The 144,179-nt window shown below is 40.1% G+C and overlaps 1 protein-coding gene across 2 annotated transcripts; it reads right to left on the bottom strand.

Moving 5' to 3' along the window:
* Positions 1-33,967: 33,967 nt before the first annotated feature.
* LOC149152508 (uncharacterized) lies at positions 33,968-140,002 on the bottom strand. Of its 2 annotated transcripts, none has more exons than XR_016262854.1 (2): positions 139,591-140,002; positions 33,968-34,457 (listed from the first exon to the last, which is right to left on the bottom strand). XR_016262854.1 is itself a non-coding variant. In XM_089440629.1 (2 exons), exons 1-2 carry the CDS (start codon positions 139,885-139,887, stop codon positions 92,574-92,576), a joined length of 390 nt encoding a protein of 129 aa, XP_089296755.1. In that variant the 5' UTR covers positions 139,888-140,001; the 3' UTR covers positions 92,534-92,573. The 2 variants fall into 2 exon arrangements, 1 of the variants encoding a protein (XP_089296755.1); XM_089440629.1 differs by lacking the exon at positions 33,968-34,457 and adding an exon at positions 92,534-92,666 and having other exon boundaries at positions 139,591-140,001.
* Positions 140,003-144,179: the final 4,177 nt, after the last annotated feature.

Below are 144,179 nucleotides of genomic sequence, written 5' to 3'. Positions count from 1 at the left end.
CTCCCACAAATATTTAGTGTTAAGGGCCTCTATTATTTTCTGACTTCCATCAGAGTCTTCACATCCTTTCGGGAGATCTTCTAGTCAAATCTTCTTGGACTTTGGATGTTGAATGTCTTCTACCTTCATTTCATATTATCACGATCTCTTCCTATCTTTTCACACACTTCATTCTGAGGGGCTTCCAATCAGAGTTCCTCAATCATAGTCAACCAACTCATACTTCCTATGGGGACATATTATGTCGATTTCATCTAGTGTGACTCATGCCTTCCGACATTCTTTCATAGGAGGAGATTCCTTTCCTTTGATCATGTTTCTCAAAATAAAAGTAGTGATCTGTGTTACCTACAACCATACGACATGACTTTATATTATTAAATACCAACATAAATACCTTATTTACCTTTAGGTCATCTAGGCTTCTTCTAGCAGCTTCCTTGATTGAAAATATCTTCAACCCCTTGCTCTGCTTCATCTCTCATGTCATCATACCATCGTCCCGTGAACTCCACAAGTTGGTGTTCCTCATGAAACACTTGCTTCATCTCTAGATCAGTGAATCCTCTAATGAGGATTCCATCTCGCATATCCTTATTCAACAGATGTTTCCCTTTTAGATTGATGTATGATGAAACTTGTCATGTTTGACTTCTTCCTTTGATCTTTCAATGAGGTCACCAAGAGCTATATCCTTTGACTATCAGACATCATCCATGTTTCCTACGAGCTCTTGTTTCTAATGCTTCCATGATGCCACAATGCATTTTATTATTTATTATAGCCATATCCCATAACATAAGATTTAGAAGCTATGTCAAGCCCTTTGAGAGGGAGACTATCTTAGACCTAATTGTAAGATCCCTCGAGTGCCAACTAGGTCTATAACTTAAGTTACCCAAAATAGGTGATCTTTTTTTAACTCCATTACAATTAATTTGTATATATATTCATAAGTACACCATATATATATATATATATATATATATATATATATATATATATATATATATAAGTTTTCAATTAAATCATATAAATTCTTGAGAAATGTTTGAAGATATAATTAAATTGTGTCAAATCCAACTATAATATTAAATGTTAATTTTAAATCATAAAATATGACTTCACACATAAAACCCATCCATATTTCATACAAACATTGAAAATAGATCCATATTATTTCTATATGTTAGCAATACTCTACATATACTTTGTATCATGCTTTGGCCTTCCATGATACATGAAAACTAAAAATATTAATCCTCACTAAAATTAGAATTCTTCCAAAAATGAAGAACTCATCATATCGGAAAACATTCATTCCATGTAACATAAAGTTTAGATATTAACATTTGATCCATTCATCTAAAGAATCTTTCTTTGCAATAATACCTTATATTTTAAATATAAAATCTGCCATTGTAGAAATATTTGATACCATTATGAAACCATTAAATGATCACACCATGGGGATTCATTTCCATTTTCTCTTCTCAATAACTTACTTGCTGACATCATTGTCAGAGATTTATAACTTGAATAATCTTTCTAATTTCAAATCCATTTATCTTACTTCTCAATTAGTTTTCATATTTACCCCAAACACCTAAAATTAATCCCTTTATGTACTCTAAGAATCTTTCATCAATACCATAGCATTACATGCAAAATATTACAAGGGAATATATATATATATATATATATATATATATATATATATATATATATATATATATATATACACACACTAAAAGGACAAATCCAACATAATTCTTATTTCAGTTTTTAAAAAGTTACAATTTCCAATACTTAATAAATCACATAAAATTCCAATTACTTAATAATATGGTAATATTTATATTACTTTAAAAGCATGAAAAAGAAGACGATGTCATTGAATTTCAAGCTTAGTAAAATAAATCCAATTTAATATTTGAATAACATCCACATTATGGTGTCCATAGTTGATTGGTCATAATTACCAAAATCTGTATTATTTGGACTAAAAGATTCTTATTATTACAATTGCATGTTGCATGAAACAAAATCAAAGTATATCTTGCCAACCTACAAAAAGACTTAAGTATTATTTTCAACGAGAGTCTAAACAAACAACAGAGCTTTCTTTCACATCGTCCAAACAAAATCACTGTGTGTGGAAGTTCACGTACTAAAATTTGGTTTCATGTAGAGTGCGACATTAAAATAATAATAAATTATTTAAAACCCATTCCAAAATCAACTATTGGTAAAATAACCAAAGATCCTAGTAAACGTTATAAAATATTACAAAGCTTATCTTCTTTCAAAAATTATTACACTCTAATAATTTTGACAAAAATAAAAACTTTAAACTACATAATACAAATGGATAAATCATATGTTTCATTTGCCAAGAATGCATATAAAGATTACCAAGGTTATAAAAGATTACCAACATTATAAAATATTACCAACACTTTTGGCAATAATGAAAACTTCAAACTATATATTGCAAAGGGAGGAACCATAAAAAATTTATAGTAAAAGTTGCAGAAGAATACCACACTAATTTACCTCACAAACTAGTAGGTATATCACACATTGACCAAGGTAGATATATGTTTTTATTTTCAGTAAAATGAATAAGCGTTAAATTTTATTACCGCACTAATTTGTGTTGTCTGGGAAAAATTACAAAGTTTACTGCACTAATTTATCTCACAAACTAGTAGGTATATCACACATTAACCAAGGTAGATATATGTTTTTCTTTTCAGTAAAATGAATAAGTGTTAAATTTCAAAGAACATTTTCTTTTCTACAAAAAAGAATAAATGCTATTTTTCAAGAGAACTTTCTTTCATGCAAAAAGAATAAGTGTTATATTTCAAAGGAAAAAAGCAGAAACAACGTGCACGGTGTCTTCAAAACAACGACTTCTAAACTGTGAAACAAGACTTGTGCCAAACACTATTATTAGATAAAATATAAAAGATAAACATATAACCTTTAAGGAAACCAACTAACCCAAAGAGGATTCCAGAGAATACGAATATGAACATCATCTCTTCCAATTATAATTTACATGACATGGTTTTTTTTTCTTCTACCATTTTTTTTACTCGGAGAGGTAAATTACAAGCTTAAATTATAATCATTCTTCTTTCTTTCTCAACAAAAAAATAACAAAATAATAACTCGTCTTCAATATATGCTTTCATAAGCAAAAATGTACAATAAAGCAGAGAGCTTCAAACTAAAAATAAGAACACTACACTTGTAATGGATAGAAAACTTAGGGACTACAATTAACACTACCATGTTGCAAGCTCACAACCCATTTAAATGAAAGAATTACTAAGAACACCACACTTGTAATGGATAGAAGACATAGGGACTACAATTAACACTACCATGTTGCAGGGTTGTTACACAGTAATTTGTCACCATTGGTCACCGTCCCTATTACCCCTGTTTCCGTACTTTGGAGGACTCATTCCGGGACCTGTGAGCAGTGACATAACCTGAAAACACTTGCATTATGTTCCCCTAAGTATGTACTTCATGTTCCCTGAAGACTCTTCCTGCAAAATATCCCTGAAAAGTGCATTTTTTCCATTAGCACAGGTCCACAATGTCCTACCCGCGCTAATCAATGAGATCCTCAAAAGAGGGTGCGACCATTGGCGCTCTATCTTAGAGCAACACCCGCGCCAACCAAGTTTGGTAATGATTTTTGACAAACGCGCGCCCAAATGTTTTTTCCCTTCAAGTCACGAAGTCTTTTGAGGATAAAGCTCATCTTCTAGATGTCGAAGAGTCATCATCTATCCTTGACATCTATCCACAGTGGCTTTTTGGAGATAATGCCAATCCACAATGGGTGTCCTGATGCATTGTATCTTCTTCTCCTACTCCATCTATAAAAGTCTGTCCTCATGCATTTGACAAGCTAGTTTTGGAGTGATGCTAGTTGTGATAACGCTTGTCTTGAGTGATAGTACGAGTCTTGGAGCATAGGGAGGTTATGCTGCCGGAAGTCTGAGAGAGAGGAGGTCTATGGCAAGACATGTATAGCTGCTCGCCCAGCCAGAGGAGAGAATCAACGTCAGAACTTTGGTTGTATCTTTCTCTGTTGATTATTCATTGATGAACGACTATCATTATGGTTCCGATCTTACTATTTATGATGATAATGTTTGATCTATTTCCTTTCTGACTGAAATATAGTTGTATTTTAGTGGATTTTATGCTTGTATTCGCTTCGTTCTTTGCATGTGCAGGTATCCGTTCGCGGGGATCGTGAGGATTGTGACCTGTCGAAGCAAGGGAACAGGAGTATCAACTCTTCTTCGACATTAGCGTTGGACTCCAGGTTGGTTCTCATAATCCACTTTCAGTTTGCAACTAGGAACTTGCATGGTAGTGTGAATTGATTGTTGCTAGACCCATTTTGGGCTAGTGGGATCACCTCTGTCCGCAGAGGGGATTTACCTCTCCAACAATTTGGCGACTCCACTGGGGAAGAGCTATTTGTTGTTTGATTTATAAACCTTGGACGGAGTCTGAAGCACGGCCAAGCAGCCTTTGAAACGCTATTGCTTTGCATTAGCAGAGTAGATCAACGCCACTTCAGTCAATCTCCGGTTTGGTTTATGAACCGAACAGCTTGGAGTTTGTCTTGCATGTTAGTTTTCTCTTGCTTGCTTGCGTAAATGAGCTTTCTGGGTCAGTTTTAAAGTTGTTATTTGTTGTTTGATCTGTCTGAGTACTGTCGGCCAGACCCTGGATTGCTTGATTTATCTTTTGGGCCAGCAAACTGTGTTGGCGCGTTTTTTTACCTGACAGTCGCGCCAGTTGGCGCATGTTGCACAACAGCAACTCGCGCCAATTCCTTAATAGCGCAAGTTACAGGCTGACAGTCGCGCCAGTCCTGTGAACTTTGCCAGTGTGTGTGTTGAAAGCTCTTTAAACTCAGATTTTTGTCTTTTTACATCCTTTGCAGCTTCTGGAAGTGTGTTGGAACTCTGTTTGACTGGTTTTTTACCTTTATCCTTCGGTTGTTTGCCTATTTCTATCGATTTTATATCCCAGCCCTAGAGCATCTAGTGGCTTTGTATATCGAGCCTTCTGTGGGAGTTTTGGTTCTGTGATTTTCCAGTCAACTTTTTGGTTGTTTTCCGCACCTGTCTAGTGGTTGTTAAAGCTTATTATTCTGTGCTTCGAGCAATTCACCTCTAGCTCGCTTGGATTTTGCTTGACTTCGTTTGAGCTTAGATCACATGGTTCATTGAGGTCTTCGTCATTTTCCTTGTTTTGACAGTTTATCTTGGTGTTTCAGATTTGGTTCTATTTGCATTGGGTGAATTTTGTCTGTTTATGCTTGTTAATATCTCTCGAGATTTGTTTAAATGCATTATGCCATTTTAAAAGGAAAAAACAAATGATCTTTTTGCATTATATTAGTTAGCATTTATTGTTATTGGCAATTAGTCGCTTTTAAAAAGAAAAAGAAAAAGTTTCATTTCTTGTTATTAGATGCATTAGGATCTTTGTTGAGTGTTTGGTGTTCATTTTGTTTGTTTGAAAATATCAACTCTCCTGTAGTTAGCATTCATTGAATGAAATGATATAATTTTGGCATATAGTTTACATTTAGGAAGTTTTGAGGGATCACATACGGTAGGACCTAAAAACTGAAACTTAATTGAAGATCAACTGTAAAATAAACCGAATGAATCTAACAACGCATTGGAACCTAACGCAAATATTCTAGAGGTCTAGGCTAGAGACGTGTTCCGGCGTCGTTAAACCTAGTCACTATTGTTTCACATTACGGTTGGGTGATTCCTCCTCTTATGACTCGATAGTGGTCTAGTACGGACTGAGCTCCCACGTACCGTCACGTATATAAGGGAGACCCCACTAGGTTATCATCCTTTATACACAGGAAGCCGTGTTTGCCGCCTTACAAGCCGTAATGCACTGAACACAGCATTCGGGAAGATTGATTGTCGTACGGGAAGTCCTTGGTTTTCATCTGATTGCCAAGGTGTATAAGCAGTTTTACGGATTGTTTGGTAAACCCTTTGCCTAGAGTCTCCAGAGTAGTCACTTTTGATCCTTTTCGGACTCCTTAAAAGAAAAGGTGCCAGTGAGCGTCTTGTCACTTCGTGCTCATTAAACATTCGAAGGAGACTAGAGTCATCTTTTTGTCCTTTTCTTGACTCTTAAAACATGAAAAGGTCAAGTTGTGTCTTTGCGTCTTAAAATTTATTCGGCCACGATAACATTTACTCGATTAGATTTTGTTTGCGTTAGTTTGAGTAAGGCTTTTGTCTCGTTAGATTCCCTAGGATTGTGTCAAGTTTCATCCTGGCGGAATTACCAATTTCGTCTTCCGAGATACCGGTTGTGAGTGCAACTCTTTCTGTTGTTCCGAGTATACAACCGATTAGTTCTCGTGCTCTAGGCGACGAGACTTACGAGTTTCATTGGAACCCTGTTTGGGAACCTTCTGAGGACAGTGTCCCTTTTTGGGACTACACTTCTCCTCGTGTTTCAGTCCCCCCTTTTTCCTCTGACATGGAGGACGTGTCCCCTACTACGACTGACGAGTCCGTTGCGACGAGCGGTGAAATTCCCACCGCAACGGAACCTACACCTATCAGTAGTACTCCTACTACTGGGAACCTACCACCAGGCTATAAAGCATTAAGGGATACTATGCCCTCTGGAACTCCTTTCACGGGTTCTATTTGGTCACCACTCGCTTTTCCTACCACGGAGCCTTTTACTCCACAAAGTCGCAGTACGTCTGTCACCTCAATCACAACCGTTCCAACGGTATGTGCAGCTTCTTCGACTCCTATTTTTAGTCGTCCTTCGGCTTCTTTATTCGGAGTCTTTGATCCTACGTTAAATATCCCAGCTGAGGGGCCATACGATCGATATTTGCCGTCTCAACCGATGGTTGAGATTTCAGTTCCGTTGTCAATTGATTGGGGCTCCACCTCTTTTCATGGTGGCCAAGTATCGTCTGCGCAATCTCCAAGACAACCTCCTCAAGACCAACAAGGGCAATCCTTCCATGGAAACCCTTTCGCCTCTGGTGGTCCGTTTTTCCCCTCTTATGTTCAACCTTCTGGTAACTCAGGTCAATCTTCTATTCAACAAGCCCAACCTGGTATCCAGCAAGGTTATCCTACTGGACAAATTGGTCAATCATATGTTAACCCAAACCAACCCAACGTCCAGTATGGTCCAATATCTAGACAAGCTGCTCAACCACATGGTCAGCCGACCGTCCAGTATAGTCAACCTTCTGGGCAAGTCGGTCAGCCTCAAATCCAATCAGGCCAACCAACTGCCCAGCCCACACAGCCATCTGGTCCGTCAGGACAACCTTCAGTTGTGCAACAACAACTCCTTTCCCAGCAAGTACAACCTTCTGGGCAGGGAGGCCAACCTCAATATCAACAAGGTTATCCTTCCGGCCAGATAGCCCAACCTACAGGACATCCTTCTGGCACTGCTCAACCTGGTTTTTTGCCCCAAGCTGGACCCCAGACCCCATCTGGTTTTCAAATGCAAGCTGGATTTCAATCTCAACCAGCCTATCAAACTCAGTTTGGAGTCCAGCCACCGTATGGTCACCAGCAACCTCAAGGGCAATCTTTGTTTGCCCCGTATCAAAATTACCAACAACCACAAGCGACTCTTTATCAGAATTATCCGCAACCATATGGTGCTCCTGCAGGACCGTTTGGTAATCCATGGAGCGCTGGGGGGCAAAACCCAAATCCCTACGGACAAAACCCTATGGGGCCAAATCCGTCTGGACCAAGCCCTTGGGGGCAACCGCCAGTTGGTTGGAACCCTGGTGCTCCATCCCACCAACAGCCCCAGATGTCCTTTAATCCTCAATTACCTTTCTTAGCAACTCTAGAATTACCGGATGTGTCCAAATTGACTAATGATCCGATTCTCCATAATCCATATTGGCCTCCGGTTCCAACGAAAATTCCCGGTGACTGTCCAAATTTTGATGGTAAAGCTAATGAAGATCCACAAGCCCATGTCATGACTTATCACCTTTAGTGCTCATCCAATTCATGGCTTGATGATTCAATTCGGCTTCGCCTTTTCCAAAAGACTCTCACTGGCTCTATAGCTAAGTGGTATATTGAGCTCAATCGCGGATCCTTTCAGGATTTCAACTCGTTGGCTATGGCATTCCTCACGCATTTTCAGTTGCCCATTCGTTATGAAACGGGTACACACCTCCTCACATCCTTAAGACAGACAACGGCTACGCATATCTTCGATCATATCCATGAATGGAGACGTCGTAGACGTATGATCAAATTTTGGATTCCCGACCAGCTTCTTACCGATTGGTTTACGACTTCATTCGTTCCTCCAATAGCTCGGGACATTGCCATGGGGGCGTGTGTCACTGAAGAGCAAGCTATCGCGCGCGCTCAGTACCTTGACTTGGTTTACTCTCAGTCAGGTACATTGTATGATTATCTGCTTGATGCCCCGAGACCAGGAACATCCAAAGCCCCGCCAACACCAACTGTTGACGATATTATTGGTTCTGTTAGTTCATCCTCGAAGAAAAATTCCGCGAACCCTGGGAAGCAAAAACCAACTGCTTCGAGTGAACAAACTTCTCAGGTAGCACCCATTTCGAATGTTACTTCCGAGGTCAATGCCGTCTAATCTACCACAGCAGATAAAGCCTCGAAAGGAAAAAAGAAAGGGAAAGTAAAAAATAAACCAGATCAACCTAAACAGGACTCCCCAAAACCTCCACCCAAGGAGGGTGCCAAACACAAACCCAAGTATCCTTGTCTTATCTGTGATGAGGATCACTATACCAAAGACTGCCCTAGGCGGTACGAAGTTAGTCGTTTGTTGAAAGGCGTTCCCGGGACTCCTGCGGTGCTCAAAGAACCCTTTCCCTCACAACAAACTCAAAAAACTCAAATGGTGGCTGACCCTTCTCAGCCTCCCTCTTCCTTCGGTTCTCAAGTGTTTATGGCTGGAACCATACCTGTCAATATAAGTACTCGAACAAAAGATTATCCGCCATCTGCCAGGAAAGAGCCTGAGATCCCCTCTAGTGCTCCACTGTTCAATTCAGGTCCGCTCCACATTGAGAGACCTACCACTGAGACGCCTCTTCGACCCCCTCCAAAAGGAGTACTCCGGAAATCTTCTTACAACCCAAATGCTCGTGCTGCATAGCACTACAATATCGTTGAGGACTTAGCACAGACTCCGTCGGCTATGTCCGCTTTAGAAGTTCTCCAGAGCTGCCCTTCTCAGAGGAAGTCCTTGCTATCCGCTATTGGTGGCATAGACCCGGCCGACTCGGACTTAATTACTTTTGACTTAGAACGCCATACGCAGAGACTGCCTCCCCAAATCGCATTCCTTATACAGGTTATCATTGATTCCAAAATGATTCATCGAACAGTCATTGATGAAGGTGCTTCTACTTGCATCATGTCTGTTGCCTGTTGGAAAGCCATCGGATCTCCGACGCTGAGCCAGTCTCCCACGACCTTGGAAGCCTTTGATGGAAGAGCATCCCGTCCTTATGGTATACTCCAACGTTTGCCCATCTCTTTGGAAGGGAAGACGGTCGAAATGGAAGTTGAAGTTGTTGATGCTACCCTTACCTACAACCTCCTTCTTGGACGTAGCTGGATATACGCGATGAAAGCTGTTGCTTCATCTTTGTTTCGTATCATTCGTTTCCCTCATCAAGGGAAGATTATTACCGTAGACCAGCTATCATTCTTCGCTTCCTCTTCAGAAGGCAACATTCCTTTTGTGGAGCATACCTCAAATTTATCTGAGAGTCTGGGAGCCGGACTTTTCAAAGATCCCGCCCTTATGGGTGTTTTTCCACTCCCCCCTCCTAACGTCGCTTCTGTCAATATGATTACTACTTGTTCTGATCCGTGGATCATCCCTCCCACAGACCAAGTAGATTCCTGGGGCGACCAGATGCCGTTGAGTCCTGCCGAGCTCAACTATGTCGAAATCATTGCTGCATCGGCTCCCTCTTCTGAACTTGCTCCATCCTCAGGGCTTCTAGAAGAGACTTCTTCGGACTCTTTAAAAGAAACCTTCCCTTCCGACGAAGCCATTATTGAGACTATGTCTCTAGAGGAACCTCCTTGGCATGATTTTCACCATCATTCCTCGTTTCTACCTGCCCCGCAGGATATGCTTACGTGTTTCGAGCGGTTTGCTCCTTGTCTCCCATCTCAAATACTTCAAACACCTATTCACGTTTATCAAGTGTCTTCTGAAGGAAATCTGGCGAACATTACGCAAACCCAACCCATCGACATCTCTGTCAAGCCAGGGATTGTCGAGCATCTTCACATCGGAGTCACTTGTACTCCGGAGGAGATTCAACTTTATTCCAACCTTTTTCGCAAATTTCGTGATGTCTTTGCATGGTCCTATGAAGAAATGCCCGGCATTGATCCCAGCATAGTGGTGCATGAGATAATCACGTACCCAGGTGCTAAGCCTGTTCGTCAATGTCTACGCCTCGTACACCCCCGAAAGGCTGCAGCTATCAAGGCCGAAGTCGAGAAGCTTCTTAAAGCTGGTTTTATTTATCCTATACCACTCACAGATTGGGTTTCCAATATCGTACCTGTGACTAAAAAACAAGGTACAATCCGTGTGTGTGTTGATTATCGTGATATAAATCGAGCCTGTCCTAAAGACAATTTTCCCACACCATTCATTGATCAAATTATTGACGAGTGTGCCGGAAGTGAAATCTACTCTTTTATGGACGGTTTTTCTGGATACAACCAGATCAATATTGCTCCCGCTGATCAACACAAGACCGCCTTTATCTGTCCATGGGGCACTTTTGCCTATAAGAAGCTCCCTTTCGGTCTCAAAAATGCCGGTGCTACCTTCCAACGTGCAATGTCCTATGCTTTTCATGAGATTCAACACATTGTACAGCCATACCTGGATGATCTTCCAGCTCATTCAGCTAAACATCAGGACCACCCTACTCACCTTCGCAAGATCTTTCTTCGCTGTCGATACTATCGAATCAGGCTTAATCCTCACAAATGTGTCTTCTGCGTTGAATCCGGTCGACTTCTCGGGTTTGTCGTCTCCCGAGAGGGCATCCGTTTGGATCCCCTTAAAGTCGAAGCTATAGTGAATCTTCCTCCCCCTGCTTCTTTACAGCAATTGCAAAGCTTGCAGGGTAAAGCAAATTTTCTACGACGTTTCGTTCCAAACTATGTCGAGGTGGCCAAAGGTTTCACACGATTACTAAAGCGAGATGTCCCTTTTCATTGGGATACCATGGCTCAGGAATATTTTGAGCGTCTCAAGGGTCTCCTTGTTTCTGCTCCATTGCTTCGTCCTCCGAACTATCATCGTGACTACACTCTATATTTGGCCGCCGCCGACACCACTATCGGCATGGTTCTCATTCAAGCTGACGATGATGGCACTGAACATGTTATATATTATCTCAACCACAATCTTTTAGACACGGAAACTCGATATGCCTATGTCGAGAAATTGGCTTTGGCCGTCGTTTGCGCCGTCCAACGTTTCCGTCATTATATTCTGTTGCGTACTACTACCGTGATTTCTGATTGCAACCCCATGACGTATACTTTGTCACGCCAGTTGCTGGGGGGCAAGTACTCAAAGTGGATTGTCATCCTCCAAGAGTTCGACTTGGAATTCACCACTGCCAAGTCCAAGAAATCACTTGTCTTTGCTGAGTTACTGTGCTCTTTGCCATCTTCTTCCACACCCTCTAATGTAGAGGATCAAATTCCGGATGAGACTTTATTTCTCATTAGCACCCTCGATCCCTGGTACGGTGATATCATCATCTATCTGCAAACGTCCTCCTTTCGCCCTGGCGTGTCCAAAGACGCTAGGTGAAGGATTCGTCATCAGTCTCAACCATACCGTATCATTGGGGACACACTCTATCGCCTCGGCGCCGACTCTGTTCTCCGCCGCTGCTTAACTCTCGAGGAAGCTGAGCGTGTCTTGAATCACTGTCACTCAAGTGCTTGTGGTGGTCACATGTCTGGATATGCCACTGCCCAAAAAATCCTCTGTGTTGGCTACTTTTGGCCCTCTATCTTTAAGGATTGTATTATTGTCGTCCGCTCCTGTCATGAGTGCCAAATATACCAGCGGAAGATGCGAGCGCCTCCTGCTCCATTGCACCCTGTTGTCACCGTCGGCCCTTTTGCAAAATGGGGCATTGATTATATGACCTGTAACCCTCGCTCGGCCAGGGGGCATGGGTTTATTATCGTTCCCGTCAATTACTTTACTAAATGGGTCGAGGCGATGCCTACATTAACCGAAGACGGTCACACAGCGGCGCAATTTTTGTTTAATCATGTTATTTCGCGATTCGGCGTCCCTCAAGCCATCGTCACTGATCACGGGAAGCATTTCTGTAATCATATGATGTCGGAATTAACAACCCAGCTAGGCTTGCAGCACGATAGTTCAACTCCATACTACCCTCAGTCCAATGGCCAAGTTGAAGCTATCAATAAGATTTTGGTTACAATGCTTCAACGTACCGTTGGCATGCATAAGTCTAACTGGCATTTGATGTTGTTCCCTGCCTTGTGGGCCTACCGAACCTCTGTGAAGGATGCCACTGGTTTCACTCCATTTCAACTAGTTTATGGACTAGAGGCTACCCTTCCAATCGAATGTGAAATCCCTTCATTAAAATTGGCGGTCGAGCTACTTCCCAACACCACTCCGTTAGAAGAACGCCTTCTTTACTTGGAACGGCTAGATGAGACCCGTCGCCTGGCCTCTTTGGCCATCGAAACGCAAAAGAAGCAAGTCAAGACTCACTTCGATCAGACCGTACATCCACGTTCTTTTGTTGAGGGAGATTTAGTCCTGCTCTACGATCAGGCAAAAGATAAGCTAGGAGCAGGAAAGCTCGAGTCTATGTGGTTGGGCCCTTACATTGTCAAGAAAGTTTTGCAAAAAGGGGCCTATGAGCTAATCGATTATGAAGGGAACTCTCTCGGGAAACCCCGAAACGGGCTGTGTTGGAGACACTCGGTTGCCAGCAGTAAATGATTCTTGCTGGGCTCGTGGGGCGCCTGTACCCCAGTCGTCCGTGTGATAGTGAACAATATCACCCGTAACACCAGGTCTGGAACTGTAATAATATCTACCTTGGCACTGTTAGATCCGAACTGTGCCCCAGTACAAACCCGTTCCATCACCTCCCCCATCTTTTCCCCGGAAGGCCTACTACCAGTCAAGATGGGCCGTGCACCTCTCCGCGATAATCCAGTGATAAAGTAGACATCGGAAACATCCAGTTCCAATGTCTGATCTTTCAGGCGGAATACCTGATCCTCCGTGTCCCAAGCATCCACGATAAATCGTAGTAACTCAGGTTGTGCACGCAAATAGGAGGTAAGGAAGAATTTCTTCAAGCCGCAGTCCCTCAAAGCATCCATGCAGGCTTCATCCTCCAATGCCATGGCATCTATGGCATCATGCTCTCTTTCTCTCCATTCTACAGCCATTCTGACGAATCCCTGCAACCATGAAGTCGAAAATTTCATCATTAGATCACTGGTGAAACCAAAATTCAAAGAAGTTTGCAAAATCAACGGTCAAATTCATGGGAAAATTAGGTTGCGCGGTTGGCGCGACTGTTTTCAAAACTGTCGCGCCAATGTCGCGCCCCCTTTGGGTAAAAAATCCCATTGGCGCGATCCCGAGTGGGAAACTCGCGCAAATGGCGCAACCCTAAAATTTTGCAATTCCTCTTGCAGGGGACCCATCTATGGATGAAAAACTGAAAAAATGGAATGAAAATGAAGCTAAGGACAAGGTCTCTTACTTGCTTCAGACGGCGGCTCGAATGCTCTCCTGGATTGATCGCAATCAACAGTTGAAATTTGCACCCAAAACCCTCCAACGGTAAACTCACAAGTTGAAAAGTAAAAAGCAATTTTGTTTTTTACCATTTCACTATTTATAGCATTTTTTGACCTAAAAATACATTAAAAATAATATTTTTGGAATATATTTATGTCGAAGTGGGTTTTACGCCGTTTTTTGTATGATGACAGGGGTTGGTGCAACTCAAGCAATGAAACGAGCTCTTTTTCCTACTTTTTCAAGCTCGGTAAAACAGTTATTTTAAGGTCCGCTTTCAGCTCTTTTCTGACCGTTTAAAGAAGAAAAGATTGCCGAGTTACTCCTCTTGACTCGTTAAACGTTAATAAGGGGCGGTCGTTTTAAGTTCTTTTTGTCGACCGTTAAAACATAAAAAGATTACCGGGTTTTTGTCGTTTCAGATTCGTTAATGGTTACGAAACGACGTGGTTTTGATCGCTTTTTTACTTTTTCAGGTCGAAATCACTATTTATGAAAAGTACTCCTCGATCGTAATGGTCGGGCGGTTCTTTCGGGCATTGTTTTATACTTTTTCGGGCTCACGAGACACAACTTTACGAAAAAGGACACCCCTGGAGTTTCCCTTTCTGCTGTCTTTTCAAACTCTCTAAACATGAAAAGACGCCGAGTTCTTCCTTTGTCAGACTCGTTAAAACCTGATGACATCGGATTTTGTCGAAATGACGCACCACAAGCATATGTTATCCCCATCAAGCTTGTTAAAAATAATTGGGGTACTCGCCAGAAATGGCGGGGGAAAAAAGGAACCATAATTATTGTCGTGTCGGCAGTATGTCACTCTTGAACATGGCACTTGTCTGCTTTCGTGTCTGGGTGGGGATATCTCATCTCATTTTTCACTTGCCTCCGTGCACTTGGGTAATCCTGTTTGACCTCTCATCTGCTCATTGCCTCGTCACCATGACCTCTGATCCATTGATGTCAAATACTGCCAATTCCACTATCGTGTCGCCGATATGTTCAAGAGAAGTTGACCTCTGCAAAGAAACAACCTCCCTCTGATAGTTCACATAATCTTGATTCACAACATTATTTCTCTGTCTCGTGTCGATGATGTGGGAAACATTATGGCCCACCTTCGATCAAAGTCACTTCCTGTCGACTTCAGCACATTATCCAGGAAGCTGATTTAGAGACTCCCTTCCGGTGCCTTGGAGCCTACATGCCTCAATGGCAGGTTCTTCGTGTTCGACGTGAGGTTTTCATCATTGGCCTCCGATCGAATGATTCTACGGGTGTTCGACGTCAGATCACTAATTCGCACGCCGTAGATTGTACCTATAGTACCTTGAGGGCCATTGTCATTATTGGTGGTACCTCTCGCGTCTGTTAACAGTTTTCAATATTGACTGGTAATCAGACGATGTTCATGCATGTTCGACTTCAGCTCATATATTCGCATGCTTGAACTTGTACTTTTGTTCAGGTCGAGATGGAGCGCAAGACCCTGGATTGTGTCTGTTGTAATCCAGGCGTGATTCTTGATACATGACTCATTCACTGGATGGCTGCGACCATACCTGAGTCAATTCATTGATCCAAACCAGATGGCTACGTCCATACTGTGGATCTAGATTATTATGTACTCTCTTATGGATGGCTGCGACCATACCACATACATCATGTACTTGAGCTATCAGTTGTATCTCTCAATGCAGATTCTCGGTGGCAGCTACACGTGTTCTTGTAAAGCATTTCACCCCTCTCTCTCTCTCGGGCCTCATGCTTTAGGGGGCATCTGTTACACAGTAATTTGTCACCATTGGTCACCGTCCATATTACCCCTGTTTCCGTATTTTGGAGGACTCATTCCGGGACCTGTGAGCAGTGACATAACCTGAAAACACTTGCATTATGTTCCCCTAAGTATGTACTTCATGTTCCCTGAAGACACCTCCTGCAAAATATCCCTGAAAAGTGCCTTTTTTCCATTAGCGCGGGTCCACAATGTCCTACCCGCGCTAATCAATGAGATCCTCAAAAGAGGGTGCGACCATTGGCGCTCTATCTTAGAGCAACACCCGCGCCAACCAAGTTTGGTAATGATTTTTGACAAACGCGCGCCCAGATGTTTTTTCCCTTCAAGTCACGAAGTCTTTTGAGGATAAAGCTCATCTTCTAGATGTCGAAGAGTCATCATCTATCCTTGACATCTATCCACAGTGGCTTTTTGGAGATAATGCCAATCCACAATGGGTGTCCTGATGCATTGTATCTTCTTCTCCTACTCCATCTATAAAAGTTTGTCCTCATGCATTTGACAAGCTAGTTTTGGAGTGATGCTAGTTGTGATAACGTTTGTCTTGAGTGATAGTAAGAGCCTTGGAGCATAGGGAGGTTATGCTGCCGGAAGTCTGAGAGAGAGGAGGTCTATGGCAAGACATGTATAGTTGCTCGCCCAGCCAGAGGAGAGAATCAACGTCAGAACTTTGGTTGTATCTTTCTTTGTTGATTATTCATTAATGAACGACTATCATTATGGTTCCGATCTTACTGTTTATGATGATAATGTTTGATCTATTTCCTTTCTGACTGAAATATAGTTGTATTTTAGTGGATTTTATGCTTGTATTCGCTTCGTTCTTTGCATGTGCAGGTATCCGTTCGCGGGGATCGTGAGGATTGTGACCTGCCGAAGCAAGGGAACGGGAGTATCAACTCTTCTTCGACATTAGCGTTGGACTCCAGGTTGGTTCTCATAATCCACTTTCAGTTTGCAACTAGGAACTTGCATGGTAGCGTGAATTGATTGTTGCTAGACCCATTTTGGGCTAGTGGGATCACCTCTGTCCGCAGAGGGGATTTACCTCTCCAACAAGGGTCACAGCCCATTTTAAAAGAAAGAATTACTAATTGGAGCCCCTATTCACCCATTAGTTAAAACAAAAACAATGATAAGGTTTTTTAGAATGACAAGAACTAAAAGGTAAACTAACTACATTTTCATCCAAGAAAGGTTAATTAAAGTAAATATAACAAAATGGAAATTTTACTGGAGAGTTACCTGATACTCAGTCGTCTTTGTTCAGCAGTTCTGCTTGCCAACGTCAATGTTACCACCCAACCATATCCAAGGGAAACATTTTTCCCTGGAACCCCCGAGCCTTATGAGCTCACAAATAGTACCAAATTCAGTAATTGTGAGAAATATTGAGCAAACTAAGGAAGTTATCTTATCTTCCTCTCAAACCGCTCAATTTTCATCAACCAGGAAAATTTATTGAGATTTTTAATTTAGGAATTTAGTAGTCATTTTGGTAGCATCTCCCTACTCTTCTTCGTATCCCCCTCCATGGGGAAAATTCTTTCAATATTTATAAGCATTGAGTGGAGCGACACCTCACCACCTTTATACAAAAATTAACTTATTTTTAATTTATTATAATTCATACTATTCACCAAGGTGCGTGAGGTGGCAACACCTCCTTTTTTTTCCTAATTATTTAATTACTTTAATTGTCTAATATTCACCCCCCCATGTGTCATTTCTAGAAAAATTTCTAGTATTTATTTTTCAAAAATAAGTAATTAATATTTTAAAATATTTTTTATTCAAATGACCCTCTAAAGTGAGTAAATTAAAATTAATTCAATTGAAAGTTTAACTTAGATTAATTCACCTAGTTGATGTACTTCGCTCCCTTGCCCTATACCTAGGACTCCACGTCCTAGTAGAATCAAGACTCCGCGCCCTAATCTTTTCCATAGATTGTCATTTATGCTTCTTTGAAGCTCCATGTTTTTCCTCAAGGTACTAGTTGTGAGCTCATATGCATCTGATGATCTATTGGCAAGGTCTTGTTTCCCCATACCTCCATGCATCATAACCTTGTTTATTAAACACAACAACTAAAATTCATAATGCATTAATTCAATCACATATTAACCAACTGTATACATGACCTCCATTGTCATTTATTATCTGAGCATAACTATATACATGACCTCCACGGTCATTTATTATCTGAGCATCCTTCTCGAGAAGTAACTAAGTTCCCTGCCAATTCCTGCTAAATACATGGTTAAGCATACATAATCATGTAATTCATAGATCATCAACAAGATTATGGTCAATTAACTACTCCACATAGTAGCTTTTTTTCATGTGTCACAATCATAGATCATCATTCATGTCATGCACCAAATTCAAAATAGGATGCCAAAAGAGAAACATCTATAATATGCACTTAACCAAAATACACAACCATAGATATTATCATAAGCATGCAAAAACCATGTGACCCAGACGAGGTATATAGTGTACAGGCTTATACATAAGTCTGACATATAAAATCTTTATACACTCCATCAAAATCACCCGCCATGTGTCACCAAAACTAACTAACCAAGAAGGGACACTAAACTAGTAGAGATCTCTTACTTCTTTTTTTCTTGGACTTCTTCTTTTCAGCTTCCTCTGCTTCTTCGATGATATGGGCTTCTTCTCTTCTTCTAATATTATCCCTTTAAGACAATGTTTTTTGTAATGTCCATAGTCTTTACACCCATAGTATTGAATCTCAGCGATGCTCTTCTTTCTTTTCTGAGGACCAGAATTTCCAAACTTCCTTTCCTTCCAACAAATGATTGAGTCCTTAACCTTCAACATTTTTGCCCTCAAGTTGTCTTCATCTATCTTGCATAGAAATCACAAGTTGTCAAATGAGGTAACTTTCTTATCCTCATGGATATATGTTACCTTGTTCATCAGCTAGTGCATTATACATCATTGATGATTATCTTCATATCATCTCTCCCAGATCTCATAGTTGAGATCTTATGAAGATATCCCTTCATTCTTTGATACCTTCAATTTTGTATAGATCAGATCTACATCATGTGAACTTCTTTACCGCATCTTCAGAGAATATTCTTACGAGTTTATCATATACATCTCTTTGATGTCTCCAATATTGCTATATGAGGGGACCTTTCATAAGAGCCTCTTTCCATGAATTCAGAGAAGACCTTTCCATTGATTGTTCAATGACTTCACTTTCTTCGAGAACTATATCTATCCTCCCTTTTCATGCAAGGAATTTCGATGACCCATCCAACTTATAGATCTTCTTGCAAACATGAACTCATTTTACCAAATTAATTAAAGAATGAAAGATACTTGACAAGTGAAGATGAAATCTTCATCTTGATCACTTTGATGCTGGTTGAAGAAGATGTATTAGTGCTCCCTCTTGGATGATCTTCTTCCAAGTGAAAAATCCTTTCTTCAATAAAGGTTGCTCCTTTTGATGAGGATGCTTTGTTGCTTCCTTCGATGAACTTCTTCTAGGGCAAGGAGAGGATCATTGCTTGCTTTATAACCTCGAAAATTATGACAATGCCTTCTATTCTTCAAGATATTTCGACTTCTTAGGTAGTGGATGAGTGCAAATCATATTTGCTTCTAGGGTTTTGACTTTCTTCACGATCATGTGATCTTCGTTTTTAAAGTTCTTCGAGCTACCATTTGTAGATAACACTTGATGATGACTAGAGGATCCAAAAACTTTTTGTTGTTGTAGATTGCTTCTTTACTAGGGTTTTATCCTTCAATGTAGATATTGATCTTTTGCTTTGATAACCTTCGACTTGCTTTGATGTCGTTCTTGAAACTCGATCCTCAAGTGTCTCTTTGATTAGATGCCCTTCCTTTGACTTCAACACCTTACCTTTGATACCATGTTGAGAAATCTAGGGCATTGAATTAGATTATTTCTCTTCTTTGGTGACTGCTTGTGAATGTTTTTTACATGATTAGGTTAGGATCTTCTTTACGTTAGATTCTTAGTGTTCTTCATCAAACAGTAACCAATGCAAGAACATAAATAGACAAGAAACACAACATGTAGGCTATGAGCCAAGGCCAAAACCTCTCACTCTTTGAGAGGAAAAATCACACAAATTCTTCTTAGAGATTCCAATTGATGAATGCCAAGACCAAGAACCTTAACCTATTAGCCACTCCATGATCAAAACACGATTAATCTTCTTCTTTTGTCTTTTAGATTCTTCTTCCACTGCTACATCACTAGAGACCTTCACCGAGATAGCAATGGGAGAGCTCTAAAACCCATCACTGTAAAAACTTCATCACTGTATTGTAATCATGTCTAAATGCATCATTATTGGGACTGTAACTTCAGCACTGGATCCTTCTTCCTGTAGCACTAAGGTTTCATAGAACTTGATCTGAAACATATTCTTTTCAGCTTACGAACAGTGGACTCTCCTCAACACCGAGACAGTGTCACTTCATTCCCTTAGTCTTCTGCACTATGCCACCTAAATGAAGGTATCCGAATTATTTATCTTTTGATATCACAATGACAGGCCATCGAAATTCTCACTGTAGTTTTTCCTTAGACCAAGACTTCTTATTCGTTGTTATTGTGATCTCTAGAGAGATCTGAATTCCCTTGTAGAATTGTGGTGTGTATCCTTGTAGCCTTTATCGAGACAGAGGTAAAACGAGACTCTTTTCCTTCTTCTAAATTTCATAAATATGCGAAGATTCTCCACCGAAATGACTCAGATCTGCGAAGTTTGTTCACTATCCTTTTGTGAGTAGCCTAGCCTCCTTTATATAGTAATTCAACCATATAGGTGTGTCTGTTGGATCCCTATAATACTAGTGATTACCCCATTACTATTGTAGTTGTATCCCTTATTAATATTGTTGTGCCCCTATTGTGCCCATATTGTTATTACTGTGCCCCATAGAATCCCTCTATTGTTATTTTTGTGGCTTTATATTATTATTTTTAGGTTGGTTGGGTTATATTGTGACTCCTTAGACTCCTATATATAGAAAGGAGGTTTTGTCATTTGAATCATCCAAGAATTGTTTATTTATGTAATGTAAAGCAGGTTGCCCCCTCGAAGAGACTGAATTCTAAGGCGTTGATCTATCTTTTCTTGAGCTAGTTTCATAACATTTGGTATCAGAGCTTTGGATTCTAGGGTTTTGCTGCTCCAAACAGGTCATTGTGGCATTTTCACTATAAAAGAAATTTCTGCGACGTTTCAGAAGCTAAAAAAAAAAACCACTTGAGAATAAATCGCGTTGAATCTCGGGTCCGAATTTCAAATCTTTTCGCCCTATATTTGCGGAGATATGATCTGAGGAAATTGGTCTTTTTGCAGACTCCTGAATTACATTCCAAACAGGTGACCTGGGGAAAATCGTCATAACTTTCTCTCTGAGCATCGGATTGAAATTTCGTAAGAAGGTACAGAAAGAGGACGGACTGTAGTTTCTTGTGTATATTTTTCAGATCCAAAGGTCGAAACAGTGACTCGTGGCACATCGTACAAGTTCGCTCTACTGAACTAGTCTATAATCAGGTCATCTTGGGAGATTGTGCATAACTCTTCCTTGGAGAATCCAATTTGGATCAGACTGGTGGCATTAGAAAGAGGACACAGAGGGCTACTACAGGTCGCAATTTCAGAACTGGATGATCCGAAATTGCAGAGATACATCAGATTCAATATCAAGCTTCTACAAAGTGAAAAAAGGTGTGTAGTTTTTTTTAAATTTTTGCATAAGGTTGGTTTGAAAACTTAGTTTGAATCGGTAATGGATGCCCCGAGGAAAGAAAAATGCAAACACCTAGTAAGCAACCTGAAAGCTCTAGCATGACTCATGAAGAAAATGAAGAAATGCAACATGATATATCAAAATTACGAGACCAAGTGCAACAAGTGTCACTTGCACAAAAAGCAACAGAATCTAAGATGGATGGTTTAAGGAAAAATGTAGAAGCTAAGATGGATGGTTTAAAGAAAGGTGTAGAAGCTAAGATGGATTGTTTAAAAAGAGGTGTAGAAGCTAAAATGGATGGCATGGAAGCTAAGATGAATGGCATGGACGCTAAAATTGATGGCATGGATGATAAGATGGAAGAACTGAAGATAAATATGAATAAGTTGCAACAAGAAATGGTCACTAATGGTGAAAGGGTAGTAAAGGAAACTCATGATGAGAACAAAAGAATGTTAATCATGATTCCATAGACTCTAATGTGGGATCAAAGACCCACCACATTCCAAAAATCGATATGAGGAAGTTTGATGGCAAGGATCCCGCAACATGGATATTACAGATGGAGCAATTTTTCGATCTCAATAATGTGCAAAACACACAAAAGGTACGTATTGCAACTTTATATTTGGAACCAAATCAGTTTGTATGGTATCAATGGCTTTGCTCTCGTAAAAAAATTATCACTTAGGCAATTTTTACAGAATAATTGACAGCACATTATGAGGATACAAAATGCAACACTTTTTTTAGCCAATTGATAAGTCTCAAACAAAAGGGTTCAATAATAAAGCACATTGAGGAGTTCCAAAAATTGAACATAAGGGTAAAAAATATTCCAGAGAAGCATAGGATTGATGTGTTCATAGGGACTTTAAAGGATAATATCCAACATGATGTTCGTCTTTGGGAACCTGATTCATTAGAGAAGGCATTCAGGTTAGCAAGAAAAATGGAAAGCAAAATTATGGCAACCAGGAAGCATACCAATCACAACTATAAAGATGGAAGTGTTGCTGCTCCTAGTCTTCCACAACCTATAAGGTTGACACCACAACAATTGGAAGAAAAAAGAGCAAAAGGGCTTTGTTACAGTTGTGATAGCAAATACACTAAAGGTCATAAGTGTGCTGAGAAGAAATTATTCTACATAGATTGTGAAGAGGAAGAAGAAAAGGAGCAAGAAAGGTTAAAAGAAGAGGATATACTCCAGAAACAAAGCCTAGATAAAGAAGAAATGAATCCGACCATATCTTGTAATGCATTGGCGGGAATTACCACTCCTCAAACCATCAAGATAGAAGGACAAATCAAGAAGAAAAACGTAATAGTGTTGATTGATTCAGGAAGTACCACAATTTTATTCATTGTAAAGTAGAAAAAATTTGAATTGCTTCTTATATTCAGCACCAGAGTGTCAAGTGATGGTTGCAAATGGAGGAACAATAAATTGCTCTGGAAAGTGCCATAATATCAAGCTATCCATGGGAGAATATGTATTGACTAGCCCAATGCTTTCCATTCCAATCGGAGGTGTTGATGTTGTACTAGAAGTCCAATGGCTACAATCCTTGGGTACAATAGCTTTTAATTTTCAAGAACTTTTCATGAAATTTTCTACGGAAGGAAAGAAAGTTGAATTAAGGGGTATTGCAGGGAAACCAGGAAAGATAATTAGCTCTAACGGTATGACAAAGCTTTTAAAAAAGGGACAAAGAGGTGTAATTGCACAATTATGTTTGCCAGATGTTTCCACATTGGAATCATCTATTTCTCCAGATCTCCAAAAAGTCTTGGACAATCATTCTAAGGTATTTGAGACTCCCAAAGGTCTCCCACCTATTTGTGATCATGATCATGCTATTCATCTGATTCCAAGAAGTGTTCCTCCAAACATCAGGCCGTACAGATATCCCTATGCCCAAAAGAGTGAAATTGAACGTATGGTTGCAGAAATGCTAGAGGCTGGTATAATTCAACCGAGTCAAAGTTCTTTCTCTGCTCCAGTAGTATTGGTGCACAAGAAGGATGGATAATGGCGCATGTGTCTGGATTATAGGGAGCTCAACAAGTTCACTATTAAAGATAAGTTTCTCATTCCTGTCATTGATGAATTACTTGATGAATTGCATGGTTCAATTTACTTCACCAAGTTGGATCTTCGTTCAGGATATCATTAATCAGAATGAAGACTGAAGACATTCCGAAAACAACATTTAGAACTCATGAGGTTCATTATGAATTTTTGTTCATGCCTTTTGGCCTTACCAATGCACCTTCAACATTTCAAGGTTTGATGAATTCCATTTTCAAACCATTCCTTAGAAAATTTGCGTTAATATTTTTTGATGATATACTAATCTACAGCAAGTCTTGGAAGGATCATGTTGAACATGTTGATAGGGTGCTACAACTATTGGAAAAGAAACAATTATATGCAAAAAGATCCAAATGTTTCTTTGGAGTACAAGAGGTGGAATATCTGGGTCATATTGTATCTCATGAAGGAGTTAAGGTAAACCCTAGCAAAATTAAAGCCATTAAGGAATAGAAAATCCCCACATCCATAAAGCATCTCCGAGGATTTCTTGGGTTGACAGGGTATTATCGCAAGTTTGTTAAGAATTATGGGAGAATAGCAGCACCTCTAACAACATTATTGAAGAAAGATGCATTTTCATGGACTCCAGAAGCAACAAAGGCCTTCGAGCATCTTAAAGAGGCAATGTGCCAAGCACCAGTCTTAGCTACACCAGACTTCACAAAAACCTTTCTTGTGGAATGTGATGCTTCAGGAAATGGAATTGGTGTTGTTTTAATGCAAGATGAAAGACCCATTGCTTTTGAAAGTCATCCAATCAAGGGAAAGTTTTTACACAAAGCTATTTATGAGAAGGAAATGTTGGCAATATTCCATGCACTTAAGAAATGGCGACCCTACCTAATGGGAAGACACTTCAAGGTAAAAACGGATCATGATAGCCTTAAATACTTTTTAGAACAAAGATTATCCTCTTAAGAGCAACAAAAGTGGGTCATAAAGATGTTGGGTTATGACTTTGAAATCATCTACAAAAAAGGGAAGCAAAATGTGGTGGCAGATGCACTCTCAAGAAAAGATGAAGATGTGGAAGCATTGTTGTGCGCCATTTCTATTATCCAACCAGATTGGATAAACGAAGCAAGGGAGGAATGGAAGAATGACGAAGAAGTGTGGGCACTTATTCGAAAGCTACAACAAGACTCCAGTACGTCTGATACATTTAGCTGGCAAAATGATTCGTTATGGTACAAAGATCGCTTATACCTCTGTAAGAATTCCCAGCGAAAACAAAAGATTCTTATGGAATTGCACACTTCTCCCCTAGGAGGGCACTCAGTATTTTTAAAAACTTACCACAAGGTTAAGAAGGAATTTTTTTGGGAGGGCCTTAAATCAGATATTCAAAAGTTTATGGCGGAATGTTTGGTTTGCCAACAAAATAAAGTTGAAACAATTAAGACACCGGGTCTATTACAGACCTTTATCCATTCCAAGCCAACGATGGGAGGAGGTTTCAATGGAATTTATCACAGGTTTACCCAAGTCTGAGGGAAAGAGTGTCATCATGGTGGTAGTTGACAGACTTACCAAGTATGCACACTTTTGTGCATTATCACATCCATTTAAAGCTAGTACAGTTTCTACTGCATTTATGGAAACAATTCAAAAGCTACATGGAAACCCAAAGATTATTGTAAGTGACAGAGACCCATTTTCACTGGAAATTTTTGGATAGAATTATTTTATTGTCTTGGTACTCAGTTAACTCATAGCTCATCTTATCATCCTCAATCTGATGAGCAAACTGAGATAGTAAAAATGTTTGGAAGGATATCTTCGTTGCTTTGTATCTGATAAACAAACACAATGGGTCAAATGGTTGCCTCTGGCTGAATGGTGGTATAACACTTCCTTCCATACAGCAACAAAAATGACCCCATTTATGGCACTTTATGGATATTAGCCACCATCCATCACATCATATTTAAGAGAAAATTCTAAGGTTCAAGCAGTGGAACATCACATCGAATATCAACAACAAGTCCTCCAACTCTTAAAAGATAACCTCGTGTTGGCACAGAATAGAATGAAACAACAGGCAGATCAACATCGCAACGAAAGAAGTTTTGATGTAGGTGATAGGGAATTCCTACGGCTACAACCATATAAGCAAAAGTCCCTCAAGCAAGCTAAGAAGGATAATAAATTATCACCAACGTATTATGGTTCGTACAAGCTGTTAGGCCCTATACTACTAGTGTAACCCCTTATTATTATTAGTACAACCCACTTATTATATTGATGTTCCAATGTAGTGCCCATATTGTTACTATTGTGCCCCATAGAAGCCCACTATTGTTATTATTGTGCCCTTACATTATTATTGTTATGTTGGCTCTCATTATGTTATGACCCCTTTGACTCCTATATATAGAAAGGAGGTTTTTTCATTTGTATCATCCAAGAATTGTTCATTTATGTAATGTAAAGGAGGTTGCCCCCTCGAAGAGGCTGAATTCTAAGGCGTTGATCTATCTTTTCTATCTTTTTATTGAGTTGGTTTCATAACATTTGGTATCAGAGCTTTGGATTCTAGGGTTTCGCTGCTCCAAACAAGTCATCATGGCATTTTTACTATAACTTTTTTCCTGCGACGTTTCAGAAGTTGCAAAAAAAAAACCATTTGAGAAGAAATCGCACTGAACCTCGGGTTCGAATTTCAGAGCTTTTCGCGCTATATTTGCGGAGATATGATCTGAGGAAATTGGTCTTTTTGCAGACTCCTGAATTACATTCCAAACAGGTGACCTGGGGAAAATCGTCATAACTTTCTCTCTGAGGATCAGATTGAAATTTCGTAAGAAGGTGCAGAAAGAGGACAGACTGTAGTTTCTTGTATATATTTTTCAGAGCCAAAGGACAAAACAGTGACTCGTGTCACGTCGTACAAGTTCGCTCTACTGAACTAGTCTATAATCAGGTCACTGTGGGAGATTTCTCATAACTCTTCCTTGTAGAATCCAAATTGGATCAGACTGGTGGCATTGGAAAGAGGACACAAAGGGCTACCACAGGTTGCAATTTCAGAACTGGATGATCTGAAATTACAAAGATACATCAGAGGCAATATCGAGCTCCTACAAAGTGAAAAAAAAGGAGTAGAGCATTATTATCGGTAACTGATGCCCCGAGGAAAGAAAATGCAAACACCTAGTAAGGAACTTGAAAGCTCTAGCATGACTCATGAAGAAGAAGAAGAAATGCTATATGATATATCAAAATTACAAGAACAAGTGCAACAAGTCTCACTTGCACAAAAAGCAACAGAATCTAAGATGGATGGTTTAAGGAAAGATGTAGAAGCTAAGATGGATGGTTTAAAGAAAGATGTAGAAGCTAAGATGGATTGTTTAAAGAAAGGCGTAGAAGCTAAGATGGATGGCATGGAAGCTAAGGTGAATGGCATGGACGCTAAAATTGATGGCATGGATGATAAAATGGAAGAATTGAAGATAAATATGAATAAGTTGCTACAAGAAATGGTCACTAATGGTGAAAGGGTACTAAAGGAAACTCATGATGAGAACAAAAGAAATGTTAATCATGATTCTATAGACTCTAATGTTGGATCGAAGACTCACCATATTCCAAAAATCGATATGAGAAAGTTTGATGGCAAGGATCCCGCCACATGGATATTACAGATGGAGCAATTCTTCGATCTCAATAATGTGCAAAACACACAAAAGGTACGTATGGCACCTTTATATTTGGAACCAAATCAGTTTGTATGGTATCAATGGCTTCGCTCTCGTAAACAATTTATCACTTGGGCAATTTTTACGGAAGAACTGATAGCACATTATGAGGATACAAAAAGCAACACTTTTTTTAGCCAATTAATAAGTCTCAAACAAAAGGGTTCAATAATGGAGCACATTGAGGAGTTCCAAAAATTGAACATAAGGGTAAAAGATATTCCAGAGGAGCATAGGATTGATGTGTTCATAGGGTCTTTAAAGGATAATATCCAACATGATGTTCGCCTTTGGGAACCTGATTCATTAGAGAAGGCATTCAGGTTAGCAAGAAAAATGGAAAGCAAAATTATGGCAACCAGGAAGCATACCACTCACAACTATAAAGACGGAAGTGTTGTTGCCCCTAGTCTTCCACAACCTATAAGGTTAACACCACAACAATTAGAAGAAAAAAGAGCAAAAGGGCTTTGTTACAGTTGTGATAGCAAATACACTAAAGGTCATAAGTGTGCTAAGAAGAAATTATTCTACATAGATTGTGAAGAGGAAGAAGAAAAGGAGCAAGAAAGGTCAAAAGAAGAGGATATACTCCAAGAACAAAGCCTAGATGAAGAACAAATAAATCCGACCATATCTTGTAATGCATTAGCGGGAATTACCACTCAAACCATCAAGATAGAAGGACAAATCAAGAAGAAAAAGATAATAGTGTTGATTGATTCAGGAAGCACCCACAATTTTATTCATTGTAAGGTAGCAAAAGAATTCAATTGCTTCCTATATCCAGCACCAGAGTGTCAAGTGATGATTGCAAATGGAGGAACAATAAATTGCTCTGGAAAGTGCCATAATATCAAGTTATCCATGGGAGAATATGTATTGACTAGCCCAATGCTTTCCATTCCAATGGGAGGTGCTGATGTTGTACTAAAAGTCCAATGACTACAATCCTTAGGTACAATAGCTTTTAATTTTCAAGAACTTTTCATCAAATTTTCTACGGAAGGAAAGGAAGTTGAATTAAGGGGTATTGCAGGGAAACCGGGAAAGATAATCAGCTCTAATGGTATGACAAAGCTTCTAAAAAAGGAACAAAGAGGTGTAATTGCACAATTATGTTTGCTAGATGTTTCCACATCGGAATCATCTATTTCTCCAGATATCCAAAAAGTCTTGGACAATCATTCCAAGGTATTTGAGACTCCCAAAGGTCTCCCACCTATGCGTGATCATGATCATGCTATTCATCTGATTCCAGGAAGTGTTCCTCCAAACATCAGGCCGTACAGATATCCCTATGTCCAAAAGAGTGAAATTGAACGTATGGTTGCAGAAATGCTAGAGGCTGGTATAATTCAACCGAGTTAAAGTTATTTCTCTACTCGAGTAGTATTGGTGCACAAGAAGGATGGATCATGGCGCATGTCTCCGGATTATAGGGAGCTCAACAAACTCACTATTAAAGATAAGTTCCCCATTCTTGTCATTGATGAATTACTGGATGAATTGCATGGATCAATTTACTTCACCAAGTTGGATCTTCGTTCAGGATATCATCAAATCAGAATGAAGACTGAAGACATTCCGAAAACAGCATTTAGAACTCATGAGGGTCATTATGAATTTTTGGTCATGCCTTTTGGCCTTACCAATGCACCTTCAACATTTCAAGGTTTGATGAATTCAATTTTCAAACCATTCTTTAGAAAATTTGTGTTAGTATTTTTTGATGATATAATAATCTACAGCAAGTCTTGGAAGGATCATGTTGAACATGTTGACAGGGTGCTACAACTATTGGAGGAGAAACAATTATATGCAAAAAGATCCAAATGTTTCTTTGGAGTCCAGGAGGTGGAAGATCTGGGTCATATTGTATCTCATGAAGGAGTTAAGGTAGACCCTAGCAAAATTAAAGCCATTAAGGAATGGAAAATCCCCACATCCATAAAGCATCTTCGAGGATTTCTCGAGTTGACAGGGTATTATCGCAAGTTTGTTAAGAATTATGGGAGAATAGCAGCACCTCTAACAACATTATTGAAGAAAGATGCATTTTCATGGACTCCGGAAGCAACAAAGGCCTTTGAACATCTTAAAGAGGCAATGTGCCAAGCACTGGTCTTAGCTACACCGGACTTCACAAAAACCTTTGTTGTGGAATGTGATGCTTCAGGAAATGGAATTGGTGTTGTTCTAATGTAAGATGAAAGACCCGTTGCCTTTGAAAGTCGTCCAATCAAGGGAAAGTTTTTAAGCAAAGCTATTTATGAGAAGGAAATGTTGGCAATACTCCATGCACTTAAGAAATGGCGACCCTACCTAATGGGAAGACACTTCAAGGTAAAAACAGATCATGATAGCCTTAAATACTTTTTAGAACAAAGATTATCCTCTGAAGAGCAACAAAAGTGGGTCGTAAAGATGTTGGGTTATGACTTTGAAATCATCTACAAAAAAGGGAAGCAAAATGTGGTGGCAGATGCACTCTCAAGAAAGGATGAGGATGTGGAAGCATTGTTGTGCGCCATTTCTATTATCCAACCAGATTGGATAAACGAAGCAAGGGAGGAATGGAAGAATGACGAAGAAGTATGGCCACTTATTCAAAAGTTGCAAAAGATCCCAATTCAAACAATATTGCCAGAAATTGAAGAGGAAGGAAAAATCATATTGGAACCTGGAGTAGTCACAGAAACAAGAACCCGACAGCTACGAAATCGATCAATTTTAGTGTATATCATCAAGTGGAAGAACTTACCTGCTGAAGATTCCACATGGGAGGACAAGAATTTTATACAAAAGCATCAAGAACTACTTAAACGTTGAGGACAACGCTTTTTGAAGGAGAGGGGCATGTTAGGCCCTATACTACTAGTGTAACCCCTTATTAGTATTAGTACGACCCACTTATTATATTGATGTACCCATGTAGTGCCCATATTGTTACTATTGTGCCCCATAGAAGCCCACTATTGTTATTATTGTTCCCTTACATTATTATTGTTATGTCGGCTCTGATTATGTTATGACCCCTTAAACTCCTATATATAGAAAGGAGGTCTTTTCATTTGTATCATCCAAGAATTGTTCATTTATGTAATGTAAAGGAGGTTGCCCCCTCAAAGAGGCTGAATTCTAAGGCGTTGATATATCTTTTCTATCTTTTTCTTGAGTTGGTTTCATAACACAAGGTGTTGCAAAAGATTGGTACTATGGCATACAAATTGGAGCTTCCTGCAGAGTCTCGATTGCACCCAGTTTTCCATGTTTCATGTTTAAAGAAAGTTATAGGCGACAAGCTCCCAGTTCAAACAATATTGCCAGAACTTGACGAGAAAGGAAAAATTATACTGGAACCAGAAGCAGTCACAGAAACAAGAACTCGACAGTTACGAAATCGATCAATTTCGGAGTATCTTATCAAGTGGAAGAACTTATCCGCTGAAGATTCCACATGGCAGGATGGGAATTTTATACAGAAGCATCCAGAACTACTCAAGCATTGAGGACAACACTTTTTTGAAGAAGAGGGGCATGTTGGGTCCATATAATACTAGTGATTACCCCATTACTATTGTAGTTGTATCCCTTATTAATATTGTTGTGCCCCTATTGTGCCCATATTGTTATTACTGTGCCCCATAGAATCCCTCTATTGTTATTTTTGTGGCTTTATATTATTATTTTTAGGTTGGCTGGGTTATATTGTGACTCCTTAGACTCCTATATATAGAAAGGAGGTTTTGTCATTTGAATCATCCAAAAATTGTTAAGTTATGTAATGTAAAGGAGGTTGCCCCCTCGAAGAGGCTGAATTCTAAGGCGTTGATCTATCTTTTCTATCTTTTCTTGAGTTGTTTTCATAACAGTGTCATTAGGTTGAGCCGACATAAGTTTATTTTCTTCATATTGCAGGTCGACATCAAGAGGACTTGTCTTTTTGGAGGGCTTTCTAGACACTAGGTTGACTCATATGCATTTTACATACGCTCAAGAAGAGCTCTTCATACATGACATTAATCCTTTGACATTAATGACAAATCCTAAGGCTCTCAATGGGAGCCATCTAAAATAAAATCACTTGCTGATGAAACCCATGAAGCAAGGCTTATAAAAATAATGGTACTTCCTTTATTACATCATTTACAAAAGTCACAATTACACGTCATTATGAAGACCGAACCTAGTTACACTTTTCAACAGCCAACTCATGTTTCTGCTAGGCCTGTTACTACTACTATACTATTGAGGTTGCAAATGTCCCTGACAAGTCTCAAGACTCTAAGTCATACGATGTTTTTGTAGCTCTTGTTGATGATCCCAATTCTAGTAGTGGTGATGAGTTTGATGAGTGATCATGTTGATTAGAGATTTGTAGTAAGCCAGTACCTTTTGCCATGGTTTTTGGATTCCTTAAGCCATTTAGAACCTCATTGATTATTTATTTTGTTACTGATATGTGTTGCACTCAATGCCATTTTGATATATTCAACCTTAGATGGTACATTCCTTTTCTAATTGTTTGAAACCTTAAAAAAAAAAAAAAAAAAAATTAGTGGAGTGGTAGCAGCACTTTTCTCTTTTCGGGACGGGCTTAACCCCAGATACTATCGATGAATTAATACAAACAGCGGCAGCATTGCTACGATGCGCAAGCAGGCCCTCACCATATGAATAGTGAGTGACTTCCGTCCCTTTTTTTGACTTATTTTATAGGGGCCACCCAATAAGTAAATTGAACCTTTAGATGCTGGAAGGATGAATGTTAGTTTAGTGCCACCAACCACCTGGCTCTTGACAATTTCAATACCGGCCGGCTCACAGACCTTAACCTTTATATTTGAAGGAAGGGCTTGGGTCGGTGACTTAGACCTTTGCTAGTACTCTGCCTACTTGCTTTACTTTATGTTAGACCGTGGAATCGTCGGATCGGAACTGCCCTATTCATTACTACCAGAACTGATTAGATCAGATCAGATGATGAGGGGGGTCGTCGTCATGCTCACAACTCAGACTATTTACTTGACTCAACAGCCTACCTTGGCTTTTACCTACTCTAACAACCCACCCTACCCATTAAATTTAATTATTTTATGTATTTATTTGATAACCAGGCCATCGAAGCCGAGTCTGAGTCGAAACCCCAAGTTGGCAGGTGGCCAAGTTGAAGTCTGAGTCCAAATTTTAAAACACTGCTCCAAACTCAACTTTACCAAATCCATCCCTAGGCATTCAAAAATCATGGTCTTCAGAGAGACGATGGTGAAAATTTTTGAAACCCTCACCTTAAATTGCTTTTCTAACTACAAAACTTCCTCACTATTGTTGTCGCATTTTTCTCCTTTTCATGGATATGCATGTTCACTTCAAATTGCACTCAACAAGCATATTGATAGAAAGGCAGGTCACCAATGCAAACGAAATTGAAATTGGACCAGGCCTTACTCTTAAGTGATTGATCTTCAAACCAATTTCACTCATCGCAATATATGAAGGAAGTTGTCACTCCTTTGCAACACTTGTATATATTTTTCTTTCCACTCTATTTATCCCACATGCAATAGGAAATGAAGTCCAATACAGTTTATATATGACAGCACATTCTTATAGAAACAATAATAAAGTGAAGATAATGCCACTTGTTATTTTGGTGGGAGTGTGATGAGTGATTTTGCACCTGAAGGACACCTCAAGGCTCAAAGCCAATGTGTAACTCAATTATGATACCAAATGAAGATTTATAGACCAGCAAAACATGAAATGATAATCGAGCCACAGAATAATTTTACAATGATGCACTAGCAATAATGGGAATTTCCTCTACAAGAATTTCTCCAGCTCTAATTAGTGCTTTGACACACGCACACTAACAACAGTTCTCAGTTCTATAATTTACACTGAAGTACAACAATAATTAGCCAAATGAATCATTAACCCAACACAGTCCTATCTCAGCCAACGAAGGAAGTGTACGTTTTGTGCTTTTATCAGCAATCGTTTTGTATGTATAAGTGTAGTATCAAGGAAACTAAGTAATATCAGTTGGCTGTAGAAGATATCCGCAGTTTGTTTTTGAAAAGCAACACCTAAGGGTATCGCAGGGGTGTCATTATAAAGCTATATATAGGTACTAATAAAAATATCCTTTTTGTTTCCTTTTACCGCATAAAAGAAAAGGAATACAAACCAATAAGAGGCAAATATTATTTCAGAAGAAGTTCTTGCAAAACAAACTTGAAACATCCGATAACCCAATCACCACCACATAAGGAAGTTTAAAAAAATAATCATCAAATGCTCAAATGTAATAACTAAACAGAAAATTAATGTATAATTTTGCAATAAACAGTACAAGCGTAATAGCAGAAGTATATTACAAAAGTGTTAGGATGTGTAATATCCCTAGTGGTAACTTATGTGATATAACTTTGGATGTAATCCTTAATATCATCTTGGAGGAGTTGATTAAATCATTATTGCCCCATAACGTCCTCTAGTATGAACTCATGAGACTAATTGAGGAAGTTATTTATGTCAATGCACAAAATTTTATTGTATTTTAGTGGATGCTCTAGAAAGGTTAGCTTTATACAAAAAGAGTGCTCATTTCCATCATCTACATGAGATAAGAGATTATGAAATACTCACATGGATATTATTATTTACGAGTGTTATTTTTGAACTTGAAGCTAAATGTTCGAGCATATGCTCCACCTTTAAATCTTGTGTTAGGCTTGCTTCTATTCGTTTGGGTTGCTTATGTTTTGCTAAATTGTTATGCGCTAGTGGAGCTCAGAGATGGTTATGGAGATAATTTGTGCATAGTTTCTACAAAAAGGAAACATCTTGAATTTTGCAAATAATCTTTCTTCCACCACAATGTGAAAAATCCAAAACCAAAAATTTAAGCGGCACGATGTTCAATTTCTTTCTCCAAAACTCACAAGACAGCATGATGATGACCCAAACTAAGAATACAGATAGGATGTTATCCAAATACACTGAGACTTGCCTTGAGAAAATCTCCAACATGTTAATTTATAAAGTCAAATGTCTTGGATGTCCACTGTTGCTCTCACAACACGAAGCACACGAAAAGGAGCATTGACATAACCTTGAAGACCTACATATACGTAAAGTAGATCAAAAACATGCACCTGAAACCTTAACTGAAAAGATAAAAAAGCAGTTGAAATTTTACAATTATAAGAGCAAGAAAGTGATGTAAGGATATAAATATATACAAAAACCATTATTTAACGTAATCACACATTATTAGGCCCATATTGAAAAAGGAGCAAAATCAACTAAATTGTTTGATCAACTCAAGCAAGCATAGATTAATAACAAATGTACTAATAACTAAATAGACACTAATAATTTGGAGCATATCAGATCTCTTCGTTAAATTGCGGATATGTCCACCTATTTCTCACAAATGGTGTCAATTATAGATCCATAAAAAAATATACAACTAATGATCAAATTATGATCATACTCACCAGTAAAAACATATATGATATGATTTAATCTGTAACTAGTAAGGGTTCATAATAAACAAAACTAATTAAATATTAGTCAATAAATTGACAACACAACTTTGTTTAATATCAATCACTGTGTGTGTTTAAGTACGTATATGAATAATTAAGCCCAGTCCTGACCAGTGAAAACCTCCAACTAATCAATCAATGGAGATCTCATGACCCTGGGTGTTACAAGGTTAATTTTGACAACACCTCAAAACAGAACCCAGGGATATAAGGGAAAGGGGGTGGAATCGAAAACTGACAAGGTAAAATCAAGTTGGTCTTCTACAAATACCTTGGAGAAGGAACAAATAATTTGGAGAGACAAGGGTTTATTTCAAGATTCATATAAGCAACGAGAATTGGGGCTAGTAATATCATTATTGAAGGAGATCCCAAAGTCCTCATAGATCTTATCAACAAGAAGGCAATTAGCAAGTCATGGGAACTAAGAGGGAGTGCCAAATGGTGCTTAAAATAAAGCAACATTTCAGCTCAGACAAATTCCAGCTTATTAAAAGGAACGCCAACAAGTTGGTAGCTTGGATGGCTAATCAGGTTGTCTCGTTGAAAAACGAGGTAAGTATAGAATTGGATTTTGAGGAAATCATAGAGAACTCAAATTGAAAAGCTGACTTTGGAAGAGAGATATCCCAATCAGACACCTGGGACAGATAATCAAATCAATCTGAATGCAAGCCTCAATAACCTTAGTATCTTTTTCAAATTAGGTGGTGTCCTGAGACCATTGAGAAGCCCGAATGAAATCATTCAATAGGGCTAGAGATTACATCTGAGTAGACTTCTGCCCTCAAATCAATCTCAGTAAGGATCCATCTAGGAGGATTAGTAAAAGAGGAATCACTCTATAAAAGACAGGGTAACAGGACTCAGCGAATCAACATGGGGCTTGGCAAATCTGGCTGACTCACAAGGGAAACAAGTTGGTCCAGCACCAAACCAATAGGTCCAATACGGGCCCAGTAACTCCCCTTCCCTCAAAACACTTGTCAAATCATTGAAAAACCACCAAGTATTCAATAACTTGTTGAGTTAGTCAATAATCCAAAAGTCCAAAAGCCTATTAAAGGGATTTTTTCTCTCATTTTTACTATGCTTAACCATTTTACCTAGAGATTTTTCGGAGAAATGAGAAGGTTTTGGGACTAGGGTTTCAAACTTCAAACACAGCAGCTATCATTTTCACTATGCATTTGACCTACTACTGGGATTTTGATCCATATCTAGGACAATTCATAATCAATATGTATTTTGATGGTTGAACTTGATTGTGAATCATGATATTCTCAGTTATGTTTGGAGATGTGATTCTTGCATTTTATACAAAGCATTTGCATTAAGATCGGTGTAATCTCACGTATAATCTTAAAAACATTTAATTTTCTTACTTTTTATATTTTCCATAGTGTTTAGTCTCTATCCTAGGTAGATTCATGAATATTTGCTGAATCCCAAGTGTGACAGCCCCTGGTTAATATTCCCTCATTGTAAATAATTGTAATTATTCAAAAAGGTTGAGAACAAGGGACACGGATTCCAGTTGCTTGGGGAGGGAGATTGCTTGAGGAATTGGTGATTTCAAATGTATCAACCATGGGTTGGCTGAGATATTTAATGGGTTGACTGCAATAAATAAGAAAAGGACAAGCCCCTGTGTCTCTTAGCTCTATAAACAAGAAACAAATGAAAAAAAAATTAAAGAAGGAATGGTTTGCGTTGTCCAAGGCAGTTGACCTGTGTGGAACCTCGAAAAAAGCAGACAGTTAGTCTATTGAGCGGGCACAAAAACAGTCAGGGATGCAGAGAGAACTAATTTGTGCTTGTGTAGTGGAAGAACACATAGTGGTGAGCACTGGAAGGATGTCCTCCAAGGGTCAGAGGTGTCGTGGCAGCGATCAGAATCATAGTGATCAAGCTCTGGAAAAAGATGAACCAACAAAGGAAACCTTGAGAGGCTTGCTGGGTGAAATATTATAGAGAGTAATGACTTGCCTAAAGGCTGAAGAACCCACTGGAAGCTTGTGGATTGATGAACCTACTAGATTGGGAAGAGACGCGAGTACTTTTTAGGGCTGATGAACCACCAGGAGTTGTCTTGGGGTTGAAGCTTCGATGCTTACTCACTGATGAAGTACCTGGAGAGGTGATCTCTTACTCATCAGTAGCTTATCCACTGATGAACCTTCCCTTGATGTAGACTCTCTTCTCCTGAAAGAGAGCTGAGACTCTTTGTAGTATTGTACTGTGGTATCCTAGCATGGATGTTAATCATGTCTGAAAATTCTAGAAAGACCAAGTGGAAGCTTGTGTAGCTAGTGGATGAAGGAAGAGTAACCTTGTGACATCCTGTTTCAGCGATCAATATTGGTTAAGTTTCCTCTCAAAAGCACTCCACCTCAAGCACTGGAATCAAGGTCAGGGGTGACAGCTACAAGAAAGTGTGGTTGTAGCTTGCCTAAGGTTGGGTGGAGAGCTAAAGTCCCAATCTCAATGGCCAGATCTCTTATAAGATAAGTATTCTTTTATGTCTTTGTGCATGTGACTATCATGTCTCTGTTTATTGCGCTGAAATAAAGTCATGATAATGTTGAGGAGTGTTGTTTTCTTGCTGAATGAGGAATATCAATATCTTGTGTAAAGATTTTAAGGAATGGTTCAAATCTTGTGGATATTAATGAGCTTGAAATTAACCTAGGATTGCCTGAGCACGAGGAGATGGGAATCTTTGTTAATGATTAATTAATTGAATTGAAATGTTTGAATATTTGGCCACTGTGTTGATGAATTGTTCAGATTAACAATAAGGAATGTGATTTCTTGTATAAAAGAGCTCCTTGAATGTTTTCTTAGGAATGGTTTATTCGTGTATCCATCCTAAGCCTGCAATTGATCTAAATGGCCTATGTATGAAGAGATAGATCAATCTTTGTTAGTCACATGAATACTTGTGTTAAAATGTCTTGGCTATCGGGTTGATATCTACCCATAAGCTCAGGAGAGATAGCCTTGAGTATATATATATATATATATATATATATATATATTTGTTTTGCAAGCGACACGCTGAATTGGGTTGACTACTTACATAAAGCCCAGGAGGGATAGCCCAGAAGGGCTAACAGATACCCTTATATATCTATAAAATATGCGTTGGAGGCTTGGATGAAGACCCTTATACGTGCATTAAAAGTTACCAAACGCGGGGCTGGAATCCTTAAGACTGAAGCATAGGACTTCGGAAGGAAATGGCGTAAACCCCAATTCGATACTGTGACTAGGCGCAAAGATCAAGCACTTATATTGGAGAAATTCGGGCCATTGAAGGGTAAGTGCTTATGGCTGTCAAATAAACCTGGAACTCTCTCCTTGGAGCTTTCAAGGGGAACCCCATTGAAAAATCCCAGAATTTTATTCACGGGGTGACTTGGTGCAATGGGTCCGGTTGAACGCCCACAACACAAAGCGATGAATGGAAAACTTTGAATTCCCTTATAACATGAAAAGCGCGCAAAGAAGGGGTTGGAAAATGTGGGAGGTCCATGTGATGATGAGGCGCGTGACATGGTAGAGGGTGATGTGGTGCCCTTGTGGCACCTTGTCTTAGCATTCTCATGGGTCTTGTTGTCGCCTAAAGTGTACACCTAAGGCGCAACGCTCAAAACAGGGGTTGTCACTCTAAATCCATATTCACTTTGTTTAGACTCTCTCCTAGCTAAGTCAAGGGGGCTATTCCCTAAGGATGATAAATGAAGGAAAACTTGTTGAAGCAACAAGTCTAGGAGATTTAAGGGCAAGACAATTATTATTAGTGTAACTTGATTATTAATTAAAGCAAGTGTAAGAGTTTATGGGCAATGTATATAAATGCAATTGAGATCAATAAAGCAGATATAAGATATAAATGTGGTAGACCAGTGCCTTTAATAATGCTCAATGTGAATGAAAGTACTTGCAAGGAAGTAGATACTCCAAGTCACAAAAATAACAATGTTGCAAGTAGTGTTAGAAATGATACAAAATCAAATATGAGCAGATAAATTATATAGCTTGCAGAACAGAAATAGTTTGTACTTTCAAGTAAATGCTCAAGATAAGAATGACAAAGTAAATAGGCAATGAGTAATATAACCAAAGATGAGTACAAGGACAATGATACAATATTGCAAGGGAGATATAATGCCCACAATGATAGCTATGCCACAATAGATGAAAAATTAGGAGGATGAAATGCAAAACTAAACTAGGTGGAGTGCAAAATCTTGGTTGATTTTAATTAAAATGCCTAATCTAGATGAAACCCTCTCCTTAGTTGTTTTGAAGCTAGTCTCAAATGTCAGTTGTGGAGAGAAACCCAAGGAAAGATAGCAAAGGCTATATCAACGATACCTTCCCTGGAGTTCTAACCACCCGAGTGCCTCCGACGCTGCAAGGTCTATGGCCCTGACTGATCCGGATTTAAACAGGAACGAAACAAATTACATATATAACCATACATATAGAGATGCAACAAAAATAATACTTCATTTCATTACTGTAAAATACTGAAATATGCTTACAAACAGAAATGGAAATAAACTAGCTAGGGCGATGGTAGCTTATCGCTGAGAAGAGATGTGGCGGCTACATACCTCTGAACTGTGTTACAATGAGGCTCGAAGGCCTATTTATTGTTGAGAAACAATGGAAAACCCTAAACATCCAAAAACCTAACCCTAGAAGATGAAACGCCAAACTGTGGGCCTTGTTTGGGTAAATTGGTACATCAACTTCTCGGGGTCGTAAATTTGGCATACGATCTCTGTTTGACGCGCACAATATCTCGTTAGAAAGATCTATCCAAGAACTACAACTTTGGGAAGAGCAACATCGGTCCATTGACCCATGTTGCTCCCAGTTTTCCCAAAAAAGGCGTTTAGGGCCTCAAAATGGCTTCGGAAGTTCAGGACCCGAAAAACTGCTAAAAATAGTAAACTATGTTATAATTAAGGAAACTGGAAAGCTGAAAGAAACACTGGTGGGGGTCCAAGTGGACTTGGCGGGTGACCACCAATATCCACCTCGATCATTCCTCCCCCCTTAGGAAGCAATGGTCCCTTTGCGTTGAGTTCCTTCATGAGATGAGGAAACTTCTGCTGAACTTGGTCCCTGGTGAGCCACTTGCCCTAGTGAAGGAGTTGGCCTGCTTTGACAACTCGATACAGTTGGATATTCTGCTGGCGAGTGTGCTTGATCTGTGTGTCCATGATCCGATCAGTTGCAGCTTGTTCCATGCAATCTGGATTTAACTCTGCGGGTGTGAGTTGTTCTGCAATGTCGGACGTGTCTAGTAATGGTGAAAAGTATGGCCGAAGGCGGTCCACATTGAACACTGGATGCAGACCAAGGAATGGGGGAATGTTGAGCTCAAATGCATTGTCTCCCACAGCCTTGGTAATGGTGTAAGGACCATATCGGAGTGGTCTGCGTTTCCGATAGGCTCCGGTAAGGTGTTCCTTTTGCAAATGCAACCAGACTTTGTCGCCCACCTAAAACTTGTGTGGCACCTGATGTTGATCATGTCGTTGTTTGTACTTGGCATTTGATTTCTCTAGAATGTCGTAGACCTACTGGCAAATATGTTGGATGTGCTCAATGAAGTTGTTTGCCTTATCTGTTTCAGACTGGACATGAGCCGAATCTGCGTGAATAGGTGCAAATGGCATGGCCACATCAATGGGACATAGTGGCTGGAATCCCAAGCCCACCTGAAAAGGGCTCTGGCCAGTCGAGCTGTGGAGAGCCCAGTTATAGCTGTGTTGGACATAGGGGAGGCTCTCATCCCATGTACGTGGATGCTTTGAGTTGTACATGCGTAGAATGTGTACGATCATCCTATTGACGACCTCTGTCTGGCCATTAGTTTGGGGATGGAAAGTTGTGGACTTAGTGATCTTGGTGTCCAGCATCAACCAAAGACTATACCAAAATGTACTGAGGAACTTGTCGCAATTTGAGATGATAGACTGTGGGATCCCAAAGTGTACCCACACTCGTTCAAATAAGAGTTTAGCAGTGGCTTCTGTTGTGATATTCTTCTTGCAGGCCGCCATAATGGCCATCTTCGAGAACCTGTCAACGACCACAAAAACACAGTCGTTTCCATGCTTAGTAGAAAGAAAGTCTGACATGTAATCCATGGAGATGGATTCCCATGGTCGATTAGGGGTAGGCAGCGGGGTATAGAGGCCTTGCTTCTTGATGGTCGGTTTGGCAATGGCGCAGGCAGTGCATGATTTGATGTACTTCCCGACATCCTATCGAAGATTCGACCAATAGAAATACTTTTGTAGTACTGCCACCGTTTTCTCAACCCTGAAATGCCCAGCAGCCCGACTATAGTGTGCTTCCCAAATCATCTTGGCACGCTCGCTTGAAGGAACACAAAGGTGACCCAGGTGGCATAACAAGGCATCCTGGAAGTGAAAATCTAGAACATGCTAACCCTCCAAGAGTGTATGGTATGTGTGGCCAAATTCTAGGTCGCTTTTGTAGAGAAGTGGCCAATCAGAAGTCTCATGCCCACAAGAGTTGAGCACGGTGGTTAACGCCATGATCGGTGGTCGACTGAGGCAATCTGCAACATTATTGGTGTTGCCCTTCTTATACTTGATATTCAAATGGAACTATTGCAGGTATGTGGACCACTTTTGATGACGATCATTCTGCAATTTCCCTTGGGTCTATATGAACTGCAGGGTTTCTTTCCCCAAAATGTAATGCTTCCATTGTCGGCAGGCCTGCACAATGGAATACATCTCTTTGTCATAAGTGGGATACTTCCGGACTGTGTTTGAAAGTGTCTCACTGTGATATGCCACTGGATGCCTGTGTTGAGTAAGGACTGCCCCAATAGCATAGTCAGAGGCATTTGTCTCAACCTCAAATGGTTGTTGCAAGTCTAGTAATGCGAGCATTGGTGCTAAGCAGAGGCGATCTTTCAACTCTATGAATGCCTTATGTTGGGATTCAAACCAAAAGAATTTTGCTTTTGCTCCTCCCTTGGTGACTTGACTCAAGGGCCAAGTGATATGAGAAAATCCCAACACGAACCTGCGGTAAAAGTTGGCAAGACCTAGAAAGCTGCGGAGCTCTGACAAAGTGGTTGGAGATAGCCAATCCCGAACGACTTGGATCTTGGCTAGATCCACATGCACCCCCCGTTCATCAATAATGTATCCCAGACACTGAACCTGGGTCATGCCAAAAGTGCATTTCTCCAAATTGGCACATAACTTGTGTTGCCGCAGTGTTTGGAGGACCTGTCGGATGTGGTGGAGGTGCTCTTCCCAACTCTGGTTGAAGATCAGGATGTCATCCAAGTATACCACTACAAATGAGTTGGTGAATGGCCGCAAGATCATCCATTAGCCTCATGAAGGATGCAGGAGCATTCGCCAATCCGAAAGGCATAACCAACCATTCGAAAAGGCCCTCCTTGGCTTTGAAGGCAGTCTTCCACACATCGGAGGATTCGATTGGTACCTGGTGATATCTTGATTTCAAATCGATCTTCCTGAAATATTTTGCCCCCTTCAGTTGGTCCAGGAGGTCATCAATCCGTGGGATCGAGTACCTATTACGGACAATGATCTTGTTCAGTGCCCGATAGTCAATACAGAGTCTCCAAGTCACATCCTTCTTCTGTACCAACACGATCGGGCTCCCACAGGGCAATGAATTTGGACGGATGTGACCTTTCTGCAGCAGCTCCTGAATCTGCCTCTTGGTTTCATCGTTCTCCAGAACGGAGCGTCGATACATTGGTCCATTGGGCAGCGGCGGACCTGGAGTCAGATCGATGGACTGCTTGACCTGACAGTGCAGAGGAACCCCTGTAGGGGAGGTGAAGATGTCCTCGTACTCCTCCACGACCTTGTCCATCTGTAGTTTTCGTGCGAAGGGGCCCTGTCTGGAGGTCATGGCCACCGTCTTCTTCTTTCTTTGAGGGCGTATCATCAGGAAAACAAATTTCCCGGTTTTGGAAACGAGCTTACTGCACTGTTTTGCAGTAACCAAAGAGATGGCAGTAGGCGGTGCTACCTCCGGTATCCTATACAACTTATTTCCCAAAGTAACAATAACAGCATGGGGCCTTGATTCATACACAGCATGTCACTTCCACAAGTATGGTTGTCCTAATAATACATCACAAACATCAAGGGGAGCAACGTCACACAATACCTCATCCGTGAAGGGCTTGATGTTGTATGGAAGGTGACACTATTGGCTCACGTGAAGATCTCGTCCTTGGTGAAGCCACCCGATGGTGTACGGTTGTGGATGTGTTGTGGTCGGTAAGCCCAGCCGCTTCACAACCTCTGCCAAAATGAGGTTCTTTTGGCTCCCGTTGTCGACAATGAACTATAGCAGGGAGCCCTTTACCCACATTTGGGAGTGGAAGAGACGCTCCTCCTCCTCCGGATCTTCGGGTTCCTCCTTATGGATCTTCGAGTTCCTCCTTCTGGATCTTCGTGGTGGCAACGGTGGCGTTGGGATCCGCGTCGATAATCTACTTCCCTTTGTCATTCCCCTTGTCGGGTTCTGACTCATCGGAACATGTATCTGATTCTGAAACCTTTAGCTCGGCCACCAGTGACTGCTTGGCCCAACACTCACTTGTGTTGTGAGTGGAGCTCTTATGGAACTCACACCACTTTCCTGTGTCCTTTTTCGGCTTCGCAGCACTGTTCTTCGCTTGCAGCTTTGGCGGGTTGTCTTGGGCCGCCCCGCCTTGGCTTTATCCTTTGTTATGCGGTTTGGGGGCACCTTTCCCTTGCTTTGGATTCGCAGATCCAAAGTCTCGCTTCTTTTGTTTAAACTTTTGCTCAATCTTGACGGCATATCGGTATGTCGTGCCGAGCGAGGAGATGTTTAGGAATTCTATTTCTTCCTGGATGTACCTGTGCAGGCAGCCGCGGTATTTGAGTACCAAATGCTGCTCCAAATCCTTGATACCCAACTTTGTGCAAAGGGTATGGAAAATATTGGTAAACTTCGGCACGTCTTGGTCCCTTCCTTGCCGCAACATGGTCCACTTTATGTATTGGTCCTCATAGCTTCCGACAGGGTAGTACTGCTCCTTGATGGCAGTCTGGAATAAATTCCAAGTGGGTACGGCTGAAAACAGTGATGCCGTACTTTCATCCTTCTACTCACAGTAGGTTTCCCACCAGTCCTTGACGTGGGGGGCGACTTTGAGAAGAGCGAAAGTAATCTTTTCCCGGCCGGAAAAATCATGAACAGAAAAATACCCTTCTAGCAGATTTAACCATTTATCTACGGCGTCTGCATCTATCTGACCCTCAAATATGGGAATGTCAAAGTTAACTTGTACCTTAAAGGGTGTGGCGCTTCCAGAGTAGCTGCTGGAAGTAGATGTGTCACCCCTGGGTAGCCGCTGAAGGATCTGGGCAAAGTTGTCCATCATTGCGTTCCTTTATCACTCGAGGGCCTCTTCGAGCAAGATTTTGATAGAATCTCCTGCCCTCTCATCTTTTTTTTCATCCGCTAGGGGAGGCCATCAGGATTTGCGAGGCTGGTCTTGTAAAGGTTCGACCAGTTCAAGCCTTAACTCCTTATATCCCGACCTCATTGGGGGCATGCAAAGAAAGACAAAGAAATAGCAGACCACTCTGATACCACTGATCCGGCTTTAAACAGGAACGCAACAAATTACAAATATAACCATACATATAGAGATGCAACAGAAATAATACTTCATTTATTACTGTAAAATACTAAAATATGCTTACAAACAGAAATGGAAATAAACTAGCTAGGGCGATAGTAGCTTATCTCCAAGAAGAGATGTGGCAGCTACATGCCTTTGAACTGTGTTATAATGAGGCTCGAAGGCCTATTTATTGTTGAGAAACAATGGAAAACCCTAAACATCCAAAAACCTAACCCTAGAAGATGAAACGCCAAACTGTGGGCCCCATTTGGGTAAATTCGTACATCAACTTCCCAGGGTCGTAGCTTTGGCATACGATCTCCATTTGACGCACACAATATCTCTTTAGAAATATCTATTTGAGAACTACAACTTTGGGAAGAGCAACATCGGTCCATGGACCCATGTTGCTCCCAGTTTTCCCAAAAAACGTCGTTTAGAGCCTCAAAATGGCTTCGAAAGTTCAGGACCCGAAAAAACTGCTAAAAATAGTAAATTGTGCTATAATTAAGGAAACTGAAAAGCTGAAAGAAACAATGGTGGGGGTCCAAGTGGACTTGGCGAATGGCCACCAATATCCACCTGGATCACTGACAACTGCAAGGTCATCATGTTAACTAAAAGTGGGGGTCTAAACTTCACAAATTAGATGAAGAAGGTGGCCCTAAAACTTTCTATACGACCAAGCTTAGGCTTGGAGGTGAATTTTAGGATGTAAATCTAAAATCTAAGCAACAAATGACAGTGAGATTAGATGGTTTCAATGAGATACAATAATGTCATATGCCACAATGTATTAATAAGCACTTAAAACAAAATGTCTTCAATGAAGCATGAAATGATTCCTCAATGAAACCAGAGATGGCAATTAGATAAGCCTAACAACTCAAGTGCCTTTAGCTGAAGTGTTTCTTAAGATAATCTTCACTTATCTTAGACAAGAAAAACAAGTAGAGATTTAAAACGATAATCCAATTTAGATATGGCAGATGAGATTGTTAACAGTGATTAGAAAGACTACTTAAAATCTTTGCTTGCAAATGAAACAAGACAATAAGTATTCAAATGCAATTTGATCAAGTAGCAAGGAAAAGAAATGCAAGTTAGAAATGCATTTAGGATGAAACAGAATTAGTTTTAAGGATGCAAATGCAAATTAATGACTGAATCTAAGTTAGTTAGCAAGTTGGTTAGTTCTCCCTTTTAATAAGGAGATGGAGGATGCCAAGGGATCTAAGTCCCAAGCTCCACAAAAAATTACTTTCTATTAATGAGAATTACATATAGGAAGAAGCCTTTTGACAGATTGAAAGGCTCTTCACTCAAGGAGCTCCTACAATAATTATGATAGCAACTTTACAATACTGAGAAACTGTTTGAGAGATTTGACTTGCGATGACTTCAATTCTGCATCCAAGGATCAATCTTCAAACCTTGTTTTTCAAACAAGATGACTGCAAAGAAAGGTGCTCACAACCTGATGGGAATAGATGATTTTTTTTTTTTAATTCAAACATGCTGAAAAGTGTAAATAGGTTTGGTCTTCATAATGACATGTACAATTGTGAATTTATGTAATTGATGAAAAGAAGAAAAATAAAATTATTATTGTAATGCTTGTCTCATGGGTTTCATGAGCAAGGAATTTTATTTTAGTGATGGCTCCCATCATGAGCCTTTAGGTTTTGTCATCTAGTCATAAAAGTCAATTTGAGTCTATGTCATGTATGAAGGACCCTTCTTGGGCATGTTAGATATTTATATAAGTCCTTAAATAAGTTAGAAAGCCCTCCAAGACCAAGACAAAGTCACCTCCTTCAAGTCGGTTGCAAAAGAAATAATAATATCTCTCCAGAAGACATGTCGGTTCATCTCCAAGTCATGTCGGCTTATTACAGGCTCCAACAACTATAAATAGGGCAGTGCAGATTTCATTTAGGCACAAAATTTCAAAGAAGGATTTCGGTGGTCTGCAATTCGGTTAAGTTCTGAGGCAGAGAAAGAAGTGCGAAGATCTCATAAGAAGTCTCTCTATCCAAGCGAAGGAGGAAAACAATAGGCTGATCTGTTTGGGACTGTTTTAGGGTCACTGCTGCAGAAAATTTTGGTGAGGTTCTGAAGTCAGCAAGTGATGCAAAGATCAGCGAAAGGGTCAAAAAGGATAGTCCTAGAGCCAGCGAAGTGAAGTAAAGGGAGAGCGAGGTCTGTGGCATTATTTAGATCTGTTTTTTTGGGGTCTGTTTTGAGACATACATACAGGACTTATGCTGCAGTAATCACAGTCCTCTTAGACAGTCGAGATCGGAAGTAGTTCAAGTCATATGGGAGGTCGAATTGTTAATTTTATGTATGTTCTATGCTAGAGCAATTTATTTAAATTTTCACAGTTAGCAATCACATCAGCATTAAGGTAAACTGCAGATAGAACATAAATATAAATTGCAAAAGACAAGCCAAGACAAGAGGACACACAAGATGTGGCGCCAGCCAGGGACAAACCCCAATGTGGGGAAACCCTTGATCAATTCTTCTTTTATGTTCTTCAAAGTTCAGCAGAGAGAGAGAGTACATTTACAACAGAAGTCAACACTTTGATTTATCTAGATCTAAGTATAGATCATCTCCTATAACGATGAAATCAGTTGAAGACATTCTGCTTCAACTGATTCTCCAAGGTGATGGCTTCACCTATCTTAGTGCTGCCTTTCATCCATTTGCTGCACATAACTGTGTGACACCATGCTGTACTGTCACATGTGTTGAACCTCGATGACTGAGCTGCTCCTGCTCTCATCATCATGCTGCTCATTATTTATCATGCCCACTGTTTCATTCATCATCACGCTGTGTAAAGACTATACAAAATTTGATTTAAGGATTGTACAGAATTTAACAGCTATTGTAAAGACAGTAAAGATTTCTTAAAATCATCATGAACCTATGATAAAATTACAGAAAATTTTACAAATCTAACTGACAGAATTGATGAGAGTACCTACCTGTATTCCTGCGGTTGATGATGCCTCAAGCTCCTCCCACTTCTGTTACCAAAAGACCGAAACCACCCAGCCAAACTGAGCATAACCTCGATACTCAATCCAGTAAGCTTCTCAATTGAAGCAGATTGTTCCCCCATGCCCAGAAACCTCAAAACAAGCAAGGCTCCTTCCCACTGTCCTCAGATTCTTCGTTCTTCCTCCTTTCTCCCCTCTTTTGGTTTTTTCCTGGTTCAGATCCCCCTAAAAACTCTTTCTACCTCTATATGTAGCCTTCCTTGGCAGTGACCGCTCTCTCCACCAGCGATCCCACCGCTTCCAATCGTAGTGACACCTTTTCCCTCTATGTACGTGAGTCATATTCCTTTAAAGGTGTATTTATCTTATATTTAGGATTTTTGTTTGTTTAATTTAAATGCCTTAGGTTCATATTAAATACTTTATTTTGATTTACTTTATCATTTTAATAATTTATTAATATTCTAGGATATATAATTATATAACCATATGTAAAAATTAACTTAATTTTTACATCTATTTCTTTATAACCCTTTTAACTTTATACTTTTTTTTAATTTATATCATTGGTATTTGCTCATTAATTATGATGCATTAAGCAATATGCGTGTTGATGGGTGAAGGTAACTTCTATTTGAAGGTGTGTCATGATATTCAACATTTATAGTTAATTTTAGAATATAAATACTAGTGCAGCGCATGCGATACATGCATATGTAGCTATCATATGCATACATCATATGCACGCTAATATTCTTGTGCTCTCTATATTAAAGAGGGGTCATTACATACACCCCTCCTTCAGAAAACTTCGTCCCAAAGTTAGGGTTTTATCGTATACCAATACTTATTTTAGTGATTAGTACATTCTCGTTAGGGTTTTATATCGAGATTAAATTCTTATTTAATGTGAGAACACTATAAAATTGGTGTTTTGAATACTTCTAGATTTATAACTTTAATGGTCATGCTGTACTCGAACCAGGTTCCCAAGCTATTACAAAATCATCCTATCCTTCCTAATCTCTTTCGCTCCCATCCTATCTGTCCTCCACTGGAGTATGCCATGGCGTCAATTATACTGACCTAACCATTCATAAACTCTAAGGATGGCAGCATCGATTATATCGACCTGATTCCCAGTAGGCATCCGACAGTCATCATCACACGTCTAGGGGAGCGTGACTCACACAGTCCTCCCATGACTCCAGGTTTCAGAGGATAAACGGTGGGTAACACCTCCACCCCTCCCAGTAGAATCAGGGTTAATACCCTATCATGGAATCTCATTGAGCCTTAATTGTTCTGAAGTTTCTATCATCACGTGGTCATTTTGGTAACGGATATTATCTGCAATCATAAACACTTGTCCATGCATTTATAAAATGTGCATTAACATATTCAAAAACAAATAGCTTATGTATAATTCATACATGTCAACTACAGTATAACATACTTTGCCATATTCTATTCATGTCATTAGCTTTCATATTAAAATGTAATCATTCTTTGATTTCTATCTCATCAATCATATTGATATGCATAAATGAAACAAAATTATAATATCTTAATTTTCATCAGCAGCAAAATTACTCAAATATTTAAACTTTACCCTGATAACTAAAATTGAGTAAGATCAATAACATATTCCGTCTTGGTATCCATGTACTAGCGGAATTAAACAAATATCATGTCATAAAAGTTCATGTTTATATATGGTCATTCTAAAATGGTTCTGAGTTTCTGATTTAAAGTAAAGTAAATATATACAAAACATGGTTTAAAGTTCTTCAAAATTGACACAAGTTGGGGTATTTTTGACATATGATCTCTGTATCTTCCCAAATCGCTGATCCAGGACTATATTTGTCCCACTAGACCTTAACTTGGTCTACCAGACGATTCTTGAGCTGTCAAACCCTACGTTCCAGTATACGTAATGATTCGACCGATATGATTCCTTCGTCTGATACCTACAGTTCCTTCCATTGAAGGTTATGAGATTGGTCAGCTATGTAATGCCTTAATACAGATATATGAAATACATTATGAACTTTATGCAAATGAGGTGGCAGTGCAAGACGATATGTGACAGGTCCAACTCTTTCCATGACTTTAAATGGTCCAATAAATCGACGTGACAACTTTGTCCCTTTTCTGAATCGAATAGTACTTTTATTCGGTTTGATGCGGATGAAAACCTGATTCCCTACCTCATACTTCCTATCAGTTCTGTGAGCATCAGCATAACTCCTTTGTCTATCCTGTGCTTCTTTTAATCGTTGTCTAATTTGTTTTACGTGCTCCTCCATTTCTTGGATTAATTTTGGCTCTACTATCACTCGATCTTCTAACTTGTCCCAACTTAACGGTGTTCTGCAAGATCTGCCATATAATGCTTCAAATGGAGGCATTCCGATTGAACTGTGATAACTATTATTGTATGCAAATTCGACTAAGGATAAATACTTTTCCCAATGCAATTGTTGATCCATAACATACATCCTCAACATATCTTCAAGTACTTGATTTACCCTTTCTGTTTGCCCATCATTTTCAGGATGATAAGTTGTACTCAAATTTAATTGGGTTCCTAAGGTTGACTGCATGCAAGTCCAGAATCTTGAAGTGAATCGAGAATTTCTATCTGATATGATCTTCTTAGGTACTCCATGAAATCTGATAATTTCATTTATGAATACTCGAGCTAAGTCAGCAACTTCGTAAGTATCTCTTACGGGAATGAAATGGGCACTTTTCGTTAATTTATCCACTACCACCAGAATAGCATTGTGTCTTTGAGAAGTAAGAGGTAGCCCAGTGATAAAATCCATAGAAATAATCTCCCATTTGGTCATAGGAATGTCGTGAGGTTGTAAAAGACCCGTTGGATGACAATGATCTGCTTTTACTTGTTGACATTCCAAACATTTTGCAACGAATTGAACGATATCATGTTTCATGCCCGACCAGAAGAAGAGTTTCTTGGTATCCGTGTACATTTTATTTACTCCAGGATGTGCACAATACACTGCTCTGTGGGCTTCCTTAAGGATGGTATCTTGAAGATCCGTATTATCAGGAATATACATTCTTCCATGCACTATTTTAAAATTCGGCCGAATCGAATCCGAAACGGCCGAGTTGATCCGAGTCATTGAAGAATTTTATGACCCGACAGAAAAACTAGTTCGACCGAGTCAGTCATGACTCAGTCAACCCGGCCATTTCCGCATCTACTCGGCTGAGTCATTAAATCCGGCCAGTCACCCAAAAAAACAGCGATTTTTCTAATATTTTTTTAACTTTTTAACATTTAGCTGATTGTTGGGGACTCCAAGGTGTTTTCTAAATTGGTTAAGTGCTATTTGGATTCCATTCCCCTCTCCTAGTATTGATATACTATTCAAATTTCATGGTAATATTAAATTCTTAAAGTAAAAGTGACATTCTCCTTAATCTTCATTTTCATCATTTTACTTAAATTTTTAACATTACCATGAAATGACTCAAGATGTTTGAGAGTGGTTCCGGCCTCATTGGATTTCATATGGAGAAAGTAGAATTTTAGATTTCATTCAAGATCCAGCAGACTTATCAGTTTTTCAGGCTTTCATGATTGGAGGATTGCAATGTTTCCATTGAATTTTGTCATGTATTAGGGTATGGAACTCGTATTTAATCAAGAGCACCAATCCCTCTATGTACCTTGATGTTAGTGACATTGGTTGTTGAACTCCTCCGGGATTTGCTCCCAAACCAGGAGCTTCTGAAAATGTTGCTCCCGCTCCCGTTTTCGCTCTCGCTCCCCACTTTCGCTCCCGCTCCCAAGTAACACTGAGCCAGATGATGTTGGCAACTCTAGCAATAGCCAGTGGTACTGGTCACAGAATTTTGTTGTAGAGACCATTTATAGCCTCCTTGGTTATGTGTTTTTGTTTTGATCTCTATATCATCATCGTGTATGTATTAGACAGTGCACTGGGTGCCATTTTGATATAATGGATATATTCATGAGCCTACTTTGATCATATGTTGTTTTTTATCTATATTCTAATGTTGTGTGTTTGGAAACATGAATGAAAATCTTTAAAATTATGTATTTTTATAAAGAAAAAATATTTAATGTATTTTTTACAACGACCGAGTCATTGAAATCGAGCCAGCCAAGTCAATACCGAGTCGGAGTTGACCCTCGGCCGAGTCGGAGTCGGAGTTTTAAAACATTGCTTCCATGAAATCGTAAGATTCCATCATCTTCTAGTTCATATCCTTCAAACTTAGATTCTTTTGCCTTTTTACTATCAAGATTAGATCTTACTTTTAAATACCAGCGATCTTTTATGTGATGTTCTAGCACTCGTTGCCTTAAGTCTACTTTGATAGGTAGGAGGGAGAATATATGTGGTCTTCTGCTTAAAGCATCTGCTACTACATTTTTTTTTCTTTTAATATATGATATTCCAAAGTCATATTCACTTAGGAAATCACTCCATCGTCTTTGTCTAGCATTTAAGTCTCTTTGGGTGAACAAATATTGTAGACTTTGATGGTCGCTTTTAAGTGTAAAACTTCGCCCCACTAGATAGTGTCTCCAAATCTTTAAAGCTAGTACTACAGCGGCTAACTCTAAATCGTGAGTAGTGTAAAGTTCTTCATGAGGCTTTAACTTTCTTGAGACATACGCTATTACTCTATCCTGCATTAATACTGCACCTAACCCATATTTGAATGCATCAGTACATACCGTAAAATCTTTGTCCATATCAGGGACTCTTAATATTGGTGCACTGGTCAGTAATCTTTTGAGTTCAGAGAATGCTTTATTACATTCCTTAGTCCATTCATACTTAACACCTTTACGCTGAAGGGTTGTAATCGGCTTTGCAATTTTGGAGAATCCTTCCACAAATCTTCAGTAGTAACCGGCTAAACCCATAAAGCTTTGTACTTCATGTGCGTTTTTCAGTATTGGCCATTCCATGATTGCTTTTACCTTCTCAGGGTCTACTGAGATCCCTTCACCTGATATGATATGACCTAAGTAATGAATCTTTTCCTGAAAAAACGAACATTTGGATAACTTTCCATACAACTGGTGTTTTCTAAGGCAGGAAAACATTATCCGTAAATGGTCTTCATGCTCTTTCTCATTCTTGGAATAGATGAGTATATCATCTAAAAAGACTTGTACAAATTGATCAAGATATTTGCGGAAAACACTATTCATAAGATTCATAAATATTGTTGGTGCATTAGTTAATCCAAATGGTACCACAGTAAATTCATAATGTCCAAAGCGTGTTCGGAACGCAGTCTTAGAAATATCACCTTCAGAAATCCTTAACTGATGATAGCCTAATCGAAGATCAATTTTTGAAAAGACAGCAGCTCCTTTCATTTGATCGAAGAGATCATCAATTCGAGGCATAGGATATCGATTCTTTACTGTAGCTCGATTCAAGTCTCGATAATCTATGCATAATCTTAAGGATCCATCTTTCTTCTTGACAAAAATTACAAGAGCACCCCAAGGTGATATACTAGGTCGAATATGTCCTATATCCAATAGTTCCTTCAATTGAATTTGTAATTCTTGAAGTTTCGAAGCTGTCATTCTATAAGGTGTTTTAGAAATTGGTTGAGTACCAGGTTTCAATTCTGTTGTGAGATCTAGCTTTCTTTCAGAGGGTAATCTTGGTAGTTCCTTTGGAAATACATCCGGAAATTCGGCTAATACCGGATATTGTTCTAAGGATGGTCCTTTTTCTTTACTTACTTCTTGAATTACATATGCCTGACAGCCTTTTCTTAAGCAACGCTTCATTTTCATTGTTGATATGTAGCGTAAAGATACTTTTCTCTTGATACCTTGAATTTGGATTGCTTCTCCTTCATCATTTATACCTAGAATTCTTTTCCCATAACAGTCTACCCACGCTTGATGAGCTTTTAGCCAATCCATACCTATAACAAGATCATAAGTCCCTAAGGTTGTGACATAAACTTTCAATTTAGTCGAACAGGCCCCTAGGTCAATTTTACATTGATCCACACTTAAATCTACGGATTGGAGTTCTCCTGAGGCCATTTCTACCTGTCTGAAATCATTTTGTCTGCGAGCTGCCAACCCACATTTGTTTAATGCATATGACGAAATGAAACTATCTGTGGCACCAGTATCAAATAAGATTTTGAGTTTTATACCATTAATAATACCTGAAGATTCCACTACAGTGGATTGATGTGCTACTTGATTGTTGTTGACTAATGCATGAATTCTATGATTGCCTTGGGTATTTGGTATTGGTTCCTTTCCAGTCCTATGCAATATACTTGATGAAGTTTCTGGACAATCACGTTGAAAATGTGGTCCTCCACATCCCCAACAATTAACCTGGGTCAGTCCTCTTGAATCATTTTGTGAGTTTCTAGATAAAGAGCTTCGCCCTCTCATACCGATTCCTCTCGAATTTCTTCCTCTATTAGCAGTACCACGAGATTTCCATGGACTTGTGTTTGATGATTTAGCGGCTATAGTATTAACTGCCATGGGAGCTCTTGTTCCTACATTTCTTGGGGTAAATCTATTACCATAAGGTGGTCTTGAGCTACCTCCCCTAAAGAAATTTTGGGGAGTCTTTCCTGAAAACCCTGATTGTAAAGGTTCTGCTGGCCCAGCATCCTTTTTGATTCCTAGATGTTCTTCTACATAATGGCCACATTCTACCGCCTCAGCTATTGATGATGGTTTCCACATCCTCACCAAAGCCCTGATGCGAGGATTTAACCCAAATATGAAGCGTTCAGCCTGACGTTCATCAGAATCTAAGTAGTGAATGTATTTCACAAGCTCCATAAACCTTATCTCGTATTCCTCCACTGTTTTATTACCTTGAACTAATGTATGAAAGGCTCTGGCTTGTTGTTCTTGAAAATATGGAGGTAAATACTTCGCGCGGAATCTTTCCTTGAACAATTCCCAAGGGACATTATCCATTGTGAAGTGTAGTTGTTTTTCCAGATTTCCCCACCAAATCAAGGCACTTTCCTTTAATTGAAATACAGTAATTTTTGTTATTGCAAAAGAAGAGTATTATCTTAATTTAAAACATCTGTTCATTCCTTCTAACCATGCCTCAGCACGTTCTCCAGCTCGACCTCCTGAAAATTCTGGGAGTTTAATTTTCTGAAGCTCCCTAGAAATATCTTCCTTTGATCTTTTATACTCAAGATTTTTTGGTTCCGCTGAATTGTTTGATAAGGGTTGAGGTTCTTCTTTGGTCTTAGCCATTGTTGACCCTTTTAATGTTTCCAATAAGGCTTCCAATGAGTTCATTATCACAGTCAACTCCGGTGCTGGAGCGATCGGTATTGATGATGGTCTCGATGGAGGCGATGATGATGGTGGTGGCAATGGAGATGGTGATGACGACGGTGGTGGCATTAATGACAATGATGCTACCCGATCACGTCGTCGTCGCTCATATGTCCTTACCATCGTAATGTTTCCTGTATACATGTAAAAATTTGAGGTATACATTCAGATTTAACATATAGTTTTGCAATTTCACATTTACAAATGGGTATAGCTTTTTTGTTATTTTTACCTACTAGGCAGGTCTTACTGGTACCGAGATCAAGGAGGGTGGTCTCACGACCTCCTTGTCCTAATGCAAGGAATCCTATCTTAATGCGTAACAACACTTTTCTAATGCATGAGTCTTTATAAATCCTCTTTTAACATTGTAACATAGCCTAACTATGTAATGTAATCATTTTATTATTAGTGGACTAATTTTAATCTATTTTCTTTTAAATGTAATATTTATAGTAAACGATATAGATAATATCATTACTTTACATTACTAATTAATTTAAACAGTTTTTTTTTTTTTGACAAAAATCACATTAATATATAACCGAATCTAAATTATGAAAATAACATATAATAATTTAATGTGACGGCAATGACACAATAATTCGAAGTACATATATAAAATCAAATCACAATTAATAATTTCAATTAATAATATTAACTAAATAATTAAAAACTTCAATCATTTTAAAACCAAATAAAGCCCTTAAAAATATATGACTTAAAATTATCAAAACCATTTTGTTAAGCACTCACTATCATTTTAAAGTCAAAACACTTCACATTCTCAAAACTACACTTTAATACAAAATAATAAAAATCTTGTTGATTTGGTTTTAACTCTAAAATAACTGTATTGATCTTTTTTTGAGGAGCGCTAGGGTTTCTATTCGACTCTGGTTGCTGCTATTGCGCCTGCGGCGGCAGGGCTTGCCTCTGGTGCGGTTTCCGGCCGCCCTTCTACCGCCATCGCTTGGTGCTTCGACTCATCGTCGTGCGGCAAAGTTTACTTTGATATATCTGTGCCGGGGCTCGCTGCATCTGGTGGGGTTTGAAGTTCTGCGGTTCCGGTTGCCTGTGGCGAGGTTTCGACTTCGGCCTCCGCTCCCCTCTCTCCTGCGGATCTCTTCCCTTGCGACGTGCTTTTCTTTCTTTCCTCAGCGCGACTCTGATACATCATCTTCGTCTGTCGATCCCGGGTTGGTGGTCTGCTCTGCTTAGTCTCTGGGTTTCATAGGCAGAGTTCCGGATTTGCTTTGTGCACTGAGTTGGGAGGCGGCGGAGTGTGTCCATATTCTTCTGGTTTTCGGCGGACTTCGGCTCAACTTCAGACACTCTGTTTTGGCGGTCTCTCCAAGTTTGTGTTGAGCCGCGGTGCGGGGGCAGGGGCATTGTTGGGCCTCTTGTTTCTCTTCGTGGGGGCGAGGTGGCTGCCCTAGCCGCCTCTGCCCCCGGATCCGAATCGCCTCTGCTCTGGTTGGGCCCTGATGGGTTCCCTTGCTGAGGCGTTGGATCCTTTTTTTGGCCTTTTGCTGGCTTACCTCTGCAGTTATTGGGAGCGTTGAGGGATCTGAGGTGTGGAGTCTGTCTCTGCACCGATTCGTGCCGTCTCGTCAATGGCTGTTTCTGGTTGGTTTCTTCTGGCTTCTTTGGATATATGGGTGGTTTCTTCCTCTGGTTTCTTCGGTTTCAGGAGGAGAGTTTGAGGGGGTGGGGGGGTGTGGCTACCTTGGCTGCTCCCTACCATTTCGTGCCTCTCCTCCTTGTCTTGGCGGCCTTTTCGAACTTTCTGCACATTCCTCAGGAGCTATTGTTTTATTTTCTGTTATTTTAGCTTGAGATGGGTAGGGGTATCCTCCTGTTGGGGTTTACATATCCTTTCTTCTTGCTGCCCTGTTTGAGGGCTCTTCTGCATACTTCTCTTGAAGTATTGTTTTGTAAGTGGTTTACCCACACTACAGCATATGCGTTCAGCATCTACAACATGTAATTTTCTGATTAATGGAAATTACGAATTCTCTTCTTCGGAAAAAAAACTCTAAAATAACTGTATTAAATAATATTTTCAATATTATATTTATATATATATAATTTAAATAAAAGTCAAAATATCAATTTTAAAAATTAAATAAATGATACTATTAAAACATTAATTTTGATTAAATAAAACTAAATAAATGAAAATCCATATAGCGCAAGCCCCAAATACACATTTAATTCAATAATTATATAAAATTCTTAAATTAAACCTATAATATAAAATGACAAAGGTATACTTTAAATTTCCAAAAATTCATTTAACAATATTTAATTAATATCAATTAATTTTATAGAATCCAAATTATTTTATGCATTGGCTTTTTAAAAATAACGATAATTATATAAAATTAATTATGTAGAACTCATTTAGTCAAAATGGTAAATACATATTTTGAACTTCCCGGAAAATCAACACACTGTACATATGATATATATATTCTCTCGTAGGAGCACACGCATCATTGAAACCACAGTGGCGTCTTGCAAATATTTGCCCAGCATACATACATTCCGACAAATATGAACCAGCTTGCATAGCGATGTTTTAACCATCGCAGAGAAGGGACCGCTTGTACCATTCAGCATAGAGAAGGAAAATCACAAGTGGGAAACGTGCAGATGGGCTAGACAACAGTCTTTAAGAATCAACGCATAGAAGGGATAATTTGAGATGTAACCAGCGTATATATATCAAGAGGGACCTGCTGTCAAATGCACAGAAAATGGGGACATAGGCTATAGTTTAATGAAATGGCCAGACGAATAGTGGACGCTGCAAAGGAAGAGCATTTGACAATTGCAAAGAATGCCCAAAATGAAAAAAAAAAAACAGGTTTATGCAAGAAAAGCCCAAAGTGTCTACCAACAAAACCAAAAGATAACAGATTTCGGTTAAAAGAATGCAGTGAATGAATCCTTCCATAATCCGCGGGCTGTATTCCGAGTAAACAGAAAATTTATACGATGCATAGGGCCTATGAGGTCGAAAGGGTTTTAACTTGCCTCTGATACCAAAATGTAAAGACTATACAGAATTTGATTTAAGGATTGTACAGAGTTTAACAGCTATTGTAAAGATAGTAAAGATTTCTTAAAATCATCATGAACCTGTGATAAAATTATAGAAAATTTTACAAAGCTAACTGACAGAATTGATGAGAGTACCTACGTATATTCCTGCGGTTGATGATGCCTCAAGCTGCTCCCACTTCTATTTACCAAAAGACCGAAACCACCCAGCGAAACTAAGCATAACCTCGATACTCAGTCCAGTAAGCTTCTCAATTGAAGCAGACTGTTCCCCCGTGCCTAGAAACCTCAGAACAAGCAAGGCTCCTTCCCACTGTCCTCAGATTCTTCGTTCTTCCTCCTTTCTCCCCTCTTGGTTTTTTCCTGGTTCAGATCCCCCTAAAATCTCTTTCTACCTCTATATGTAGCCTTCCTTGGCGGTGAACGCTCTCTCCACCAACGATCCCACCGCTTCCAATCGTAGTGACACCTTTTCCCTCTATGTACGTGAGTCATATTCCTTTAAAGGTGTATTTATCTTATATTTAGGATTTTTGTTTGTTTAATTTAAATGCCTTAGGTTCATATTAAATACTTTATTTTGATTTACTTTATCATTTTAATAATTTATTAATATTCTAGGATATATAATTATATAACCATATGTAAAAATTAACTTAATTTTTACATCTATTTCTTTATAACCCTTTTAACTTTATACTTTTTTTTTTAATTTATATCATTGGTATTTGCTCATTAATTATGATGCATTAAGCAATATGCGTGTTGATGGGTGAAGGTAACTTCTATTTGAAGGTGTGTCATGATATTCAACATTTATAGTTAATTTTATAATATAAATACTAGTGCAGTGCATGCGATACATGCATATGTAGCTATCATATGCATGCATCGTATGCATGCTAATATTCTTGCACTCTCTATATTAAAGATGGGTCATTACATGTTGCCCTTGCTAATGTGCATCATCATCATCATGCTGCCGTTGCTAATGTGCATCATCATCACTGAGATCCTCACTGTTGCTTCTTTATCATATCCATGAGATCTACCTGAAAGTTTGATCTCCATTACTGTACTTTAACTAAGATTATCATCACATCAACTGTGAGCATGTCAAGAGTGTGTGTCTATACTGTGATTGCAACAGTGGAACCTTATTCCGATACAGTGAGGGTTCTGGGCTTCTTTTCATCATATATGTACAGGGACTATAGAGAAATAAGTCCGCTAAGACCATGGTAACGTTCCTTCTTATGCTGGGATTGTCTCTAGGATCATGATACCCATCAAGAGACATCAAGTTACAGTTCTCACTGAGGTTTCATATCACTGTACTTCTACTTAACCACAAGTGCTTGAGCCATTGTACTTATCACCGAGACTACTATAATGATACCATCTAGATCTTCTCCATGACTGGTATGCCGAGACTGTAGTATGCTGGGAGAGAATGTTGAGACAGAGATAGTGACATGCCCAGACTACAACCATTCTTTGTTGCCATTCTTTATGCGAGAATGTCAAGACTCCAACTCACTGCGATGACACCATCCACTGCTCCATGAGGTTGTGACTGCACCTTAAACCCAAACTAGGTGCAGTCAAACCCTAATGCAGCTCCTTTCTTCGTGACTGTGGCTCCTGCGGCTTCCCTCTTTATGACTGCGGCTCAGTGCGGTGCATATATAGTCATGACAGCGTAATAGGGCCTCCATATAAGGCATCTGGACAGCGTATTTAGAGCATCACTTGACTGTGTTCAGGGTTGTTCCATTGACTACGTGTAGGGACCTTCATGACCTGTGTATGTCTTCATTTACAGCGGATAAGGTTAGGGCATCATCTGCAGCTAGGCCAGCGTATTCTTTTGGTGTCTCTCCTTCTCCAAAAACCCAAGACGTGGAGAGGATATCACTTCAAGAATGTGTCTCCAAATGACTTCAAAGTTCAAGTCCTCACCTATTTATACTAAAAACGTAGATGATGAATAGACACGTCTATTGGGCTTCTGAGCTTACTCAAGTTGCTAGCCGACTTGACAATTTGTTTTATAACATAAGTAAATTCATAACTCCATGAATACTTATAGGAATCGAATGATCTTTAGATCAATCCTACACCTCTCGATCAGAGGGATCCAATAAAAATATCAGTTGCCATAAATAAGATGACCCACGTGGAGTTTGTCCCTAGTTGCCAATTTTAACACTCCCTCTCAACTAGGGAGAACTCCATCTGCCTAAGTCACCGGATTCGTCCTAAACCCCCTACGAATCCCGAATCCAGCGAATCCGACACGATCCGGTCCGGATTCGTGTCCAAATCATATGACACGTCGTGTCCGTTTCCGACAAGTCGAATCTGAGGTCGTGTCACGATTTTCAAAAGCGTGTCGTGATTTTGGGACACGTGTCCTGTTTCCAGGACTCGCTAAGCTCAACGCGGGAATGAAAAGGGCATGTTTGCTCATTAATATTTTCATTTGGCAAGTGATTTGCATTGTTGGCAAGTGATTTGTGCTGTTGCGGCAAGGAGAATCGACCACCGGTCCACCAGGTAAGTTCTAATCTCACTGTTCAAACTTCAGTGTTTACAGTTTACATTGAGCAGCTCCATTACCAGTCAAGCCCTTTGACAATCCTCGGTCTCCATCTACAAGGGCCTCAACTTACTTGGATACCGAAACCACTCCAATCACACTATTATTCAACCACTCCAATCGCAGCAAAGAAGGGTTATAACTTATAACGAAACTTCCTTGGATTCTTTCCCTTAGATATCAACTTGGAGACTATCGCCAAGAAGGAATAATACAACCTTTCCTAAATAGAAACTTTGTACAATAAATTTAAGACATTTGCATATTCAAAACAGAGTTTTCTGATCTTAAGATAGTGGGAAAATCTTATTTATTGGCATAGCCACATATCACAATTGCTTTTCTAACACTGAGGCATTGTTGTTTGCCATTTGGTATATCCTCTGTGGTATGATTGCTGTTGGATTGATGGAAACTTTGGCATTGTAAACATTTTGATCACAGAGAATCAATGTTTCAAATCTTGAATGCTGTGACACAAAAAATTGATTAATGCACAGTCACACTCATTGAATTATATTGATCAAATAGTAAAGTTGGAGTCCATATCTCGGTCTTAAAAGGCCTTCTCACCTAGGTTGTGTATTGAGGTAACTCGGGCTTCTATTCTGCCAGCAACCAAGCTTTACGGCCTCCTTTTCATGGTGAACAGAGGCTTGGCCCTCCTCCACAGAATTGTGGCCATTCTCTCATAGATCAGAGAATATAATGCCTATTCTCGGCCTCTCCTTCCACAGGATCAAACTGCAATCTTGGAGAAAACTTGGCTACCCAAATACACTGAAATCCTGTACGAGCTTGGCAAGATCAAACCCTTCTTTGCTACGAGTCATGAAATAAGTTAATAACTTTATATCTGGACAGTGGAATCTATTTAATAAATTAATTATAATTTATGTGTATTGTAACCTTGAATTTCTCAGAATACTCTGGCAAGTTGCAACCTTGAATTTCCAAAAGACATGCTAAAACTGTCTCTGTTCTAAGACTAGCATTTCACCTCCATTTTTTTGCAATTTTTACAGCAGTTTGTATATGATTTTCATTTTTTATTTAAAAATTTTGTGCATGCTTTGTAAGTTTGTTCATTTTTTTTACAGGTAACAGTGGTCATGGCTCAATCAAAGGCATCAGTTAGGGGGCAAAGGAAGGGCAAGAATGTCATGGGTAGAGATGCCCTTCCTCCCTCAATATCATCAGAGTCTGCTGCAAGTAATGTTGAGGGAAGAGAACTTAAAGACAATGATAAATATCCATTGTGGAAATATGTCACAAGAGAGGATGGGCCAGACAACAAGGGAAAGGGAGGAGGCAATGTGCAATGGAAATGCAATTTTTGTAACATTTCTTTCAAAAGCACATATTACCGTGTGAAATCACATTTGTTGGCTTTACCTGGTTGTGGGATTGGATCTTGTAGAGCTATTACTTCACAAAAGAGAAAAGAATTGGAAAAGGAGGCCAATGTTGGTATGGAACATGTGGCACTGGCTTCAAAATCAAAAATACCCAAGAATGAAGACCCCCTTCCATTTTTTAGGAAAGCCAACACCAAATTTCCATTTGAGAGTTCTACTTCTACTGGGGGACAAGCATCAAAAAGAAGAGCACTTGGTCCAGTGGACAAGATTTTCCAAACAGAGAGACGGGAAGAGCTTTATCTCACCATTGCCTTCTTCTTCTATCAAAACTTCATATCATTTAATGTTGCACGTTCACCTTTATTTGTTGAGATGTGCCGAGCTCTAACCCAAGGGGCTCCAGCAAGGTATGTGCCTCCTGGGTCAGAGAAGCTGAGAACCACATTGATGACGAGGGCAAAAAAAGAGGTGCAAAAAATGCTTGAGCCTATTGTGGCAACATGGCCAACATCTGGGGTTAGCATTGTTTCTGATGGATGGACAGATCCAGCATGACACCCAATCATCAACTTCATGGTGTCTTCCTTGAATGGTCCAATTTTCATGAAAGCAGTGGATACACTTGGCGAATACAAGGATGCACAATTTATCGGTGAGTTATTTATTAAAGTTGTTGAAGATGTAGGTGTTGATTCTTGTGTGCAAATCATTACAGATAATGCACCTGTTTGCAAGGTTGCTGGCATGATTGTGGAAGCTAAATATCCACAAGTGTTTTGGACACCTCGCATTGTCCATTCACTGAACTTAGCACTGAAATCCATTGCTTCTGATGTGCTTTGGATTGGAAGCATTATTTAGGATGCAAGACATATCCGTAACTTTGTGCAAAATCATACAAATGCCCTCACTATCTACAAGGAGTACAGCAATCTATCATTGTTGAAGATTGCTGATACACAGTTTGCATCTTCATTCATGATGTTGAAGAGGTTGAGGGGGGTCAAGACCGCTCTTGGGTCCATGGTTATTTCTGAGTTTTGGTCTTTTTGGAGAAAGACAGATCAAGCAGCCTCTAAAAGAGTGGACACAGTGCTAGATGATGCTTGGTGGGAGAGGGTAGATCTAATTATTCGGATCATGGACCCTATCATTTCTTTGCTTCGAGTTGCAGATACAGACAAACCCATCCTAGGAGAGGTTTATGAGGGATGGGATTCCATGATTGAGTCTGTGAGGAGCATTATTCTACAGAGTGAGTGCCCCGAGTATGAGGCATCACCAGAGGCCTTCTATGATACCATACATGATATTCTTGTCAGCAGATGGGACAAGAATTGTACACCTTTACATTGTTTGGCTCACTCATTGAACTCCAAATACTACAGCCATGAGTGGCTGAATGGTGGACCTTCCCGCAGATTCCCTCCTCGCATGGATGGTGAAATCTCACAGGGGAGGAAAGAGGCATTCAGGCAGACTTATCAGGATAGTGCATTGCTTGCTGAGGTGGAGGATGCCTTTGCAGAGTTTTCCACTGGCAGTGGTCGATTTGGAGGTTATGATGTGATTAGAAACAGGGGGCTAAGAAGCCCTATTCTTGGTGGGCAAATCATGGGGCAACAAGCCCTCCTCTTCAACAGTTAGCCATGAGGCTCCTCTCTCAGGTGACTTCATCCTCTTGTTGCGAGAGGAATTGGAGCACATATGGAAATTTGTGTAGTGTGAAGAAGAGTAGGCTTGAGCAGTCCAGGGCAGAGACAATGGTGTATGTGCACACCAACCTTCATCTTATTTACAGGCAGAGGGAAGAGTGGTTGAGGGGAAAGACAAAGATGTGGGATGTCTTTCCTGATGATATGGGTCTGGACACCACTATTGAGTTGGCATTGGCCAACATGGATCTCAGTGATCCAGTGCTAGAGCCTGTTAGATTTGATGACTTAGAGGGGTCAACCTCCATACCAGTAGATGCAGAAGCGACTATGGATACAGGGGAGGAGGAGGATGCAGAGGAGAGCAGTGGGGACCATGATGATGGGGACAGTGATGCTGATTCTGATGCTAATTGATGCCTTGAGACTTGTATACCTGAAGTTGTTTTATATTTTCTATTTCTATTTGCCATTGGCATTGCACCAACACTACCTATGTAACACATTTTGATTTGATGATTTAATGAGAAAACTACAGTTGTCAGTGTGTTTATCTTACTATCTTGTAGTTGTAAATTGTCTTTCAGTTATGAATTATGAATCATGATTTAAATTTTTGATAGATTTATCATTTATGTGACCAGTACCACTGACATTTATTTGAATTTTGTATGTACTATGCATGCTAATAGCTATAGATGAAGATCTATGTTTGAAATCAATAAATTTGTATCATTAATTAAAATTTGTGTAAGAAATATGATAATATCTAATTTTTAATATATGTATATATATATATATATATATATATATATATATATTTAATAAAATAGTATATAATGTGTCCTGTTCCGGGGGGTCAGCGTGTCCGAATCCGACACCACGAATCTCGAATCCTACATGTCCCGAATCCCCGTGTCAGGTGACTTAGCCATCCGCTGATCCATATGTCCGACTGTACTATCTCTGCCATCAGTGCCCTGCACTGCTCCGCGCAGCTCTACTAGCTCCACTCAGCCCTGTTGGCTCTGCTCTACTCTGTTGAACCATGAAGAAGAAGAATCGATTGAGAATGTGTCATACCATTCTCCACTGACCCAAAGTCAATCTCAAAGTGTGTACCACTGGTCCCAGACCAGTCCTCAACCGACCCGAAGTCAGTGTCATAGTAGGTACAACTCCTACCACTGGTCCCAGACCAGTACTCTACTGACTCAAAGTCAATCTCAGGGTATGTACCACTGGTCCTAGACCAGTCCTCAACCAACCCGAAGTCAGTGTCATAGTAGGTACAACTCCTACCACTGGTCCCAGACCAATACTCTACTGACTCGAAGTCAATGTCAGAATATGTACCACTGGTCCCAGACCAGTCCTCAACCGACCCGAAGTCAATGTCATAGTAGGTACAACTCCTACCACTGGTCCCAGACCAGTACTCATTGATCCCAAATCAATGAAGGTCATCCTAGCATAGGGAGTACAGTAGATACAACGATGCATCCATCGGTACTACTATGGTCCCTATCCTCATTTCCCTGCTCATTGATCAGATGAGAGGTACTTTCCATGAGTCCCAGCCAGCATGGGTAGGATGCCTTGATAGGAAAACTAATCAATCCTGTCCACAGGAAAGCGAATCATCTTGTCCCACAAGAGAGCGAATCATCTTGTCCACAGGAGAGCGAATTATCCTGTCCACAATTGCCATGGAGAACACATCATCCAGGCCTCACATGAGAACTAATCATCTTGCTACACAATCTTCATGGAGAACACATCATCCAGACCTCACAGGAGAACTAATCTTCCTGCTACATAGTCATCATGGAGAACACATCATCCAGACCTCACAGGAGAACTAATCATCCTGCTACATAGTCGCCACGGGGTGTCACGTACACCACCAGGGGATGGTGAGTCACCCTGTGGTCATATGTTGCTCCAGTAAGAACCACAAGCCCCCAGAGCTCCCAGAGCTCAATGTATGCAACATGCAGGACCCTTTTACAAGGGTCTCTCGACGAATCCAAGTTGTTCGGGAAAATCACAGGTTTGATCTTTCCCCGGGGCTTTGTCAAAATGTCTACGACCTATACATCAGTCTCAATGCAATGGAGCCTCCTTGCTCATCGACTTACCATATCCCAGATAAGGTAGTATTTGATGTCTATCTACTGGAGCAATCATCGAATACAGGATTCGTCAATAATCAAATCCCACCTCTGGTTGTCATAAAGAATCACAGTGGTATTCATCATGTGTACAGACAGCTCACTGAAAAACTTCCTCAACCAGGCAGCTTCATACTAGATCATACTCGTAGATATGTATCCAGTCTCGGCGGTGCTTGTACCAACCGACTTCTGCTTCCTGCTCATCCATGATATCGAAGCAGAATCCAAATAGAAACGTCACTAAGAAGTGCTCTAATGATCCTCCACACTGCCTGCCCAGTCAGCATTCGAATAATCATGCAATTTCATATTTTCGGCAGTGTATCTCAATCCATGAGAGATTGTGCCCCGAAGACATCTCAGAAGATTCTTGGCGACCAATCCAGTGAGGCTCAACCAAATACGAGCTCACCATGTTAACTGCAAAACATATGTCCGGACGGAAGTTCACCAAGAACATCAACGCGAATGAGTTTATGAGACTCAGAGGCATTTCCCAAATCCGGTCCGACATCACTACCATATAACTTCTAAAAGTTGAGATCCTCGAGGTAGTCACAGGTTTGCAGTTTATCATTCCACATCCGGAATCGCACTCCCTCTTACTTCTGCAAGTGAGAGGGTCTGCCCCTGTTTGAAATAGGTTGTCCTCAGAGGGTGCTTGGTATGAGGGTCTATCATCCACAACCTTCGGATGGTTTGGATCGGTTTCACTCCTAGTGAATCTCAGCTTCATCAGACAGCTATCGATCCTCTCATACTACACCCAAGCTGTTTTGCTTCAAGCCATAGAGGGCTTTCTTCCACCTGCATATGTGAGATTCCTCATTATCAATCTCAAACCCCTCGGGTTGTTCCACACCTATGGACCTGCTACATGAGGGGAATGGTCCCCTTGAAATATTTTCTTTCGAAACATCTAAGACATGCACTTTCATGCTCTTTTTGAATTCAGGCATCTCTGTCGCCATATGACTCACAGACCTCCGGTGTTGTGTCAATGGACATGGTCCCCAATGGACTTCCTGCAACTTGATACAACCCTGAACTCAAAAACATCTTTGAAAAATCTATTTTCAAACACGTATCTTTCCATCGATGAGTACCACCCTGAAACCTTTGACTTCCACTTCCAAGATGGACACCAGGTTCTTCTTGCGATCAGGTACATAAAAGAGATTCTGGGGTTCCTTGCTTTCTTTGAAGAGTCGACCATTTCCTTGATGACCTGCATTACCAGTCATTCCTTTGATCATTGAAGATGTCCCTGGAATGATTGTTATCTTCATCAAGAGATGTGTCTCTGCCATTCGGACACTCCTTCGTATGATGGCCGAACTTATTGCAACCAAGGCATCTGCCTTTTCTTCCACCCTTAGATCCGTACTTCCCAATGAAGTGATCTTTATGAAGGCCATCAGAAACTTCTGCTGCACCATTCTGATAATATTCTCTGCTTCCACTTCACCCTCGGTGAATTTGAAGAGGGATGAGGAACCCATTGATCCTTTTGTCCTTGTCCCAACTGTCTTTGGTGATTGCTCTTTCACTCTTGCTTGGGCATTGTCTTCACCTCAGCTCTGATACCATGTTAATTTTAGGTATGTTCTATGCTAGAGCAATTTATTTAAATTTTCGCAGTTAGCAATCACATTAGCATTAAGGTAAACTGCAGATAGAACATAAATATAAATCACAGAAGACAAGCCAAGACAAGAGGACAGAAGATGTGGCGCCAACCAGGGACAAACCCCAATGTGGGGAAACCCTTGATCAATTCTTCTTTTATGTTCTTCAAAGTTCAGCAGAGAGAGAGATAGTACATTTACAACAGAAGTCAACACTTTGACTTATCTAGATCTAAGCATAGATCATCTCCTATAACGATGAGATCAGTTGAAGACATTCTGCTTCAACTGATTCTCCAAGATGACGGCTTCACCTATCTTAGTGTTGCCTTTCGTCCATTTGCTGCACATAACTGTGTGACACCATGCTGTATTGTCACATGTGTTGAACCTTGATGACTGAGCTGCTCCTGCTCTCATCATCATGCTACTCATTATTTATCATGCCCACTGTTTCATTCATCATCATGTTGCCCTTGCTAATGTGCATCATCATCATCATGTTGCCCTTGCTAATGTGCATCATCATCACTGAGATCCTCATTGTTGCTTCTTTATCATATCCATGAGATCCACCTGAAAGTTTGATCTCCATTACTGTACTTTAACTAAGATTATCATCACATCAACTGTGAGCATGTCAAGAGTGTGTGTCTAAACTATGATTGCAATGGTGGAACCTTATTCCAATACAGTGAGGGTTCTAGGCTTCTTTTCATCATATATGTACAAGGACTATAGAGAAATAAGTCCGCTAAGACCATGGTAACGTTCCTTCTTATGCTGGGATTGTCTCTAGGATCATGATACCCATCGAGAGACATCAAGTTACAATTCTCACTGAGGTTTCATATTACTGTACTTCTACTTAACCACAAGTGCTTGAGCCATTGTACTTATCACCGAGACTACTATTATGATACCATCTAAATATTCTCCATGACTGGTATGCCGAGACTGTAGTATGCTGGGAGAGAATGTTGAGACAGAGATAGTGACATGCCCAGACTACAACCATTCTTTGTTGCCATTCTTTATGCGAGAATGTCGAGACTCCAACTCACTGCGGTGACACCATCCACTACTCCATGAGGTTGTGGCTGCACCTTAAACCCAAACTAGGTGCAGTCAAACCCTACTGCAGCTCCTTTCTTCATGATTGTGGCTCTTGCGACTTCCCTCTTTATGACTGCGGCTCAGTGCGGTGCATATATAGTCATGACAGCGTAATAGGGCCTCCGTATAAGGCATCTGGATAGCGTATTTAGGGCATCACTTGACTGTGTTCAGGGTTCTTCCATTGACTGCGTGTAGGGACCTTCATGACCTGCGTATGTCTTCATTTACAGCGGATAAGGTTAGGGCATCATCTGCAGCTAGGCCAGCGTATTCTTTTGGTGTCTCTCCTTCTCCAAAAACCCAAGACATGGAGAGGAGGAGATCACTTCAAGAATGTGTCTCCAAATGACTTCAAGTCCTCACCTATTTATACTAAAAACGTAGATGATGAATAGACACGTCTATTGGGCTTCTGAGCCTACTCAAGTTGCTGGCTGACTTGACAATTTGTTTTATAACATAAATAAATTCATAACTCCATGAATACTTATTGGAATCGGATGATCTTTAGATCAATCCTACACCTCTCGATGAGAGGGATCCAATAAAAATATCAGCTGCCATAAATAAGATGACCCACATGCAATTTGGCCCTAGTTGCCAATTTTAACACGAACCAAGCCAGGAAGAGACTCCATCCTAAGCAAAGGAGTCAAGGCATAAGAAGAGGTCTTTTGTGCAAGTTAGGGTTTCTGAATTAAGGAGGCTGAAGGTTTGAAGCAGTAAAAGGTCGAAGTGGAAGAGGAGCCGAGACAAAGGAAGGAGCAAAAGGGTGACTATCATCAAGGGATCTTGTGTCTTGGTCTTGGAGTGGCAAATAGGTCAAGGGTCTTGGTCTTGGTATTTGTCAATTGGAATCTCTATAAGAAGAAGAATTTGTTCGGGTTTTCCTCTCAAGTGGGAGAGGTTTTGGCCCTGGCTGATAGCCTATATTCTGTGTCTCTTGTCTCTTTATGGTTTATGCATTGGTAGTTATTTGATGAAGAAGAACACTAATAACCTAAGTAAAAGAAGATCCTAATCTAAAGAAGTAAAAAGCACTCACAAGCAGTTACTAATAGAAGAGAAATCACTTAATCTCTATGCCCTAGATTTCTCAACATGGAATCGGAGCTAAGGTGACTAAGTCAAGGAAGGGCATCTTATCAAGGGGCACTCAAGATCAAATCTCAAAGGAAGGCATCAAAGCAAAGATCATCTTGAAGTCAAAGGAAGCATCATAACCCTAGATCAAAGAAGTCTACAAAGAAGTATTGAGATCACCATCAAGAAAAGAAGGCCAAAACCCTACATCTACTCAAGTTAAAGTGTTTTGAAGACTATTCATCCAAAGGAAGCTATATCAAAAGGTGGTGTCATCTCACTCCTTGTGAGATCAAGGATCATTCTTGAAGAAAACTACCTTCATCAAGGAGAAGTTTTCTATCCTCTATATCATCATCAACATCAAGGAAGCATCAAGAAGAAGGAGCATTCTATCAAGTAAGTATATTTATGTCCACATCTGAATCTGCCAAAATATTTTTTTGCAAGGAAAGAAACAAACTGGTTGGGGCTTCAAACTATCTTGCATGGAAGAAAAGGACAAATCTAAATCTCATTGAAAATGAGGTTATGGAACATGTCAAAGGATCTATCACTAAACTGAGAAAGGAAGATGCTCAAGCTCTTGCTAAGTATATGAAAGGGGAAGTTAGGGCTCAAAGGATTCTCATAGAATCCATCAAGGATCCCCTCGTCCCATATGTATCTATACTTGAAACTTCGAAAGAAATCTATGAAAAACTAGTAGAGTTGTATTTCGTAAGCACTACTGGAGAAGTCATCTCATTAAGGCAAGAAATCTAGAAGCTGAAGATGTCAAGGGAAGATGGAATAGCCTCATACTTTATGAGGATATCTAAGATCCGAAATCAACTACAACATCTGGGAGAAGTCATGTCTGATAGAGAAATGACTATAGTTGTATTAAATTCACTACCGGAGGGGTGGGTTAACTTTAATTCAAGTATTTATGGAAAGAAAGAAGCTACTTCATTCTAGGATCTATGGTCACTGTGCAAGATTGAAGAATCTAGACTAAAGGCCAAATCTAATGTGGGAGAAGGTGAGCAAAATCAAGCTTATGCTACAATGACAAGAAGAAAAGGAAAATTTGGCAAGTCCGATTCTCGAAAAACAAAAAATAACATGGCTAAGATCCAATGCTATGGGTGTCAAGAATATGGACACTACAAAAGAGATTGTCCTAAGATAAAGAAGGACAAGAACAAAAGAGGAAGAGAAGAAGCTCATATCACCGATGAAGTGGAGGAAGCTAAAAAGAAGAAGTCCAAGAGAGAGGAAGTAAGAGATCTCTACTATGACTGAGATAGTCTTCCTCACCTAAGTTCTTTTCAATTTCCTAAGTCTTCTATTGTAAGATATGCCTATCATGATTCACTAAATGGATGCATCAAGGCATCATAGAAGCACTGAAAGCAAGAGCTTGGGACATCATCATAGAGGAGCATGAAAGATGGTTAGAATCTATGGAATTCAAGGATATAGCTCTTGGGAATCTCATTAAGTGGCAAAGTCATCTAGTTCAAGGTTCATCATACATTTGTCAAAAGGAAGCATCTACGAATGGGGATACTTTAGATCCTCAAGATTCTCTGATGGAATCTTCATTGAAAGGTTCACCGATCATGAGGGGAAGCAAGAGTTTCATCAAGAATTCCAAACTTGTGAAACTCATGGGATGATGGTATGATGACATAAAAGTGAAGAAAATCAAGGGATTGAAGCTCTTTAAATCAAGGAAGTCGTTGCAGGGAGTCTAGATGACCCAAAGGAAAAATGAAGTATGTGTGCTTACATTTGATATTGTAGAATTCATGTCATATGGTTGCAGGTAACATGGATCAATGCTCTATCTTGAGAGCATAATCAAAGGAAGGATCTCCTCCTTTGAAGGAATGCAGAAATGCATGGGTCACACATTCACTAGATGAAATCAACATAATATGTCCTCATATGAAGTATTAGGTGTTGACTACAATTGAGGAACTCTGATTGGAAGCTCCTGGGAATGAAATGTGTGAATAAAGGAAGAGATCATGGGATATGCAACCATGGAAGAAAGCAATCAACATCCAAATACCAAGAAGATTTGACTAGGATATCTCCATGGAAGATATGAAGACTCGGATGGAGTCTAAAAAGGAAAGAGACCCTTGACAATATATATCTTTGGGAGATGTGTCGATATGTATGCAGGATGTTGATGCAAACTAGAAGATGTCATAATGAAAGACAATCACAAAGGTAATCTTGATTTTAATGTTCTTCATTTATTTTTGAACAATTATCTAGATGGGTTTATGTAGCACTGCCAAGGGAAGATCTATGGATGTCTTCCACCACCGATGCACATGTAGTAGGATGAAAGATCATTAAGTAAACATGGCATGAAGGAAGGCCAGATATGGACTAATGGATCCCTTTCCAATGATGGCATCACTGACTCATGTATGAAGGTGATGGATGTTTTGTGCCCTAAGAAGAAGTCCCAAAATATGAAGACTCTCGAATGACGAAAAGAAGTTCATGACATCGTGAGGAGTTCTTCAAGTAGCTGGTTGTTCCATCATCTCCACCCGGGGCGTTTTTGTAGGTCACTAATTAAGAGGGAGCCTGGAAACAAGTTTCTTACTTGGAAGAAACTTGGAAATTCCTAAGCCAAGAGGGAGCTTAGGTACATTCCTTCTGTAGGAATGAGTACATTCCTTTATTGGAATAGATATGTCCTCCCTAATTAAGAGGAAGAGATAGACACGTCATTCTTATCTTCACTTGGGAAGACAGAATGGAGGATTGGGTAAACATCTGGCATCTGATGCTCTTTGAGGATGTATTAGGGCATCCAAGATAAGAGTAGTCATTGAGGACTGATATTCTTTGAGGACTGGGAATCCAAGATAAGAATAGTCCTAGTGGAACACACCCTGAGAACCCGGGTGGGGTATGTTCCGAGAGAGACAATGATGAGGGTGTCTACACATCGTTGGTCTCGCCAGCATAGTGCAGATCTCGTGGAGAGATAGAGTTGTAAGTCAAGGCATTGTTATGTGACAATGTTGGTTATGATGCTATACAGATGGGTTACCAATTTGACTCTTCTTATGAGAAATTATTCAAATTTAGAATGACAAAGTACCATTATGAATACCTCCCTAGTTAAGAGGGAGTGTTGAAAAGTGTAACTAGGCTCGGTCTTCATAATGACATGTATAATTGTGATTTTATGTAATTGATGAAAAGAAGAAAAATAAAATTGTTATTGTAATGCTTGTCTCGTGGGTTTCATGAGCAATGAATTTTATTTTAGTGATGGCTCCCATTGTGAGCCTTTAGGTTTTGTCATCTAATAATAAAAGTCAATTTGAGCCTATGTCATGTATGAAGGACCCTTCTTAGGCATGTTATATATTTATATAAGTCCTTAAATAAGTTAGAAAGCCCTCCAAGACCAAGACAAAGTCACCTCCTTCAAGTTGGCTACAAAAGAAATAACAATATCACTCCAGAAGACACGTCGGCTCATCTCCAAGTCATGTCGGCTTATTACAGGCTCCAACAACTATAAATAGGGCAGTGCAGATTTCATTTAGGCACAGAATTTCAGAGCAGGATTTCGGTGTTCAGCAATTCAGTTAAGTTCTTATGCAGAGAAAGAGGTACGAAGATCTCATAAGAAGTCTCTTTATCCAAGCGAAGGAGGAAAACAATAGGGTGATATGTTTGGGACTACAAACAACAAAGCTGAAACATACCTCCATGTGATGACGAGGCGCGTGACATGGTAGAGGGTGATGTGGTGCCCTTGTGGCACCTTGTCTTAGCATTCTCATGGGTCCTGTTATCGCCTAAAGTGTACAGCTAAGGCGCAACGCTCAAAACAAGGGTTGTCACTCTAAATCCCTATTCACTCTGTTTAGACTCTCTCCTAGCTAAGTCAAGGGGGTAGTCCCTAAGGATGATAAATGAAAGAAAACTTGTTGAAGCAACAAGTCTAGGAGATTTAAGGGCAAGACAATTATTATTAGTGTAACTTGATTATTGATTAAAGCAAGTGTAAGATTTTATGGGCAATGTATATAAATGCAATTGAGATCAATAAGGCAAATACAAGATATAAATGTGGTAGACCAGTTACTTTAACAATGCTCAATGTGAATGAAAGTACTTGCAAGGAAGTAGATACTCCAAGTCACAAAAATAACAATGCTACAAGAAGTGTTAGAAATTATACAAAATCAAATATGAGCAGATAAATTATATAACCTGCACAACAGAAATAGTTCGTACTTTCAAGTAAATGCTCAAGATAAGAATGACAAAGTAAATAGACAATGAGTAATATAACCAAAGATGAGTACAAGGACAATGATACAATATTGCAAGGGAGATATAATGCCCACAATGATAGCTATGCCACAATAGATGAAAAATTAGGAGGATGAAATGCAAAACTAAACTAGGTGGAGTGCAAAATCTTGGTTGATTTTAATTAAAATGCCTAATCTAGATGAAACCCTCTCCTTAGTTGTTTTGAAGCTAGTCTCAAATGTCAGTTGTGGAGAGAAACCCAGGGAAAGATAGCAAAGGCTATATCAACGATACCTTCCCTGGAGTTCTAACCACCCGAGTGCCTCCGACGCTGCAAGGACTATGGCCCTGACAACTGCAAGGTCATCATGTTAACTAGAAGTGGGGGTCTAAACTTCGCAAATTAGATGAACAAGGTGGCCCTAAAACTTTCTATACAACCAAGCTTAGGCTTGGAGGTGAATTTTAGGATGTAAATCTAAAATCTAAGAAGCATATGACAGTGAGATTAGATAGTTTAAATGAGATACAATAATGTCAATATGCCACAATGTATTAATAAGCACTTAAAACAAAAATGTCTTCAATGAAGCATGAAATGATTCCTCAATGAAACCAGAGATGGCAATTAGATAAGCCTAACAACTCAAGTGCCTTTAGCTGAAGTGTTTCTTAAGCTGAAACAACAACCAACAAAGCTGAAGTACTCCATGGGTTGTCGATTCGTGTACAGCTATTTGATGCTTTTACTTTTCTTCAGGGTGTACCCCTGAACAGTTGAATAGTGCAAGAGTCTGGGTTATGTGACAGATTTGCTTCCTTTGTTTATTTCTTTTCCGCTGTGTATAAGGCTAAGGGGCTTACTTTGCCCCAGGGTTTAGTTGCAGGCACCTATATGCCACTTCTATGTTCTGCTTTCAACTTTCATGTGGTGGCCTTGCCCACTGACTGTTAGTTACCTTGGAATGACAGAATTGGACTGTATTGTTTTGAAGGATAATTGTTTAATGTACTCTTCAGATCTAATTGGGGTTTTCCCCTTTCTTTTGCAAGAAGCTATTTATGTCATGAACTGCTCATTTTTCCGCTATGATAATGTTCATGTGGTTACTGTGTTTTTATTGATAATTGTTCTATGACAATGTATGTCTGTAGTGCATCTATTTGTAGTTTCATACATATGTACACTGATAATGAGGATATTCCTCTGCCCACTGTGTTGAGGCGTTTCTTAACAAGTTTAAATCATATATGTATAATGGTTAATAGTATTCCCTTTTGCCACATTTGGCCAAGCTCAAAAAGACAGAATTTGTCTGTTATACTCGTTGCATGTCATATGCTTGAACATAAACATTGTGCTTTCATGTTTATTATTTCTTGGTTACCATTTTCTCACCAGCGTGCAAGCTATTCCAGGTCAGCTGAGGCAATGTCTGAGCTATACTGCTATATTCTGTTTTTTTTTGGGTATTTAAGTTGTGGTTTCGCCATTGTAATAAGTTTTCGATACAACCGTGTTAGCTCTGGAACTGACTACCTGAGGTTGTAATTTGCTATTGAATGTCCTTCTAAACCATGCATGAATTCAGAATATATATATATATATATATATATATACTTGTTTTGACTTGTTTTGACCGTCTTTTCTAATTCACGCATGTATTCAGAGTATTTGTATGTTCGTTATATTTCTGTAAGGCTCTATATGTGGTGTTATCACTTCAGTTAGTTTTTTTATTAAAATAGTTGTCTCAACATTTCCCATGGTGAATGAATGTAAATTTCTAGGATGGAAAGGAACTAAATTCTAATAGTTCTGCTTACTCATTCTCTAGCAAAGAGTTTCCCTATAGTCGATGTGGTTTACCGGGGATTTCCTGTATGTTCAGGATTTCCAGGTAGTTCCTCCCTTGTGACTTCATTTGCAGTGTTAGCTTCAGCTACTTGATCTATTTAGGTTCACTTATTACATCTATTGCTAACTGTGATTGATAATTTTTCCTTTTGGGGGTGTTGATGAATAAAATTACCAGATTATGTTTCTTTCATTGAGAATCTTCTGGTTTCACTAATTTCGACCTGTTCATTAATATGTTGTTATCACCAATAACCATTACAACCATACACCCCATTGGGTATACATTTTTGTACCCAATAGTCCCACTCTTATGTTTAGAGTACCAACATGCACGCCTATCTCCTAGCATCCCAATAACATATTTTTTTTTAATTCACTTCTGAAATAATCAGTATAGCTGAACACACGCTACAGCAGTTGGATTAGCTATTAAAGTGTTGTTGGAGTCAGCAGCTAGATGACTATTACAGTCCTATGCTAAATCAAATTTAAATACATTTACATGAAAAGATTTCAAAGCTTTGTACTTTATCCCCTAAAGAAAAGTATACAATTGTTTGAGCCCCAGGCCCACAAATTTTCTTACAAGCTCATCCAGTCACAAGTAATTATCAAGTTAAGGAAAATCATCTATAACACATAAGTCTCCTGATTTTCCAACAGACCTGAGTATAAATTGAATTGGAAATTCAAAAGCAATATCAAATTGAAAGGAAAAAGGTAGAATGCAACCAAGGGAATGAGTGTGACTATTGTTAATCAAGAACATCAACAGATGTCCAACACTGCCAGCAGAGGCCGCTCTACTCAAGAAGAAGCCAAGACTTATGAGAAGGATCCATATAAGTGCTAGAATTGTGGAGGGAATCACTTAATGAAGGATTGCCCACAGCACAAGCACTTTGGCCCGAGACTGTACAATGCACAAGAAGCAGAGACAATCAAAGACGTGGCACAAAATATACCCAGAATTTATGCAGCAGTGGATAATCGTCAAGCTAATCACCAGACAGCGATTATAAAAATGGAAGTTGGCCACGCGGACAAGGAGAGTGGAGCACATAATAAGGTCATGCCCGAATGAACTAACTGGCATGTCGATTGTCACCAATTTCAATGTACTGCCACACGGAACATATGACATGTTGTTGGGGATGGACTGGTTGTATACACATCACACCAAGGTTAATTGTTTTGAGAAGACCATCGAATGCCTTGATGAAGCCAGAAAGCATAGAAAATTGCATGGAAAATTGAAACCTACTTCTGTGAGATTAATTTCGACTATGCAAGCCAAGAGAAGTCGCAGAAAGCAATGCCTTTTATTTTTTGTGCAAATATCTAACAGCATTGAAGCTAAATGCAGCGCTAGGAATGACAACAGTAATGTTCTAAGGAAATACCCTGTTTTAAAACAGTTTTTAGAAGTCTTTCCTTAGAAGATGCCTGGGTTGCCTCCTCATAGAGAGGTGGATTTCTCTATTGAATTGATGCCAGGAGCAGCGCCAGCATCAAAGGCTTGATATAGAATGAGTACTCTGGAGTTATTGAGTTGAAGTTACAACTCAAGGAGATGTTGGACAAAGGCTACATAAGGCCAAGCGTGTCTTCTGTTGTTTTTTTCCACGACACTAGAGAATCTAGGTTAGAGTCTTAGAATTTCTAACGTAACCAACTCAAATGCCACAACAAACTACTTTGCACAGCGGAATACAAACAGAGGTGAATCAACACATGCACAAATATACAATTTTTCAATAACCCAACTTCGTTATATTATCAATCTATAATACAACAGTCTAGGGCTCCCGTACCAGGGATCATGGCCCTCATACAATCACTGATAGAAGAATACAAACTAGGGTTTGGTGTCAACAACTATGACAACCAATCTACCTTGAACAAGATACAACTAACCATCTAGCTAATGTAGTGCACAATCACATCTCCTCTTGGTCATACCCTGAACACATCTGCTGGTCCTACTGCTCCTAATCTGCAACTCTGCCTCTAACAATGGATCTTGCTCTTTTAGGTCACTGAACACGACTCTCCAATCTGCCCTCTAGTTGATCATTAATCAATCAACACATAGTGTCTTCTTTCGAGTTGTTCACAACTTCATTTGTGAATAACTCTTTGACTGCCCATTGTTGCTCATAAGCTCTTAGGGACTTCTTCCCTCTATTGCCTTCCTGTGTTGCTCCAATGAGGCAAACTTAGGGCATGGAGAGTTGCCCACTATGACTATCAAATGTCCTTCTCCAACTATCAACTTAGGGTTGAATCACTACTCCACTTGGCTACCTTCTTTCTTCACTTCAAAGATCAGTCCCTGAAGCTTCACTTCCTGCCTCTCTTAGCAGATCTGAAGTCCTTCTCTGGCCTGCACTTAGGGCCCCCTTGAACACCTACTTATTGCCCTCCCAAACAGCCTTAATATGTCCAATACAATCTGTCCAAACTTGGACAAACCATCCATTAACAAAACATCAATTCAAAAAAGGTAAACATACCTTGTTCCTCAGAATACTTCTACCCTTTTCTACCTCGGCCTTTGTGCACAATTTTGAGATTTTCGGCATGTTATTAGGGCTTGCTGTAACTAGGGTTACATCCCCAAACTTGTCCTTAAATCTCCTCATAATTATTGCGATTAGCCTTCCTCTACAAGTACCTTCTTCACTGACCTTTGTGACACTTCCTACCTTCCTGTTTAGCCTCTCCAAAAGACACCTACATGACTATGTCTTGCACTAGGGCACACTTTAAAGGGTTCGGACATGTGTCACGAAGAAAACCAACCATAAACTTGGCATAGAACTACCCAAATCTCTCCTCCTCTTTGCCTGCTCAAACTCGACCCAAACAACCATGAGAAACCATCCCAAAACAGACTTTTATCTCCCTTCATTTGGTCTCCTAGAGCTCGGTTGCCTCAGAGGTGATCTACCTTTGATGTTTGTTCTTTGGATGTGCCAAATGAGGAGACCTTACTCCTCTTTTTATATGCTTCTCTAGGGTGGCAACGTCTAGCCCTTGGGCACATTCTAAGTTTAGGCCGACTTGTCCTTTGTGCCACAAGCCCACATGAAACATACAAAAAAATATATTTCTCAAAATATAAAACCTCTCTTGTTGCTTAAAGCAGCCCCTTGCTCCTCTAAGGGTGCTCTTCCATCTCCAAGTGTCAAATCATCAAATTTCTCCTTGGTTTTGGGCCCACTCCTTTGGGTGCAAAACCCCCAGGCTTGGGTTCTTAGCCCACAAGTGACTTTGTGATGTCAATTCCTCCACAACCTTGTCCCCTAGGGTTTGGAGTACCTCCCAAGCTACCAATCTCAACATCTTCATGGCGAGCACCAATTCTCTTCGTGAAAAAGAAGGATGGAACACTCAGGTTGTGCATTGACTATAAACAACTGAACAAGGTGACCATCAAGAATAGGTATCCCTTGCCAAGAATTGATGATCTATTCGACCAATTGAGTGGAGCAACAGTCTTCTCCAAGATTAACTTGAAATTAGGCTATCATCAAGTGTGTATTAAAGATGAAGATATCCATAAGATAGCATTTAGAACCAAGTATGGGCATTACGAGTTTGTGGTAGTGCCCTTTGGGCTTACTAATGCCCCTGCAACTTTCATGTGCTTGATGAATAATGTGTTGCACCCTTACCTGGACAAATTTGTAGTTGTTTTTGTTGATAAAATTTTGGTCTATTCAAAAACCAAGGAGGAACATGAAGAGCAATTAGCCGCAACACTACAATTGCTAAGTAAGATTTATGCAAAGCTTAGTAAATGTGAATTCTTCCAATCACAGATCCATTATTTGGGACACATTGTCTCAAAAGAGGGAGTAGCAGTTGATCCAAAGAAGGTTAAGGCCATCATGGAATGGCCAACACCTAAAAATGTGGCTGAAGTTAGGTTCTTCATGGGACTAACAGGCTATTACAGGAGGTTCATTACGAACTTCTCCAAGATTGGTCACCCAATCACAGTTGATTGTGCTGCAAGCTTCGATTAGCTAAAGCAATTGTTAACCAATGCATTAGTGCTAAAAATAGCAAACCCTGAGAAGAATTTTGTGGTTTGCACAAATGCTTGCAAAGAGGGGCTCGACAGAGTCTTGATGCAAGAAGGGCAAGTGATTTGTTATGAATCTCGAAAGTTAAATGAACATGAGCAAAATTATGTAACTCATGACTTGGAATTGGTTTCCATTATCCATGCGTTGAAGATGTGGAGGCACTACCTTCTTAGTAGAAAATTTACTCTAATGATTGATCATGGAGAGCTGAAATATTTGTTTGCTCAGCCTAAATTAAATTCAAGGAAAGCTAGATGGCTAGCCACGCTTAGTGTATTTGTGTTTGAAATCAAGTATATAAAAGGCAAGGAGAACAGAGTGGAAGATGCACTCAGTAGGAGAGTGCAAATGAACTATATAGTAGCCATAAGTTCTTATGGGGCTGATCTTGAAGAAAGGATCAAAAATGTAGGGCAGCAAGATGAAAAATATAAACATTTAAAAGGAAAAATTACAACAAGAGTCTAAGGATGATCAGGAAATATTGCCTCTCAGAAGATGGGTTGATTAGATTCAAGAATAGAATCTATGTGCCAAATGAGGGAAATCTAAAGAAGTTGATATTGAAGGAGTTTCATGCAAAACCATATTCAGGTCACTAGGGTTATCAAAAGACAACTGCAGCCATCAAGAAATTTTATTATTGGCCCGAATTGAAAGGAGAGGTGGCTGATTTTGTCTCCAAATGCATAGAACACCAATAGGTGAAAGTTGAGTGCAAGCACCTAGTTGGTCTATTGCAGCCTATACCCATTCCAGAATGAAAGTGGGAGGTGATTTCTATGGACTTTATTACAAGGCTTCCAAAGACTTCTAAGCAACATGATGCCATCATGGTAGTGGTTGACAAGTTGAGCAAAGTGGCTCACTTCGTAGTTGTTAAGTCTACAAATTCAGCGAGTGAGGTAGCTCAAATTTTCATTAAGGAGATTGTGAGGTTGCATGGAATTTGCATCTTGGATAGAGATGCCAAGTTCACTTCACAGTTCTAGAGAGAACTATTTGCAAGACTGGGAACTACGCTGGCATTTAGTGTTGAAATATGTAACTAGGTTCGGTCTTCATAATCACATATGCAATCATGATTTTATGTATTTAATGTAAAGAGAAGAATAAATTTATTATTGTTGTTCTTGAGGCATGGGTTTCATGCTCAAGGGAAATTTACTTTTAGGTCAAGCACCCATTGAGTGCTTCTAGGTTAATTGAATCATTTTCATGTATTGAAGACCCATTTGGACATGTTACATATTGTAAAGAAAATTTTACTTGAGTCAAACTAGAGTCAAAGACCCTCCAAGACCTTGTCATGATGCTACAATCAAGTCTTCCTTCAAGAAGTGCAAGTCGGCCTAGCTAGAAGGACATGTCGGCCTATTAGGGCATCCAAGGAAGCCTATATAAAGGAGCTCTTAGTCTCATTCAAAGGACCCATCGATCAAGCATTGAAGAGCAAGCTAGAAGTGCGAAAAAGAAAGGATAAGAAGCCTCTTGGACAGCAAAGAAGTGAAGAAGGAAGACTGAAAAGTTTGGCACTATTTTTCGGCCTCTTACACCTCACACGTGCGAAGAAGATAGGGCTCTCATCTGTCATAGAGTTGCAGTATTATTAAAAAGCCACTTTTGGTGCCAAAAAGACTCTCTACAAGTCGAGTTCCCAAGGAGGAAGATCCTACCCAAGCGAAGAAGGAGAAAGGCTCTCAAACTATCCACACAGGTGAAACCGCAGAAGATTTCAGGCAGGCCAAGAATTGCAGACCTATGAAAGATGCCGAAATCTTGAAGAGAAGTTGAAATTCAAAGTGTTGCAGCAAGTTTGACCAGTGTTGACTTTGTAGAAGAAGAGTTGATCAAACAAGTGATTTTCCTTGGTCTTAGAGGAGGTTTTGGTGAAGGGTCATAGGTCTTAGGATTCGTCAATTGAAGTTCTATGAGAATAAAAGAATTCTTGTGGGTTTTCCTCTCAAGTGGAGAGGTTTTGGCCCTGGCTAATCGCCTATATCTTTTCTCCTCTTGTCTTATTGTTCTTTATGGTTTGGTGGTTGTTTGATGATAAGAACACTAATTATAATTAAGTGAAAGAAGAAGCTAATCAAGATAAGTAAAATATATCAAAGTAAGAGAAATCATCTAATTTGTTGCCCCTAGATTTCTCAACATGGTATCAAAGCTAAGGTGACAAAACAAGATAAGACAGCTTGAAGAAGAACCATTAAAAGGGATCAAAGAGGACATCAAGCCATCAAGAAAGGATACACAAGGGTCAAGCACAAGGAAATCATCAAAGGACTAACCCACTCATCACCTTGAAGGAAGGAATATCAAAGAAGACCTCAAAACCCTAGCTCATCCAAGGAAGGGTTCCACACTTAAAGCATTGTTGGGAAGCTTTCAATCTCCGGCACACGGAAAAGAAGAACTCAAGGACCCTACATCCACTCAAAGAAGGACTACACATTGAAGTATCTTGAAATCTCTACATCCAAGGAAAGCAGGAAGAAGCACTACCATCATCATCAAGGAATAAATGTGATCTCCCTCTTCTTGAGTCAAGGATCACTAATACTTGAAGGAAGACATCTTCTATTATCAGCATTTTCAAGAAGGCATCAAGTTGAAGATTTCATCATCTAGAAGTATCTTCACTTGACAAGTATCTTTAAATCTATGTCTAAATCTATCAAAATGACTTCAGTTTGCAACGAGAGCAACAAATTAGTCGGGTCATCAAACTTTCTTGCATCGAAGAAGAAGACAAATTTAATACTCATAGAAAATGAAGTCATTGTACATGTTAAGGGTTTAATAATCGAACCACCAAAGGAAGAAGCTCAAGCTCTAGCAAAATAAATGAAGGGAGAAATAAGGGCTCAAAGGATCCTTCTAGAATCAATCAAGGATTCTCTCATCCCTTGTGTACAAATTGGAAAAGTCAAAAGACATCTATGACAAACCAATAGAATTATTCTCCGTAAGCACTGCAGGAGAAGTAATATCTTTGAGAATCGAGCTATATAAAATGAAGGTATCAAAGGAAGAAGGGATAACCTCATATCTTATGAGGGTGTCAGAATAAGAGACCAACTGCAAGAGTTGGGGGAAATAATGTCTAATAGAGAAACGACCACAGTTGTGCTCAATTGACTACCGGAGGAATGGGGGTAACTTCGTATCAAGCATCTATGGAAAGAAGGAAGCCACCCCATTTAGTGAACTCTGGTCATTGTGTAAGATTGAAGAAACCAGGTTAAAAGCAAAGAGAGATGTTGGACCAAGCAAACAAGTTCAAGCATTTGCTGCCATGGCCAAGAGAAAATGAAAGTTTGGGAAGTTTAGTCCTCAAAAGAAGAAGGTTGATATGTCAAAGACCCAATGATATGGTTGTCAGGAATATGGGCATTACAAGAGAAATTGTCCTAAATTCAAGAAGGACAACAAGAAAAGGAAAGAAAGGAATGAAGTCCATCTCACCAAAGAAGTGGATGAACCTGAGAAGAAATCAAAGAAGGAAGAAGTGAAAGAACTTTACTATGACTGAGATAATCTTCTTCACCTAGTTCTTTTCAGTTTTGTGAAAAATAGCTATCATGGTAGAAAGCATTGCAAGTATGGTAGAATGCATCATATTAAGAGATGGCATCATTTTAGAAGCATACAAGCAAAGAAAAGGCTTATGACATCATTATAGAAGCTTGAAAGGATAGCGAAAGCAAAAGTCTACATGGTTGCAGCAGTGATGATGATAGTAGCTCATACCGAAGTAGTAATATGGTTAGAAGAAAGTCATCTAGCATAGAAAAAAATCATCATACATCATCTATAAGAAGGACCATTTGTTGGATGAGGATAATCAAGATCCGTTGTTGAAATCTTCATTAGAAGGCACATCTCTACTTGGAAGAAGTGTCTCACCGATCATTCCACGGATCCATTGCTTAGAAGGATGATGGTAGGGTGAAAAAGGAGTGCAACATGTCAAGATGGTTGAAGTACTTCACTCGAGGAAAGGAAGTTGCTGAAGGAAGTCTATATGACCAAAAGTAGAAAAGAGGTATGTATATATTTGATAGATTAAGACATGTCATCATATAGTTGCAGATAGCATGGGTAAATGCTCTACCTCATGAGCATGATCGAAGAAAAGGGATCTCTTCCTTTGGAAAGATGCATGAAGGCATGGTTCACATATTGACAAGATGAAATCAACATAATATGTCCTCATATGGAATATGAGGTGGTTGACAAAGATGAAGGAACTGTGGATGGAAGTTCATGGGGAGCAATTTGTGAACAAAGAAAGAAGAAATCGTGAAAGATGCAACTATAGTCACGTATGAAAAGATAAGAAATCAACATTCGATGACTAGAAGAATTGGATGTGACATATCCATAGAGAAGGTATAAAGACCCTGATAAGGTCTGTAAAGGAAGGAGACCCTTGATATTGAAAGTCTTGGAGATGTGTTTATGCAAGATGTTGATGTTGCAAGAAGCAAATGTCATGATGAAAAGCCATCATAAAAGGTAACTTTGATTTGATGTTCATTTATTATTTTTGAACAACATCTGGATGGGTTGATACAGGGCTACCGAAAGAGAGTTGTAGATGTCACCTACAACTAGCACTCATGTGGTTGGATGGAAGATCCTGAAGGAAACATGACTTGGAAGAGGTAATTGTATGAATAAAAGCCAGATGTGGACTAGAATATCACTTTCCGATGAAGTGAAGAATGACATGACTGATATGGTTCATGAAGGTAAGTGATGGATGGTCGATTCCCTACAAAGAAAAATCTAGAAGATGAAGGCTCCATAATGATGAAGATGAAATTCATGACATCGAAAGGAGGAGCTCTACAAGCAGCTGAAGGTACCATGATCTCCACCAAAGAGCAAAATGTTGTTGGAATCAAGTCCCTAGTTAAGAGGGAGCTTGGACAAGTCCCTGGACAAGAGGGAGCTTGGGTGAATTCGTTTATAGGAATGAGTATATCTTCCATAGTTGAGAGGGATAAATAGACACATCATTCTTGTCTTCATATTGTGAAGAAAGAATGGGGGATTGAGTAAGCATCTGAGACTGAGTCCAATACTCTTTGAGGATGAGGTAGGGCATCCAAGATAAGAGTAGTCGAAGAGGAAATTCCTCGAAGATGTGTTATTCCAAGATAGGAATTGTCCTAAAAGGACATACCCTGTGAACACCCAAGTGGGGTATGTGCCTTGAGAGACAAAGATGATGGTTTTGGTCAGTCATTGGTCTCGCCAGCATTGTGCTCTGATCTTGTGGAGAGATAGAGTTGTTAGTCAAGGCCTTGCTATGTGACAATGTAGGTTGGTATGATGAGATGCTCTGGCGTAAGCTAAGGCAGTAGCTTATGAGATGGCTTACCAATCCGACTCTTCTTAAGAGAATTTTTCAGATTGAGAATGTCCACGTACCTTGTATGGATTATGAATACCTCCCTAGTTAAGAGGGAGTGTTGAAATATGTTACTAGGTTCAGTCTTCATAATGACATATGTAATCATGATTTTATGTATTTACTGTAAAGAGAAAATTAAATTTATTATTGTTGTTCTAGAGGCATGGTTTCATGCTCAAGGGAAATTTACTTTTACGTCAAGCACCCATTGAATGCTTCTAGGTCAATTGAATCATTGTCATGTATTGAAGACCCATTTGGGCATGTTACATATTGTAACGAAAATTTTGCTTGAGTCAAACTAGAGTCAAAGACCCTCCAAGACCTTGTCATGATGCTACAATCAAGTCGGCCTTCAAGAAGTGCAAGTCGCCCTAGCTAGAAGGACATGTCGGCCAACTAGAACATCTAAGGAATCCTATATAAAGGAGCTCTCGGCCTCATTCAAAGGACCATTGATCAAGCATTGAAGAGCAAGCTAGAAGTGTGAAAAAGAAAGGACAAGAAGCCTCTTGGACAGTGAAGAAGAGAAGAAGGAAGACTAAAAATTTTGGGATTGTTTTTGGGCTTCCTACACCTCACACGTGCGAAGAAGTTAGGGCTCTCATCTATTGTAGGGAAGTTGAGTTGCATTACTATTAAGAAGCCACTTTTTGTGCCAAAAAGACTCTCTCTACAAGCCGAGTTCCCAAGAGGAAGTTCCTACCCAAGCGAAGAGGAGAAAGGCTCTCAAACTGTCCACATGTGTGAAACCGCAGAAGATTTTAGGCAAGCCGAGAATTGCAGAACTATGAAAGAAGCCAAAATTCAAAGTGTTACAGCAAGTTTGACCAACATTGACTTTGTGGAAGAAGAGTTGGTCAAAGAAGTGATTTGACTTGGTCTTGGAGGGGTTTTTGGTCAAGGGTCATAGGTCTTGGAATTTTTCAATTGAAGTTCTATAAGAAGAGAAGAATTCTTATGGGTTTTCCTCTCAAGTAGAGAGGTTTTGGCCCTGGTTGATCGCCTATATCTTGTGTCCTCTTGTCTTATTGTTCTCTATGGTTTGGTAAATGTTTGATGATAAGAACACTAGTGAAAGAAGAAGCTAATCAAGATAAGTAAAATATGTCACAAACATTTATCAAAGTAAGAGAAATCAACTAATTTGTTGCCCTTAGATTTCTCAACATTTAGCACAACTTACCATCCACAAATTGATAGACAAATAGAAATAACTAACAGAATTCTTGAGGACATGCTAAGTATGTATGTAATGCACTAGCCAAGGAAGTGGGAAGAATATCTTCCACTAGTAGAATTTGCATATAACAATGGATATTAAGAATCACTGAAAATGAGCCCATTTGAAGCACTTTATGGGAGGAGTTGTAATACTCATATCAGCTGTTAGATGATCCAAAAATACAATTTTATCATAGGTTATAAAATTAGAATAAAGTAATTAATTTAAGATATTAAATTAATAATTATTATTCTAGAATGTTTAATTATTTATCGGAGACTTTTAGAATTAGCATATTGTTGTAACTAGATATGACTCTCCAAATGTGTCGTATCTTAGGCTCTATTTTAGGAGATTTGTTAGCTAGTTGGTTTGAATAGCATTTATTGTAAATGGACACTTGTTATTTAATAAGTGATCCATAATTAGAGGTAGTTAGGACATGGAGCTTATAAATAGCTCATTGCAAGAGTGTCTGTGTTGTTCGGGTGTAAACTCTTGCAAAATCATATTATGTAATTGTTTTTTCTGATTAATAAAATTATGTGTCTGAGGACACTTCTGCGATTATTGTGGTATCAGAGCTCCAGTAATGCTACAGTTGATTTGAGGAGGAGATTCCAGTTTTATCAGATCGTGGAAAACTCAACTCCGTTGAAGTGATCAGCAAAAGATTGGTATGAAATTTGCAAAAAAAAATTTCATTGATTTTAGATCTGCCAATTCTAAAATCATTTTTTAAAGCAGCAAATGCAAATCTGTGTTTTCTCTGCGCTCTTATTGTTTCGCTCGCCAACTCTGTATTTCTTCGTGGTCCATCCTTTGCATGCCACGGTCGGTGTTTGTTTTCAGCTGAATTTTCTGTTTGAACGAGGCTTCCATCCTCGGGGGAGCTCTGTTAAGAATTGGTTGCTTTCAATAAGAGGTGAAGAATCGTGTTGAAACCCCATTTTGTGTTCCTTATCTTCTAACTGAAATTATGATTGATAAGGATGGCTAAAAAAGGCAAATGTTGAAGATCTGCCACGCTGAACCAATCTCCTGCCAAGTGCTTGCTGTTTGACAGCCTGCCGTCATACGCATCCAATACTTGCGTCCAATTTATCATACGCATCCAAACTCTGTCATATGCATCCAATACTTGCGTCCAATTTATCATACGCATCCAATACTCTGTCTTCATACGCATTCCTTCAGGGGATTGATGATAATTTTGGCACTGAATGATAGAGATCGATGAAGAATTACGGTGCTTTCATGATTTCCTGTGGGCTTAGTACGTATGGTTCCATCTTATTTTCGTTGGCACAAATGAATGTGTGTGTTCTTCTCTGGTGATCTGCACGAGCTGGAGCATGGGTATTGATCCCCTGCCTACCAAATCTCGTTGAAAATAAAAACGAAGTGGAAGTTGAGACTGTTTTTTTATTGAAGAGCTCAGTGCAGTGGAAGATGAGACTGTTTTTTTATTGAAGAGCTCAGCGCAGTGGAAGCTGAGACTGTTTTTTATTGAAGAGCTCAGAGCAGTGGAAGCTGAGACTGTTTTTTTTATTGAAGAGCTCAGGATCTGATGTTCTGGATGGAACACGTGGATGCTTGAACCTGTGCACTGTTGATCTCCTAAATTGTGTAACTAATAAGGTAAAGATTTCAGAAAATGATTGTAATGTTCTCAATTAGATCGCTTCAGTTCACATTTTTCTATTTTTTGGAGGTTACATGGAAGATACTTTTTCTAGCCAACCACAGTTCCGTTGGGAATTAGCGCTATAACAAGGATTTCATTTACATAGCACTGTTTTACAACTCGGCCGAGTTGAAACCGAAACGGCCGTTTCGGACCGAGTCAAACCCCAAAACACTGACCCGGCCAGCAACCCGGCTCGGCTGACCGAGTCAGCTATGACTCGGCCGAGTCATCCAATGACTCGGCCGAGTCATAGCTGACTCGGTCAACCCGGCCGGGTTAGTATTGACTCGGCCGAGTCATTAAAAGCACGGCTGGGCAGCGTATTTTATGAATTAAATTCACTTTTTTGCTGTTTTTTGGTAAAGTTAAGTAGGGTTTGTGGTCTTTCCTCCTTGATTGATGGTCTTGGTTAGTTTCTTGTCTATATGCTCTTTGTCTCTTTCATATTAGTGGGATTGCAAGGCCTACCTAGGGTTTGGCAGCAAAATGATGACAAGGAAGCATGTTACATATCCAAGAGGACTTTCTAGTCTTATTGAAGACCTGACCATTGAAGAAATTGGCAATTGCATTCATTGTGCCCTAAGGACTGTCAATTTGGAGTGGCAGAGGGACAGTTAGTGGGCTAGTTATATAAGCCTTAAGGACTATGATTTGATGTGTTGTGAGGGCTATCTTATGTGCGCCCTGAAGTACAATACTTGACAAATCAGAGTTGAATAGGTTGGTCATTAAGCCATAGATCAGTGGACTGCGTAAGGAATGGTTTGATGTCGTAGTTCAATGAAGTCTGCAATAGATGGGCTTTGTGCAGTACCTCATGAATTGACTTTTGGAGCAGAAAAAGTGCAGATCAGTGGGTTGTTGATGTGCTCTAGGAACAACATTCTGGAGCAACCAGATTACTGACAAGATGGGAAAATCTGAAAGCCCAAAGCAAAGTGACAAGAACAGTTGATTTGTCAGAGTTAGGGCAGTTTTGGTAGCCCTAGGAGCAGTCTTCTAAAATGACCAAAAGAACGACAAGCGGGAAGATCTGGAGGATGGGAAGAAGTGCAAGATGCAGTGTTGGACCCAGTATGTTGTCTTCCATGTATATTATAATGTTGTGTGTTTGGAAACTTGAATGAAAATCTTTAAAATTATGTTTAAAATATTTAAAATTATGTTTTTTTATAAAAAAAAATATATATTTAATGTATTTTTTACAACGACCGAGTCATTGAAATCGAGTCGGCCGAGTCATTACCGAGTCGGAGTCGGAGTCGGAGTCGGAGTCGATCCTCGGCCGAGTCGGATTCCGAGTCCGAGTTGTAAAACACTGTTACATAGTACATGGCTTTTTCATTTAAATTTGTGGAAATAGGAATTTGGGGATACAAGGTATATATTTTTATGTAATATTATTGGAGTAACAAGGATTTTGTAATATTTGTGGAGGAATAAGGTCATTTGTAATTTTTGGAGTAATAAGGAGATATTTTTTTGTAATTTGTTTTTGGAGAGATAAGTGTGGCATTGTAGCTCAAAGTAATTTTACTTTGAGGGGGAGTAACTTTGTTTTACCAGACTGTGCAACAGCACCATTGTAAAAGTCAAATTTTGAAAGTTGCCTTGTAAAAATTTGAGAAATTGACTAGAGCCAAGTGCAAAGCTCAGTCAATTTTCTCATGTTTTGACGACTATTCGATGGTCAAGGCCAAGCCCCAATAGATCGTGTTTTTTGCGTGGTGTGTTGTGTTAACTATCTTGTCATTTCTGTTCTGATTCTTGGTGCAACGCTTCAACGCTACAATGTCTAAGTTGATTAATTTGTTTTCTGATTCCGACAAACTTGAAGGCACAAAATTTTATAAAACATGGCATCGTCTCATCGAAAGCACTCTCATTTACAATGAATTATGGCAGGATATATGTGATGGAGATGTTAAGCCGAATAAACCCACAGATGCAGCTGCACTGGCAAAATGGGAAATCAAGAATGCTAAAGCCTTAGCTCTTATTAAATATTCTGAGAATGATGAAATGTATGTCCATATAGAAAATGCTACAGATGCATGGTCTGCTTTGAAAACTTTTAAAGACCTCTTTGATACTCAACTTGAATCAAAGAAAGTCGATCTACAATTAAAATTGTTGCAACAAAAATTAACTGAAGGCGGTGATGTTCTTGAATATATCTCAAGACTTAAGAATATTAGGCAAGAAATTATTAATGCTGGTTTTCCCGCAATTGATGATAGCTTTATGGTCACAATTGTAATTGCCGGACTTCCTTCTTCCTACACGCATTTTTTGGAGACTCTACAAGTAACTGAAAAATTAGAGAAACTAAAGTTTGATGAACTCTGTGAAATGTTGACTCAACATGATAAAACTTTTGGGAAGAAGAAGAAAGTTGGTGAAGGTGTTTTTCTCACAGAGGCCAGCACTAGTAAATCATCAGCAGACAGTTCTCGAGGCAGAGGCAGAGGGAATCATAATCAAGCAGCACATAATCGAGGTCGAAGCCAAAGCAGAGGAAACAATTTTAACAGAGGAGGAAGGAATAATTTTCAAGGTAGAGGAAACAACCAAGGAAGAGGCAATTTTCAAGGACAAGGAAACAATAATCAAGGTAGAGGACAATCTCAACATAGAAGTCAAAGCAGAGGCAGAGGACAATCTTCAGGAAGAGGAAGAGACTTAAGTCAAATTGTGTGTCGAAGATGTAACAAAGTCGGCCATTATGCTGAAGATTGTCGAACTTCACTTAATAAAATTCCCAAGTTTCAGCAGCATTCAGCGCAATTTGCAAATGATCAAGATGATGATAACTCAGAATATGTTTTTACGTCCTCGCCAGCATCACAACTTTCATCCCATCTTAGAAGTGACTATGAAGATGCCTGGATCTTGGATTCTGGGGCCACTCAGCACATGACTTGTCAACGTGATTTTTTCTGGAATTTTCAAGATTGCCAACTTAATTCCATTTTTCTTGCTGATAATACAAAACATACTCCTTATGGAAAAGGAGCAGTTAAAGTTTTTCTCCCTGGCATTGGAGACAAAATGATTTCCAATGTATGGTATGTACCCAGTTTTAAGAAAAATTTGCTCTCTTTAGTCACGATTCGACAAGCAGGACATCAGGTGATTACGGAAGATGGTTTAGTCAAGATTAATTCAATCAAACAGAACTTGAAAACAGTCATGACAGGTTATGAAGATGGAAAACTGTTACGGATGAAAGGGACAGTTATTCCAAGGCATTCAGATTTTGCAGGGGCAGTGAGTACAGGGATTTCACCTATAAGACTATGGCATGTAAGATATGGACATTTAAATTTTGAGAGTCTTTCTCAATTGCAGAAACAAGGAATGGTTAAAGGACTTCCCACTTTCAAAAGGGAAAATGCAAAATGTGAAGCTTGCATTTATGGCAAACAAAGTCGAGAAAGTTTTCCAACAAGTTCCTGGCGTGCAAATAGGCGGCTACAACTAGTTCATAGTGATGTTTGTGGTCCACTACAAACTTCATTTGGTGGTTGCAAATATTTCTTACTATTCATTGATGATTTCAGTAGAATGACTTGGGTGTATTTTTTGAAGAACAAGTCTGAAGCATTTGAGAAGTTTAAAATTTTTCGCCAACTTGCTGAAAATAAAGTCAAAGAAAAGATAGGTACTCTCAAGACGGGTAATGGGGGAGAATTCACTTCAAATGAATTCAAAACTTATTGCAGTGAAAATGGCATAAGATGACATCTTACTAATGTTTACACTCCACAGCAAAATGGAGTAGTCGAAAGAATGAATCGCACTTTGTTAGGAATGGTGAGATCCATGTTAACTTTCAAGAGGTTAAGTCCAACATATTGGGCGGAAGCAATACATACAGCTGTCTACTTAAGAAACAGATCTCCAACTGCTTCTTTAGACGGAATCACACCTTATGAAGCTTGGTTTGGTTTCAAACCTCGAGTTAAACATCTTGGAGTTTTTAGGTCAGTGTGTTATGACTTAGTTCCGAAAGAAAAACGAACTAAGCTTGAGTCAAGAAGTTTAAAATGCACAATGATTGGCTATTCTGATGAGAAGAAAGGGTATCGTCTTTTGACCAATAGAAAATTCATTGTGAGCAAGGATGTCATTTTTTATGAAATTGAGAGTAAGAGTGCTGAAGAAATTGAAAATCTTCTTCACAAGTTAGAAACTAAAGGAAGTAAAAGAAATGGAAAAATGCAAAGTCAACCAACTTCACCAAATTGGTATGAACTTGATTTTCCTTCCTCTGAAGATGAGTCATCCAGTCCATCTACATCAACAACATCATCTGGGTCTTCAAGCAGTTCATCCGCATCTCCAAGCAGTAGCAGTTCTTCTGACAGTGATTCTCCACACTCTTCACCTGAACGACGGACATAAGTTTATATTAATCCTCTTTACAATGATGGAGACTTTACAGAAGCGCAAACAAGTGAGCACCAACTACCAAAATGGGCAGTTCAACTTTTGAAAGATGTAAAGCCTGATGAGCAGAATAAAACAGGCACCAGAAGGGCACATAGAAGTGAAGGCAATTTTGCCTTAATAGCAAATGATTTTACTGAACCTTCCACATACAAAGAAGCAGTAAAACATAAAGAATGGCAACAAGCTATGGTTGAAGAATATCAGGCAGTAATTGATAACAACACTTGGAAACTTGTTGATTGTCCAGCAAATGTTAAACCCATAGGATGCAAATGGGTTTACAGAATTAAGTATAATCAAAAGGGAGAACTTGAAAAGTATAAAGCACGACTTGTCGCAAAAGGTTTTGCGCAGCAGGAAGGCATTGATTATGAAGAAACTTTTGCTCCTACAGCAAAATGGAACACCATCCGATTAACACTTGCATTGGCCGCTCAAAAAGGATGGAAAGTTCATCAAATGGATGTGAAAAGTGCTTTTCTCAACGGGGATTTACAGAAGGACATGTATATGACCCAACCGCCAGGTTTTGAAGTTGAAGGACAAGAACATAAAGTCTGCAAACTGATCAAAGCTTTATATGGATTAAAACAAGCTCCCCGAGCTTGGTATGCAAAGATGGATGAATACCTTAAGAAAGTTGGTTTTCAACGAAGTGAATCTGATGATACTTTGTGTGTGCGACAACAGGGACAATATCTGGTCATTCTTGTTATGTATATAGATGATTTGATCATTACTGGCAACCATGATGATCATATTACACAGGTGAAAAAGGATTTACATGCAGGTTTTAAGATGACAGATTTGGGATTACTTCACTACTATCTTGGAGTTGAAGTCTTCCAACGTCCACATCATATTTTCATTTCTCAGAGTAAGTATGCAGCAGAGGTTCTTCAGCGATTTGGCATGCAGGATTGCAAGCCCGTTCTCACCCCCATGGAGCAAAACTTGAAACTTTCAAAATTTGAAGGGGGGGAAGGTGGACAGTACTACTTACAGACAGTTGATTGGCAGCTTGATTTATTTGACAAATACTCGTCCTAATCTATCTTATGCAGTCAGTATTCTTTCACGTTTTATGCAGGAACCACGAGACAGCCACTGGAATGCAACCAAAAGAGTTCTTCGATATATCCAAGGAACAAAAGATTTTGGTCTTCTTTACACAAAGACTAAAAATTTTGTACTTGGTGGATATTCCGATGCCGACTTTGCTAGGAGTATTGATGATCGAGCATCAACATCAGGTTATTTAATGAATATGGGGTCAACAGCAGTATCTTGGAGTTGTAAGAAACAAGCTACAATGGCCACTTCTTCCGCAAAAGCAGAGTACATTTCAGCATGGGAAGTAGCATGTGAAATTGTTTGGTTGCGCCGAATTTTGCAGGACTTGGGCATTTCTCAGACCGAAGCTACATCATTATTCATTGACAGCCAGTCAGCCATCAAACTTGCCAAGAACCCAGTTTTTCATTCAAAGACAAAGCATGTGGACACCAAGTATCATCATATCAGATCTCTCATTGCCAAAGATGTCCTCAAGCCAGTTTATTGTCCTTCCGAAGATCAGATCTCCGACATTTTCACGAAACCGCTTGGCAGAATAAAATTTACTAAGTTCAGGGATGAACTTGGTATCTATTGTAATGTATCTTTGGATCATAGGGGGGAATGTTAGATGATCCAAAAATACAATTTTATCATAGGTTATAAAATTAGAATAAAATAATTATTAATTTAAGATATTAAATTAATAATTATTATTCTAGAATGTTTAATTATTTAATGGAGACTTTTAGAATTAGCATATTGTTGTAACTAGATATGGCTCTCCAAATGTGTCGTATCTTAGGCTCTATTTTAGGAGATTTGTTAGCTAGTTGGTTTGAATAGCATTTATTGTAAATGGACACTTGTTATTTAATAAGTGATCCATAATTAGAGGTAGTTAGGACATGGAGCTTATAAATAGCTCATTGCAAGAGTGTTTGTGTTGTTCGGGTGTAAACTCTTGCAAAATCATATTATGTAATTGTTTTTTCTGATTAATAAAATTATGTATTTGAGGACACTTCTGCCATTATCAGCTGGAATGATCCAGTGAATAGGGTCCTTATTGGCCCTGATATGTTGAAGAACATAGAACAAGCAATGCAAACTATCAGAAGGAATTTAAAGGTGGCACGGGATAGGCAAAAGAGTTATGCAAACCAGCATAGGGTTCACAAGGAGTTCCAAGTTGGGGAACATGTTTTCTTACGAGTTAGACCCAAGAAGAGCTCCTTAAAATTTGGGTCATGTGCCAAGTTGGCACCACAATTTTGTGGGCCATTTGAAGTGATCGAAAGGCCAAGGCTAGTGACCTATAGGTTGGCCTTGCCTCCATCAGTGAGAGTTCATGAAGTCCTTGATGTTTCAATGCTTAAAAGATATATGCAAGATGCTAATCATGTAATTGATTGGTTTGTGTTACAGGTAGAACTAGAGGGAGAGTTCCAACCGGAACCTCTATGCATCTTGGATTGAAGGCAGCTCACGCTCCAGAATCAAGCAATAGAGCAAGTCAAAGTGCAGTGGAGGCACTTTGGGCCCGAGGAAGCCACATGGGAAATGGCTAACCAAATGCAAGCAACATACCCTTTTTTGTTTGTTGGCTGAAGCAAATGTAAATACATTGTAAATGTTGTACATAGTTGTATGTATAAAGCTCCATATCAGTTGTGCTCGGTTTTTAAGCATGTGTTGTTTGTATATGGTTATTGAACACCAAGGATGGTGTTCCCCCAAGGGGGAGGGGACTATGACAACCCCTGGTTAATATTCCCTCATTGTAAATAATTGTAATTATTTAAAAAGGCTGAGAGAAAGGGACACTGATTCTATTTGCTTGGGGAGGGAGATTACTTGAGGAATTGGTGATTTTAAATGTATCAACCATGGGTTGGCTGAGAAGTTTAATGGGTTGATTATGCAATAAATAAGAAAAAGATAGGCCAATTTGTCTCTTAGCTCTAACAACGAGCAACAAAGGACAAAAAAATTTAAGAAGGAATGGGTTGCATTGTCCAAGGCAGTTTACCTACATGGAGCCTTGAAAAAGACAAATGGTTAGTCTGTTGGGGGGCACAAAAACAAGTCAAGGAGGCAGAGAGAACTCATTTGTGCTTGTGCAATGGAAGAACACACAGTGATGAGCAATGGAAGGAATTCCTCCAAGGTTGGAGTTGTCAAGGAGAGCAGCGATAAAAATCACAATGATCGAGCTCTAGAAAAAGATGAACCAACTGATGAAACCTTGAGAGGCTTGTTGGGTGAAATATTATAGAGTAGTGGCTTGCCTAAAGGCTGAAGAACCCACTGGAAGCTTGTGGATTGATGAACCTACAGGATTGGGAATAGACAATCAGGTATTTGTACGGGTTGATGAACCACCATGAGTTGCCTCGGTGCTAAAGCCTTGGTGCTTGACTCACTGATGAAGTACCCTGAGAGGTGATCTCTTACTCATCAGTAGCTTATCCACTGATCAACGTTCCCTTGATGTGGACTCCCTTCTCTTAAAAGTGAGTTGAGACTCTTTGTGCTATGGTATCCTGGCATGGATGTTAATCATGTCTAAAAAGTCTAGAAAGACTGAGTGGAAGCTTGTGTAGTTTGTGGATGAAGGCAAAATGACCTTGTGACAGCATGCTTCAACTATCAATATTGATTAAGTTTCCTCTCGAAAGCACTCCACCTCAAGCACTGGAATCTGACTCGGGGTGAGCTACAAGTAAATGTGGTTGTAGCTTATCTAAGGTTGGGTGGAGAGCGTAATGTTCCTAACTAGGAATTTAAGTGATAAACCAATTAAACAAACAGTGCAACAGTGGAAAATTAAAAACTTTTAGCAAACACCCCTGAAACACTGTAATACTGGAACTGTTGAGCCATATATTATGAAATATGAAAGCATGAGTACAATATATAAATGTCGTAGTGCACCTGGGCTTGTCTCAAGGACAAACTGGACCAAACCCAAGTATTAGAATAGTTGGAAAGATGGTTGTTCAGTTGTTGCTCTACTATGCTCTGCATTGTCCCAGTAAACTGTTGATCTACTGACTTCAGCCTGTTGGAAAGTGCCCAAAAATTGCCTAGAAAATTCTTCCCTTTTATTAGTCTCAGACTCCTTGGACAAAACCCAGAAAAACCCAGAAGGGAATTTCTCTGATTTTGACTTTGGATTTTCGGCCTCTTGGGAGCTGCTCTCCGACTACATCTGCTGACTTTCGGCCTGCTGGAAAGTGCCCAAAAACTACCCAGAAAATTCTGCCCTTTTAGCCTTAGACTCCTTGGACAAAACCCAAAAAAACCCAAAAGGGAATTTCTCTGATTTTGACTTTGGATTTTCGGCCTCTTGGGAGCTGGCAACTGCTCTCGTGCAGACAACTACATCTGCTGACTTTTGGCCTACTAGAAAGTGCCCAAAAAAATTTGCCCTTTTAGACTTAGAATCCTTGGACAAAACCCAAAAAAACCCAGAAGGGAATTTCTCTGATTTTGACTTTGGATTTTCGACCTCTTGGGTGGCTAAATCAACCTCTACGTATTTCTCGTTGCCCAGAAAACACACAGTCCCTTCCTCTGCGTGGTTGGCTGAGCTGTGAATCGTTGCTGGAAACTCCTGCAATCTCTGTGGAACAGCCTCCCTAGGGCGGGCACAGATGGTCCCCCGAAGTAGAGGTTGAATCTTCCCTGCGAAAGACTCATGGCTAAACAGCCGGTAGACTTGCTAAGCAGCAAAGCGTACAAGAGTGAGTTTGTTTGTCAAATATTCAGAATGAAAACAAAATGAGAGTTGATCTCTCTTTATAACTCCTTGGGCCCCCTTAGCCTCATGTGGGCCCCTCCATCCACCCATTCAATTTTCCCTCCAAGCATATCAAATGGCTAATTTGAACTCCTATGTGGGTGGCCCCCACATTCCACTAGCAGCTAAATAAAGTCGATTTGGCCCCTAAGTCCCTAAGTCGAAAGTGTGGGGCCCTCTTCCTTAGTCAAAAATGTGCAAAATTGTGTAGCAGCACCCTGTTACTAATGTGTTTGAGAAGGGACATGACAGTCCTCCCCTCCCAAATGTTGCTTGCCCTCAAACAACCTCAAAGTTGGGTGCCCCAAAATATGCTCACCCTCCCAGGTGACATCCTCATCTGGCAAGTTCTTCCAATGCACCAAACATCGTTTGTCCTCAAGCAATGCCTGAAAAAACACCCTCTCTGACTGTGGACCCCCACTATCACTGCAAACTTCACCAAGGTCCCAAATGTGCCATTTGATCGTCCCTGATCGTTGTACTATCCTATAGTGAAGGAGTCCCTCGATACCAGGATCCCAAGCCAACTTGATCAACGTGAAGCACCCCTTGCTCCACTCACTATCCTGCCATATATGGGCAGTAAAACCCTTGTGTCTATCACCAATAAGTAGAGCATCCTGACGATGTAAAACTCTGCCCAAATCCTCATGAAGCTTCTCTATTGAATAGTCCATCTCATGCACTACAAGAGTAAACTCCTGAAGATGCAATCCAATCCTGGTGAAATTGAACCCTCATCTACCTGGGCCTCCCTTGATCTCCTCCTGTCGATCACCCTGCCACACCAGTGAAGTTCCCCACACCATCAATGAATCACTAAAACCAAATGGAAGATCTGTAGGACCCTCCCCTGTAGAAAGCAACTCACCTCTACGGGTAGTTGCACTGTTGGAAACACTGAGAGGGGGGGTGAATCAGTATTTCTTTTTCAATTGTTATTTTTACCAGTCAAAACATTTATATTCAGAACACAAGATGAACAACAAGAATAAATGCTTTTATTAATATAATCTTTGCAATAAAATAGATACAATATATATATGGTTCCAATCCGTTACCAAGCACCAACTTGGACATTTGTGAGGCTCCAAACTCCAGAGCACCAAATCTGTTTTGTCAAGGCACCAACCTTGGACTTAGGAGCACCAACTCCCAGGACACCAATCCTTCCAGTTCTGAGGCACCAACCTCAAGGGCTCCAACCCTCTACTGTCAAGGCACCAACCTTGGATATAGGAGCACCAACTCCAAGGACACCAATCCTTCCAACTTCTGAGGCACCAACCTCAAGGGCTCCAACCCTCTGCTGTCAAAGCATGTTTGATAGTAATGTTCTGCTCCCAAAGCTCTTCTTTACTAAATTGTCTGTTTACAGCTTCACTGTAGTCTCCATGCTACAGCATCAATGGCAACCAGTCTTCATATGAAGAAGTCTTTACAACTCTTCATACTGTCCACACAGATTCTGCAAAAGTTATCTCATGATGATATCAAATAACCATCATGATCTCTGATAATGTCTCCACACAGCTTTAGGGAGTCTACTGTTAGCTGCACTAAGCTCTGCACAAGAACCAACTCTCTATTTCAGGCCTTTGTTCTCACTGTCATGGTGAATGCTTCCAGGGTGACTACTGCACAATGTTCTTGCTATTTCAATCTCTTACTTCCCATAAATACATTCACATATGCTTCAATACTAGTGCTAGCTACTGTTCCCTTCAAGCGATATCAAATGAAACTTTATTTATTATATCACAGAATTGTTCTTCAGCATGCATTATGTCCCTAATTAATTCTTCACAGGTCTGAGTCTTTCACAGCGTAACACGATCAACAGAGTTGCTCGTCTGTCGGCTTCCTCCTATCCTACTGGACCTTCAGCTTCCCCCTGTCCTGCTGGACCTTCAGCCCTTTTCTATGCTGTTGGACCTTCAACCCTTTTCTGTCCTGCTGGACCTACGGCTTGCTCCTTTCTTCCAGTTCGCTAGCCTTTTTTGAACCTTCCTTGTTCACTATTATAGAAGCCTGATACGCCTGACCTTTTGGCTTCCTCCTTGCTCGCTTGAGCTTCGGCTTCCTCAACGCTCGCTCGACCTTTCGCATCCCCTCTTGATCGCTTGGTCTTCGGCTTCCCAATCTACGCTCACTCATCCTTTCGTCTTCTTTTCATAATCACATATGGGTTTCACCAATGACCGGAAAGACACGTTTATTGGAAAGAGGCCAACTTGCATATTAAAAAACATATTGAAGAGTTTTTCATCCATAGACTTGATTATTCACGGAAACCATATAAGAGAGACTATAGCCATATAGAGGTCCCACATGCCACGTCATCCTTTTATCGCAATCACCGCTTTAATATGACAAGGCCTTAAGCCTTTAAACCCGGGACCATACAATATATCAGAATACAAGGATGCACAGGAAATACACAGAAAATACACCCTCCGAACACATAAGGCCGGACTTCAAATGCATTACGCCCGCATCTATAACTTCATCGGGTCCGCTCCTTCACAACTTTATCGCAATTGGCAAATTTGCACATAACATAGCCAATTCCCCGATACTCGGACGCGATATTATTTTAAATTGTTTTAATAACTCCGTCAGGTCCATATATATATATATATATATATATCGCAATCGGTGCTTTCAATGTGGCAAGGCTTTACAAGAGGCTTGCGATATGCGACGGATGCAATAATATATTAAGTCATATTGCAAAGGTCCAGTCGAGTCCATATATATATCACTATCGCAGTTTTAATCGTGACAAGGCTTAAAACACTGCGATACATAACTCTCGATATGGCGGACGCGATAAATCATTTGGGCGCGATATAATAGGACCATCAAGTCCACAACTGTATATCGCAATCGGAGGTTTCGGGGGTGACAGCCCTTTGAGACTAGCGACACAGCGAATGTGATATTACATTAGGGCGGTTTATAATGGAGCCGCGGGTCCATCTTATTATCACATCTATATAATATATATACTCCTCCATTCTTAACTTTGGTTAATGCGGACTTAACCCATAACCCTTTATCCCCTTTAATTCTATTATAACCCTCGTATAATGGGAATATACACAAACACACGGGAACTTGCATTTTCCGCTTTTCCATAGCCTTGGCGTGTTTATCGATGCTTACCTTTATCAGGCTCATTCTCCACCGTAGATTAACTCGCGCTAGATCCAACGGCTTGCATGAATTTTGGGTGAGCAATTTGCAAGGGAAATAACCACCCGAAAAAGTGGTTTTCTCTCTCCACCCTCGTGCTACGTGTCGCTCAGTTAATGGAATCAGGCGCTCTCCTCTAAATACCACTTACCGCCTAGCGTCCGCCCGAAAACCACTGCCACTGTTACAAATCCGCCTTTTGGAATATAACCACGTGCATTCACTTTGACTTTAACCCGATATATGTGGTTATATACTTTAACCCGATATATACTCCTCCGCTCTTTTCTGGTCTGATATGACTCCGCGATGGCTTCTGATGCACTGCTCCAATAGCTCTTCTCTGATATTCCTCTGATATCGCATGATATGGCTCCTTTGTTAACTGCTCTTCCGCTGGCTTCTCCTCCTGATGCATGTTCCTCTTCTAATGGCTTCCCTGATGGCTTCCGATACCGCTCCAATACCTCTTCTCTGCTTTGATAGCTCTGCTCTGATAGCTCCTATGACTTCCAATATTCTCTCCAATGGCTTGACTGTCTTGGCTTTCCTCTGGTTTCTCCTCATGGCTTCTTGCTCCTGTTTCTTCACGGATTTTCTCTACTTCTGCTTGGCCTCACATCATTGTTTACTCATCCAGAATATTGCCTTATTGACATCAATGACAATCTAGGTAAACAATCTCCCCCTTTGTTATTGATGGCAATATTCTTCTTCTCTCCCCCTTTGACATCAATGGCAAAGGAGTGCTCAGGGACTCCCCCTATCAAACTGCTTTTGTTCTTTATGAATAGTAAATCTTCATGAGTATGTTACTCCCCCTGTAACAGTGCTCTTCTTTTTACTCAAGATAGAGGGATTGATGCTTTATCATCAATTAGCACATTATCCCCTCTTCATGTCTCAGAACTACTTTATCATGGCTTCAACAATGCTCAAGGATTCTCCACTTCAATGCTTTCAAACAGATTACAAATACACACGCACCAAATGATCAAGTCCAAGCTTTTATGCTTCAATCCATATTCTGTTGTCTCCACAGTCAGAATTAAGAGGCCTTCATAGTCTGAATCAAGAGAAAATGCCAGTGAAATTGTCTTTCTTGCTATCTCTCTTTAGATCAAAGTTCCTTTGTAATTCTGTGCTTCTCCTTAAGTTACTGAGCTATATTCGACTGCACAACATTCTCCTTTCTATAGTCTTTTGATGAGCCATCTTTTCCTTGTGTTCTTGAAAAAAAAATCTCTGCAAGTTATCTCCACAAGCAAATTTTGATATCCAATCTGTGACTGTCTTTTAAATTCTTTTTATTGATTGGCATCTTTTTGCAATGCTTCAGTTTTGTTAGATGCTACCAACTGCTCTTACTTCATGCTTCATTCCCAGATATATCTGTTTGTTTGAAGGTTGCCTCTATTTGTGTCCATAATCTACCTGTTCTCACATCAAATCCCTGAGTCGAAACATTTAACATCTGTAATATCAGCACCATAGTTATTTGCCCTATTTCTCTAGTATTAGATGACCTTCTCTATTGCTCCAATTACTACTTAGTGATCAATTGGAAAACATCTTCAACAACAATTCAAAGAATAGTTAAGAGATCAATTCTTCATTGGAGTGCTCCTGAGAGATGATCTTTATCAAAGAATGATTGTTAATATAGCTCAATAAGGATTTCATAAGGACCCTTTCACTAATAGCTTCTGCAATAATGATAAAGAATCACAGGCTCCCCCTAACTGTATGCATCATCTCTTTTGGCAAAGTCTTCCCATCAAATGCTTAGATTTTCAAAAATCAAGCCAATAACATGTGTTGTTGGTAGGAGAGTTCAAGGAACTTTCGGATTGTATTTGCTTCTTTCTCCATACTTGTGTAACTTTCTTCTTTTGCATGGTTCTAGCTTGTGTAAGAGCCCAAGTTCAGTTACAATCACGTGCCATATGACCAATGTTATGACACTTGAAGCACTCTACATTGTTCATGAATAAGAATTCATGATTTCTTCCTGCAAAATTGTTCCTTGGAGATTGTTGGGGACCATAATATCTATCTTTATGATATGGTTGGGGACCATAACATCTATCTTTATGATATGCTTTACAATCTTTTGCCATGTGACCAAAGTTTGTACAAGAATAACAATAACCAAGAAATAAACTTTGGTACCTGGGAGATGGAGATTTCCTTGATGTACTTCTGAAGTCTTTCTGTCTTGAGATCCTTTGATGATAACCATTGCTTCTAGCATCCTTGACATTATCTACATTTCTTCTTGGAGCAGGATTTCTTCCATTGTTGCCTTGATTTTTCTCCTTGCCTTTGCTGGAATTGGGAGCATCACCATTTCTTTCTAGCTTCTTCACATCCTTTTTGTTTGAAGCATTATCATTCTTGTTTGAGGGTTCACCTGCATACCCGAGACCTGATTTATAAAATGGAAATCTTTGATGGCTGAGCATGTTATCCAAGGCTTGAGAGCTCTTCAAGGTTTTGTTCATCCCTTCAACCTTTTTCCTGAGGAAGACAATCTCTTCTTCCAATCTTTCACACTCATTATTTTTCTTAGCAAGTTGTTTCTTAGTTTCTTCCTTGATATGAGCAGCTTCATTTGCTTCTATTTTAAGGGAGATGATATCTGACTTCATTTTGAAGATTTCTTCATTTTCCTTTGCTAGACTGCTCTCCATTTCTTCCTTGATCCTTGTAGCTTTACATGTTTCGGCCTTGAGAAGTTTGATGTTAGATTTTAATTTGAAAATTTCTTCATCCTTTGCTTTTAGTTGACATATCATGGTGTTTCTCTCCTTTTCTACTTCATCAACCTGTTCTTCTATGATTTCCAATGCTTCCATTGTCTTCTCAGCTCCTTGTGCTAACTTTCTTACTTCTTGTAGTTCTTGTAGTTGAGATTTGAGAGAGGAGACCTCTACCTTGTATTGACCAATCTCTTCTTCAAGTTTGTTCAAGCTATTGTGCCTTTGTTCAAGTTGACTTGACAAGGTGTCTTCCCGTTTCTTTGCTTTATCCAATTAATTTGTCATGGATATGACTTCTTCATGCTGCTTTCTTTTGCTTTATTAAATTCCTTCTTAAGCTTGACAAGCTCTTCATCCCTTTCCTGTATTTGAAGCTGGACAAGGTCAGCGTTCTTCCTTGTTTGGTCTTGGTCACCAGCTAGTGCTTTCTTCTTACGTTCCTTGTTTTCTTTTTTCAAATTGATAATCTCTTCCATGGCAGTTGTAAGTTGAGCAAGGAGATCTTCTACAAACCCTATTTCATTCTCTTCATCTTCTAGGTCTTCTTTAGCCTTGATGTCATCATTCTCATTTTTAGCTTCTATGATGGGTTCTGGATTTTCTTCTTGATTTCCATCATCTTCTCGACTAATGGTCATGGTCAATGCTCCTTTTGAGTGAAGGTCATGAAGTTTGTCCCATATACGCTTTGCCGACGAAGATTTTCCTAAATTGTTCTTTATAGAATCAGGTAGCCCATTCAAGATTGCCTTCATTGCTTTTGCATTGTACTCCTTGGATTCTTCATCCATCATGCTATCAACAATCACTAATTTCCAGATTTCAATGCCTTGAGTCTTTAAGAAATTCTTCATTCTTGCTTCCCATATATTAAAGTTCCCATTGAACCATGGAGCCTCCTCAAATTGATTGTCTTCTATTTTAGTGGTAGAGGCAGACACATCCTTAGGATGATTGGCGACTTTCTTCCTTGACTTCGCCATTTGTGTTCTAAAGATCAACCTTCAAGCTGTTAGGCTTTGAATGAAGGTACTGGCTTTGATACCAATTGTTGGAAATACTGAGGGGGGGGTGAATCAGTATTTCTTTTTCAATTGTTATTTTTACCAGTCAACATTTATATTCAGAACACAAGATGAACAACAAGAATAAATGTTTTTATTAATATAATCTTTGCAATAAAATAGATACAATATATATATGGTTCCAATCTGTTGCCAAGCACCAACTTGGATTTTTGTGAGGCTCCAACCTCCAGAGCACCAACAATGTTTTGTCAAGGCACCAACCTTGGACTTAGGAGCACCAACTCCCAGGACACCAATCCTTCGAGTTCTGAGGCACCAACCTCAAGGGCTCCAACCCTCTACTGTCAAGGCACCAACCTTGGATAAAGGAGCACCAACTCCAAGGACACCAATCCTTTCAACTTTTGAGGCACCAACCCCAAGGGCTCCAACCCTCTGCTGTCAAGGCATGTTTGATAGTAATGTTCTGCTCCCAAAGCTCTTCTTTACTAAATTGTCTGTTTACAGCTTCACTGTAGTCTCCATGCTACAACATCAATGGCAACCAGTCTTCATATGAAGAAGTCTTTACAACTCTTCATACTGTCCACATAGAGTCTGCAAAAGTTATCTCATGATGATATCAAATAGCCATCATGATCTCTGATAATGTCTCCACACAGCTTTAGTGAGTCTACTGTTAGCTGCACTAAGCTCTGCACAAGAACCAACTCTCTGTTTCAGGCCTCTGTTCTCATTGTCATGGTGAATGCTTCCAGCGTGACTACTGCACATTGTTCTTGCTATTGCAATTTCTTACTTCCCAGAAATACATTCACATATGCTGCAATACTAGTGCTGGCTACTGTTCCCTTCAAGCGATATCAAATGAAACTTTATTTATTATATCACAGAATTGTTCTTCAGCATGCATTATGTACCTGATTAATTCTTCACAGGTCTGAGTCTTTCACAGGGTAACACGATCAACAGAGTTGCTCGTCCGTCGGCTTCCTCCTGTCCTGCTGGACCTTCAGCTTCCTCCTGTCCTACTGGACCTTCGGCCCTTTTCTGTCCTGCTGGACCTACGGCTTGCTCCTTCCTTCCAGTTCGCCAACGTTATTTGAACCTTCCTTGTTCACTATTATAGAAGCCTGATACGCCTGACCTTTGGCTTCCTCCTTGCTCGCTTGAGTTTCAACTTCCTCAACACTTGCTCGACCTTTCGCATTCCCTCTTGATCGCTTGATCTTCGGCTTCCCAATCTACGCTCGCTCGTCCTTTCGTCTTCTTTTCATAATCACATATGGGTTTCACCAATGACCGAAAAGACACATTTATTGGAAAGAGGCCAACTTGCACATTAAAAAAAATATTGAAGAGTTTTTCGTCCATAGACTTGATTATTCATGGAAACCATATAAGAGAGACTATAGCCATATAGAGGTCCCACATGCCACGTCATCCTTTTATCGCAATCGTCGCTTTAATATGACAAGGCCTTAAGCCTTTAAACCCGGGACCATACAATATATCGGAATACAAGGATGCACAGGGAATACACGGAAAATACACCCTCGAACACATAAGGCCGGACTTCAAATGCATTACGCCCACATGAATAACTTCATCGGGTCCGCTCCTTCACAACTTTATCGCAATCGGCAAATTTGCACATAACATAGCCAATTCCCCGATACTCGGACGCGATATTATTTTAAACTGTTTTAATAACTCCATCAGGTCCATATATATATATATATATATATATATATTGCAATCGGCGCTTTCAATGTGGCAAGGCTTTACAAGAGGCTTGCGATATGCGACGGATGCGATAATATATTAAGTCATATTGCAATGGTCCAGTCGGGTCCGTATATATATTGCTATCGCAGTTTTAACGTGACAAGGCTTAAAACACTGCGATACATAACTCCCGATATGGCGGACGCGATATATCATTAGGGCGCGATATAATAGGACCATTGGGTCCGCAACTGTATATCGCAATCGGAGGTTTCGGGGGTGACAGCCCTTTGAGACTAGTGACACAGCGGATGCGATATTACATTAGGGCGGTTTATAATGGAGCCGCGGGTCCGTGTTATTATCGCATCTATATAATATATATACTCCTCCGTTCTTAACTTTGGTTAATGCAGACTTAACCCATAACCCTTTATCCCCTTTAATTCTATTATAACCCTCGTATAATGGGAATATACACAAACACACGGGAACTTGCATTTTCCGCTTTTCCATAGCCTTGGCGCGTTTATCGATGCTTACCTTTATCAGGCTCATTCTCCACCGTAGATTAACTCGTGCTAGATCCAACGGCTTGCATGAATTTCGGGTGAGCAATTTGCAAGGGAAATAACCACCCAAAAAAGTGGTTTTCTCTCTCCACCCTCATGCTACGTGTCGCTCAGTTAATGGAATCGGGCGCTCTCCTCTAAATACCACTTACCGCCTAGCATCCGCCCGAAAACCACTGCCACTGTTACAAAATCCGCCTTTTGGAATATAACCACGTGCATTCACTTTGACTTTAACCCGATATTATATACTTTAACCCGATATATGTGGTTATATACTTTAACCCGATATATACTCCTCCGCTCTTTTCTGGTCTGATATGACTCCGTGATGGCTTCCGATGCACTGCTCCAATAGCTCTTCTCTAATATTCCTCTAATATTGCATGATATGGCTCCTTTGTTAACTGCTCTTCCGCTGGCTTCTCCTCCTGATGCGTGTTCCTCTTTGTTCCTTCTAATGAACAATATGGCTCCTCTGTTAACTGCTCTTCCGCTGGCTTCTCCTCTTGATGCGTGTTCCTCTTCTGATGGCTTCCCTGATGGCTTCCGATACTGCTCCAATACCTCTTCTCTGCTTTGATAGCTCTGCTCTGATAGCTCCTATGACTTCCGATATTCTCTCCAATGGCTTGACTGTCTTGGCTTTCCTCTGGTTTCTCCTCATGGCTTCTTGCTCCTGTTTCTTCACAAATCTGCTCTACTTCTCCTTGGCCTCACATCATTGTTTACTCATCCAGAATATTGCCATATTGACATCAATGACAATCTAGGTCAACATGAACTACTCAACCCTATTATGCCAGAATCCCCTACCCATCGCAGAAGGAACCTATCTTGCTGACATCGTGACACTCTGGTCATGAATGATTGCCTATCATGCTCGTACCAGAACCTCCTCTCCCATAACTCTCGGCCATAATCTATGCGATGATCGAGGCTAGGCCAATCTTGCCAAAGTGACTCAACAATGCTAGCGCCTGTCACTCCATGGCTAGCCCAAATCCTAAGCAACAATCTGCCTTGTCCTATAGTGAGGACTTTGGTGATCGCCCATGTGTCCGCCTATGAATGAATCAGTCTGCTTGTTATCCCAACCATGCTCACTGAGGAGTGGAGTATCCCACCAATCCATTGGATCCCTGGATCCCATAACCATATTGGAGGTCCACAAACCCCAATCCTCTCTATCTGTCGTTGTGATATGCTGCTAGTTGTTGGGACCCCTTTGTGCCCCGTCTCTGCCTCCTGTAGGTATCCAATAGGTAGGCACTGAGCATCAAGAACCCATGCCGCAAATATCCAGTTGTTCTGTGCCTGCCAAATCACACAGCGAGATTTGCTATCCCAACTCCTGATGATGTGCTCGGGTACTGCCAGAAGCCTAGGCATCATCCTGCCAACAAGGACTACTATCCTCTGCACCTCATGCTCCCCTAACGCCTCAAGTTGTCCAACTGAAAAAGCACCATGTAACTCCCTCTCGGTCACCTCCCCAAGTGTGAACCTAGGGGTGGAACATATGCTACCTCGACAATCAACCATGCCATCCCTAAGTCTGTAACCGTCAACTCGTGCACCTACCAAGTGTCTCAACTGGAGAGTCTCCTCTCGGCCCATGACACGTGGTGTCTCATCCAAGTGCCTAGGGTGAGTCCCCCATGCCCTGCTGCCTAAATGGAGAGTGTCAAAGTGAAACAACCAAACTCTCTGCAACTGTAAGCAACACTGGAGGATGATGGGTGGGTATGTCCCAAAGAGTATGATCAAGAGTCTGTCAGAATGCTCAAGAGTAATCCTACGGACAACCCTCTCTCCGCCTCGGATCTGTTGATAACTCCCTCGAGGCCCTGCCTCCACTAAACATGGTGTCCCCAAATGCTCGACAATGTCCTCATCGATCCAATGGTACACCTACTATCGCTATCCATAAGTCTCCCTGGAGGCAAAGCTCCAAGAGCCCGTTGCACCGCATCATGTGTCACTGCATACCACCAAGTACCACTGCACTCCATGAAATGCCACTGTATGCCACAACCTATCCCTATACACCACTGGATACCCCCGACTACGGCTATACCATCCTGTACCCTCCTGTGTCCTGCCTGTGTCACTGCACCTGTCACTCCCTACACGTCCTCAATGCGATGCAAGTCACTCCTCCTAACCCACAGTGTAAACCAACATGCTATGGTATACCACCATGTATCTCCATGCTCCTCTGCAGACCACTGCTCCTCGTTGCATAGCCCTGCACACCACTGGGTGCTATGGCCTAGAATTGGGTCTGTATGCATCAGGCCACATCCCTCTATATAACATTGAACGCTACGACCTGACTCTGTGTAGTCTTGTGTACCACTACCTACTATCATACCACCCTGTAACATATGGTATCCTGCATGTGCCAAAGTGTCTACCACTCTAATAGTGACCCCACCATGACACGCGTCATGTCCCCTCGTCCATCCTGGTAGACCTGAGCACCCTAACTCCACTCCTGCTAGGGGGGATATCTCTACTGTGTCGATCGTCTGTGACCCCTGAGTCCTAAACCTCAATGGGAGAACATCGTCTCCATACAATATCCGGTCTGGTGGCCTACCCATGCCACCTCCTCGAACCAGCTCCTACCAGAGAATGTTAATCATCCTGCGCCCCCATGCGCAACCAACATGCCAAAACAACCAATGGATTCTGCTCACAAACCACCTAGCCACTAGCATCAACTGGAGCTCCCCTAAGGAATGCATGCACTCAAGCATGGGGTTGACTACCTCATCAATGCCATAGCCATCTCGCATGTCTGATATCGGATAGGAAGCCCCACCTGGATCCCAATGCCAACTTGGGCCTCCAACACCCTCAATGTCTGAGAGCTCCCACTGAGCTTTACTCCGAACTACGACCATCTCCATGAGTCTAGCCCACTCCACCGAGTACCAACTCAAAATCTCTCACCATCCAACCCCAAGATAGGGATTGAATGCACACTCTAGCACATAGAACAAGCCCGACATGCGGATGTTGCATCTTGTGCAACTCTGACCATCTCATCCCACTACCCAGGTCAACACATGAGATCTGACTAGGTAGCTCTGTCTCTCTCTCTCCAATGGGCAAAGGTGACCCAACAGTGTTGCTAACTTAGTCATCCCCTTTGGTATGTCTAGACAACTCCACCTCTCTCAATCCAATGCGTAAGGATGGGCTGATAGCGTTGTAGATCCTGTCAGTGTGCCTCTGAAGCGAACTATGTTGAAATCCCAACGTGTGGTCTCTATGTTGCCCCTCATCATTAGCTAGCCCAAAGGATGGTTGCACATCCTCCTCCATCATGGGCTCGACATGAGCCTCCAACTGCTCCTCCCTAGACAACCCAACATGCAAGACATGCTCATCAGTCAGCTGTAGGTGACTATCATTCGGCAACTATGTCATAGATCTGGATGCCTCTGTATCTATTGGCTCCTCATCAACAGTGGGGATGTTTCCTGACACCTCATCAATGGATGGTCCTATGGGTGTATGCTCTACTTTCTCCCCCAAGGTGTCAACTGGTGCTATCAAAGAGGCCTCCAACAATGGTGACTCTTGTGCCACACTGGGTATACCAATGTGATCCTCACACTCCCACATGTCCTCTACCTCATGTTCAATCTCCTCCTCAGGCCCCTGATGTCTAAGACCAGGTCTCCACCAGCAAAATCGTCTCCTTGACTCATCCTCTAATTGTCTCTGGCCTGCCTACTCCTTTCCAGGAGATCTGGTGCCCTGATTCTGTCGGCTTTCCCCACATAGTGTAGATGGTTGTACTCCCACGGCTTGTGCACCTCTAGTGTCTATGTTGTAAGGACAAGGATGGATCTGGTCTGACACCTTCCTCAACTGAGCCAACCTCTCATCACTCCAGCAGATTCCACCCCAGAATCCCTGCATACTGAATCTCCCTTGAGCCATGGGTAGTGTACGGTGTAACTCGTCATTGTGCATACATGCCCAAATCTCCCATGATCTTACTGGTTACCCACAGTTGGGCCAAGATCATGCTCTGATACCACTATAATGTTCCTAAACAGGAATTTAAGTGATAAACCAATTAAACAAACAGTGCAACAGTGGAAAATTAAAAACTTTTAGCAAACACCCATGAAACATTGTAATACTGGAACTGTTGAGCCATATATTATGAAATATGAGAGCATGAGTACAATATATAAATGGAGTAGTGCACCTGGGCTTGTCTCAAGGACAAGCTAGACCAAACCCAGGTGGTAGAATAGCTGGAAAGATGGTTGTTCAGCTGTTGCTCTACTATGCTCTGCGTTGTCCCAGTAAACTGTTGATCTGCTGACTTCGGCCTACTGGAAAGTGCCCAAAAACTACCCAGAAAATTCTACCCTTTTAGCCTTAGACTCCTTGGACAAAACCCAGAAGGGAATTTCTCTGATTTTGACTTTGGATTTTCAGCCTCTTGGGCGCTGCTCTCCAACTACATCTGCTGACTTTCGGACTGCTGGAAAGTGCCCAAAAAATTATGTCCTTTTAGCCTTAGACTCCTTGGACAAAACCCAGAAAAACCCAAAAGGGAATTTCTTTGATTTTGACTTTGGATTTTCGAACTCTTGGGAGCTGTGCTCCGGCTACATCTGCTGACTTTCGGCCTGCTGCAAAGTGCCCAAAAACTACCCAGAAAATTCTGCCCTTTTAGGCTTAAACTCCTTGAACGAAACCTAGAAAAACCCAGAAGGGAATTTCTTTGATTTTGACTTTGGATTTTCGGCCTCTTGGGTGGCTAAATCAACCTCTGCGTATTTCTGGTCGCCCAGAAAACAGGCAATCCCTTCCTCTGCATGGTTGGCTGAGTTGTGAATCGCTGCTGGAAACTCCTACAATCTCTGTGGAACAGCCTCCCTAGGGCGGGCACGGATGGTCCCCCGAAAGAGAGGTTGAATCTTCCCTGCAGAACACTCGTGGCTAAACAGCCAGTAGACTCTCTAAGTAGCAAAGCGTACAAGAGTGAGTTTGTTTGTCAAATATTGAGAATGAGAACAAAATGAGAGCTAATCTCTCTTTATAACTCCTTGGGCCCCCTTAGCCTCATGTGGGCCCCTCCATCCAGCCATTCGATTTTCCCTCCAAGCATATCGAATGGTTAATTCGAACTCCTATGTGGGTGGCCCCCACATTCCACTAGCAGCTAAATAAAGTTGATTTGGCCCCTAAGTCCCTAAGTCGAAAGTGTGGGGCCCTCTTCCTTAGTCAAAAATGTGCAAAATTGTGTAGCAACACCCTGTTACTAATGTGTTTGAGAAGGGACATGACAAAGAGTTAGAGTCCCAATCTCAATTGCCATATCTCTTATAAGATAAGTATTCTCTTATGTCTTTGTGCATGTGATTATCATGTCTTTGTTTATTGTGCTGAAATAATGTCATGATAATGTTGAGGAGTGTTATTTTCCTACATGAATGAGGAATATCAATATCTTGTGTAAAGATTTTAAGGAATGGTTCAATTCCTATGGATATTTATGAGCTTGAAATTAACCTAGGATTGCCTAAGTATGAGGAGATGGAAATCTTTGTTAATAATTAATTAATTGCATTGAAATGTTTGAATATCTAGCCACTATGTTGATAAGCTAATCAGGGTAATAATAAGGAATGTGATTTCCTATATAGAATTGCTCCTTGAATATTTTCATAGGAATGGTTTATTCTTATATCCATCATGAGCCTTCTATTGGTCTAAATGGCCTGTGTATGAAGAGATAGATCAATCTTTGTTAGTCACATGAATACCTGCATTAAAATGTCTTGGTTATCGGGTCAGTATCTACCCATAAGCTCAAGAGAGATAGCCTTGAATATATACATATATAAGTATAGGAACATTTAGTTCAGCTATGCATTCACAAGCTAAGTTTGGGTCGAAGTAGCACAAGCTTAGGAAGGATAGTATTTGCATATGTATTAATATATGTTGTATATATATTTGTTTTGCAGGCCAAAGGCCCAATTGGGTCGAGTACTTACATAAAGCTCAAGAGGGATAGCCTAGAAGGACCCACAAATACCCTTGTATATCTATAGACTATGCGTTGGAGGCTTAGGCGAAGGCCCTTATATGTGCATTAAAAGTTACCAAGCGCAAGGCTAGAATCCTTAAGGCCAAGCACAGGACTTCGGAAGGAGATGGTGTAAACCCCCCTTCGATCCTATGACCAAGCACGGTGATCAAGTGCTTAGATGGGAGAAATTTGAGTCATCAAAGGGTAAGCACTTATGGTCGTCAGATAACCCCAGAACTTTCTCCCTAGAGGTTTCAAGGGGAGCACCAAGGGAAACTCCCAGAATTTTATTCTCGAGGTGACTTGGCGCAATGAGGTTGGTTGAACACCCACAACACAAAGCGACAAATGGAAAACACTGAATTCCCTTATGAAATGAAAAACACGCATACAAGGGGTTGGAACTTGTGCTAGGACCCAGGATGACGAGGCCCGTGACATGGTAGAGAGGGTGATATGCTGCCCTTATGGCATGCCACATGGCACCTTGTCTTAGCCTTCTCATGGGTCCAAGAGGTATTAACTCATGTGACACGTGGCGCTCTTATAGGAGACCACATGGATGGTACAACACCATCTGACATCACCTTGACATTCTATTTTGATGATGTCACCCCAGCATCCAGGACGCCGGAGGTTTCAAACGGAGGCATTGTGGGAACTCTCGAGATTTTATCCCCCGGAGGACGTGGCAAGGTGGGCTAGTGGACTCATCAGATTGGAGCAGGGAAGCCATGTAGGTTGTCCGCATCACCCCAAAAATTTAAAAGGCCAAGTCATCCCGGTGGTGTTGAAAGCAGCGGCAGGGTCCGCGAGAGGTCCACATAACCCTAAAGGACCTTCCCCAATAGTTTCAACAGGGGACTGCGAGAGAAATAGTAGTATTTAATCTTTGGGATGAGGTGGCAGGGAAAGGCCCATGCGACGTTTAGAAGGGATATAAAAGGGGTTACCCTTATATTATGATATAGACATGAACCGCAGATAAAAATCCGTCACTGCGTATGAGCAGGTTGGCAGTTGTGACTTGGTGATGACATGGTCTATGACTTGGACCGCCATGTGGCAAGTTAGATGATGTGGCACTATCTAATAGGTTGATCTTTAAATGGCCATATCTCTCAATCCAGGAGTTAGATCAACGCTGCGGGGAGCAACCCCCCCCCCCCCCCCGAATCCGCTCCCGAAGCACGCTCCGCTTGGAAGCACTAGGGGAGCGAACTCGGTAGCGTGCTCACGCAAAAAAAAAAAATCACTCCTTGGTCGCTCCCGCCAAAAAAAAATTGCTTCCTCTCCTCCCTAGTGCTTTCAATGGTGGTCAAGATTCTCAACCCTAGCAATGTTGGCAAAGAATGGTAATGTTAAATTCTTAAAATAAAAGTGACATTTTCTTTATCTTTCATGTTTATCTTTTTACTTGAATTTTTAACATTACCATGAAATCACCCAGGATGTTTGAGAGTGGTTTCGACCTCATTGGATTTCATATGGAGAAACTAGAATTTTAGATATCACTCAAAATCCAGCAAGCTTAATGGTTTTCAGGACTTCAAGATTTAGGGGATTGCAATGTTTCCAATTGATTCTGTCATGCGTGAGGTATGAGATTGGCATTTGATCAAGAGCATGAAGCCCTTTAAGTACATTGACAGTGGTTTCATTAATTGTTGAACTTCATTGATGTTGGTGGTATTTCTTGTTGAACTCCTCTACCATGGCCTTAACTAAAATGCACCCTTCACTCAATAGAAAACAATTGGTTAGGCATGCTAAGCTTTTTCTACCATATTATAAGGTTGAGGAGATGAACCCTTCACTCAAACCAAAATCATTGGTTAGGCATGTTAAACTTTTTCAAATTCTACCATATTATAAGGTTGAACAATCCAAGTCTGAAGAGTTTGAGGTAGATGATGTTTATCTAGCTCTTGTTGATGATCCCATTTCTAGTAGTTTTGAATCAATGATGAGTTTTAGGAGTGATCATGTTGATCAGTGATTTGTAGTTTTGATGTCTAGTTTTGTTGATGCTACTACTACTATAACTGAGGTTGCAAAGGCGTCTAAGGAGTCCTTAGACTCTGAGCCATATGATGTTTATGTAGCTCATGTTGATGATCCCATGTAGTGGGACCCCATGTTAATGATCCCATGTCTACTAGATGATTGATGTTATATGGTTTAATCCATGTTTTTATGCTTTTTATAACTAATTCATCATTCTACATGTTTTTTGTTAACATATATGCATCAAAATATATAAAAATATATATTATATAAACTTCCCTCCCGACCCAAAATCTTTTGAAAATTGTCGCTTCTTGCTCCCGCTTCCAAGTAGCCTAGGATCGGATTGAAGCGAATCTTATATCGTTGGAAAGTTCTCGATGAGACGGAAGCAATGATATCATCCATTTTATGTTTTGAAGAAGTTGTAAAAGATCGAAAAATTTAGACCCCATTTCCATAACTGGACTTTGGAGGTTAGGTCATCTGAGTAACTGCCTCCTTTTATCCTTAGTCGGGGCTAGGGATAGTAGGGGGTGTGTTACACCAAGTCAAGCCTGACCTTTCATCCAAAACAAGTCTTGTCCCAAATCGAGTTCAATGACCACAATTAAAAGATAAGGCCCCCAAGATGAACGAACAATAGTTATCTTAGCCCTAAGTGTGAAGATTTTCAGACCAGAATTATGTGTGCCTTTGAAGAAAGGCTTGAAGAAGACCAAAAGGAATGTGAAAGGGTAGAAAAGGTAGAGAAGGAAGTGGATGAAATGTTGAGTTTGAAGAGAAGCTATAAGACCAGCAGAGGAGCATCAGGAATGAAGTGAAAATCAGGGAGAAGAACAATGGAAGCCTCCATAACACAGTTGATCTGCTCATGATCAAGGTTTATATATATATTTACATTATCTTGTTATTTGTTGGTAGTCTGTCTCTAGTATATAGTAGCCATATTCAGCTATTTTACAACTAAGGGTTGGATCTAATTGTGCTTCATAGTCACCAAACTAAAAGCCAAGCTCAAAGGCCCTCTGAGCCACAACCGATATAATATCATCACCTCTCAGAGATTTTACGTGTAATGCAAAATTTCTTATTCTAACAATGTGTGTGTGCTTCTTTGTCTGCGTGTATTTCTCTGTGTTTGTGTGTATGCTTTTGTTGCACTAATGATAGGAGAGTGTTGAAAATGTAACTAGTTTCGGTCTTCATAATTGTTGTACTCATTTCAATATGTATCCTATGTAGCAATCAAAAGAAGAAAAGAAAAAGTGATTATTATTAAAGCATGGGTTTCATGCTCTTTATTGATGGTCTTGTAGGTAAAAGCATGTTCTTCATGCTTCTAGGTTTTGTTAGGTCTTAGGATTTATTGTCATGAGTCAAAGGAGTCAACATCATGTTTATAAGACCCTTCCGAGCAAAATGTAATTGTAAAAAGAATTATTTTTGAGTCTAGAAAGTCTTGGAAACTCCAAAAGTACAAGTCGGCCCTAGCAGTTACAAGTCGGCCTAACGGAGGGAATTCGTGTTAATTTTAGGTATGTTCTATGCTAATAGCAAATTTAGTTCAACTTTCCATATTAGCTTAATATCAATTCCAGATTAACAATCACATTTAGCATGATAGTAAAATGCAGATAGAACATAAACATAAATCGCAGAAGACAAGCCAAGACAAGAGGACACAAGATGTGGTGCCCGCCAAGGACAAACCACAATGTGGGGAAACCCTTGATCAATTCTTCTTATGTGTTCATCAATAGTTCAGCAGAGAGAGAGATAGTAAATATACATCAGAAGTCAACATTTTGACTTATCAAAAATAAGAGCAGAGATCTTCTCTAAGAAGATGTCACATGAGGTAGTTGATCTGGACTCAAGGGATTCCATCACCTTGTTGTATCTATCACTGTGCTGCACCATGCTGCACTATGCATCACTGTGTTGCACCACTGTCATTGTGCACTATATTGTACCATCACCATGTCCATCATCACTGTGTTGCACCATGTTGCACCATCAACATGTCCATCATCACTGTGTTGCACCATGTTGCACTGTGCATCATTGTGCACCATGCTGCACCATCACCATGTCCATCATCACTGTGCTGCACCATGCTGTATTATGCATCATTGTGTTGCACCATGCTGTATTATGCATCATTGTGTTGCACCACTGTCACTATGCACCATGCTACATTATGCATCACTGTGCTGCACCACTGTCACTGTGCACCATGCTGCACCATCACCATGTCCATCATCACTGTGTTTCACTATGCATCACTATGTTGCACCACTGTCACTGTTCACCATGTTGCACTATGCATCATTGTGTTGCACCACTGATGTAACCTTCATTGAGATCATGATCTTCAACTGCAAGATCATATCTTGTGTTTGTGCCTTACTGTAGAGTGAGATGATGTATTGTATCAAGGCTAAGGTTGTTACTATTCTTGGAAGTACATCAAGACTGCATCATACTAGATTCGAATGATGCCTCTTGAGACTGTCTATCTCCATTCATAGGTATGCCTAAGATCTCTTGTACAACTTTGAGGCCTATTACACCTTTAGAGTTATGGCAAGGATGTAATACATATACATATGCGAAGTCTGTTGTTCACTGTCTAGTCTTCACCATGATCAATGTATGTCATGACTGTTATTAGATCATTGTTATACTAAGATAGATATGTCGAGAATATCAACCTATCGCTGCGTCCTTACACATGGTCATGACTGCACCTAAACCCAAGACATTGGTGCTGTCAATACACTTCTGCAGCTCTCTGTTTTTAGGACAGCGTATAGACTTCTTTTGGACAGCGTTTAAGGCTTGCTAGAACACCATCTCATGACAGCGTATAAATCCTTATTGACTGCGGCTTGGAGACTGTGTTTAGGATAGCGTATAGTTTAGGCATCCCTTCTGTTAGAGTCGGTCTAGTCAGCCCTCTGTCAGAGATCAAAACTCTTTGTGCATTTCAATTTTAGGTGTCCCGCTTCATCCACTCAGCAGCATTTCGCTAGGAACATGTCATGATCTGACAGAGAAAGTCATGCTACTCATTTTCCCTCATGAAGGGCCTCTGCTGGTTCAGGTCTTGGTCCAAAAATCAATGAAATTCATGATAGTCAAGGTCTGGTCCTATTTCAACACAGAGTCATTTTTTATTGTTTGGGTCTAGAAATTCATCAGTTTGGTCCTTGAAAAACATGTCCAGAAACAAGCCATGCAGGCCAGAAGGAGATCTTATACACCTACAGTGCAGAAAGCTTCATCATCACCGCAAGAGACATCGACTCTTCTTCAAAACTCTGTTTTGAAGAAAAGTCAAACAAGGTCAACTATGACAAAATTTTCCAAAAATCGACAGTTGACATTTTTAGATGCAGTCATGGATTTCAAAGCCAAAGGCCCAGTCACACAGTTCCCGCAAAGAAGCGCCGAAAATTTTATCATGAGAGCCAAAATTTCAAAGAAAAAGGGAAAAACAAAGTGTTTTAAAAGTCAATGAAAAGTGCAAAACAAAAAGCATTAGAAAGGGGGTTTTCAAGGAAGAAAAAATCAAACCAGTGTCTCTCAAGCCTATATATACATTTGCAAAGGTGTGAAGTCGATATTGTGAGAATTTGAGCGAGTGAGATCCGGTTTCAAGGAGCGCGGCGCATACACCAGGGAGCGCGGTGCACTCACCGAGCGCGACGCACTAGCAGCCAGCCTGCAGTAGAAAATTTGCAAGGGCGCGACGCATACAAGGCGCGCGGCGCACTGGGAATTGCACGCGGCGCACACAGTCCAGCAGCCCAAAACGGTGCCAAACCACTTCAAAACTTGGAAAAAGCGATCAAATTGAAAGGTAAGCCTTGTAACATCACCTGCTCATCAAGTTTTGTCAAGAATATGGTATTTGTGAAGAGGTTGAATCTCACCTAAAACGCATAATGTCACCCATGAGAAAATCTATAAGAATAGGAAGGCTGGGGTTGCAAAACTGTGATGAAAGCACCAAGGTCACTCCCCTCCCTTTCTCTTTTCCTCTCCTCTCATTTTTCCTCATCTCCCCTTGACCATTTTTCCCAAAAACCGCCCTAAACCCTCTTCCCTGTTTTTCCAAGCAAGTTTGGGCGACTTGAACAGTGCGCGGCGCACTGGGAGTCGGTTCACAGTTTAAATTTGCCACTGACGCGACGCACAGACTTACAAGCCCGAAAATCTACCAATTTGCCTAAAATTTTATGAATGCCTATCAAACTTGAAAGGTAGACCAACTACCTTCACTCTTGGCATTAAACTTGATGAGAACATCATGATTTTGAAGCTATGAACCAAATGCAAAAAAAAAATTGAAATAAACAAAAGGAAGACATAAAAGAATCAAGCTCCTAGGCTTCTTGCTATAGTAACAGTGTTGTCAAATGTTCTCCTACCCTACACCTATCACCATTTTCCCCTGCATCATTTTCCCCTTATCATCACCCTAACATCACTATAATCATATTCCTTTTTCCCCCTTTATTCCTATGGCTCAAAATTCAAACCCTACGCCATCAAACCTATACCCAAAATACTCCTAAATCCCTGATAACTTTCTCCTCTTAATCCCTATTCCCTATTTCATCATTCCCCTCCTGATACTCCCTATTTTATTGTCCCCTTGGTGACAGATTTGCAGAGCATCTACCAGTTCAGTGGGTTCAGAGGGTAGCACAAAATTCAGGGTACAAACAGCAGTAATGGCATCAGAAGTTTCATCAGATTATGAGGGGGAAACTCACAGTGATACAGCTTCAGGAGAACAGGCTCCCCGGAGACCTAGGAGTGGCAGACATGTCAGGGATGAACCAAACACCCTCACTGAGTTGCAGGCATGCCCTCTCGCTATGTCTTGTTTCCAGCACTTAGCATGTTTCGAATTTTGTCAGAGGGTGGCAAATGTCAGAATTCATCATGAGTTGGCTCGTCTTTTTGCACTTCACCTACATGGAGGTCAGTCTATCTTGGCAGGGGTCACTTTCACATTGACACCCGAAACCATATCAGTGGCAACAGGCATACCAAATGTTGGAGAACAGTGGCACAAGAAGATGAAGGTGGAGAGGGAACTTTATGAGCCTTACATTAAGGCCGCTTGTTTGAGTCAGCTCACTAGAGTTTTCCCATTCAGATTTCTGAGAGATGAGTATGCTCCGCTCATGAAATTGATCATGAAATACTTCAGTTGTGAGGGGAGGTTTTCTCGCCTTTATGCCTATCACATCAGATTGCTCATGCACTTTACCAGGGTGCGTATGATGAACCTCCCATTTTTCATCTGCGGGAACATAGAGAAAATGAAAAAGTTCATGCAGCACAAGACCCCTCGACAGCAGCTCAACAGTGTATATCACTTCGCTCTTATCCAGATTTTGGTGGATCATCAGTTGGGATTGCAGGGCATTGCTTGGGAGGACTTCATCTCCCGTGACTTTTTCAGCGCTCCACTGGTAGTATCAGAGGCAAAGCATGAGATAGGTGGTCCTTCTCATCAGCATGAGTGCCATGAGACCACTATGATGCCATTCTCCATCACATATCAAAGAGGCTATCCGAAAGGCACCAGGCCTTTGTTTGCAGCAGCAAAGCGAGTGTTATCTCCACCCGGGGTGGAAGGGGCCTCGCTTCCTACATCGGCAATACAGGTACATGACAAGGGCAAGAAACCCAAGCATGAGGAGGGGCCTTCAGGTGTGCCACTAGGTGAACAAGAGACCAAATTCATTCTCCTTCATGATGATGATGATACAGTTACACGTCCGCAAAGTGCACAGCTGAAAGAGACCATCCAGGAGCAAGAGACAGAGATTCAATCCTTGACACTCAAGTTGGAGATGGCCAAATGGAACATCAGGTATTTGGAGCAGAGGAACAAACAGTTGGAAGACCAGCATGTGATCATGGAGCTGCAAAACATCCGTGAGAATCGCCTAACTGCCCAGCAGAGGAGGATTGAATTCACTTCATTGGAGCAACAGGTTATTGATGATCGTGAGTCTGTGCTCGAGAGGGTTAACATGCTGAACAACATATTGAACAAGGCCAACGAAGACAACACACTGCTGAGACACATGGCTCGTCATTACAGGGCACGGAACTTGAGCTTGAGAGCCTGAATAAGGAATTTGAAAGCAAAATTGAGGAAAGCCACAAGAAGGGAAAAACGGGCAAAAGAGCAAGACAGGCTTAGAATCTTGGCTGAGGCTTCCTTGGCTCAGCATGGCACTCCATAGAGAGCCCCCAGCCCAAATTTCAAAAAATTTGGGGCAATTTTGTGTTTTTGGAAATTTTTTGGTCAAAAAAAAGGGTTTTTCTCCCTGTGCGTCGCGCACCCCGCGCGGCGCTAAAATTCTAGAGCTCCAAATGAGGAATGGCTTACATATTTGGATTCAACATCGAAAATTACGTCTACTGGTGTCCGGGCAAGAAATTTTGATAGGTTTTGGGTCTCCCAAAGGTCAAAAAACACCCAAAAATGGTCTCTCTGCCACTTATTGGACACACAGAAAGCAGTCTTGGGAGAATGAAGATTTGGAGGGGCAAATGAGCACCAAATTCAGAAATTCCAGTGGGGTTAGAAAGTAGACAAGCCAAGCTTTCCAACAAGCCCACTTGGGCACATTTTGGACACCTGCAAGTGCCCCAAAACAGGCCCCAAAGTAGCACGACGCACAGAGAAAAGCGCGCGACGCACAGAGAAAAGCGCGCGGCGCACAAAAGAAATTTTGCTCAGTTTGCTCCCGTTTCGCGAAATTTCGGGTCGCGACTTCTCCAAGTGGGCCCGGTCATCCACTCTTCAGTTTTTTGGCACCAAAGGTGGCTTTTAAAGAGTTTTCTCTCCAGGTGGGCATCTATCCAAGTGGCAAAGAATGCAAAGGGTCACCACAGCCAAATGTCATGCTTGAGAGCGCTGCACCTGTAGCTGATGGTTGGCTCTCCTTCGAAATGATTTGAGTAACTTCCCAACCCCTAGGCGTTCCATCTCTTCTCCACACATTCTATATATTGTATACATTTTATTTGTAAAGGGTTGGCTGGCTTGTAACTTCTGGGAGACTGTGGGAAAGAAACTCTGTTTCTGCACTGTGTATTTTAGACAGAGGATTAATGAAAGGCAGCGACTCTGTTTCATGAGATTCTTATGGTCGTGAGTGTAGCAAATGTGTTCTTATGTTCCATATGTATCTTGTTATGTTTCATATTTCATTTCATGCTTCATTTCAGTGAAATTTTCTAAGTGAGATTAGGTAGAATTCAATTTATATTGCTCTGCCTGTGGGAGAATTTCATGTGCAGTGTTATTCTTCTGTTGAAAAGGATTCATGCGACCATGTCATTTTCACTATCTTCGGCGATCTTTCCATTCCGCGTCACCTTAAGTTAAAATTGCTGCGCTTCCCGCCTACCTTGCCTCACGGAATAATCTGTGCCTTCATTTTCAATTCTCTGTTCTTTGCTAAGCGCCAGTCCCATATACATCTTAGAAGTTCAGTCACTTCGAAAATCTTTTTTCCAAAATCCTTTTTCACTTACTAGCCTAAGTACATATCGCATTGTAAGTCATCTCAGACCATTTTTCCTATCATTTCGCTGAGCGTGACTCGGAGAGAGCCCTCTCCTACTCTGGTAGGGCTAGCTACTAGACTGAGCGTGGTTCGTGGTTACCCTAATTTTTGCCTTCCTTCAGCCTAAGGCGGATTTAGGTGCTAACACCTTCCATGACATCGTATAGGATTTAGGCTTCCTTAACATGACAGCATATAGGATTAGGCTTCCATAACAGCGTGTAGGAATAGGCTTGCATAACATGACAGCGTATAGGATTAGGCTTCCATAACATGACAGCATATAGGATTTGGCTTCCATAACAGCGTGTAGGAATAGGCTTCCATAACATGATAGCGTATATTCTTAGTGACTTTCCCTTCCACCAAAACCCAAATGAGTGGAGAGGAAAAGATCACATGAGTTGAGTGACAAATGACTTGCAAGCCACCTCCTTTTATAGTAAAACGTTGAGCACGTGTGGGGTTTATTTGGTTGTTGGCCGACCTTGACGAATTGTTTTATAACACAAATAAATTCATAAATCCATGAATACTTATCAGAATCGGATGATCTTTAGATCAATCCTACACCTCTTGATGAGAGGGATCCAAAAAAAATATCAGTTGCCATAGGTAAGATGACCCACATGGAGTTTGGCCCTAGTTGCCAATTTTAACACTCCCTCTCAACTAGGGAGAACTCCATCCGTTGATCCATCTGCCAGACTGTACTATCTCTACCATCAGTGCCTTGCACTCCTCTGCTGAACCATAAAGAAGAAGAATTGATCGAGAATGTCTCATACCATTCTCTACTGACCCAAAGTCAGTTCCATATGAAGAGAGTGTGTCATACCACTCTTACTAATCCCAGATCAGTTCCAAGAGAGTGAGTCATATCACTCTTACTGACCCGAAGTCAGTTCCAATTGATCCCAGATCAATATCAAAAGAGAGTGTCTCAAACCACTCATACTGATCCCAGATCAATGGAGGTCATCCTAGCATAGGGAGTACGGTAGATACAACGATGCGTCCATCGATAGTACTACTATGGTCCCTAACCCCATTTCCCTACTCATTGGCCAGATGAGAGGTACTTCCCATGAGTCCTAGACTACATGGGTAGGATGCCTCGACAGGAGAACCACTCATCCTGTCCATAAGTCGCCACAGGGTATCACAGGGGAAGGTTGAACCATTCACCCTGTACACAGCGCACCATTAGGGGAGGGTGAGTCGCCCTATGGTCGCTTGTTGCTCCAAGAAGTACCCCAAGCCCCCTGGAGCTCCCAGAGCTCAATGCATGCATCATGCAGGACCCTCATAAGAGGGTCTCTCAACGACTCCAAGTCATTCGGGAAAGTCACAAATTTGACCTTTCCCCGGGGCTTCGACAAAATGTTTGCGACCTGTACATCAGTCTCAATGCGATGGAGCCTTCTTGCTCATCGATGTACCATATCCCAGATAAGGTAGTATCTGATGTCTATATGCTGGAGCAATTATAGAATACGGGATTCCTCAATAGTCGAATCCCCCTCTGGTTGACACGGTGGTATCCATCATGTGTATAAATAGCTCACTAAAGAGCTTCCGCAACCAGGCAGCTTCACATGAGGTCATACTTGTAGCTATGTATTTGGTCTCAGCGGTGCTCAAAGCAACCGTCTTTTGCTTCCTGCTCATCCAAGATATCAAGCAGAAACCAAAGAGAATCAGCACTTAGAAGTGCTCTTGAGATCCTCCACACTGCCTGCCTAGTCAGCATTCGAACATGCAGCTTCATATTTCGGCAGTGTATCTCAAGCCATGAGAGATTGTGCCCCGAAGATATTTGAGAAGATTCTTGGCACCAATCTAGTGAAGCTCAACCAAAATATGATCCCAACATGCTAACTGCAAAACCTGTATCTGGACGTAAGTTCACCAAGAACATCAATGCGAATGAGTTTATGGAACTCAGAGGCATTTCCCAAATCTGGTCCGGCATCACTACCACATAATTTCCATCGAGGTAGTCACAGGCTTCTAGTTCACCATTCCAAGTCTGGAATCCAAATCCCTCTTACTTTTGCAAATGAGAAGGTCTGCACCTGTCAGAAAGAGGTCGTCCTCATGAGGTGCCTGTATGAGAGGTCTATCATCCAGAACCTTCAAGCAATGGTTTGGATCAACTTCACTCCTAGTGAATCTAAGCTTCATCTGATAGCTATCAACCCTCTCATATCAAGCTCGGGGTATTTTGCTTCAAGCCATAGAGGGCTTTCTTCCACCTGCATACAAGAGATTCCCGATCATGAATCTCAAACCCCTCGGGTTGTTCCAAACCTGTGGACCTGCTACATGAGGGGAATGGTCCCCTTGTAACATTTTCCTTCAGTAAATCTCGAACATGTACCTTCATGCTCTTCCTGAATTCAAGCATCTCAATCACCATCTAACTCACATCGAGTAGGGCCCCATAAAAAGCAGACCTCCGGTGCTATAGAAGAGATGTGTCAACTGACATGGTCCCCAATGGACTTCCTGCAACTTGATACAAATTGCCAATCCTGAACTCAAGAATAAAAGCATCTTTGAAAATTCCATTTTTAAACACATACCTTTCCATTGATGAATGCCACCTTGAAACCTTTGACTTCCATTGCCGAAATGGACACCAGGTTCTTCTTGAGATCAAGTACACAAAGAACTTCTTGTAAATGAATCGTGTTACCCTCATTCAATTGAAGGGTAGCATTCCCTACACCCTTTCTGGGATAGGTGGCATTGACTCCAAGTATAATCTCATGATTGTTTCCATCTCTACCAAATTAGAGAGAGCACCCTTCTATCCGATGAAGTGCCTTGATGCACTATAATCAATAAGCCAGATTCCCAAAGAGTCTGGAGGAGAGGGTCAATATAAGATATACTTCTTTATCTTACCGAAAACAACATTTGATTCTTCATACCTGGGGAGATAATACTTCTTTATCTTACCGAAAACAACATTTGATTCTTCATACCTAGGGTTCCTTGCTTTCTTTGAAGAGTCAGCCATTTCCTTGATGACCTGCATTACCTGTCATTCCTTCGATCATTGAAGATGTCTCCGAAATGATTGTTATCATCATCAAGTGATATGTCCTTGGACACTCCTTTGCATAATGGCCGAACTTATTGCAAGCAAGGCATCTGCCTTTCCTTCCACCCTTAGATCCGGACTTCCCATTGAAGTGATCTTTAGGTAGGCCATCAAATGCTTCCGCTGCGCCACTCGGATATGCTTCGACTTCACCCTTGGTGAATTTGAAGAGTGATGAGGAACCCATTGAGTCTTTTGTCCTTTCCAACTATCTCCGGTGATTGCTCTTACACTCTTGCTTGGGTTTTGTCTTCACCTGAGCTCTGATACCATCTTAATTTTAGGTATGTTCTATGCTGATAGCAAATTTACTTTAATTTTCCATATTAGCTTAATATCAATTCCAGATTAGCAATCACATTTGGCATGATAGTAAAATGAAAATAGAACATAAACATAAATCGCAGAAGACAAGCCAAGACAAGAGGACACAAGATGTGGCGCCAGCCAAGGACAAACCCCAATGTGGGAAAACCCTTGATCAATTCTTCTTATGTGTTCTTCAATAGTTCAACAGAGAGAGAGATAGTACATATACATCAGAAGTCAACATTTTGACTTATCAAAAATAAGAGCATAGATCTTCTCTAAGAAGATGTCACATGAGGTAGTTGATCTGGACTCAGGTGATTCCATCACTTTGTTGTACCTATCACTGTGTTGCACCACACTGCACTGTGCTACACCACATTACACTATGCATCACTTTGCTGCACCACCGTCACTGTGCACTATGCTGCACCATCACTGTGTTGCACCAAGTTGCATTGTGCATCACTGTGTTGCACCACTGTCACTGTGCACCATGTTGCACCATCACTATGTTGCACCATGATGCACTATGCTTCATTGTGCTACACCATTGTCACTTTGCACCATGTTGCACTATGCATCACTATGCTACACCACTGTCACTGTGCACCATGCTGCACCATCACCATGTCCATCATCACTGTGTTGCACCATGCTGCACTATGCATCACTATGCTGCACCACTGTCACTGTGCACCATGCTGCACCATCACCATGTCCATCATCACTGTGCTGCACCATGTTGCACCACTGTCACTGTGCACCATGTTGCACTATGCATAATTGTGTTGTACCACTGCTGTAACCTTCATTGAGATCATGATCTTCAACTCCAAGATCATATCTTGTGCTTGTGCCTCACTGTAGAGTGAGACGATGTATTGTACCAAGGCTAAAGTTGTTACTATTCTTGGAAGTACATCAAGACTGCATCATACTAGATCTGAATGATGCATCTTGAGACTGTTTGTCTCCATTCATAGGTATGCCTAAGATCTCTTGTACATCTCCGAGACCTATTACACCTTTAGAGTTATGGCAACGCTGTAATACATATACATATACATAGTTTGTTGTTCACTGTCTAGTCTTCACCATGATGAACGTATGTCATGACTGTTATTAAATCATTGTTATACTAAGATAGATATGTCAAGAATATCAACCTGTAGCTGCATCCTTACACATGGTCACGACTGCACCTAAACCCAAGAAATTGGTGTTGTCAATACACTTTTGCAGCTCTCTGTTTTTAGGACAGCATATAGACTTATTTTGGACAGCGTTTAAGGCTTGCTAGAACACCATCTCATGACAGCATATAAATCCTTATTGACTGTGGCTTGGAGACTGTGTTTAGGACAGCGTATAGTTTAGGCATCCCTTCCATGACAACGTATAGGATTTAGGCTTCCTTAACATGACAGCATATAGGATTAGGCTTCCATAACAGCGTGTAGGAATAGGCTTCCATAACATGACAGCGTATAGGAATAGGCTTCCATAACATGACAGCGTATAGGATTAGGCTTCCATAACAGTGTGTAGGAATAGGCTTCCATAACATGACAGCGTATATTCTTAGTGACTTTTCCTTCCACCAAAACCCAAATGAGTGGAGAGGAAAAGATCACATGAGTTGAGTGACAAATGACTTGCAAGCCACCTCCTTTTATAGTAAAACGTTGAGCACATGTGGGGTTTATTTGGTTGTTGGCCGACCTTGACGAATTGTCTTATAACACAAATAAATTCATAACTCCATGAATACTTATTGAAATCGGATGATCTTTAGATCAATCCTACACCTCTCGATGAGAGGGATCCAAGAAAAATATCAACTGCCATAGATAAGATGACCCACATGGAGTTTGGCCCTAGTCGCCAATTTTAACAATTCGACCCCCTGTAAAGGCTATATAAAGAAGCAGTTCGACCTCATTTAGCACTCGCTCACTCAAGAAGTTCAATCTCTCAAGAAAGAATTTGATCTGTAGCTAGGAAGTAGGAAAAGCAAGAGCGAAGGTCTAGGAGAAGAAAGAAGGACTAAAAATCTTTGTTTTTGGGCTCTATCTCTCTCACATGTGCGAAGTTTTAGGGTTTTTGATGTTGCAGAAGGAGGTCGAAGTTGCAAGTCCAAGTTGCAGTAGGAAAAAGTGCAAAATCTTGTAGCTAGAAGGGAGAATACCCTACCTTGACCTCGTTGACCTTAAGAGGAGCTGCCTTGCTCTAGGAAGGTCTCAGGAGGAAGTAGGATTAGGGTTTCTAGGGAAGCTACAAGGCCAAAATTGCAGGGTCGAAGTTGTAGGGCGAGTTGCAATACTAAAGCTGGCAGGTTGAAGTTGCAGTTTGAAGTTGGTTGGTGCAGAATCAGGGAAGGACTTGTTGGAGGGTTGACTTGGTACTTAGAGAAGGACTTGGTCTAGGGTTTGGGTCTTTGTGTCTCAATTGAAGCAAATTCTATAAGAAGAGAAGAGTTTTCCGAGTTTTCCCCTTGGAGGGGTTTTGCCCTAGTTGAGAGCCTAATTTTTGTGTCCTTTGTTGTTGCTATTTCGTTCTTGATATTTGTTTGATGAAAAGATCTAACTAAAGAACATCAAGAAGATAAATAAAGTTCACAAACAAATACTAAAGTTAAGGAAAAATAAGAATTAGTAAGTTGTCACTTTAAATTTTCCAACATGGTATCGGAGCTAAGGTGAACAAGGAAGGCAGCTAGAAGGATACTAGAAGGAATTACCTGTCAAGAGGAAGGAAAAAGGAAACTCTCAAGGAAGCCCGGAGAAGAAGACTTCAAGGATCAAGTTAAAAGACTCATTGGTAGACCTCTCTAAAGAAAGCATCAAAGGATCTTATCATTCATCTCTCTTGGAAGGTGTTAGTGGAGGAATCCTAGGGAACATCTTTCAAGAAAGTCTCTTCAAAGATCTTGAAGGCATCAAGAAGGTTGAAGACATTATCAAGGAAGAGGAGTATCTCGATTGTCAAGTAAGTATTACATCATATCTGAATCTATGGGTCATATGGGTTCTTTTTGCAAGGAGAGCAATAAGCTCGTTGGAGCATCAAATTATCTAGCATGGAAGAAAAAGGTTGACCTGATACTCACATAACAAGAAGTAATGGAGTATGTTACTGGGGAAATTACTGAACCTAGCAAAGACAAGACTCAAGAACCAGCAAAATACAAGAAAGGGGAAGTAAGGGCACTGAGAATCATAGTTGAACCTATTAAAGATTCTCTTGTTCCATTTGTTGCAAACTTGAAAACTTCCAAGGCTATGTATGACAAGCTACTAAATTGTACTTTGTAAGTACATCAAGACAAAAGATGTCTTTGCAAAATAAGTTATATAGGATGAAGAAATCAAAGTGTAAGTATATGGCATCCTTTCTCATGAAAGTCTCTCGGCTAAGAGACCATCTACAAGGACTTGGGGAAATAATATCTGATTCGTAAGTGACCATCTGTGTACTAAATGCACTGCCACCAAAATGGAGCAGCTTTGCAACAAGCATCTACTCCAAGAAATATTCAACTCCTTTTGATGAGTTGTGGGCTCAATGCATTCTGGAAGAATCAAGGATCAAGGTAAAAGATGACATTGGATCAAATAAGCAGTCTCAAGCCTTTCTAGCCCGAGTCAAGAAGTTGAAGAAGGGAAAGTTTGGAAAGTCCAAGAAGAAAGACATGTCCAAGGTTCAATGCTTTAAGTGCAATGAGTTTGGACACTATAAGAGGGATTGTCCAAGCCAACAAAACAACAAGAGAAAGGAAAGGAGTGAAGCTCATGTAGTTGAGGCAATGGGAGAACCTGAGAAGAAGCCGAAGAAAGAAGAAGTGAAGGATCTTTACTATTAGAAAAGGCATCTTGGTTAGTTCTTGGTAAAACTGGCTTGCATTGTTTAGAAAAGTTTTTGATTTTGCATAAAGAGAAGCATGTGATAGTTGCATGAGTAGAGTCTACTTGGTTAAGTTGCTTTGTAGAAGTCATCTAGTCTTTAAAAATAGATAGATAGACCATTTTGCATACTGTTCACCCGGGCATTATCTAACATTATGTTAGAGGCAATCATCTTGCTTAGATGGATCATTATGATCCTAAAAGAACCATCATTATGGAAGGTTCTTGGGAGAAGCCATATGACAAAGTTAGTATACATTCCATGTAATATGGAAACAATATTGGTAAAAGGATGAAGGAATGCAATGGGCCAAGTTGCAGGCTCATTGGGAGATATATATATATATATAGATGATGGAATTAGAAGCATAGGAATGCTCTAGTGACTCTTGGATAAGATTCATATCGATAGAATCTTGTAACATGTTGAGCTTAATTGTATGATGTTTAAAAGGAAGAATTTGACTTGCTTAAGGATTTATAAAAGATTAAGACTTTCTCTAGAATATGTAAAATAATGGTTAACATCCACTATAATCTCCGAAAGAAAAAGTTGTAACTTGGTAATCAAGTTCGATCATTGGGCACTATGATGCATGAAGGAGGATTCATATGGAGATGGACCATGAGGATGTTGATGGAACGAGAAGGTCATCATGATGAGATAAGTCTGGTTTTCATTATTGGCTATCTGGTTAACATATTATTTTGCTACCTGGAAGGATGTTGCAGGAATACATGATGACAGTTGAGGCAAGTTCAACTGTATGGATAAAAAAATTAAAAATGTATGAAGAATGTTGAGAGAAGCTCAACATATGGTACCTGGCAACTATGAAGTCAAGATGTGTCCATCTTGGGATTAAAAGGTAGCAGTGCAAGAAGATAACTTGAAGGTCAAAGAAGATCACTTTCATGAGGAAGCTATGATCAGCTTGAAGTTTTGAAAAGGCCCAATACAATGTCTTCATCTATGGTGACGAAGATGAAAGTGATGAGCAAGAAGCTAGAACATGTCACAAGATTGAAGAGTGAAGACAACTGCATAATACCTCAAAAGGAAGCAGGCTCGATATGATGAGATGCGAAGAAAAGAGGGAGTCAGGCAGCTATGAAGAATTGGTAGCTGGTACTCTTATGAAGACAAGTTATAAGGCTTGTGATGTTGACTTCCCAAATAGAAAGAAAGTTTGGATCTCCTCTAGTTTTGAAGAGGGAGTAAAAGGAGTCTCCTTGAATAGGAGCAAGGATATATTCTCTAGTCAAAAAGAGAATAGGTATGTCCTCTCTGGTAGAAAGGGAGTGATGTTGAATATCACATGTGCATTCTCTTCTTCAGGTGATGAAGAGAGTGTAGGAATTTACAGGGTAAGTTCCTCAGAAAGAACACCAAAAGGACACCGCTCACAACCGGATCACAGATCAATACACCAGTATTTTTGATGTGGTTAAAACCCTCAAAGAGGGAAACAGTCCACGGCCTGCGCCAACGTGGCTACTACAGGCAATTTATTAATCAAAGAATGAAAATTTACATAAGCTTCTCTCATGCACGGATTACCCGAACAATGACCCTCCATGCGCTTTAAATAGAACTCATGGACCAATCGGGTGTCAAGCCACGGATCAAGTGTCGGTAATACCGAGGAGAGAATGAACCGTCGGATCACTACATATCGTGACCGTCGGATTGTAAGTTACAAAATGTACAACGGTAAAGAAACACACTTTACCTAACTCTATACTTAACTCTAAACTAGACCAAGTTGTACTTAACTATTTCCTATGTGTCGGAATATCCTAACATCCCCCCTTAAGAACAACTTGGGATAGGATTGAAGGATTTACAAATATGACACAATAGGAGAAGGAAGGAGGCACTAGAGCCTATCCCCCCTTAGTGACAACTTCCTGAACTCCAAGCATATATCGAAGTTTAGTGAACTTCGCCTCTGTGAGAGCCTTTGTGAAGATGTCTGCAACCTGATCATCTGCTGAACAATATTGCACTTCAAGAACATGGTCATGAATGAGCTTTCTGATGAAGTGCATGTGTAGTTCAATGTGTTTGCTGCGCTGATGCTGGACTGGATCTTTGCATAGATGAATGGCACTTTGATTATCACACCAAAGTGTGGTTGGATGCTGTTGCTCAAAGCCAAACTCTGATAGGATCTGACGAAGCCACAAGGCTTCCTTACTAGCTTCCACGGCACCACGATACTTTGCTTCTGCTGACGAAAGAGAAATGGCAGCCTGTTTCTTACAAGCCCATGTAATAGGTCCTGAACCAAGAGTGAAGACATAACCGGCAGTAGACTTCCGATCATCAGGGTCACCAGGCCAATCAGAATCAGTGAAACCAACTAATAGAGGAGTTGTTTTGGCACTGTAATGAATCCCAAACTGTACTGTACCTCGAACATAACGAAGTATTCTTTTAGCTGCTTTCCAATGACTTTCACGGGGGTTTTGCATAAAACGAGCAACAAGGCCAACAGCAAAGGAAAGGTCAGGACGAGTATGGGTTAAATAAAAGAGTTTTCCTACAAGTTGACGGTATAAGGTAGCATCAACTTCAGGAGAAGTACAAGAGACTGAAAGTTTGACTCCAGACTGAAAGGGAGAAGGGGCTGGCTTACAGTCTTCCATGTGAAAATGACGAAGAATATCACAAGCATACTTGGACTGGGAAAGGAAAATACCCTCCTTGGATTGCAAGACTTGAAGACCGAGAAAATAGTGTAAGTGTCCTAAGTCTGTCATTTCAAATTTCTTTTTAAGGCTGGACTTCACATGATTTATAAGGTTGGGATCACTACCAGTAAGAATAAGATCATCAACATAAAGAACAAGGATGATAAGAGAGTTGCCCACTTTCTTGGTGTAGACAGTATTGTCAGAATAACACCTAGAAAAGCCAGATTCTAAAAGAAAGTTATCCATTTTGGCATACCAAGCCCGAGGAGCTTGCTTGAGACCATAAAGGGATTTCTTAAGTCGACAAACAAGGCTGGAGTCTGTTTGTATGAAGCCAATGGGTTGTTCCATATAGATTTCTTCCTGCAAGTCCCCATGCAAGAAGGCAGATTTAACATCCATCTGATGGACTTCCCATTTTAAAGAGGCAGCAAGGGAAAGAACAAGGCGGATAGAGTTCATTTTGGCAACAGGGGAGAAGGTTTCAGTGTAGTCAATGCCTTCAACCTGTGAAAAGCCCTTAGCAACAAGACGAGCTTTATGTTTATCAACTTTCCCATCTGGTCCATACTTGGTTCTGTAAACCCATTTACATCTAACAAGTTTGCGTCCCTTTGGTAGAGGAACAAGATCCCATGTATCATTTGCCAACAATGAATGATATTCTTCATTCATAGCTGCTTCCCAATGTGGATGGCCTGAAGCTTCTGCAAAAGTGTCAGGATCATGATTTACTGGAGCTTGAGCCAGTAAAGAAGAGGCTCTTTCAAACTGAGAACGTGTACGTCGCTGATCTGTAGGATCACCGGCAAGATCACCTGCTGCATCCCGAGTAGCACGGACCCATCTTGGAAGTTGAGGATCCTGAGAAGGTGGGGGAGGATTATCATCCTCACTTTCATCATCTGAAGAAGAAATGTTTTCAAAAGTAGAAGAGATAGGAAGAGGTGGCACATCCGCCGGACTAGGCTCGCAGGCCGATTTATTTTCATCAAATTTTACATCTCTTCTAATGATAACATTTTTGGACTTAAATGGAATAAGTCTATAACCTTTTACATCTTCAGAATATCCAACAAAAGTACATTTCTCACTCTTAGGTTCTAAAGCTTTATGCTTTTCATCTGGAATATGGGCCCATGCTTCACTTCCAAAAACACGAAAGTGACTTACATCTGGTTTAATGGAACTCCAAGCTTCTTCTGGAGTGATATTCTTTAGAACCTTAGTAGGAGTGCGATTGATTATATAATTTGCACAATTAATTGCTTTGGCCCAAAAACTAAGACTGAGTCCTTTAGATTGCAGCATACAATTAGCCATTTCCTTTAAGGTGCGATTTTTCCTTTCAGCTACACCATTTTGTTGTGGAGTGTATGGAACAGTATGTTGCATTTGAATTCCATTTTCGGTGCAAAAGTTGATGAATGTGTTTTTAACATATTCTCCACCATTATCAGTTCTTAGCTTAAGAATTTGATGTCCAGATTGTTTTTCAACAAAGGCTTTGAAGGCCAAAAATGTGTTAAATACTTCGCTCTTGAGTTTTAAGAAGTATACCCAAGTGCGTCTGGAGAAATCATCAATGAAAGTTAAGAAATACTTGCAGCCAGAGAATGAAGCAACAGGAAGTGGACCACATAAATCACTGTGCACAAGCTGTAAAGGGGCTGAGGCGTGCCAAGAGGCACGTTTGTCAAAACTGTCCCGATGATGTTTTCCGAGTACACATCTGGAACAAACACCATCTCTGCAAGATACCATAGGAAGACCTGTCACCATATTTTCTTTACATAGATGCTGAAGGGAGCGATAGTTTAAGTGACCAAATCGCTCATGCCAAAGTTTGCTCACTTCATCATTATGAGCAACAAATACTGAGGGAAGATTTGATGACCCAAAGTTGTGAAACTTATACAACCTTGTGGAATCATCAGCAATACCAGTAGCTAGAATCTGTTTAGGATCTCTTAGATCCTTGATTACAACATCATGAGGTGAAAATTCAACAATTTTACCTTCACCTGAATGAGTTATCTGATATACAGATAGAAGGTTGCAGGATAAGGTTGGAACACATAATACATCATTAAACTGACCATTGTCTAGATGAACAGTTCCAGTCCCGACAACATTAAGAGATCTATCATCACCAACATATATATTTTTGGTGTTACAATCATTTAAAGAAGAAAACATGGCTTGGTTTTTGGCCATGTGATAAGAGGCTCCAGAATCAATGAGCCACTCATGAGAAGGAGAGGAAGAAGATACATTTAATGCATAACCAGACTGAGATGATTGACAATGACATGCAGAAAGTGCCATTCCGGAAGTTGAAGTTGAAGTATGCTCCACATGGATGTTATGTTTCTTCATTGCGGCTTCCAAGGCTTCCATTTTCTTAAAGCATTTAGATTCTAAGTGCCCATCTCGATTACAAAAGTTACAATGTCTATCAGTCTTCTTCCATTTGCTTTTATTGGTCTTATCATTTTGCTGAAATGATCTTTCATTTTGAGGCTGAGTTGGTTTAGGACCATTCTTGTTAGGATATGACTTCTTAGGATTCTTTGAATTTGGTTGTTGCTGGGCGGCTAACGCTTTCGTGGAAGAGTTTCCAAGATTAAGAAGACCAAGGTGTAAGAGTTTTTCTTGTTCTCTTATTAAAGAATCACAAAAAGAGTCAAAGGAAGGGGCCTTGTAGTCTTTTCCTTGACAAATGAAAGCTTCCCTTGTAGAATGGAAGGTGGAAACAAATACAGAGTAGGCTGGTCCCAACTTAGTAAGGATGGAATAAATAAGGTTACTATCTTCTTTCTTAACCTTAACACCTTCCAAAAGATATCTAAGGGTCTTGAATTTGGACAAGAAATCTTCAATGCAAGAAAAATTATTAGGATCCAATGTAAGCAACTCATTTTCAAGTTGATGGGCTCTAATTTCATTTTTAATCCCAAAAACTTTAGTGAGTTTTTCCAATGCTTCATGAGGAGTCTCAAGTTCTGCAATATGGAATCTAAGATCAGGAGAAATAGACATCCCTATCAAACCACGTGCTTGATCTTGTCTATTTTCCCATTTTGCAGCCTTGTCTTCATCTTTTGGTTTCTTCTCTTGGTCTGTGGCTATTCTGTAGAGACCTTTACTTCTAAGTAAATCTTCCATGTAGGCTATCCATTGGAAGTAGTTAGTGCTGTCAAGAATGACTTGGCATGGACTTTCCATTGTTTTTAAAAACTGAAGCTGAAGATACTGAAAGTAAGTGTTCCAATGGATAGATCTCGAAAAATTAGGCTGTTTTAAAAAAAACGGCTCTGAAAAAGGCTTCCGGATGAAGAAGTTATGGCTTTTGAAAAAAAAATTGTTGAAGTTGCCGGCAAAGTGCGCGAATGTGCGGGAATGAAAAAATCCGCCCCCACAAAATGGAGACTTGAACCCAAGACCTCTACTCTCTTAAAATAGCTTTGAACCAATTGATCTATACAAAAAATTTGAGAGAGAGAGGGGGGGGGGGCCTTGGTTTGCGTGCTTGCCTTGAGAAAGCTCTTTTTCCCTACAAAACACAAAACACAAAACCCAACACGAATATGCAAAGAAAAACGAACCTTGCGGCTCGAAGTTAGCTTTAGCCAAAAAACTATATATTTTTCTCAATGTTTCTGATTTTCCGAGATCACACTAAGGTGCAGGGAAAAGAACATACGCATGAGAAAAATCCTTCCTTTCTGTTTCTGATTTGCCCAGATCACACAGAGTCGCAGGGCAAAGAGCATACGCAGAAATGAAAGGTATAGATCCGGTTAAAAAAAAGCTAAATAAACCGAAACCGAAATAAGCAGAGAGAAAATAACAGTAAACTGCAAATAAACACTGTATACCTCCCGATCTGAAAAATGACGCAGCTAGGGCTACCGGAAACCTTTTCGCGTGAAACGAAAGGGGTTCCTCACTGGAACAGATGCTCCGAACGCAACAGAGCAGTCCTCTCGGCCCAAAAGCAGTCAGAAACAGCAGATCTAGGAAACGACAGTCGGATGCAGTTCTACCGGCTTCAAATTTGGATCACCAACGGACGCGGCCCTCAAATAGCTTTGATACCATGTAGGAATTTACAGGGTAAGTTCCTCAGAAAGAACATCAAAAGGACACCGCTCACAACCAGATCACAGATCAATACACCAGTATTTTTGACGTGGTTAAAACCCTCAAAGAGGGAAACAGTCCACGGCCTGCGCCAACGTGGCTACTACAGGCAATTTATTAATCAAAGAATGAAAATTTACATAAGCTTCTCTCATGCACGGATTACCCGAACAATGACCCTCCATGCGCTTTAAATAGAACTCATGGACCAATCGGGTGTCAAGCCACGGATCAAGTGTCGGTAATACCGAGGAGAGAATGAACCGTCGGATCACTACATATCGTGACCGTCGGATTGTAAGTTACAAAATGTACAACGGTAAAGAAACACACTTTACCTAACTCTATACCTAACTCTAAACTAGACCAAGTTGTACTTAACTATTTCCTATGTGTCGGAATATCCTAACAGAGAGAATGACGAAGGATTGGATAAGCATTTATGGTTTCCTTGATGATAAAACATCCAAGAAAGGAAAGGTATTGACACTCTTTGAGGATGTGACAAGTATCCAAGAGAAGAGTGGTCGAAGAGGACCGATATTCTTTGAGGACTCAAGTATGGAGATCCAAGATAAGGATAGTCCTAAAATGACATACCTTGTAGACATCTGGATGGGGCATGTACCTTGTAGAGGTGCGGTATCACACGTAAAACCTCCTAGCATAATGAGCTTGTCTAGCTAGGCCTCAGAGACAGTGTTGGTCATGATGGCTTGTCAATCCAACTCTTCTTATGAGAACTCTTCAATTTGAGATTGATGTTGTACTAGTTATACAGTTGTGAATACCTCCCTAGTTAAGAGGGAGTGTTGAAAATGTAACTAGTTTTGGTCTTCATAATTGTTGTACTCATTTCAATATGTATCCTATGTAACAAACAAAAAAAGAAAGAAAAATTGATTATTATTAAAGCATGGGTTTCATGCTCTTTATTGATGGTCTTCTAGGTAAAAGCATGTTTTTCATGCTTCTAGGGTTTGTTAGGTCTTAGGATTTATTGTCCTGAGTCAAAGGAGTCAAAATCATGCTTATAAGACCGTTTTGGGCAAAATGTAATTGTAAAAAAAATTATTTTGAGTCTAGAAAGTCCTGAAAACTCCAAAAGTACAATTCAGCCCTGGTAGTTACAAGTCGACCTAACGGAGGGAATTCGACCCCCTGGAAGGGCTATATAAAGAAGCAATTCGACCTCATTTAGCACTCACTCACTCAAGAAGTTCGAACTCTCAAGAAAGAATTTGATCTATAGCTAGGAAGCAGGAAAAGCAAGAGCGAAGGTCTAGGAGAAGAAAGAAGAACAAAAAATCTTTGTTTTTGGGCTCTATCTCTCTCACACATGCGAAATTTTAGGGTTTCTGGTGCTGCAGAAGGAGGCCTAAGTTGCAGGTCCAAGTTGCAGTAGGACGAAGTGCAAAATCTTGTAGTTGGAAGGGAGAATACCCTACCTTGACCTCAGGAGGAGTTGTCTTGCTCTAGAAAGGTCTTAGGAGGAAGCAGGATTAGGGTTTTTGGGGAAGTTGCAAGGCTGAAATTGCAGAGTCGAAGTTGCAAGACAAGTTGCAATACTGAAGCTGACAGGTCGAAATTGCAGTTTGAAGCTAGTTGGTGCAAAATTAGGGAAGGACTTGTTGGAGGGCTTAGAGAAGGACTTGGTCTAGGGTTAGGGTTATTGTGTCTCAATTAAAGCAGATTTTATAAGAAGAGAAAAGTTTTCTGGGTTTTCCCCTTGAAGGGGTTTTTCCCTGGTTGAGAGCCTGATTTATGTGTCCTCTGTTGTTGTTGTTGTTTCGTTCTTGATATTTGTTTGATGAAAATATCTAACTAAAGAACATCAAGAAGATTAATAAAGTTCACAAGCAAATATTAAAGTTAAGGAAAAATAAGAATTAATAAGCTGCCACTTTACATTTTCCAACAGAGAGGAGGAAGATGGATTTTGGGACAGCTGAAAGGTACCACCAAATTTCCAAGGGGCAGGAGGTCAGGGACAGCAAAAAGAATTTTAAAATAAAACACTAAAAAATTAAAAGCAGATATTCTAGTACCTGAGACTATAATCAGCTGATTAATAGTAGCAGTTCTTAGATAATATGTCCGATAGACCTATTTGAGTGGATATTAAAATATTGAAAAAACACAAGAAACACTTGCAAAAGTCGTTGGAGAGGCTGTTAACGAGAAAAAAACAGAGGCCTTCCTTAAACCTGGGAGATCATTAGTTATTTGGAAATTCTCTTCGATACGCAGCTTACTCTTGCTGATCAGTGCGTAGACAAAAGTTTGTATAAGCACTTTAAGTTTGGAGTCTTCTCAATCTTCCGTTTACTACGTTTCAGTTGTCGTTGAATTCTCGCAGAAGGGCACATTTATTACTCCTCGTCTTTTCCCTTCTCAAACATCCTATAAAATGATGTGGAAGGTTCTATATCCTTGGAAGTTTTCTCTAGGGACGAGCTGCGTCCGGTGAAAAGGATACTTTGCACTTTACTAAAGGGTCAAGGAGATTAGGACCCCCCGAAATAAGATCTCCTGAAGTTGCTCTTGCAAACGGGATTAGTGTTCCAAGAAGATTGTTTTTCAACTCGAATTGGTTCCCATATTCGACTCTGTTTTTACGGTTGAAATTGTAAATGAGCAGCCTGTGTATACCTCCAAGCCACTAACATTGGTGTGTAACTAGCATAAAGTTGTGTAAGAGTCTCGAGCTTCTCCAGCTCGATATCAAAAACAAATCCACTACGTAGCTCAAAATTAACTATTTAGCAATTTCCCTCTTTCGAGGGAATTTTGCAGCTAAATGTATAAGAAGAAAAGAGACAAAGAAGTCGTCAAAGAATACCGAGAGAAAGCGCGCTGTGAGAGTGGGAATTGACAGCCAAGTGGGATATAAGCTTGGCGCCTGCAACCGCATTGTGCAGAGCAATTGTCGACTCCGCAAATCGCCTTTGGGAGTAGCCTGGCCCTGCACTAACATTTCTGGAGGAAGACAGAGGAGTTCCGGTGGTTGATGATGAAGTGCGTGACCTTGCTGCTCTTCTGAACGAGGAGTTTCTGCCCGACTGAAATGCAGATGGTTGCAGAAGAAATTACGGACCTGGAGAATGCTCGGGATGCCATTAGCCTCGTCAAAATGCATACATAAAAATTATAAATGAATGAAACGGTGCTCCACTATTTGGACTGTCACTATAGATGCAAAAAGAGGAGCGTTGGAGGTTTCATGTGTTTGATCCGCTATAGTGTTGTAAGGGTTTAAAAGACTCTGGAGCATGAAGTATCAAATGCACTTGAGGAAATATAGTTTTTTTTTTAATCTAGGATAATCTAGTTATCCTAGTTATCCTAAACAGAGCTAGATCAAATTTAACTGGTTGCCACTATAAAGTATTTGAGGCAATATAGTTATAATAATAATAATTCTGTTTAGAGTATGAGCTAAGTGCAATGATCCTATTTAATGGTTTAAGTATTAAATTCAAATGATACATTTTAAGTGCAATGACGCTACCTATATGGTTTAGGTATTAAATTCAAATGATATATTATGTTTTTGTTTTAAATTGTGTTTTTGTTAATTCGATAATTTAAATTTAAAGTTTATTAAGGTAAATTTGTTTTTTAAGAATAAAAATAAAGCCATTTTAAAATAATAAAGTGATTGGTGTTCTATTGGAAAAGTGGTATTTTATTGGAAAGTTTGTCAAACAGATTGGATCCATGGTTCTAATCTTTCCCAAAGCATTAACGATTATAGCTCCTTAGCAAACTAATGAGAAGTCTATTTCTGAAAGAGAGACCAACTGCACAAAAAGAACTCATGTATCAAAGAGTTTAGACTCTGACAAAGAAATCTATGTAAATGTGGAAGAGAATCAAATGGCTATTGTAACTACCACCCATAATTATGGTGGTTGAGGAAAAGTGGAGAAAAAAAAAAGTAGTTTAGTATTTTTTATTTCTTGTGTTTTTCTTCGTAGCTTTATTTATCGGGTACTAGGTTAAGGTTGGTTATGACCAAATGCTTTTTAGTATCTACAAAATGTAATTTTGTTCTTTTGAATAAAATTGAGATTTTTCCTTGGGGAAAAAACAAAAACACATTTCATAACTGAAAATTATTGAATGTGATGGATCCAGAAATGCAAAATCAAAGTTACATTTTAAAAATATGAAATTTAGATCAAAGTTACGTTTTAAAAATATGAAATTTATATCGAAAAGATTTATTTTTCTTTTTATTTTTGGATTTGTAAATTATTGTTTATTGCATATGCATAAAAATTATAATTATGTAAAAAATAGAGAATAGTGAAATAAAAACTCTCAAACCACAATTGACACAAGATATATTGTGGGAAACTCTTTCACGAGAAAACTCAAGTGAAATGTAAGGTCGCTCTGCTCTCCTTCTTTGAATAAAAATATGGATGCAAGTACAAAGAAGTAAGGCTTGTGACCCATTAGCTACCACAGTGCGCAAATCCTCTTATGTGCTCTCTCCCTATTCCTTTTGACTACTTTGCTTGTCTATGGAACAAATTGCCCTCCAGAAGGATGGAACCCCTTTTCTCCTAGTGGCCCAATTATAACACGGTTTGATAGCTTACTAGTGGTTAAGTTTGACTCCCTTCAATTCTTAACTAGAGTTACAATATTGACTCTTCTAGAGTCTTCTTCATCGTGATCACGTGGTTAGCCCCTTTTGCCATGAATAATGGGGTTGATGTGGGGGCCTCCGAATTATGGTGATCAAAACAAGAAGGTCAACTTCTGAGTGGTGTAAATTTTGCATATAGACTCTAATCAAGGCAATTCTTGTGTCGCTAGAAAGGTCTATGTGTGTAGCATAGGAAAAAGACATGCCACACTAGAGCAGTAAATTTTTCCCCAAAAAATGTCGTTTAATGCCTCAAACTACTCCCAAAAGATTTCAAACATTAATTTACCAAACTAAGTCCCATTGGTAAAAATGGTCTTGTGAACTTATCCCTTCACTTTTTCCACTCTGCAAGCATTAGGATGGATGACAAACAATATAATGATCCAATTCGGATCATAAAGTTATTTTAAAAGTATTGTATTTCTTATAGAATAAATAGGTTTTGTCACATCCTTGTCGTAATGATCATCCTTAAGTATCAAGGACACATGGCATATTTAGATAAGGCTAGAGATGTTATATGGACGCTTTGTCTCTAATCCTTTATGTAATTTATTTCTCTAATCGATAAAATTACATGTCTAATAAAACTTTTTCTAAATTTAACATAGTATTAGCGCTATGAGAAAGCTAAGATAAGGAGAAAGCCATAATGGCTTATTGAAGAAGAAAATTCCAACGCTTCAACCTTGTTTCTTCATCAACAAAAAAAAATGGTTAAGGAGGTACTTTGTTGTTTAAAATTATATATTAAGATTTGTAATGAAACAATTTAGATCTACATCAGGAGTGGTAAGAATGGGGGGAGGGGGGTGTGATCTATCACCCTAAGGACCAATGGAAATATCCCTTCTCCTGATATCTAGGAATCGCCACAAACAAAAGCTTATGTGCTTCTGGAAGGTCTCTCTGGTTATGAAGAGAAACATTCAAGATCTCATTATCATTGGTGACTTTGTCATTTTTTTGCTTCACCTCATAAATGACTCTTTTCCATCTAACTTCAACTTCGAGCTATTGTAAAACAAATATATCATATGCTATGAGGTTTTCACTCCAAATAATTTACTCATGTCCATAAGCACAACAACAACAAGGTGGACCTCCTCACAAATGAGGGAGTCCATCTAGCAAAAGGAAACCTTAAAGTGGATGGAGTTCTAAGCATAACCCCATTTCCTTAAGCCTCTCTTGAACCATGTTTTATAAGTGTTAGTTTTTAGTTGATCTTTTTTGGAGGATCTACAAGCTAGCATTTTTAGAACATTGTAACCTCCTTGTGGCTACTCTAGGGCATAGTTTTAGATCACAATTTTGAATTTTGTTGCTTAATGCAGTGTTGATTAATTTGGACCAACCAAAAAATACTTTTAAAAACAGTGTAATTGTACCCACCACAAGGATTTTATAAAATATGCATATATTTTCAAAAATAATAATAAATAATAATAATTAGATCTGCATATTCAATTTTTTTTTTTGAAAATCCAAATAGGAACTTGCAGATCTCAAATCTAATTTTTCTTCAAAGAAAAAGGAAAAAGAAAAGGGCTCTGTATTGTAAACATGGTCCGATCTTATAAATTTAGCAACTGTTTTTCTTTAGCATAAATATTTTGGATCTATATCTCAAGTGTCATTTTTTAATATATAATTCTTGCGAGACGTGTTCGAGAGCATAGTCACCATGCATGGTGATCAGTTATCTGAAACAGATCCGGCCCGTCCTCTTTTTATTGAAAAGAAAATTTGCAAGGAGATCGAACTTTTCAGTATTTGCTAGACGTTGTCTCCAGCGTAAAATACTTCATTTGTTAACTTCTCTTTTTAGAGAGAAAAAAATGTCTTTCTTTCATTGAAATAAAAGAAGATACATTTTCAGATATAAAGTCAGGAAGATCTTCTCAAGTCTGAATGTTTTCTGCGACTTTGAGTCTACAAAACAGAGACTTTTTTTCACTTTAAAAACAGAGATTTCTTCTAGTGTGTGTAAGCTTTTAACAGCGATTCTATATGCGGAATAAAAACTTAAAGAATCGTAAAACTGGAATGAAGGTTTAATGCCCAGTAAAAATAAATTACCTCCAGCCATTGATAACGCTCTTGCTGCAGTCAAAACCTTTCTATTACGCTTCCACAGTCCACTTGCGCTCCAGCTTAAATCCAAGCAAAAAGAAAAGAATACAGAAAGTCTGAAGGCACTTCCAAGCTCTGTTCTCTCAACTAGATGGTGTAAAAACTGAAGGGAATTGAGATACAAGCTTGGGGACCAAACAGATAAATTTATAGCCAAGCTTCCATCAAGCTTTTGATGGCTATGTGTCAGGTGTTCCACAGATCAAGGTAGAGAACTCCAGATGGAGTAATGGACCACTTCAGTAGCTCCCAACAATAAATTTATTAACTGCAGTTGATTTCCTTAATTTAAGGAAATTACTGCAGTTGGTTTCCAGAAATTAAGGAAAGACTGCAGTTTACTTCCATAATTGTAGGCAGCAGTTGTTAAAAAAAAATTAATGGAGCTTAACATTCTCCCACTTGGTCCATACTTCCAAACTTAATGTCTCAACTTAAAACCCATTGATAATCTGTATTAAGTAATAGATACATGAATCATGGTGATAAGTCCTCTAATGACGAGTATTATCTTCCATGTATTACTATGTATTTATTCTTATTATAATTTATGTGGTAACAATTTCTTAATGAATAAACCTTATGTTTATTCTTGGTCCTTCTTAAATGAATTTTTTCAAATCAACTTAAAG

This window comes from Pinus tabuliformis, chromosome 9 (assembly GCF_031772625.1).
Source record: "Pinus tabuliformis cultivar Carrire ecotype Pingquan chromosome 9, CPIR1, whole genome shotgun sequence".
Lineage (NCBI taxonomy): Eukaryota > Viridiplantae > Streptophyta > Pinopsida > Pinales > Pinaceae > Pinus > Pinus tabuliformis.
Note: the sequence above shows the minus strand (reverse complement) of the source record. Positions and strands in the feature narration are given on the sequence as shown.

What these genes read in the sequence shown, in the direction of transcription:
- LOC149152508 (XM_089440629.1), bottom strand. Translation starts at nt 139,887, where the DNA reads ATGCATTTTGACGAGGCTAATGGCATCCCGAGCATTCTCCAGGTCCGT. An exon ending in TCACAGCGCGCTTTCTCTCG is followed by an intron (nt 92,667 to 139,590) that starts GTATTCTTTGAC and finishes TCCGTCGTTCAG; the next exon opens with GTGAAGAGTGTGGAGAATCA.